Source organism: Xyrauchen texanus, chromosome 48, assembly GCF_025860055.1.
Source record: "Xyrauchen texanus isolate HMW12.3.18 chromosome 48, RBS_HiC_50CHRs, whole genome shotgun sequence".
Lineage (NCBI taxonomy): Eukaryota > Metazoa > Chordata > Actinopteri > Cypriniformes > Catostomidae > Xyrauchen > Xyrauchen texanus.
Genome location: NC_068323.1, coordinates 15,458,975 through 15,570,590, shown reverse-complemented (window position 1 = coordinate 15,570,590; position 111,616 = coordinate 15,458,975). Strand labels below are relative to the sequence as shown.

The following is a 111,616-nucleotide window of genomic DNA, read 5'->3' as shown; positions in this document are numbered from 1 at the left end:
GGGAACACCTCTGAGATCAACTCAATGTGATGGAGGAGAACAAGAGGGTGATGAAGAAATCAGAGTGATAGACTGCTAGAGGACAAAATGAGGTAGACAGAGGTCTTTGTTTGTAAAATGACAGCAAATAAATTGGTTGTTGTGTTTTTGCAGGCTTTTGTGTTTTTTCTGGATAAATCAAGGCCATTAGTGTTGCAATCACAACTAAATTTGCCACTTTATTTCTCAAAGGGCAGATGAATGTTCATCTGTCAGTGCCGTACGTGCAAATATGGGGTTGGATGCACCTAATGCTTTCACAAAATTGCGGCCAAATAGAATCATTCCTCATCTCTCACATTTCTTCTCTCTCTCTCTTTTTTTTAATATATCTTTTGTTTTCTAATTTGCTTTTCCCCAGAGGAAAAATGTCTTGCTCAGGAGACTTATTGAGATCTTTGATGTTTCTCCTAAAATTTCTTTGGAACAAATGAGACAATCGTTGACATAGGATAAACTTATAGAGCAATAAAATGTATGTACCTAGCATAGCGCAGATCATTTTGGATTTGGATGAATTTGATGAGAATTGTTTAAGTTTATATTTAAATTTATGACCTTTGAAACCTTCCTGGATGGATGGATGCATTTCCCAAAGTGCAAGTGGGAGGTTAACTAATTGAAAGAACTACTCCCCATTGGTTGTGCATATGTTGCAATGCATGCAACATATGCACAGTCACTTAAACCCCCATCTTCCACAAAATTATTGGCTAACAGGCTGTGGCTATCCTCATTGCTACAGCAGTTGTGAAGCCGCATTCACACAATTTTGCATCAGAGCATCACCGCACCTCTCAACACCAGTGTCAAGCATCACTTTTTTGAACTCCACATGTAAAGTGCTGCAGAGAACGTCAGAGATCGGAATGTTATTCTACCCTTACTACTCTTTATGCTTCTGACATTTCTATGATGTTGCTGAATGTTCAGGCAACCTCATCATTGGCGCCCTGTCATGCGAAGCAGCCTCAGCATTGATGGCCTCGTAGGATGGGGCGGGTGATGGAAGGCAGTTTCCTCGTATGGTGTTTTTGGCTTTTAGGTGATATTTAAGACTTGACGTGCTTTTGTGGTAGTTAAATTCCAACTTACAAAGGATGCAAAGTACTTTAATTTTGTCCCAAGTCCTATCTGGGTTTGTTTTGTAAGAGGTAATTTCCATTGACATGGAATCACTGTTGTGTGTTTGTTTGCGTGATGTACGTCAGTGAAATGTCCCCTGACACATCGAAAAGGTTCTGTCCTATTCCAACCAGTGTTCAGAACTCGCACAGACAAAATAAAATCTAATTTTAGATTTCAGAATCTAAAGTGAAAATTGGTAAATGTGTTAAAAAAAATGTGTTATTAATCTGTGCATTAGTTTCGTCAGCTCTATTTACATCTCTGTTCATACTCTATTTAACCTAATTTACATAACTTAATCTAATTTATATTACATTAACCATTATGTCATCCTTCTCTGGATCTATTTTTTGAATTGTATTAATCTATAGACTGTTCAAAGCAACAACAAGGAATTATGTGTTATTACTTGAGCATGTGTAGGTATCTATTTCTGTCTGACTGAACAGGTCTATCTCTCCATCTATCTGTCCTCTAACTATCTCACTGATTCCACCTTAAGTGCAGCTTGAGCAGGCTGTATTTTGTTGAAGCCAACAGGCACAATATATTACAGTCTAGGGCTTGCTGCTGAAAAGCCTGCTGAATCTTCCAGTGACCTGCTGTTCTTTTCTGCTTTCCTGTGTGTTTTTTCCATCCTCTCTAGATATAGATTAAAAACAAAGCTTGTTCCTCCTTCACCCCCGTCTTTTAGACCACAGTAAAGAAGGTCTGTTAGTTTTTAGGTAGCGTTACAAGGTTTGGAAGAAGACTGTGGCACATTCGGATGGAGGTACGTGTTTGTTTTTGTAACTTGTTGGTGATATTTGCACAAGGACAAGACAGGGGACAGTTGGACATGTTTCTTCAGAATTCCCTGTTCTAGTGAGCTGTCATACAGGGAGAGACGGACACTAAATGGACTTTAATAGTGGGATGTCAAAAATCCAGTCCAAGTGTAAGTGAGGGAATCTTTTTTTATGAGTTCCCCTCATTGGATGCACTGACAGCTTTGTGGGATCCGAGCACGGAAAAGGCATAATCAGATTCCTAGCAGAGGAGCTTGATCAAGGGCTCTGTCCCTGGTGGAGGGGGTAAGCAGGGGTGCGGAGGGTCAGGGGAGTGAGTTGGCCATCAAACCGAAAGCCGGCATCTCTCCGGTGACCATGTACCCGCAGGGTAGACACCCGGTAAGTACACTGCACTCTCTCATTCTCCTTCGTTCTTGCTGTTAGAGGACAAATGAGATAGATTGAGCAATTTAATGTAATGGAGATGTCTATATAGACTTTCAATTGCATGTACACATTCACTGTCAGCTGCAACTAGGTGCTCTCAAGATCCAGTTGATAGAAAGTTGTTCGAGGAATCAAACACTCTGTGTAATAAACCTTATTCAACACCCCTCCAATAAATCTCATAGTGCATAGTGTGTTGGGGCAAATTTAGAGTGGTTTAGATGGTTTATGAGGGTGGGTTTGGATAGGGTTGGCCGTGGTAAGTTTATTTGTTATCTGTAACCCGTCTTAGGTACGTAAGTGTCTTTAGAATCCAAATCCAAACAATCCATCCACATTGCAGCCTGTTTTAAATGGTTCAGCATATCAGGCTAAACCTGCAATAAATGAGAGTACAAACCATGAAATGTCTTTATGAATGAGTGGAAGGGACCTTGATACAGTTTTGGTATGTATTTTTATACATCAGAAACACTACCTGCGTACGTTTGTTCATTTAATAAAAAGTTTTAAGGTTAAAATATGCCCTTCTTATAGAGCAATATTCAGAGTTATAACAAGTTAATCTCTATTGACAGCATCTAAATAACAGAAAATAAATTCAACTTGTACCTCAGTTTGTAAAAACATGAAAATAATCTGTGTACAAAATGCACAATGGTTAGCAGTGGTGCAACCTCTTGCCTAGAGTGGTTGAATAGACCTCCATTGGAAGTGTGTGTCTGTCAACAGAACTCTCCGTTTAGTAATATGTAGCTGTTGAATCAAATGTATTATCTGTGATAATCAACAGCATGCCACAGATTCTGTCCTAGAGAGCTGAACAAGTCTTTTACCTGGAATATTCCTTTAACTAAGGAGCAAAATATGTTTAAATTTTCCAAAGGACAAGTGAAATCCACAGCCAGTTTTAATTTTTACCCTTGTGGCCTATGAAATATGATCAGCAAAATGTGTGAGAAAGGTCTGATTGTGTCTGTGTTTAACCGAGCAAATACATTGGCTTTTTTGTTCACACCATTTCTTGTTTTGTAACTTTTTTTTTTTGACAGAACATTCTGTTTCCAGGAAACAAACTGTTCTTATAAACTCTTTTATAGGTGGTTCTTGCTAAGGCAAACATCACTATTACATTTGCTTATTTGGGTTGGGGATTTCAACATGTCTGGCACCATTTGTACTCTGGACATGAATGATACCTTAAATCATGTGGGTTGTTGAAAGAAGTGTGCTGTTACAAACTCACGTTTGTTAGTAACCAATCTAAAACCTTTTGGCTGGCAGACGATTAAAAAGGGTGAACTCTCCCATAGACTTATAGTGAAGTAAGGACCCAAACCATATCTAGAGACCAGAAAATCATAGGCTTTTTCACAACGCAGCTAAATGTGGCCCAAATCTGATGTGACAGATCTGTTAATTGGATGATCGTGTGAACAGCCAAAAGCGCTTTGAATCTGACATTTTCAAATCTGATCTGGGCCATTTTCATATGAGGAAATAAATCACATATGTATCTGATTTTTGTCCAATGTGTCTTTTGTGTAAACAGCCAGGTCAGATTTAATGTGATTTTTACATGGATCTACCTCAACATTCGTCATTTGCAAACTTGATTTCCAGCCTACTGACCTGTTTCATGTGATGTAGTTGTTGATGACAAAAACCTTCTTAAGTAGTAAAAAGAAACTCTTACATTCATACATTTTAAAACTTTTAAGTGAGAGTCATATCTGTCTAGTTAATGCATTCAGTTTCTTTTTAAGGAAATAAAAAAAAAAAGTATAGGCTTCATCAATTGTGTTCAGCAATTTGTTTGGACTGAACGTTAAATATGCTTATGAAAAGATATAGATGTCATTTATATAATGGTGCTCTTTGCTTGTGTCACTCGCACAGAAAACACAGTTTCAACACAATATGAATTCAAGCCAGTCAATAGAAATATGAAATAAAGATACACTCTTCTTACCTTACATATATGTAATGCCATTTTTCCTGCGGTGTGTTCGATTTTATGGTGCGTTTCTCTCGTCTATAATATTACAATTGATCTTCGATGATTATTTAAATTCCTCCATACGAATGCAAATGACTTAATAAAAATACTTTGTCAATCAACGCCTTTCTCCATCACTTGCAGACATTATAAGATCTGGGTTAAAAATAGATAATACAATTTTAAATAATAATTTAATTCATACTATAATGATGGAAAAAGTCAGAGTTTGTTATACGCATGCTCGAAGAGTGCTACACACATGCGGGTCAGTTTAAGAGTGCCTGCTGTTCAGACAAGTGTCTGATATGGGCTACATTTAAAATGTCATGTGAACAATCTAACAAAAAAATCTGATCTGGGCCACATTCAGCTGCGGTATGAACATAGCCATAGAGACTTGGAAGTGGGCCAGTCAGCAACTACCCTAGCAACCTCATGTCAAATTGCTAAAAACCACTCAGAACACCCTAGTACCTTCATAGCATCACCCTGGCAGTCACTCACAAAACCTGTAGTGGCTGCGAGTATAGCGTGGGCATGCAACACTCCCATTTTCTCCATCCAATGCAAATCAGATGGTAGACTATCAGTATCAAATGGTAACCCTGATGTAATGACCCCTCTAGTACAAATGTGCTTCTTTCTCCATTTTTACACTCATTTGTGCATCTGCATGACTCAGCTTCTGCATGTACGTACAGTTGAAGTCAGATGTTTACATACACCTTAGCCAAATAAATTTGATAATTCCTGACATTTAATTGTAGAAAAAAATTCCCTGTCTTCAGTTAGGATCACTATTTTAAGAATGTGAAATGTCAGAATAATTGTACAGAGAATTATTTATTTCAGCTTTTATTTCTTTCATCTCATTCCCAGTGTGTCAGAAGTTTACATGCACTTTGTTAGTATTTGGTAGAATTGCCTTTAAATTGTTTAATTTGGGACACATTTTTTTGGTAGCCTTCCACATGTTTCTCACAATAATTTGCTGGAATTTTGTCCCATTCCTCCAGACAGAACTGGTGTAACCGAGTCAGGTTTGTAGGCCTCCTTGCTCGCACATGCTTTTTCAGTTCTGCCGACAAATGTAAAAAAAAATTGAGGTCAGGGCTTTGTGATGGCCACTCCAATACCTTGACTTTGTTGTCCTTAAGCCATTTTGCCAACTTTGTCAACCAGTCCCTCTTCCAGCAAAACACCCCCACAACATGATGCTGCCACCCCATGCTTCACGATTGGGATGGTGTTCTTCAGCTTGCAAGCATCATCCTTTTTCCTCCAAACATAACAATGGTCATTAGGGCCAAATAATTAAATTTTTGTTTCATCAGACCAGAGGAAATGTATCCAAAAAGATATTTGTCCCCATGTGCACTTGCAAACTGTAGTCTGACTTTTTTGGAGCAGTGTCTTTCTTGCTGAGCAGCCTTTCAGGTTCTGTTGATAAAGGACTTGTTTTACTGTTGATATAGATCCTTGTCTACCCGTTTCCTCCAGCATCTTCACAAAGTCCTTTACTGTTGTTCTGGGATTGATTTTAACTTTTCACACCAAACTACATTCATCTCTAGGAGACCGAATCTCCTTCCTGAGCGGTATGATGGCTGTGTAGACCCATGGTGTTCATACTTGCATACAATTTTTGTAAAGATGAACGTGGTACCTTCAGGCATTTGGAAATTGCTCCAAAGGATGAACCAGACTTGTGGAGGTCCACAATTATTTTTTTCTGAGGTTTTGGCTGATTTCTTTTGATATTCCCATGATGACAAACAAAGAGGCACTGTGAAACATTCTGTCTGTAAACAATTGTTGGAAAAATGTGTTGTTTGTCATGCACAATGTAGATGTCCTAATCTGCTTGCCAAAACTATAGTTTGCTAATATGAATTCTGTGGAGTGGTTAAATTTTGTTTTTTTTAATGGCTTCAACCTAAGTGTATGTAAACGTATGACTTCAACTGTACCTGCCTAGTGAAGGGGTTAACAACTGATTTGCAAGGCAAACAGCATCAGGAGGATTGGTAATTGATTCCACTGGATTTTTGTGGTTACTGTTATCTGAAGCACGGGGACTGGGGGCGAGGGGGTGGAATGAGAAAGGGGTAAATGTGTTCTGGGCTTTAGTGCCAAAAACAATAACGATAAAAAAGAACCCGAGCTGGGAAAGCTCATAATCCCCTGCAGCCACACCTTCAGTTCCCAGCAGTTACAGAACACAAACTTCCAACACTTCTCAGTGAGAAACATTACTTGAAGTAAGCTCTAAATCCTAAAGCCTAGTTTACCCAAATCAGTCATCATTAATCACCCTCATTTAGTTCTAAACCATTATGACTTACTTTCTTCCCCTGGAATGCAAGAGAATTTTTGAAGAGTAAATGATAACTATTTAAATTTTTGGGTCAATTATTCTTTTAAATCACAGATTTGAAGTTGCTTTTACATGTGATCTAAGATTAGTCATGATGAATGTGTTCTAGTGAGTGTCTGGATGGTAAAGCCAATCCTTTATCATTGGTAAAGGGTGTGAAGTCTGAAAATGTCATGTGCAAGGTGAGAGAAACTAAATCCCTTTTCTCCACAGGAGGTCTGGAGATTTTTTTGTCATAACCAGGAGACCGAGATCCCTGATACAAATAAGAGGCTGTAAAATTCTGAGTGTGTTACTGCACATATTGTAGAACATGTTTGTGTGAGAGATGTCTGCGTGTCTGATACCTGTGTTTGCACTGTGGATTTATGGGTCTGGGCGACATGTTTGTTTGAGTTGTGTCAGGAAGTGTTATAAGAGAATTTCTTACAACTTTATTACTGAATTATTACACAAGTTATAATGCGGATACTGAGCACACAAACTAAAGGTGAAGATGGAGTTAGGAGAACAGTCATCTGATTTGTTGGCCAGTGCAGATGCTATTTGTAACATTTAAAGTTATAAAATGGCATTCGTAACCCACTTAGTGTATTAATGAATGGAACTAAAAGTCTTATTGGTTCTAACCACTGCTCATACAAAGTCTTGAATTTGTGGGGCCTGGGTAGTTCAGTGAGTGTTGACGCTGAATATCACCCCTGGAGTTGCATGTTCGAATCCAGGGTGTGCCGAATGACTCTAGCCAGGTCTCCTAAGCAACCAAATTAGCCCGGTCGCTAGGGAGTGTAGAGTCACATGGGGTAACCTCCTTGTGGTCTCGATTAGGGGTTCTCGCTCTCAATAAGGCACGTGGTAAATTGTGCATGGATTGCGGAGAGTAGCATGTGCCTCCACATGCTGGGAGTCCGGTGTCATCCACAACAAGCCACGTGATAAGATGCACGGATTGATGGTCTCAGAAGCGGAGGCAACAGAGACTTGTCCTCTGCCACCCGGATTGAGGTAAGTAACTGCACACCACGAGAACCAACTAAGTAGTGGGAATTGGGCATTACAAATTGGGGAGAAAAGGGATGATATATATATATATATATATATATATATATATATATATATATATATATATATATATATACACTCACCTAAAGGATTATTAGGAACACCATACTAATACTGTGTTTGACCCCTTTCAGCCTTCAGAACTGCCTTAATTCTATGTGGCATTGATTCAACAAGGTGCTGAAAGCATTCTTTAGAAATGTTGGCCCATATTGATAGGATAGCATCTTGCAATTGATGGAGATTTGTGGGATGCACATCCAGGGCACAGAACTCCCGTTCCACCACATCCCAAAGATGCTCTATTGGGTTGAGATCTGGTGACTGTGGGGGCCATTTTAGTACAGTGAACTCATTGTCATGTTCAAGAAACCAATTTGAAATGATTCGAGCTTTGTGACATGGTGCATTATCCTGCTGGAAGTAGCCATCAGAAGATGGGTACATGGTGGCCATAAAGGGGATGGACATGGTCAGAAACAATGCTCAGGTAGGCCGTGGCATTTAAACGATGCCCAATTGGCACTAAGGGGCCTAAAGTGTGCCAAGAAAACATCCCCCACACCATTACACCACCACCACCAGCCTGCACAGTGGTAACAAGGCATGATGGATCCATGTTCTCATTCTGTTTATGCCAAATTCTGACTCTACCATCTGAATGTCTCAACAGAAATCGAGACTCATCAGACCAGGCAACATTTTTCCAGTCTTCAACTGTCCAATTTTGGTGAGCTCTTGCAAATTGTAGCCTCTCTTTCCTATTTGTAGTGGAGATGAGTGGTACCCGGTGGGGTCTTCTGCTGTTGTAGCCCATCCGCCTCAAGGTTGTGCGTGTTGTGGCTTCACAAATGCTTTGCTGCATACCTCGGTTGTAACGAGTGGTTAATTCAGGCAAAGTTGCTCTTCTATCAGCTTGAATCAGTCGGGCCATTCTCCTCTGACCTCTAGCATCAACAAGGCATTTTCGCCCACAGGACTGCCGCATACTGGATGTATTTCCCTTTTCACACCATTCTTTGTAAACCCTAGAAATGGTTGTGTGTGAAAATCACAGTAACTGAGCAGATTGTAAAATACTCAGACCGGCCCGTCTGGCACCAACAACCATGCCACGCTCAAAATTGCTTAAACCCCCTTTCTTTCCCATTCTGACATTCAGTTTGGAGTTCAGGAGATTGTCTTGACCAGGACCACACCCCTAAATACATTGAAGCAACTGCCATGTGATTGGTTGATTAGATAATTGCATTAATGAGAAATTGAACAGGTGTTCCTAATAATCCTTTAGGTGAGTGTATATATATATATATATATATTTAAAAAAAAGTATCAAATTAATTACATGGTGTCCCGATTAATTAATCGCATATACAAATATATGCTGAGAAAGCCCTCATATAACAATAATTCAATATATATTGATGAAATAATTATACATATTAATCTTTAAATATTAAAAAATTATATATATATATATATATATATATATATATATATATATATATATATATATATATATATATATATAAAATATTCAGATAATTATAATGCATTACATTCCTTTAGCAGAAGAGTTAATCATTGATAAGACAATACAAAAAGCGGCTTTAGAATAAAATGTATTGTTTACTACCATATTATTGATCATAAGACAGCATACAGTTCACAGCAGTTCATTACACAAGTGAATTTGTCAATCAGTTGGAGATATATTATGAGGGCTTGTTTAAGGACCCGTCAATGTACAGTACACCTGCGTCAGACATGATTGTGTAGCATCTCAGGTGCGTTGCATCATAGACATAAAATGTTTTAGGTCACTGTGTCAAGTTAAATATAGTTTAATACTTAGAACACAGCTTGAGATCTCTTAGTTAGGATATGCACTCCATCAAGTGTTTTAAATGCAAAAACGCATTGTGTCTTCACTGAATAAACTGTGTGTTGCCCACACAGCTGACGTTTCAATTACTGCCCTCTGCATTTTTCAGGAATCTTCCTTGTACGGGGCATTGCGATTAATTGCATAAATTGTTTTAACGCGTTATTTTTTGTAAAATTAATCGCTCTGATTTAACACGTTAAAACGACAGCCCTAATAAATATATATATATATATATATATATATATATATATATATACAAAGAAATAATTATATATTATATATATTCTTGAATTTGTACCATATTCATATTGTTATGTTGTATGTTTGAGAAAGATTGCCAGTTTTCTATTGCACTGATGTGGTGGCCAAGGACAAATCGTAGCCAAATTCCTGGCCACAGAGTGCACATATGCTCCTTTAATGAGCTGTAGTTTGAGGTTGTGTGCTCTCTTTTTCTCATTCTTTTACATCCAGACTTCTTGTTTTAATAAATCTTATGTTCTGGCCATTTTTGGACAGTAATCCTCTTGGTTTCTAGTTTCATATCTTCCCACTGTTTTATTGTGACTCCTTTTTGTTGGTCTGAAACAGATCCAGAGTCTTCCAAATTAGAATTTCTTTCTTTCTTTCTTTCAAAGCAAAACGATTGCTGATTTACTCTGTAATGTCTAAAAGCTGTTTTCTCTGCCTGCCATTCCACACTTCCTAATCCAGTATATGATGGCGATGGCTTTTCTTTGGCCTTACAATGGGAGCCGTCGTGCTAAAACTCCTAGAGATAGTCTGTGCAGCCATCCGACTTCCCACCATTGATTGGGGTTTAAGATTGATTGAAAGCCTCACATATGAAGGGTGAAAAGAAGGGATGTTCTCTCAGGTGGTGTAATGAGGGTGTGACGGAAGTGACAGCCCTAGTCACCCAAAACTCATCCCTCTGTGACCAAAGCTTGCTGGGAGGTGTATCTGCTAAACCTGAGCAACTACAAACAGTTCTATACTGGTAATTCTAGCTGTATTTATTTGGAGAACATCATATTTGGAGGCTTTGATCTGCCTTGCAGAACTGGCCAGGAAGGAGAGATGGATTTTTAGAGAGTGAGAACATACACACATACACACACACATTTGCCCAGCTCCCCTCGAAATCACTCTGACACTTCCCTTCCTCCCACTCTCTGGTAATCCTCATCTATTCATGTGTCTTTTCGCACTAAATATTTCACTAGTGCAGCAGATAATTATTTCATGGATGACTCTATCCCCAGCCTGTCTGAGAGGATGCAAGTGGAAAACAGTTACGAAGAAATCTCGGAAGCTGCCAGCACTTCTCTCTCTCCCCCATCTTTTATGTGATGTATCTCAGCTCAAAAACCACCCGAAATACAGTTTAGACAGGCGGGAAATGTGCTAAAAGAGTGGCATTTCAGCGCAAACATGCCTTATTCTATTCTTTATTCAGAAAACTCTATCCATAATACAATTGCTATTGCACTATTACCGCTATTGTGTCGCACATATTGCGTTCAACACAGGCGTTTTTGCTGTGCTTTTGCAGCTACCTGATTTGCATAATTCCTTTAGTGCAGGAGTTCTCTATCTTTTTTTTGTCCATAATCCATTTATTATGCTCCAAATTTGCCATGCAACAGAGTTAAATTATATAAACTATATGATCTCACAGAGAAACAAAACATTTGACTATTTTCTGTTTAGTCAATTTCAATATTATTGACTGTGTCAAGTGAAAGTGGTGAAAAGTAGTTAAACTTTGAAAGACATGCCTCAAAGCCCCTGCCTTTTTCTCCATTCTGATGCACTCCTTCTTCAATCTGTTTTCATTGCAAGACCATGTCCGTGTGAACAGTCCTTTATAGTTGAAAGCACGCATCCCATCTCTGTGGTTATATAAAACTTGTATTGGTGTTTGCTTCACACAAATAATTGCAAGCATACCTTCATACCAGCAGTCAGTGACACTTTTTCGGCTGCTGGCTTACATTGAGTACACCTTTGTGGCCATTGTAGAGCAGATGCGCAAAAAAATGCCTAGAACTGGGCTAGTCAACTGGCAGTCCGTGGGCCAAATCCGGCCCACCAGTCATCTTTGTCTGGCCTGATTTTCTATCAAATTGTCTCGCAATCTGAAATACCAGAGCGCACTCTATGCAAAACTCAGCGTTAATATGCGTGAGCCTCAGCGATCAGCGGCATGTGCAACAGCATTCAGCCGTCAGCTATGCGGACTGGATAGTTTAGTTACACTGATTTGCTAAACATGGATCACACCATTAGAGGTGTGAATCTTCACTGGCCTCACGATTCGATTTGATTACGATTCAAAGGATAACTATTAGATTATAAAACGATTCTCTGTGCCCTTCAATTTATTTCTTTTTTCAGTTTCTTCCAAATGTATCTTTTACTCTCTATTTTTTCCCTTTCATCTTTTTATTTAACAGGTGTTTTAAAAAATCTGAACGAGTCACATTACATAAACTGGCCTTTTACATTCCGTATGAGCTGTGAAAAAAACATGGAATATCCACAAGATTAAATAAATGGATCTATACTTTAAAAGAGTATCTCAATTGTTCAGTTTCTTTCTTTAGAACCTCTTAAAAGCACAAAAACAATATTGGTTCTCCATCAAAACACACTGAATACTATTACTTCAACTGATATTTTTATTTTTGTTAAAGCATTGGAAATCATTTAATAGTGTTTCATTATTATTTAAAATGAATCTATGCCATGCTATTCATTTAAATTTTGAAGCACAACTGGAAGTTGCTGGTCCAGGATGAGCGATAAATCTGCTTTTATGAGAGTGCAGCTGTCATCTTCTCCTCTCCTCACCTGCACAGGTGATAGTAAAGCGGTTTAAATAGCACAGTTGTTGCTTCAGAAATGTATCAAGCGTCCCGTATGCACTGTTCTACCTGTTTGATCTGTGAGTAGAAGTTAAAACCTTTTAAAACGACTGACTGGCAATGACAAAATCGCAAGAGTAGAGAAAGGCATGTTTTTAAATGAAAACATCTCCCGAACTGCTGCCTCCATTATTTTCTTCTGTGTTTTCCCCTGTTGTGTGCAAATCAGTGCAATTATTGGTGCAAGCTTGTCTTTCATGTTGTTTGTTGGCATGTTATCACGATTAAACTCTGCCGTTGCTATGTGTGTGTGTTTGTGGAAGAATTTCAGGATCGTTGTTTCATTCGGGCACAAATGGTCATGTGTTTGATACAGCTGGTCTGCAAACAGTCGTGTTTGTGCACTTGACTTTACTATATGCGCTTAATGCGTCTTTGTTTCTACATTTGTCTTTGGTGCACACCACTGCTCTGCCGTGATTTCAACTGAACTCAGAATCAATTCTGATTCTTTTGAGAATCGATTCAGAATTGTTTGAGTATGAATCCCGATGCATTGCTGAAACGATTTTTTTTCCAACAGCTCTACACACCATTTAGGTGAGCATTTTATTGCTTCTTTTTCAATCAAATGTATTTATTAAAAATTGCTTGGTTGTGTGGCTGCAGTCAAATCTACAGATGTAAAAAATGATCACTGCAGTTGTGATGGAAATGTTGTCAGCACATATGCACATTAGACGACAAAAGCAATCGATGATGAAAACTGAATATTCAAAGAAAATGTGCTGAAAAGTTTGCTTTCATTCACTATTCTTGAAGTGTTTAATGATCACGTCTCATCTGTTCATGGTCTGTAGGGCTTGGAAAAAAAATTATAATGTGGAAATATCCTGATTAGATTTGGTTCTATACAGCTGTGAGTCAGCCCTCTCAATCACTAACTGCATCAACTTTTTTCTTTTTTCATTGATTATATGCACAAAAATGGCTCCTGCACTGGATATTGTGTGAAAATTCACAATATTTGCTGGACTAATTTTTTCCTCACTGAATACGATAATACTTTATAGAGAAAATGGAAGAATAGGCATTTTATCATATCATTTTTTTTTTCCCAAAAAGATAATAAAATTGAAATGCATTCTTAAGTAAACATGACATTTTTATATTGTTTTCATATGTGGGTTGATATTGTGAGAGGGCTTTAGCAAGTCTAAATGTTTCTCCTCGGTTTTCATAATTTGTGAACAATAGCCCTAAAATTTTAAAAAGGGTTATTATGTTTAATTTTTGTTTTTTTTCAAAGTGAAGTTGATAAAAAAAAAATTTTGTTAGTCAAGAGTGTAAGTTCTGTTTGTTCTTCAGCCAGATCTTATGAATGAATTTATGGCCAGACCTTAAAATTTTTTAATTAAATATACAGTATACACTGTGACTATCTTAATATGAATAAATGCACGGTATTAAGGGTGTTTAAGTAACATTTTACATGCAATGAAAGTGTTAGCTAAGATAAATGTAGAAAAACATTTGGCTGCTGCCAAGTTTTTATCTGGATTATCTGGCCCCCGCAAGAAAATAGTTGAACAGCACTAGCCTAGAATAGGTGCTTTAAAAATTGTGGTAAAAAGTTGTTTTCTAAATATATTCTCTGGCGACCTGAAGGCTGAGAAACTTTGCTTTAGTGAATCGGTGATAAAACACAGTATGTGCAATCAGCGGCCTTGATTCATTCTTAGTTAATTCCCCCCACTGTGTCTAAAATAGCAACTCCAGCAGTGATAGATGATCAGAGCTGGTGATTGGGAGGGTTTTCATTTCTCACCATTGTTATGGGATCTGGTTGTCTCTCTCTCTGTCACCCGCTCCCCCCTTGACCTCTCAGGAGATAATCTCCAGTAATTCTAGGCTAGCTTGCTGCAGCTCTTCTAAATTGTGATTGAATAGGCTCTGTCCCACATGGCTCGCTGTCTGTGTTTCCACCGGGCCTCGTCCTGCTTCGCCCAGATTAACTGGATCAGTTTTGGATTTCAAGATTCCCCTCCTTCTGTCTGACACACAGTGTCTAAACAGACACCGTAACCCAGGTTCTGTGTGTTTGTGTATGCATGTTTGTACGTGTACACATGCGTTTGCATCTGTGAGTGTGTTTGCATATTTTGTTCACGAGCACATACGGACCCCCCTTCATTTCATACAGTCTGATTTACTCAGCCATAAAGGTGAAAATCGTATAAAGAATTTTTTTTTATTCAGAATTAAAACAAAGTGTAGATGTTTTATACTATCAATAAACATCATCAGTTATTATTACGATAAGCATCTCTATTATTATTGTTCATAACAAATCCTTAAATCTAAAGGCCAAAGTTTATTTCGGTTTTCCATGTGCCAGTGCGTTTGACGTAAATTCTGTCTGCACCTTAAGCACAGACTGTTTGTGTGCAGCCTAGTTTGTCTAGACACATGGATAGTTTGCATCTGCACGTCGTTGGTGCATGCTTTACTGTGCTAGAAGAGTATCTTATTTGTCTAATTTGATTGTGTCCGTACGGGCTTGTGACCAAAATATTATACACTGAAATGCTGAACATTCGACCATGCACAAGATGGAATGGCATGCAAGAAATCGAACATCTAGTACTATCCTTGCAATTCTCCCATGGTTACATTAATATGAAATTTTTGGTCCAAATTGTCCTGTAATGTTTGATTCCTCGCGATACAATATAGCAAAATTGTATCTCCGTGTTGATGTGGAAACCCTGCCCTGATCTTTTGCACTCCAATGAGTCTTATGTGGTTTACACAGTGTTCAGGATAGTTACTTGTGGAGCGGAGGGGGGCGGGGCCGGTCGGAATATCGCGCGCCCGGTCCCCAATCGGCCTGATGAGGTGCGCGAGGGATAAAGGTGGCCGGTGACGATGGTTCGAGAGAGAGAATTAGGAGCATGTCCGCATGTGTGTTTGTTTATGTTGTGTTTTAAGTTTCTTATTAAATTAATATTTATGTTGACAAGCCGGTTCTCACCTCCTCCTTGCCCATCGTTAACTGTTTTACATTACTCTACACACACGGACGCGCACGCATGTTTGAATGAATGAGGGTCAGAAGGAATATGATGACATGCCCCTCCCCGTTCATACACATTGTGTACTGAACTAATCCAGTCAGCTGCGTGCCTGCAACTTAATTACTCGAAAGCTCACAGAGTGTCTGACCTCCACCGTTAGCCTAATTGGAATTTCATTGAATTTCGCTTGTCTAGACTAATCCTATTGAAACTGCCAATCTTCAGCCGATTGCCAGACTTCGTGCTTCAGAGCGAGAACCTTGGATGATGGAAAGCCCGTAGGAGAGCAGGAAAAAGGCGGCCATTTTAGGAAGCAGCTGACAGAATGGGAAACGTGTTTAAAAATAGCTATGGAAAGGGCTTTGGTTCTTGATGTGGAGGAGAGGTACATAAGGGTACTGTATGATCAGCTTAGAGTGTGTAGGTCTTGCTAGAAATGTTACTTGTTGCTAGGCCCTGGAAGCTGCACTTTTCTGTACATGTTTTGCAGAGATTTTGGAGGAAAATCAAATCAAAATTGTGGTTCTGTGGCTTTTAGTCCATATCTGTCATCTTTGAGGCCATCTATGTGTTAGCTGTACTCCTAAGTAAGGATGAGAGCAGGCTTCACTCAGTGTATATAATGAATTTTAAGAGTGCTGGCCTAAAAGATAACATATAAAATAGACAAAGTGTCACTATGCATATATAGTTTTTTTTGCACAGACGCGTTTCGGCGTGTGCCTTCTTCAGTGTGCAACAATATCACAATGTACCCAGTCTTATATAACCACACCCCTTACCACACCCATATTAACACCAGCCTATAATGTAGGATAATGATCAGACCAATAATACCAACAGTACACAGATGAGGCTGTTATACATTTGCAAAAATATTAAAAAAAAAAATATATATATATAAAATTGTTCCAATTATAAGAATCCCTTTTTGGATGTTTTAGTGAGAAAGGTGGCTAATACGCTACATACTGAAATTTTTCATAAGGAAACGGACCGCAACTCTTTGTTGCACTACCAGAGTTTTCATCCCCCCTCTCTTAAGCGTAGTCTGCCTTATAGTCAATTATTGAGAGTAAGACGTATTTGTAATGATGATGAGAGTTTTGAACGACAAGCGGGGGAACTATGTCAAAGATTTCTTGATAGGGGTTATGCATACAATTTAGTGAGCGATTGTTTAGAGCATGCGCGGAGTACCCAACGGGTAGACTTGATGACCAAACGTACTAATCAGAACAATTTTAATAACACAGCAGTTACGTTTGTATCCACTTATGGTCAGATCTCTAACAGTTTAAAGAGTATTGTGCATCGCCATTGGCACATTTTAAGCAGTGATCCGGTTATAGGACACAGTTTTCAAGTGCTGCCACGAAGCTGCTATAAACGAGCACCTAACCTTCGAGATCGGTTAGTGCGGTCGCACCTCCCTGCACCTATTCAGTTGCCTTTTCCCTTCAAAATTCCACATGGAAATTTTAGATGTCTGAACTGTGCAGCATGCAACTTTATGCTTACAGCTAATTCATTTACACATCCAAAAACAGGCAGGATATATAAAGTAAAGGGCAGAATTACATGCGTATCCACTTTTATTGTGTATTTATTGACGTGTCCATGTGGGTTACTCTATGTGGGCAAAACGAAGCGACAACTTAAAACCCGTATTTTTGAGCATAAATGTGCTATTAGGAAGAATGATGAAAAATCATCAGTTGCAAAGCACTTCAATTCTGCGGGCCATGCTGTCAATACGCTCAAATTTATGGGCTTAGAATGTGTTGATCAGGCTCCAAGAGGGGGAGACCGTGAGAACCGCCTCTTACAACGAGAAGCTTGGTATATCTTTGACTTAAACACATGTATCCCGTGTGGGATGAATGATGATCTATCATTAAGTTGTTTCTTATAATTGGAACAATTATATTATTTTTTTTTAAAAATATTTTTGCAAATGTATAACAGCCTCATCTGTGTACTGTTGGTATTATTGGTCTGATCATTATCCTATATTATAGGCTGGTGTTAATATGGGTGTGGTAAGGGGTGTGGTTATATAAGACTGGGTACATTGTGATTTTGTTGCACACTGAAGAAGGCACACGCCGAAACACGTCTGTGCAAAATAAGCTGTACTCCTAAAACATGACAAAATAATATTTTAGCTGATACATGCATTTAAAATGTACAGTCTCTTCTGGGAAAATGGACCAAAGTATTGATGACTCACCTTGCAAAAATGGGCATATCCAAACTTTTTCCAATAAAATCCTTTTGTAGAATGAGACTGCCCCTCCCACTTAAACTTTTGGCTATCAGTAGCAAGAAGCAAATTATGGTTCATTGGATATTTTTTATAAATATTGATATGTGCAGCCCAAACTTCCTACTTCAACAGGAAAGAAAACTGCAATGAAGCCATTCCATGAGGTTATTAAATATGGTAAAATGTAAAACAGAGCTGAGAGTTTTACACAAATATTGGTAACTGTAAGAATTTTTAAACCAGCCAAAGATTAGATATTTTTGAGATTCAAGTTAAGGATTTGGTGTAGTTGAACGATTGTGACCATCTAGTTACCAACTGGGCAATTGTGACGTTTAGATGTAAACCCTCATTCTGGGAAAACTCTTGCAAGAACGTATTTGTGGCTATCAAAGTGTAAGGTTAATGGTGAGGATGGGGTTTGGGTATCGCAAGAGAATGACCCAAGAGTATTTGAACATTTCCTTTTCTACAGCCTCAAAATGGGTTATATTTTTGATATATGGTTGTTTACGGATTAATAACTCAACCCTCACCCCATTCTCTATTGATTCATCAGGTACCACTGCAGCCTGGACAGTCATTTAAGTTCACAGTGCTGGAGACTCTGGACCGCATTAAAGAGGAGTTCCAGTTCCTGCAGGCTCAGTACCACAGGTGAGCTCTTATGTGCTGTTTTACTCATCTCAGCATGTGAAAAGCATGGGATTATTATGATTCTCTGCCCACAGGCTAATAACTAGCTGGATGTGTTTTGAATTAATGTTAATTTATTGCATAAAGCAATATGATATAAACAATGTAAAGTGTTATCTGCTGAAAGATGCTTTCACATTAAACCACTGGAGGTCAGCAAGTCGCTGTACTGTTGGTTGCTTGTAGGCGTTCCAACTGTATGTATCAGCTTTGGATAAAAGCATTTGCTAAATAAATTAATCTAAACGTATAATCAGGCAGGTCATGTGAGCTCCACTGTCTGCACTCCCACTGGTAGTTGATGCATTGTGTTGCTGTACGTTTGCATTAAGTCGAACTTCAATGATGTTGTAACGCAAACGGTTGCTGTCGCTCATGTCACCTCAAATGGCAAACTCTAAATGAAAATGAATGACTTTTGGTCACTTCTTTGCTGCATATAACTGTCTGTGTAATCAACATGATATTTTGGACATTAGTGTGAATTGTCCGTGTCTGTGGTAAGTTTGTTTCTTTCAAGTCAACTACTGTCATGAGGGTGCATCAGTTTAAAGAATATTTCTGAGCAAGTAAAGTAAAATCGATATATTTATTACAACTAACCTGAATAATAACACATCCAGTTTAATTGCACAGACTTTTGAAGGTAACTCTATCGCCCTCCCCCTTGAGTTTTGAGGTTTGCTACCACCACAGTAATATAAGAACACTCATTAAGCATGTTTAAACCACTTTGGTCAGCACAAATTTTTGTTCAAATTTCAATTTAATTTCATATATATAGCATCTTTCACAATACATATTGTTCCAAAGCAACTTTGGTCTGAAATGTCAAAAAAAAAAAAAACTCTAATGCTCAATACAAAGCCGAGAATGCCAAATTTACCTTATTCTATTATCAAACTTATGATTATATTATCTGTTATCTAATGACTAACTACTATGAAGTGCTAATGCAAATAAAGTGGTTTAGTGCAAAACATCATAACTTATGGTTTACATACATAACTGAAATGGACAAATGCAATCGCAAATTTCTTTGTGACGCTTCTTCTGTTTTTTTTTCACAGTCTCAAACTGGAATGTGAGAAGCTGGCCAGCGAGAAGACTGAGATGCAGAGGCACTACATCATGGTGAGTCCGATCAACCCTCAGATTGCCACATCTGCTGTATGCTCCAGCAAACACCCACCTCGCATGAAAGCCCGTCTGTGTTAAAAAGAGAGAGATTGTACTTTATTTCATGTTACTGGGTGTTTTGTTAGGACACATCATCAGGACACATCATCAGTATTACAATAGGGGTTGGAGGAGATGAAAAAGTGGAAAGAGAAGGGAGGAATGTGAGAGAGGGAGAGATAGAGATGTGGATGGATACAGCAATAGGGAGAAACAAAGATAGAGAGAGCAGGACGCAAGCACAGACATGTAAATAATAAGAGGGAACAGAGATTCAGTGCTTGTGGAGCGCAAATAACCCAAGAGGCTATATTTTGCCTGTTAGACTTGCTATGTGCTCTGAGACTTGTTACAGCTGCCTTCCTTTTATTTTCATGAATTTACAGTCACGTTTGTCTCTTTAGAGACTAGACTGGGAACTGCATGTTCTTTTTTTGTCTCTCTTTAGTGAATGATTTAATGTTGATTGGCATGAAATAGTTTGCTGAGCTCATTTGTGATGGCGAATTAGACTCCTAGCTAACAAAAATGATTGAGACAGTGGATTAGACAGTATTCAGTCATGTTAAAGACCTTGTTCAGTATCAGAGCTGTGGTGCAACGATTCACACACATGCCCCTGAGATATTAAGCCATGATGCTCCTATGAAGGTTAGAATCTGACCTGTGATATATGCTGTGGTACAGTGGATAGTGCACATACACCTGATATTTTGAGCCAGGGTGCTAAAGTGGGGAGATGCAGGTTCAAGTCCAGCCTGCAACATGTCCTGATTACATTCCTCCTCTGTCAAACTCCGCTAGCTATCCAATTAAGTAAAAAACTTTTTTAAATGTAGTTCAAGTTGAAACTGTGGTGAACTATTTGGTGTGCCTACTCCTGAGATATTGAGCCAGGGTGCTCATGTGGAGGTGTAGGTTTGAATCCACTCTACAACGTGTCCCGGTCACATTCCTACTTCTTTCAATAGATTTTATTTATCCAATAAAGCAAAACATTTTACAAAGTAGTTCAAGTCGGTGCTGTGGTGCAGAGATTAGCACACCTGCTCCTGAGATATTGAGCCATGGTTCTAATGCAGGAAATGCAGGTTTGAGTCTGGCCTGCAATGTGTTGCTATCTTATTCTCTCTGTCTCATCCTAAAATGTCCTGTCAATTTCCACTATCTATGTAATAGTCAAGTCAAGTCAACCTTTATTTATAGAGCACATTTAAGCAAGCTTTATGTCAATTCATAAATTGTCCCTTTGAGTCGTTGTTGTGAATTTAACAGTGTCCAACTCTTCTATCTGTGTTGTATCATTTACAAGACCAAGATGTGAATTGCTTGTTTTTTCATAACAGAGAAGTGTGTGTGTGTGTGTGTGTGTGTGTGTGTGTGTGTGTGTGTGTGTGTGTGTGTGTGTGTGAAAAAGAAAGAGAGGAGAGAGATGGGGGAGGGATTAATGCACTACTTTTTGCTGTAACCCCCCTCCACACACACCCAAACCAATCCATCTTATTTAAACAGAGTCTCTCTCTGCTCTTCTCAAGAACATTACTTTCACCAATTGCCTTGCGCTTGCAGTGAGAGAGACATAGAAAGAGAGTGGTAGAGAGAGAACAGGACAGATCAGCAGCAAAGAAGTACAAGGAGTGAAAAAGACAGAGAGATGTGATTGAAACTGCAGTAAAAAGAAGGGATGGAGGAGATAAAGGACAATAGAGAAGATGAAGAGGAATAGTAGTCACAGAATAAGAGACAGTATAAAATACAGCAGGAGACATTGTGATGACAAAAAGATTATGCCAGAGAAAGAAAAAGAGAGGAAATAAGGACATACTGTAAGTTAAGGAGGAGAGAATGGGGGGGGGTGGGTATAAGACACATTTGAACATGATTGTGTTTGAACATGAAACTAAATGTTTGAGTGCTGTGTGAGTGAAAGAATGAGAGAGGGGATGAGACAGAGTGATTGTCAAAATATATAGACTGGTGGTTTTAACAAAGATACCCTCGAAGATATACTAATGGATTGCTCCTATTTTTTTAATAAAGTAAAATAAAGAAAAGAAAAACATACATGCACACAATCAACATTTAACCCCCACTATTACCCCCTCCCCTCACTATCTATCTATCTATCTATCTATCTATCTATCTATCTATCTATCTATCTATCTATCTATCTATCTATATATATATATATATATATATATATATATAAAATCACACACATTTATACATATACCTCTCTCTCCACTCAATGCAATCATTGCAATGATCAGAACCCAATTTTTTTAGGTGTTTATTCCCAACATAGATGACTGCCCATCGCCCAATACTGAGTCTGGGGCAAAATGAAATCAGAGTGCCCAATACATCACACGTAAAACTCTGAACCTTCAACCAAAATTCTTGGATCTTAACACACCACCAAAAAACATGAGTTGAGTCTCCATCTTCTGATTGGCATCGCCAGCTGGTGTGTGTGTCTTTTAAGGCCAAGCCTGTACAATCTAGAGAGGGTCCGATAGAATCTATGTAAAATCAAGGTGCACCCTTCCTCGTTTCTAAACAACACTCCATCCTCCAATACCAAGTTTAAATCTTTCTCCCATAATCTCTTGATAGAAGTTAAAGCTCCGTCCCCCAGACTCTGAATTAGCAGGGATTAATGCACTGATGCCTCATTTCCAAAAGCATTAGTCACCCTTCCCAGAGTGTCTGCCACTTTAGGGGCGTGTATGTTACTCCCAAAAATAGTACAGAGCAGGTGGGACAGCTGTATACCTAAAAAAAACCCTGAAATCTGGGAATCCCAAAATGTTGAGGATTGCTCCTGTTTTAAGAGTTTTAAAATTGTTGCTGTGCAATGATGGAAAAATAATTGATTTTTCCAAACCAAATATAAATCCAATAGTAAAAATAAAACACTGCAATGCCTCTGCAGTGCATTAAAGATGCTATATGTTCATGTGTTTTTGTTTTTTTAGGATTGTTTTGACATAGAAACAGAAAAAAAGTCACCATTTGCTATTCATTTAATATCTTTTCTGCTTGGAGAATTGGAGTTATTATCATATAGAAATGAGAGCAATTGGGATTTATTATTAAAGTGATGTTTTACACATATTCCTTTGTTTGTTGTAGTTATTCCTTTACTGACATTTGCCATTCTCATTATACTTAACTAATTATCTGTGGTTTTATTCAATTCGAAATTCAATTTGATGTAATTGCATTCTGTTCAGTTTTCTTCACCTATAAATACTCTGATACAAATTGGGGGTCTATGAATCATTGCTCTGGTTTTTATTAGCAGATAACGCAATTGCAATTTCTCCCCATCTGTCAGTAAACTTACCAGGTAACTTGTAATTCAGTCTCGGATTCAAGAAGAGCCATCAACATCACTGATGCTAACAGTGTTCGTGGCTTTCGTATAATTGCACTTTAATGTCTCACTTGAAAGAAGAGGAACTGTAATGTATGATTCAGCTCTTTTTGTGGCCTGTGATTGATTACAATAATGTCACTGCTGTAAAAAGACAATATGAATGTTTCAATAAGTAACTTCATTAGATGTCAGCAGTTTTATTAGTAGTGCAATGAACATTCATCCATGTTTTAAGAAACTTTCCATCTGGTTAAGAATTATATCCAGTATCACATCTACGCTACAGGAGTTCATTTTCCCCAGTATTGTGAAGGGTAAAGTGTGTAATTTCTTCCAATAGCATCTCCAAACATGAATGCAAAAATAATGATTGTTTTTAAGCAGGTTTTAGGTTTACTTCGCTATATTATAAATTTAGCATTGTCTGTTTACTTGAGAATGTGCATCTGCATTAACTGGATCAGTTGTTGCCAGATTGTATTGCTAATTTAAAATATGTTATTCGATTATGATCTTGACCAACCATTTTGGAGATTTCAGTTTTCCATATTCAAGTGGATAGGAAAAATACGAACATGGCTTGAGTGACCCGACTTGTCTCAAAGGGACTTTTTTTTTAACATAGAACAAATTGCGTTAATTTTTAACATTTTAGATTGAAAATGATAATGGAAACAATTGGAAACCAATGGCATTTTCAAATCACTGATTATGATGTATGAGGTAACAATCTGGAATGAAACTGCTAGCCTGACAGGAAATGCTCAGGAGTTTCTGTAAATATTTTCAGCTCTCACCTGTACCTTTGTTTGTGTTCGCATTATTGCATGTTCCCTTGTATTTTTAGCATTGTGTTCTGATCCATTAGTATTAAAACACAATTGAAGTAGTTGGAGCCATAACCTAGCAGTTGGCACACATGATCCAGACACGTTAATCTGTGGTGCTTAAGTGTGTCAAAGGTTTGAATCTATGTTGTGTCCTTATCCTTTTACCCTCTCTTTTTCCCTTTAGTTTGGCTACATTTATTGTCACTAAAATGGCAAAAACAGCAGCATTGGAGGGAATCTGGTTAAAATATTAGTAATTAATTTTATATTACATCTTTTAATGTGATATGTTAATTTCTCCTATAATGACAATGTTTGCAAGGCAAACTTATTGATATTCCTCAAACATTCTATTTTTATTAATAATTAAATATGAAGAAAAAAAATTGAATGTAACTTTTTATTGGAATTAATTACATGATATGCTAAATAATGAATCACAATTAATCACATAAAATCAATATTTGGTGGAAAAGTCCCAAAATAAAGATAATTCAATATGTAACAATACAAATACAAATAATTATAACATGTAATGAATATAGTGATATTCATTTATAATAAAATGCTAATATAATAATATCAGATAATTAAAAAAAAAAGGTGAATGTGGCAGATGAGTAAAATGTTAATAAGACCATACAAAAAGTGGCTTTAGAAGTGTCATGAAAGAAGTTGAGGACCCAGGGATGCAGAGAAACAAATAACAGTTTATTGAAAACACAGTAGAAAATGTCAACAGTGAAGAGTTCTGGCTCAAGCTGCAGGTGACTGGAGACAATGTGGCTGAGGTGAGGAAGAAGACAGTGATGACCAACTTGGGACACCCCGGTGGTGAATAGATGACAGTGATTACAGTGTAAGATTTCCAAAGGTGAGTAAATCCAACAGACAGTCTCAGAGCAATAATACAACTGATAGCAGCAAACTTGAACAAACTGGCAGAAGACAAACAAAGAGCAAAACAGGACAAAACTGATTGACTGGCAAGACTGAGTTGCTACACAAGTGAGCAATATGGCACTAGAAACAAGAAACAAGAGGGTATAAATAGAGAGAGTTACAAGCTGCAGGTGGTAATAATCAGTTTGTGAACAGCACAAATGAACGTTCCCATAGAAAAGTTAATTGCGCCTTCCACGCAGCAGAAGGAAAACACACAAGGGAAACAACCTCATGCAGACACACATGAAAGGATGGGCAAACCCACCGGATCATGACAGCATCCCCACCCACTATCCTTGCTTCCCCTGAGGGTCCACCATGATGCCTATGGAACTCATGATGTCGGGATCCAGAATGTCACCAACTGGAATCCACCTTCTCACCTCCGGACTGTAGCCCCCTAGTCAACCAGGTACTGAAAACCCCTGCCTCTCCACTTCACGTCAAGGAGACGTCTAACAGAGAAGGCTGGAACTCCCTCAATGAGATGGGAGGTGGAGCAACGGGAGTATCAGGATGAAGAGGGGAGCGAACAAACCGATGATGGCGCCGATCTATGGCGACGCGGTGTGGCTCTGTGTTTGTGTTTGTCTTGTTTTGCTTTGTTTTATTGATAACTCTGTCAGTCTGATCACATATGACAAGCATGAACTAATATGTATTCGGGACAGTTTGCAAAATTTCCCGGCCTCCGACCAGGCTGGTCCACTGACTCTGCTGTTCTTTTGCGACACTGTTCACCGGAGCTGGAATGTTTAATTGTTAAATGCAGACCTTTTTACCTCCCGCGGGAGTTTTCCTCCGTCATTTTCGCTGCTGTTTACATTCCACCTAAGGCAGGAGCCAAGGAGGCTTGTAGGCAGCTGGCGACTCACATAACAGAGGTAGAGAATTCTAACCCGGATTCTGTGGTTTTAATTTTAGGCGATTTTAATCACGTGGATTTAAAGAAATCACTACCCAAGTTCAAGCAGCAGATTCAGACTGCTACCAGGAGAGAAAAGACACTTAATAAATGCTACTGTGTAATATCTAATGCATATCATTCTATTGTTTGGCCCCCTTTGGGACGGTCAGATCATAATACCATCTTTCTCATCCCTCGATACCGTCAGAGACTGAAATCCATTAAGCCAACTAAAAAAGTAATTAAACAATGGTCTATCCAAGCACAAAATGAATTAAAAGAATGCTTTCATACTACAGATTGGTCTGTATTCAGGGATGAGTTCACCACCTTGGATGAATACTGTGATGCTGTTACTTCTTATATTCACTTTGGTGAAGGTGTATGCTTCCCCTCTAAAACCGTGATTGTTTTTAGCAATAACAAGCCATGGTTTAGTAACGATATTAAAAATTTGTACTTGGAGAGGAAAAATGCTTTTCAGAGTGGAGATATTTGTCAGTACACTATTGCTAAATATGCATTTGAACGGGCTGTTAAAAAGGCTAAAGCTAACTACAGGGCCAAGCTTGAAGCTAAGCTTGGTGTCCATGATAGTAGGGGTGCTTGGCAAAGCCTTCAACAGATTACAAACTATAAAAACAGTCATGCAGTTCTTGATGATGATCCTTTGCTACCCAATAAACTAAATTTATTTCATTGTAGATTTGAAGGTAATTCTGAATGTACAGTCAGTTTTAATCCCCTTAATGATATAGCTCCCCCTAAACCACCTTTTCTGATAGAAGAACATGAGGTCAGGCATCTGTTGAGAAAACAAAACAGCAGGAAGGCAGCAGGCCCCGACCAGGTCTCTGCTGCCACTATCAAATGGTGTGCCAATGAGCTGTCGTATGTCTTCACTGACATTTTTAATTGGTCTCTTAGACTATGTAAAGTCCCAGCGTGTTTTAAATCAGCTATAGTCATTCCTGTGCCTAAGAAATCGAATGTAAGTTGCTTGAATGACTATAGACCAGTGGCTCTAACCTCTGTTATTATGAAAATTTTTGAGCCGAATAGTGGCCAATCATCTCACAACTACATCTCTTGATCCTTTCCAATTTGCATATAGGGAGAACAGGTCTGTTGAAGATGCTGTTTCTCTTTGCACCCATAACATTCTTCAACATTTGGAAGGGACAGCTACATATGCACGGGTACTATTTATTGATTTTAGTTCTGCTTTTAATAATATTATACCAAAGAGACTGTGTGACAAACTCCTAGGGTTGGGTGTTAAAGAGTCCTTATGTAGGTGGATCCTTGATTTTTTAACTGACAGATCACAAGTGGTTAAAGTTAATAACCTCTTGTCAAAATCAATGTCCACCAGCATTGGCGCCCCCCAAGGGTGTGTTCTGTCTCCCCTTTTGTATTCATTTTATACTAATGACTGTTTTTCTCACCATGATTCAGTCAGGATTTTTAAATTTGCTGATGCTACCACTGTGGTGGGCCTCATCACCAATGATGATGAAACGGCTTACAGAAAAGAAGTGTCCATGCTGGCTGAGTGGTGCTTAATTAACAACTTGTCCCTTAACATCTCCAAAACCAAGGAGATGGTTGTTGATTTTAGGAATAAAAATAGTATGTCGCTCCAGCCCCTGGCCATCAAGGACAAAACTGTGGATTGGGTGGAAAGTTTTAGGTTCCTTGGGACCATCATATCTTCCAACCTTAAATGGGAAACCAATGTCAGCAAGATTGTTAAAAAAGCTCACCAGCTGACTTTTCTTTTTAAGACAACTTAAGAAATTTAAGGTGTCCAAGGTGGGAATGCTCCACTTCTACAGAGCTGTGATAGAGAGCACACTTACTTTCTCCATCACTGTATGGTGGGGTAATTGCTCAGCAGAGGATAAATATGCGCTGAATAGGGTAGTTAGGACAGCGTCAAGGATAATTGGGTTGGACCTCCCTAAGATCTGTGACATCTACAACATCCGCCTACTTAAAACTGGACTGAAAATACTTAAAGATTATTTGCACCCCGCTAATTCCCTTTTAATTCCTCTACCATCAGGTAGAAGGCTAAGAAGCATCAGATCCCGAACCACCCGTTTTTCAAATAGCACTTATCCACAAGTTGTGAGGTCCCTCAATTTACACCAACAATCGTTATCTGCTCTGCTTACACAATTATGTCCTTCTCCTCAGTATCACTAAATGCATTAGCATTTTATTTGATTTATTTATTTATTTGATCATTTATTATACTTATCCATTGGTAGCAACCCAAGAATTTGTTTTTTGATTTTGTTTTGTTTTTATTGTATATGTCATGTCTGATGATGTGTTGTAATTTTGGTCCAATACTGTCTTGTACTGTCCTGAGTGAGCCAAATCACTAAAATGAATTCCAGGCGATTTGCATCGTTTTGGCAAATAAAGACTTGAACTTGAACTTGAACAGGCTTGATCTTAGACACATTAAAAAATCAGATGGATTCTTTTCAACGGGGAGGTAATTTTAGTAGAACCACCATCGGACTAAGCATGATGGTGAACTGTCCATTTCATTTTTATCCCAGTTTATGTGAGGGCAGACTAAGCAGCAGGTCTTGAGAAGATAACCAGACCTTCTGACCACACACGTAAACTGGGGCTTAGAATGGTGACGGTCTGCCGATGCTTTTTCCGATTGGCAGTCCGCAGAAGAGCTTCTCTGGGGATCCTCCAGGTGTGACGACATCTCTGGAGTAAGGCGTGCATGGATGGAACAATAGCTTCGGGTTCTTGGGAGAGGAACAGAGGAGGCTGGTAGCCTAAACAGCACTGGAAAGGCAACATTCCCGTAGATGACACCGGCAAGGAATTATGTGCATAGTTGACCAAGGTAAGTTTGGAACTCCAAGTCAACGGCTTCCAGGAGGCCACACGGCGCAGGACCCTCTCCAAATCTTGGTTCGCTTGGCCTGCCCATTGGTCTAGGGATGAAAAACAGAGGACAAACTTACAGTCACACCCATTTGCCTAAAGACTTCTGTCCAAAACTTAGAGACAAACTGGGGTCCCCTGCCAGAAACTATTTCTGTCGGGAGGCCATGAATCTGAAAGGTGTGATCAATGACAGTAGCTGCTGTCATTGATCACAGGAAAGGAATAAAATGGGCTGCCTTCGAGAACTGGTCCACCACAGTCAAAAGGACTGTATTGCCATTGGACGGGGATAAACCGGTAACCAAATCCAAGGCAATGTGTGACCAGGATCTCAAAGGGTCTGGCAGTGGAATTCTTACCACAAGCACACACTGGACAAGCTGCAACAAACTGATGAACATCCTGCGCTAGTGTGGGGCACCAGAACCGCTGCTTAACTACCGCCTGAGTGCGAGCAGCCCCTGGGTGACAGGCGAGATTAGACGAATGACCCCACTGCCAGACTTTGGTCCAGACCGATTCAGGAACAAATAGTAGATTCGCTGGACACTCCGTGGGAATAAGAATGTTACGTAAGTCTGAGCTGACTTGAGACTCAACTTCCCAAGACATAGCTGCTACCACCACATTAGGTGAAAGAACGGTAACTAGAGAAGTTAAGATGGTCTCGGGACGATGCGTCAAGCTTGCTGTTGACGATATGGAAAAATCTAATCTGCCAAAAGAAAGTGCCCAACATGCCTGTTGAGAATTTAGGCGTTTGGCGGTATGAATGTATTTGAAGTTCTTGTGATCGGTCCAGACCAAAAAAGGAACCTCCGACCCCTCCAACCAGATGCAGCCTCTCATCCGACATATACTTCAACCTCCACCACAAACTGGTGCGATAAATCAGGATTAATCAGAATGGGAGATGAAATGAAGCAGCTTTAAAGATTTTGAAACACAGACTGAGCCTGTGGAGACCAAATGAAGCATGTCTTAGTGGAGGTCAAATTCGTCAGAGGTGCAGCGACTTGACCGAAGTTCAGAATGAACCGCCGGTAGAAATGGGCAATCCCCTGAAACTGCTAGACTGCCTTGTAAGGATTTAGGTTTGGCCAATCGACAACCGCTTTAACCTTGGCAGAGTCATTTGGATTCTGTCAGGTGAGAGGATGAACCCCAGGAACTAAACTGACTGTGCGCAAAACTCACACAATAATGTTCTCCAACTTGACGAAAAAATAATCCTCCAGCAGTCGCTGAAGCACTCGCCTGACATGCTTTACATGGTCATTGAGATTACAAGAAAAAATCCAAATGTCGTCGTGGTAAACAAAAAGAACTGACGACCATGTCCCAAAGCACATAATTGAGGAGTGCTTGGGAGATGACCAGGGAGTTGGAAAGGCATACCATTGACTAAACATCTGTAGCGTTCCTAGGAGGATAGCCGGGCTCTCTCATCCTGCATGGGTTCCTCCGACGACACTGGTTCTGATTAACTGGCCGATGATGGAAAACAGGCAGATGAGACAGGAACCTCCCTAGATGGAGCATCTCTGCGATATCTTCATCAAACGACGAGGCGATTTATCCACCCTGATGGCCAAATCAGCTAGATCATCAAAAACCAGAGAGCATTGTGACAGAAATTATTGCCATCAATGGTGGGGGTGGGACTGGCGCTGGGAGAGATCTGTAGATGTTGAAGCATTGATGTTAACTCAGCTATCCTCCTTGCCATCTCTTCAGTGGCATGACTATCTGTGTTGAGCTCGACCAGCTGATGACCAAGAAGCGTCCCCTGCTGGTTGATGGCGGTACGGAGAGAGGTGTCAATCTGTCCAAGGTAGACTTCAGAGATGTTCCCACACAATGCGTTTCTTGCATTCTTACATGCGTCAAACCGATGTTTTTGTTGCATCTCATTGTATTTGTGTCGCTTTTCACTGGTCTCTAGCAATTTCTTTTATATGTTATACTTTTTAAGTATAAAAATCACCCATTCACTTAGAATGTTTGTGATTCAAAATCAAACAAACAACGATGACTATGATTTTGCCTGCTGAATTGTGATTGGTCATCTTCATTACATTCCAATGGCTGCACAGAAGCATATTGTACTTTAATGCAGCATTTTATTTATGCAGAACCAAATCCTAAAACTTAAAATTATAAAATGTATGTTTAGATGCCTTGTAGGCATTATATTTCCTTTAGGAATTGCAAATCTAGTAAAAATTCCCTTTTTCTTAAAAGCTTATCTTGTCTGAAAATACAGAAGCTGGATATATTTACAGTATATCAGTCAGTTCTAATGGAAAAATTGGCCTGTGTGGTGTAAATTAGGTCATACGATGAGCCACAAAGGGCAGCCCAATGGAAATTATATCTGATCCATGTAGTCTGTCTAAACTACTGGATCACACGTACAAGACAAGCCAATTAATGTGTCTGAGTTCAAAAGATCACAGCTGCATCTAATACAGTGGCAATCACACACACACAAGCCATGAATGTTACATTCACTTATATGTAGTATACAAAGGTAGGAAGGCATAAAGTCACATTCGAATCCAATGTGTGCTTAACATCCTGTACTTCATCTGGTTGTTTTTTGAAGGCAAGCGTAGATTTATCCTTTGCTGTCTATAACACAGTGTTATTATAGATTTTAATTTAAAATTTAGCTGTTATTGCTCTTCCATATTCAATTTGTCCTTTAAATTTAGTTTAGTTTTCATTACTTTTCAATTTAGTTTTAAACAATGTCTGCACTGGATGAGAATGATGTAACATGTAACAATGTAACAATATGTCATTAGATAATTGCTCCAATTATAATCAGTTATCCTGTAAACACTGGAAGTGACCATTGTGCTGCGGCAACACAAAAATGGCATCTGAAAGGGCAATTGAAAGGAAGTATGCAGTATATACATTATATAAATTTACACTCACTGGCCACATTATTAGGCACACCTGTACATCTACTTATTCATGCGATTATCTAATCAGCCAATCGTGCAGTAGCAGTGTAATGTATAAAATCATGCAGATACAGGTCAGGAGATTCAGTTAATGTTCAGCCATCAGAATCAGGTAAAAATTAGATCTCAGTTATTTAGACCGTGCCGTGATTGTTGATGCCAGACGGGCTGGTTTGAGTATTTCTGTAACTGCTGATCTCCTAGGATTTTCATGCACAGCAGTCTTTAGAGTGTATCGAGAATGGTGTGAGAAGAAAAAAAAAACAGCGAGCGACAGTTCTGTGGACGAAAACGCCTTTTGATGACCTCTTTTAGAGATCAACGGAGAATGACAAGACTGATTCAAGCTTGACAGAAAGCTAAGGTAACTCAGATAACCCCTATTATAGTGAGCAAAATAGCATGTCGGAATGCACAACACATCAAACCTTGAGGCGGATGGGCTAAAACAGCTGAAGTCCAAGTTGATTTCCACTTCTGTCAGCCAAGAACAGAAAACTGAGGCTGTAGTGGGCCTTCCATTTGTGTACCTCAGCAGACATCCAGATTTGTCAGACAAGGCGATGTGTCTCCAATCATCTACTATCCAGTTTTGGTGAGTCTGTGCCCACTGTAGCCTCAATCCTGTTCTTAGCTGACAGTAGTGGTACCTGGAGGGGTCTTCTGGTTCTGTAGCCCATCCGCCTCAATGTTCGATGTGTTGTAAATTCAGAAATGCTTTTCTGCATAGCACTGTTGTAAAGCGTGTTTATTTGGGTTACTGTCACCTTCCTGTCAGTTTGGACCAGTCTGGCCATTCTCCTCTGACCTCTGACATTGGCAAGCCATTTTTGCCCACAGAACTGCCTCTCACTAGATGTTTTTTGTTTTTTGCACCATTCTCTTTACACACTACAGACTGTTGTGCGTGAAAATCCCCGGAGTTACAGAAATGCTCCTGCTCGTCTGGCACCAACAATCATGCCAAGGTATAAATCACATTAAATTACCATTCTGATGGTTGATGTGAACATTAACTGAAGCGCCTGACCCATATCTACTGTACACGATTTTCTGATTAGATAATTGCATGAATAAGTAGATGTACAGGTGTACCTACTGAAGTGTCTGGTCAGTTTGTGTGTGTGTGTATATATATAGCATATAGCATATATTATATTTGTGACTATTTCTACTGAGAAGTAAGCAATGTAATCAATGCATTATCAATGGTTTTTTAAGCTCTTTTTAATGTTTCCATATACCTTAATTCACAAAACACTGTCTGTTAATTTATTGACTCGGCAGTGCTATAGCAAAGCAGCTGTCTTCGGTTTCAGTCACAGGCAAGATTTCTACAAAGATTTCAGCATCCGGAGCAGAGTATACTGCTACAGAGCAGGATATGTGTACTAGCGACGGATGGCAAACAGCTGCCGAGTTGAACCAGCAGACACCCAGTACATATTGCCCCGCTTTGGATCAGCAAAGACTAATACACATACGTAAGCGGACACACACACACACACACACACATACTGTGGCAGGAGGAGAAGCTTTGTTGAACTTCCGCCATGCTGAGCCCCGCTACATCCGCCACATGCTGTGCACAATCTGCTCCAGACAACACACACAGACACACACTCGAGGGATTACACATACATTTGTGGTGTAGAATACGAATGCACTGACATGAGAGAGAGATATAACAATGAGTCTCTGTGAGGGAGAACAAAATCATGAAGCTATTATGAGTGAAAAACACATCACAATTCAGACGATGTCTGGTACATCGCAGTCACAAAAACCAACGTCATGTCACAGTGAAACTTGCCCACCCACAATTATAGCATATACAGACTGATCACACTGTGAATTTAGCCACAGAAATTTGAAAGCTCTTCAGCTGAAATCGGTCTGTGCTTACTGAAATTCAAATCACTGCCCCAAGTGGCTGTAGCTGGAAATGTTGTTGAATGTATGGGCTTATGTGAGCTCCAGTTTTAGGGTGAAATGTCCACAGAGTGGCGCCAAAAGCAAGTTTATTTTTAATTGTAAATGATGTGATATTGTCAGCAGGAATGCATATTTTATTAACTATACCCCCTAAGCCAAACCAGTGACAAGATAATTTTAGAGCAAAAATGCATCCTCAGAATAGCGGTCATCATTGTTTGTGAACGTGATTACTTCTTGGTTTCATGAACATGTGTCTTGGAGGTTTATCAGTAGCGCTAAAAGGAAATGTATTCGTGCTTGAATTAATGCAAAGATGGCAAATGGCGCTTGTCCTTAATTTGACTGATTTTAGGGTATATGAACTTTCGGAAGCATTGTTGATTTTCTCTGTGACCATGATGGTGAATTAGCTTTCCTAAACATGCAGTTAGATAACATTTATGCATTTAAATGCATAATTACAGTGCATTTATGGAATACATTTATTTGTAAATGTGTTTCCTGGGAATCTAACCCATTACCTTGCCAGTTGAGCTATAGGAGCCAAATACAATATGAATGCTGGCTCACTGTGTCTGCAGTACACACTTCATGTATAGAATATAGTATAACTGGAAGGATAAAAGCCACATTATAGAGCTGAACAGAATTGCCTTGAAATTAAAATGAGCTGCAGGTTTCCTGTTCCACATTAAATGTCTTTTATGCCTGTTTAACTTTCGCCCATTCACATAGTATTTCCTTAAAGGAGACCATAGAAAAGACAACTTCCTACTTAAACAATTTCAACTTAATTAAACATTGTCAGTTGTGCTGGTAGGGGTTAAATTGAATGTGTGTGTAGATCAAGGTAATAAATTACCAGTCACTTAAAGCTGCAGTGTGTAATTTCAGTGCCACTTGTGTCATCAAACAGAATTACAAAAATAATGTCTGTTTTCAAACACTTCGCCTTTCTTATGTTGCTTAGACAAAAATTTAGTCCCCACCCCAAACTCTAACTATTGGTTTAGCAAATGCTAGGTTGTCCAATAGAGTTGTTTCCATTCTGTTGGACCAACTGATTACAATACATAATCAAATAAATTAATTGGCTTATATTGGCCATATTGAGATTGCAGCTTGATCACACTCAACATGTTGCTACTGAATGTTCTGGTATCCTGACATTGACCCCAATCTGCCGAGTTACTGACAAGTGCCATCCATACATTTTTGCACCATTTAAAATATGTTTACCTTTTTCTCTTGTGCTGCTGCTCGAGCGATTTCAGAGATACAGGTTCTGGTTTCGTATAAAAATCTGGAAGGAATCGCATTAACATAAACATTGGTGAGCGTGATTTGGGGTTACATTTTTGGTCAAAATGTTTAATTCACGTTTCGGTTTAGATTGGGACAGGGGTTAGGGCATCATACATTTTCTACTTTCTCACTTGACATCATTAAATTGTAAATTATATTGGATGTCAGCCATCTGCTATTTTGTTTGCATTTAAATGTCCACTGTCTCTCAAGCACATGATTCCACATGAAAGCATGCTGAGAACTGATGTTGCTCCGACATGAGGCTGACACTTTTGGCCGTAGTGAATGTAATTCAAGCAGCGTTAATGGCCCCCAGGGCCACTGCAAAGGTTTTTAAAACCATTCCCAGCATTCCCACTACACTTTTGGCATGCAGAGCCAGTGGATGTGATTTATATGTGTTTGTGTGCGTGTAGTATGCCAGCAAACCAGATAGATGGTGAAATGGGGATCTCCCAATAGTTCTGCTGTTATGTCATGCTTTACCTGAAATTCATCAACTACTGAAGTGATCGATACTGAAAAGACATTAAATTATAATACAGAGCAACATGTATCTTAATTAAATAGCACACTTAAAAAATTATGTTCCAAACCCATATTACTTGTTTCTATTGGGCAACACAAAAGGGTGAATTTAAAGAATTAAAATAATTTTACAGTTATATTATAGTGAAAGTCTTTACTTCTGACAAAGTTTTTCTTTGCACATTCATGAGTCAATGAGAGAAGCTTGTTCACATGTTTATATGTTGACATTAATAATTAGATTTTTCACACGAGGACTTGCTCTGTATTTGCTTTAAGCTATGTTGCTTTTGGAAGAACTTGCGCTGTTTTTTTTTGCATATTAAAAGGTGTATGAGAGAGCTCATTCACGCTTTCATTTTTTATGTTAGAAATTACATTGTTAATGAGAACTTGATATCGTGAGTTCATAAGTGCATGAGAGAAGCACATTCATGTGTTGACACTCTAGATTAAACAGTTCGCAACAGTTGCACTGTTTTTGCTTTTATGCTATTGTTGCTTTTGCAAGAACTTATGCTGTTTATGCTTTTGTGCTATTTTTTTATTTTGTGAGAACTTTTGCTGTTTTTGCATTTGCATATTCAAAGGTGCATGAGAGAAGGTCGTTCACACTTTAATTTGTTCACATAAGAACTTTCACTGTTTATGGATTTGCGATGTTCTTTTGCTTTTCACGTGTATGTGTTGAAGCTAGAAATAATGTTAATTCGAGAACTTTCGCACGGTTAAAACTTGAACCACGCGAATCTTGGTCGAATTTTTCATTGTAAATAAACATACATTTTAGATTGTTTCTCACTAAAACCTGACATACGCCTTCAGCAGACATTGCAATAGGACACGCAAGTCACATGGACTTATAATTTGGGTTCTTTTAAAGCTTTAGAGTCACTTTCAACTGCCATTTGTATGGAAATCAGTAAATGAGACATTCTTTAAAATTCCCCATTTTGTGTTCCGCAGAAAAAAGAAAATCATACAGGTTTGGAACAACACGATGATGTGTAAATGATCACAGAATTTTCATTCTTGGGTGATCTATCAATTTAAAAGTGTCATTCCATAGACTTGCTTTAACGTGAAATATTTGGACACCCGTTAACTTCATATCAACACTTTTTGGTTTCTAGGTGATGTCATTAGGTATGATAAAACTCTAATCCTGAGAGTAAACCACGGTAAAGGTTTGATAGACAAGAGTAGGTCATGGACAGATCACGGATGGGAAATGGAGTTTCTGGAACAATAGAGGACAAGGGGGCAGAGGAGAGCAAGACAGTAACAAGGGAGCTAAGCAGAAAAGACAGAGATAAGGAGAGAGAGAAAGGATTGTTGAATTGAGCTACACACAGAGCAGTTACGGAGTGTGAGTTTGACAGGCAGATGGAGAGAAAGAAACTATCGAGAACAAGCAAGCAGTTGTGTCAGATTTCATCTCCATCATTCACTCTGCTGTTCATCTGGCTGCTGAAATAGATGCACAGAAACATGCTGACTAGAGTCATAAAAATATAAATCTCTTTGTTCTGGTATTTTCTTTTTATTTTAAGTGGAACGGTTTTCAATTTCTTAATGCTAGCACCCTCAAACTCTTTGTAGTTTTAGAAAGTGGTTAGTGTCTGTCAGGTTGCTGAGGTTTTAATTTGATTGACAATGATTCAGTTTTGTTTAATTAATCGTGTTGCTGATTGCTCTTGCACTTCTGTTCCCACAGTACTATGAGATGTCCTACGGACTCAACATCGAAATGCACAAACAGGTAAGAAGCTATCTTTGTGTGATTGGTGGTATTAATGGGGTTTTAGGGCAAGCACATTTAAAATCCCTCTTATGACAATCACAGTCAAATTAAATACTATATGCATACACTTTTGCTTTCAAGTCATTCCTGTTTTTTTGTTAGTTTGTTAGTTTGTTTGTTTGTTTTTATACTGATAGTGAGCGAATTATATTTCTGGATATTTTCCCTACAACAATGTAGGCAAAACCTTACCCACACACATTTCTGCACGTACTGTACCTCATTTCACATACATGCCACATTCTCTCTCATTTCCAGTTAATTTACAGGAGTGGAGGCTCTGTGTGTGTGTTGTATCACATTATCCAGCCTGCTGATGGCTCACTCAAGGTTACTGCAGGCCACACTTACTTAATGTCATAATCATAAACAGGCCTTCCAGGATCAGTGTTGTTTTCATCATACTGAGATTATTTAGGTGTGAACAACAGCTGATCCCAAATCAGTCCTCCACTGTAGACCAGGCAGTGTTGGAACCAAAGAGTCAAGGTTTGACTGGTTAGTGTGCTCTAGTTCGCCCCTGTTGGTAGATGTTGATATTGCACCACCTCTAAGTGTCTTTCTTCATTGACAGCCATTCAGAAGTTGCAGTGTGTTACAACAACGAAATAAACTTTTTTTGCAAGCAACATATATACTGCTAATATTTCATTTTATTAAAGTAATTTTTTTCAGTCATCATTTAGTTTTTTAGTTTTTTGAGGGCTCTTCAAAATTAGATCTCTGCATTGTCTTAAAGTCTTAAACTCTTGAACTATTGAATGTTTTTTCCCAAAAATACAGGGGATAATGCCAATTTAGATTACCAAGTTTTTTGGATATGGTACAGTGACAATACCAAGGTTTTTCAAACATTGAAAAGTAAGAAAATGTACAGTTGGGCTTAGACATGCCTTTAAATAATAAGACATTGAGCGAGCATGCACAGTAATACAGAATCAGAATGAGCTTTATTGCCAAGTGTCCTCACGTACACAAGGAATTTATTTTGGTGATAGGAGAACCAAGCAAGTGCGCACAGAACATTACAGTGAGACACGGGATATAAAACAAGGTTAGAGAATAAATAGACATACAAAAAAATAGGACATATAACATAGAATGGCATATGTACATGTGCAAGTGGTAATACAGTATATGTGCAAGGTACAAGGTATGTTCAGTTATTGAATTAAATATGAGTGAATTTACACTGATAACTATCAAAAATAATCTTATTTAAAAAAATCAGACAATGCAAGAAAACCATTTAAAGTCATCTGATTATTCTCTTCTTTTGACGTCACTGCATAAACATCCAAAGTGCACAACCCCTGTGCACATTTGATAAGCAGCTAAGAATGTCGGTAAATGTGTTTATAGTACATGAAGGCTGAAATTAGGGTAATGAGCAAAAATCAATGCATGCCGATCAGGATTGCGTAAACTGTTCATGACCTTACACTAACAAAGGATTTAAGGGTGTTTACGTGGCCTTACACATTGTCAGGTTATTAAGCATAATCAATGTAAGAGTGGGCATTTAAATGTGCTCATTGATGGTAATACAGTGGTATTCTTCATTGTAACTTGGTGTATCTTGTAAATGCAATGGTATATGAATAGGGTATTCATATAGTGCCATTGTATCCATCAAATAACCATTTTTTTTACCATGGTACTCCAACCCCCACAGTACTTTTTTGCAAAGGGTAGTAACCTGGTACCTTGCCAGTTAAACTTTTTTTCACTTGTCAGACTGCATGCTGACTTCTGGAAATTACGAACAGCCAGCCAATCAGATTGGAATGTGACATGATTCTAGCATCCTGGCAGATCTGCGAGCCGAGACCCTGTGATCTCGCTCGATTTCCAGCTTGTGGCCTGTTATGTCGAGCAGACTCGTGAAGAACTCTTCTAGGAATTTCACCATATTCGACCTACTTCATGCTCAGGAATTCCAACAATTCAGATGCTGTTTCACATACTACGATTCTCCAAATCCTCCAGTTTTTCCCAAACGCGTTGCAAGTCTGTTTGGTTGCTAGCAGATTAGCAGCTAATTGCCTCTCCGATGACTCCAGATAATCGATCTGTCTCTCTATGTCCCCAGTTCTTGTTACCAACTCAGAGAATTTTGTTTCCATCGCAGTAATCAATCAGTGTATTATAGCAAGATCCTCCAAGTCTGCAACCATTTTCATCAGCATCACAGACATGCTTGCTGGTTGGCAATGAATTTCTCCTGCTGCACAGTTCAAACTGAAGTATCAACTTGAGCGCGTAAGTATCTTTTAAAATCTTCAGAGCCCAAGGATTTTGTATTCTTTGACATGTTGACTTCAAAGAACAGATATGTAGCAGGGTGTATCGAATCTTACTGGTTTAAGACATAAAAATGATTAAAAACGAGCAAAGTGCACAGAGCTCGCTGTTTACACGTCTGCTCCTCGCAAGGCGTCACGTGACTGATCACCTTATTGTTAAGACAGATCTGGTTGGCTTGCAAATGTGACTAACATGTTTATCTTGTAAATGACTTGATTAAAAGTTGGAAGTGAAGTTTCCAAGAAAAATCTGTTTTTTTGCATGGACTGTTGCCAGTAGCCTGATGCTAATGCTAGCACAGTTTAATTTGTGGTTTGGCTCTGTACGTTTGCCTATATGACATTCTATATCTGTAGGAAAAACATTGCAAGTGTTTACTATGAGTGGCACGGATATCTTCCCAGATAGCGGTTTGAGCTACCAAATCTAAAATCTCCTCTGGCACCGCTGGATTTCCTCAATAGGTCGTGGTCTTCCCCAAACTCCTTTCCAATCTCTCATCTGAGTGGTTGGTGCATGGCTTATACATATAACATCATACCAGGTCACAGTGAGTGAGTTTTCTTTTTTTACTCTTTGGAGTGAAGCAGCCATTTGTTTAAGGCTACAACACACCCTAGCTTCAATCAGGCCTGCAACGGTGAACTGGGTATTTATTTTTTGTTTATTTACTTGATGGCTTTAATTTAATTACTCAATTCTTCATCAAATCATTGAAAGTGCACTTTAAACTGTGTTTTCAGTGTAACAGTTGAACAGTGTTTCAAACTTACGAGCGCTTGATTTGAATATTGTGTGATCTAAATTCTTGCATTTGTTTTATTCGGTGATAATCAATAGTTTTTCATTGGGTTTTCATTGAGAAGAGTCTAAACGTGTTAAATTTTCATTGCTATGTAAATTATTTGACTTATTTGACTGGTTGGTAATATGGTGGAGGTCTTTATCGACGATGAGCCTGGATGCATTGATGTCAGATTGCTCGTTGAATGTGGACGTGTGCCATAACCCAGGTTCTCTCACTGCAATGCATCTACGGCAGGTACTTCTGAGGGTTCTCCAGACCAGGGGAAGAAGGGTGGTTGGTATCCATGGACACACTGAAAGGGGGTCAGACCAGTTGAGGAGTGGACGAGAGTGTTTTGAGCTTATTCTGCCCATGGTATGAAGCGGCTCCATTATTGTTGTAACGGACTACAATATGAACGTGAGAATCTGCCAATTTCTTGATTCAGTCGTTCCACTTGAACATTGGACTGCGGGTGATAACCAAATGTCAGACTAATGTTCACATTGAGTTGTTGACAAAAGGCTTTCCAAACTCTGCAGGTGAACTGTGAACTTGGTTCAGATACTATATCCTCACGTAAGCCAAACATCCAAAACACCTGATTGAAAGTGTCTCCGCTGTCTCCAAAGCAGTGGGTAGTCCCTTGAGTGAAGGAAGTCTGCAAGATTTTGAGAAATGGTCGAAAAAATTACAAGGATTGTAGTATATCCATTAGATGGTGGGAGATCTGTTATGAAATCCACAGCCGGGTGAGACCAGGACGACGCAGGACAAGAAGGGTCTCTAGGAAACCAGCAGAGATTTCTCTGGGAGAATGAGACTGGGCACAGACAACACAGCCACTGACATAAGCTGTAACATCAACTACTAGAGTGGGCCACCAAAAGGTATTTCTTACCAGGTTGAGAGTATGTTGAAACCCTGGGTGACCAGAAGGTAATGATGTGTGAACCTAATGAATTAAATGATTGCGGAGAGTGTCTGAAACATATGTTTTCCCTTCTGGACAAGATGTTGGTGTGGAATCAGTCTGTTCTTCTTGCTGGCTTTCATTCATAATATCCCATCTCACTGGAGCTTCAATGAATGCTTGAGGGAGAGTTTTCCTGAGTGTCATGCAACCTGGGAAGTGCATCGGCCTTACCTTTCTTGTTTCCAGGTCCATAAGTATCAGAGAAAATTAATCTGGTGAAAAACAGGGCCCACCTCACTTGTTTTGGATTGAGACATTTAGCTGACTTGATATACTCCAAGTTCTTATGGCCAGTTAGGACCTGGAAAGGATGTTGTGCGCCAGTCCTTGAGTGCAGCCTTGATGGAGAGTAGTTCCTTATTTCCAACATCATAATTCTGCTCAGATGGTGTTAGTCTGCAGGAATAAAAAGCACAAGGGTGAAGTTTACCTGGTGTACCATATCGTTGAGATAGGATTGTCCCGATACTACAATCAGATGCATCCACCTCCATGCTGAAGGCGGGATCAGGATGTTTCAGAATGGGGGCAGTAGCGAAACCTGTGACCTGACTCGGTCCAAAGGAGTTTCTTGGGCTTTCCTTTCAACAGAGACATCAGAAGTGAGGCAATGTAACTGAACTTTCAGATCAAATGATGATAGAAATTGGCAAGCCTAGAAATCTTTGAAGTTCTTTGACATTTTGAGGTGTGGGCCAGTTGATCACACCTTCCACCTTGGAGTTGTCCATTGAAACTTGAAGGCTTAGTACATATCCCAGGAATGATATAGTGAACCCATGGAACACACATTTCTCCAACTTCAATCTTTGAAGCACCAGATGAACATGATGGATGTGTTCTCTCTCTGAGGGAGAGTAAATCAGAATATCATCAATATACACCAGAACAAAGTCCTTAATCATGACCTCTTAGTACTTCATTTATGAAGGATTGGAAAACTGAAGGTGAGTTGGCTAATCCATATGGCATCACCCGATATTCATAGTGCCCTGTGTTGGTAACAAAGGAGTTTTTCCATTCATCCCCCTCTCTGATCCAAACAAAGTTGTAAGCACTGCGTAGATCAAGCTTAGAAGAAAGTTTAGATTCTCTGATCCCTCGGACCAAGGGGAGAGGATACAGGTTCTTAATAGTGATGGAGTTTCTGTAATCAATACAGGATAGAAGACCTCCATCCTTCTTTTTGACAAAGAAAAACCTGGTGTCTGCTGGAGAAGTGGATGGTCTGGTTTATCTCCAGGCTTTCGACCAACATTGAGTGATATGTCAGAGGAGGAAGGGGTTTGATGTATCCCTTAAACACTGAGAAAACCATCGAGTGATTTTCCCTTCCATCCAGGATAATACAGTGTTGTGTAACTTATAACAAGAGGGTTTCTAGGAGAAACAATTTAGTAGAGTTGAATCACTTCACAATGAAAACATCTCACCTGTAATTTCAGAGGAGTAGTGATATGTTGAATGGCACCATCACCAATGGGATTATTGTCAATGGCTGTGACTCATAGGGGAGGTAAATAAGGCATTTTGGTGATCCTGATTTTCCACAGTAAAGGCACAAACCTTCACGAAGCCTTCTTTGTCTTCTCTAGAGAGATGCCTACTGCCCACCTGCATGGGTTTGTCTGGATTCAGACTTAATGGAGAGGGCTGTGGTATTTTGCAAGGCTGTTGGTGGAGAGAGGTTCTAGGGTTGTTGCAAATAAGATTGGATGGGTAGCTGAATATATTGGGAGAGTGAGAGATTGTGATCTTTACAAGCTTGCTCCCCTTGTAATTACATTTTCAACCCTTGTTTGTTGGCAGTTTTGAGGGCAATGTCATTCCATCCACTCTGTGCTACTAGGGTGTGGGATGTTAGTGCATACTCAGCTGCTGTGTTCCCTTGGCATAAATTATAAATGTACGTGTCTACATCTAAGCCTCCGCAGGGTATTCATACGCATCCTTCAACCATTTTACGAAATCATGTTGTGATCTACGTAGACAATTGTTACTGTCCCATTCAACTTTTGCCCAATCGTGCATGATTTTTCATAGTTAATCGCAACTAATCAAAGAATTGACTAACAAAACTAGACAAATTTTTTTAAAGTGCTATCTATCTGTCTGTCTGTCTGTCCATCTGTCTCTCTGCCCGTCCGTCCGTCCGTCCACCCATCCATCCATCTCCCCACCCGTCAACCTGTCTATCTATCTGTCTGCCTGTCTGTCCATCCGTCTCTCCTCCCTGTCTATCTATCTGTCCACTCATTCGTCCATCTGTCTATCTGTCTGTCTATCTGTTTGTTTGTTTGTCTATCTGTCTGTCCTCTTACTCTATAAGAGTAAATTAGGTGTGTGCAGGGCTGTGTTTGTGTGTGGTTTTATAGCAGTAGTGTGAAAAAGTCCCCCTAATGGCTCTGGCATTATTATCACAGCCAATGAAATGAGGTGTATGTGAGAACAGCCAGCTGTGTGTATGTGGTGGGATAAGAGGCAAAAAACACACACACATACACAACCCTTTAAAATGGTGCCCCTGGATGCAGGTATGGTCTTATCAGAGTGCCCCCTTCATGTCTAATGGCGTGCTTTCTCTCTCTCTCTCTCTCTGTCTCTCTTTACAAATATTTAAAGGCAAATATTAAGCACTGACAAACTAATAACTAATTGTGGTCATGGGTACAGAGGTATTCAATAAAGCCCCATTTTCCCCATTTACTTTCCCCTCATCTGACACACTGCTTTCATTATCTCTCTCTCTCTCTCTCTCTCTCTCTCTCTCTCTCTCAGTTGCTGAGTCTCGTTCACCCCTATCTCTCTCTCTTTGAGATTGTTCTCTCTTAAATTACCTCCTCTCATTTTGACTCTCTGTGCTCTCTCTCCTTTTTTCTGTCCTTCCCTCTCTTCGTTGCTCTCCTTTTTTCTGGGCAGAGTGCCAGCCTCTCTTCCCTTGGTGCTTTGCCAATATCCCCCTCTCCTCCCCTCCCTAACTCTTTCTCTCTCTCTCTATTGCGCTCTCGCTGTCTGATTGATGGCCCTTTCATTCGGAAAAGGAAGAAAAGAAACCGAACGAGGGAGGAGAGCAGTAAAGCACTGAAAATCACGTACACAAAAAGGATATGAGCACACAACCAAGCATATATACACATGCATTGGCTCAAGGGTAATTAAATGTGAGAGAAAAACCATGTACAGTGGTGGGTGGGTGGGGGCACGTTCCTGCACATGTGGACACAAATAAATATAAATACACTACACACTCACCCAAACCAAGTGCAGCCTTTTATGGGGCATCTGTGGAAACATCCTGCAGCCAAAACTGTGCCAGTTTATTTTTTATACAATATCTTTCCTCTCATAGAGACCTAATACACACACACACACACACACACACACACACACACACACACACACATCAGTCCACCTCATATTTATTCAAGTTTTATATTCACACACTAAACTAGACAGATGGCCCAAAACTCTAAACATTGCCCCTTCACACACACACACATGCACAATACAGTACCACAGACTAAACCTAACTTTAATACAAACCTTTTGACTTTTTTTTACATTATTTATTTTATTTAGGAATCACTTATTCAACTGAGGGCATCCCCAAACTGCTGGGTACAATTTTGGTTATTGGAAATTGCCATGTTGCTTCCGAAAGTTTATGAACTCCATACTTCCGAATTACTGCAAGCGCCATCCCACATCAGATATTTTGCATGAATTCAAGTGTAAACACATTTCCCTCTAGTGTGCCTGATAGTGTGTTGTGTGAGCAACCTCAGAGACATAGGATCTGGTCAAATAGAAACCAGAAAGTAATCGCGTTCACATAAAAAAAGGTGAGCTTGATTCAGAGGTTGCATTTTCACTGTAAAATAATTTTTTATTCCAGTGACGTTTGGGTTAGGAGGTAGAATTAATAAAATATGCATTCCTGTTCACGATTACATCATTTACAACTAAAAATACAACTCGCTTTTGGCGCCACTCTTTTGAAATTTCACTCGGAAACTGAAGCTCACACATGCCCATACATTCAACAACACTTCCAGCTTCAGCCACTAGGGCAGTAATTTGAATTTCAGTAAGAAAATAAAAGTGTAAAGCACAGAAGTCCAATGAAGATCAATCAAGAAAACTAGTGAGAAAGAGCGCAATGTATCAGTTTTGCTTTTCAATTGCAATAAAATTAACATACCTGGTAAATACACACATTATGTATGTACTGTATCATGAAGACTAACTATATGGTTTATTCCATTTGTATGGAAGATAATTAACTACTGGACGCACACATAGCTACATGCACACACACTTTCAAAGCCGATCTATGCAAATGTGGAAACATATTCACACACATTCGCATAAAGTCTGGGTAAATACATGCACGTGCGCAAACACACACTCAGCAGGGCATCTGCACCTACTCAGGTCCTTTTTGATCAAGCGACAAAGCCATTATGCTAAAAGGTTGGCACCCTGGGATTTCCACACAAACTAGTGCACGCACACACATACATCTTGTTTTCCTTCTTCGTTTCTTTATTTCCCTACCCCACCTCTCTCTCTCTCTCTCTCTCTCTCTCTCTCTCTCTCTCTCTCTCTCTCTCTCTCTCTCTCTTTCTATCTATCTCTAAAACACACACAGTTTCATTCCAAAACGGTTACATAATTAGCAATCTTGTACACAAATGAGCTTTGTTTCGATTGTACTCACACACACACACAGACACAATCTGCAGATGTTCAGCATCACTGGTACAGTGTCCCGACAGAAAGACAACCAAACACTGTTTGTTCACTTATTTGCAGTCTCATATGGTAGGAGTAACAAAGAATCATTGTTATTTGCTGTGTATAACATCTGCACAGCATTATTCTACAGCCCCTTTTCTATGACATTATCATAAACTTATTTCAGCTAGAAGTTGCGAAACAAAATCCTTTTTAAAACAACCGTATTCAATTATAGATCGATCGATCGATCGATAGATAATCTCAAAATACACATACATTGATATGAAAGAGTTCCATGTTATTATGTGGCTGTATAAGACACAGAACCCTAATATAATGTTTTCTTTGCTCCTCGAGTAGGTATTAGAGTGCACTTAGAGGTCTGCTTATGTTTCTGTGCCTCCATCACTGCAATCCATCACTGTGTGTGTGTATTAGAGAGAGAGAGAGACAGAGAGAGAGAGGGGGAGTGAGACGTATCACAGGACAAAGAAAATAATTAAAAAGATGATAATAGTAGATTATGAAGGTGGTGTTTGTGTGTGTGTGGTTGTGAGAAAGTAATTAACTGTTCATGTGGTGCAGTGTGTGAAACACTTGTATGCCTGTTTGTGGTGTTTTTCTTAGTGAGACTATAATTAAATGTGTGTGTGTGTGTGATTTGCTCTGTTGCAAGGAGATTGAGACTATTCAAGCTTTTCAGCCCTAAAGAGCTCTCTCTCTCTCTCTCTCTCTCTCTCTCGCTCTCTCTCTCTCTCTCTCTCTCTCTCTCTCTCTCTCTCTCGCTCTCTCTCTCTCTCTCTCTCTCTCTCTCTCTCTCTCGCTCTCTCTCTCTCTCTCTCTCTCTCTCTCTCTCTAGCGCTTGCTCGCTCTCTCTTTTCAATTTAAAGTACTTTATTAGCATGATTGTGTTTACAAACAATATTGCCAAAGCATTAATACACAAAACAGATGAAAAGACAAAGAATAATAATAAAACAGTAAAAAATATAAATAGAATTAAAATAAGGTGCCAGGTAATAAATAAAATAAAAACTATAATAACAATATACACTATACAATATAAAATAAAACAAGCATTTAACAAGACATTATGAAGATAAAATGAAGGAAAATAAATACTGTAAATGAAGTACATTTAAGGCAGTGATTGGTTTTTGAGGGTGTGCACTTCAAAAATGTATTTTGCTGCAACTGATGCATGATCTGTTTCTGTTGAACTGGAAAACTGTAGCATGAGGTTTGAGAGTTTGTCAAGGTATTTCTCTCTCACCTCTGTCAATTTCTCACAGTGAAGGAGAATATGTGTCTCAACCTCCCCAGTGTCATAATGAGAACAGACTCGTTCTTCCTTTGGAAGCCATGTTTGTCTGTGTCTCCCTTTTTCTATGGCCAGACTGTGATCACAGAGCCTGTATTTGGTGAGGCTCCATCTCTGACCTCTTACAGTGTGCAGATATTCTGCTTTATTCAGATTATACTTTCTGTTTAGGGCCCAATAACATTCCAGTTTGCTTTGGTTTTTTCCTTTAATTTTCTCAATGGTCCAAATATGAATTTTTGCTTTCTTTAATGATTTGGTTTATTCTGATTTGTTTTTGTTCAGCAGTGCTGGTCTGAAACTGGTGTTTGTAGTTGTTAGCGGGTTTAGCATAGGGCATTGCCCTTAAACTCGTCTGGTTTTCTCTTTTAGTACATTCACTGCCAGAACAAAACCACCTGAAGTACTGATTTTTAGGCCGAGGTAGTCATAGTGTAGGGTGTGTTCTATTCAAAAACACAGACACAGAGCGCAGATAAATGGCTGAATTAATAGCTCTCAGTTCACATGCACACAGGAACATACCCACATGTTTACATACCAATATACAGTATATGGGAACATATCACAGACTTCTATTTTTTTTTTTAATTAAAAGCCAATTATAAGTTCTACAGACTAACGTTAACCCACATACTTCCCCTAAGATAAAACGTAATAATAATAAAAACTTTATTTCCTATTTTATGATTTCTTTCTTCCAAATTAATACACTAACGGATGATCTAATAAGGAAATTTTGAGAGATTTAGCACACTTTTGGGAACAATTTTGCCTCAAAACTATAGCTTAGTAAGCATACACACATGATGGGAGATGTAGCATTTTAAGAATAACAATTAATTTGACTAATAGTTTGACTTTATTGCTGCTTAGACATCATTGTCATGAATACAATCTAAGCTAAAACCTTTGGTGTGCATGGGAATTGAGAGGCCACTGCCATTGTCACTGTTTCTCTTTTTTTTATATATATATATATATATATATTACACTTTTTTTTTCTCCCAATTTGGAATGCCCAGTTCCCACTGCTTAATAGGTTCTCGTTGTGGTGCGGTTACCTCAATCCAGGTGGTGGAGGACAAGTCTCAGTTGCCTCAGTTTCTGAGACAGTCAGTCCGCACATTTATCATGTGGATCACTGTGCATGACACAGCAGAGACTCTCCGCACTCAACGCACAACTTACCATGGTCCCACTGAGAGCGAGAACCTCTAATCGCGACCACGAGGAGGTTACCCCATGTGACTACCCTCCCTAGCAACTGGGCCAATTTGGTTGCCTTGGATTCGAACTTGCGACTCCAGGGGTGGTAGTCAGCTTCAATACTCGCTGAGCTACGCAGGCCCCCACTGTTTTCTCTTCTAATCATGAGTGTGTATGTGTGCTTTCTTTCAGGCGGAGATTGTGAAGCGACTCAGTGCAATCTGTGCTCAAATCATCCCTTTTCTCTCTCAGGAGGTAAGCTGACAGTGATTGACAACTCTTCAGGGTTCTGGGGTTTTCTCCCACTGGGTTACACACACACACACACACTCACTCGTATGGCGAAAGCATTTAAATTTTAACAACACTGTCTCTCATTTCCATCTAATTAAGGAATGCTGATACCTTGCATTTTTTAACAAAGCATATACTTTTACTGCGTCCATTTACTGAAAGTCATCTGTGATTAAATTGACGAGGTCAGGTTGTTTGGCGGAGCAAATTCAGCTTGAATCCAGCATTACTGACCACGTGTACATGCACTAAAGATAACGGTTGATTTTCATTCTGAAACATCATGTAAACGAGAATGCCATTTTCCTTATGCTGTTTAAGAGATTAAGAAAAGCTGTTTAACAAACGTGGGTTTCTCCTGGAGAAAGTGGCTTATGTGGTCATGTAAAAGCATAAGCAGCGATCTTACAGGTTATTGCATGTGCATGTGCGTGAACAGACCAGATAACAAACGTCATAGGATGGAGCCAAACAACAAGTCAACACAGCAGAGAGAATTCAACATTTCTGGGGGTACAGTGGGGGAAATTACATGCACTGTCAAGTAAAATATTCACTGTCCCTCATGTTCGCATATATGCGCTAGAACAAAAGAGTTTAACCCTACTATTGCAGTGCAATTCCGCAACAGGTCGCGAGGAAATTGAGAAAACACAGTAAGAACGCTGGAATATCTAGAAATAAAGTGAAGCAACAGAGAATGAAATAGCAAAGTATTTTATCGGATACCACGTTTGTTATTTACACAAGCATCATGGGTAAATTATGTTGCTGTCAGTAAAGCTGCTTACTGACTGAGTTGCATGTATATGGGAGTAAAGAGAACGCTGCTTATACAGTGCATGTAAATAGGTACGCCACTTTCTGGCAATAAGCAACTTTTGGGTCATACAAGGGACCGTTCTTCCACAAATTACAATTCTGTAATCATTTACAAACCCTCACTCACATAAAAATCTAACTTGAGAACAATAAACAAATGAACAGCCCTGTAGAGTCACCCTTTGCTTATTTCCTTCACATTCATGTGGAGGACTTCATTTAAAACTCATTTTGGACCCATTATGCATCCAAACACATTCCATGCTCCAGTTCCCATGACAGGGATCCAACGATTCATTATCATCTTCAAAGCTTTGGAGCTGCAGTGCTCGTAGTCCACAGTGGGTTGAGTGAATCTACACTATGAATTAATATATATTTATGCATTTGGCAGACACTTTTATCCAAAGTGACTTACAGATCCCTTATTACAGGGACAATCCCCCTCGAGCAACCTGGAGTTAAGTGCCTTGCTCAAGGACACAATGGTGGTGGCTGTGGGTTTTGAACCAGTGTCCTTCTGATTACCAGATTACCAGTTATGTGCTTTGACCACTACACCACCACCACTCTATAGCTCTTTGCAACCTATCCATACTTTAAACCACGATACACTAAATATAAGGAATAAAGAACACTCACTCGCTCTGTACATCAAAAATAACCTCAGAAAAACATGCAAACTCCAGCGAGCTTCCTCACATCCTATTCCTGTGTTGGTGCATCCCATTCAGCAGTGATCATCCTTATGACCTATGTGTCACTTTTTATTTGTGTGTGTTAGTGTGTGTGTGTGCGCATGTATTAGTGTGTAAATGATGATGTGTGCTCTTCCTTAAATTGTATATTGTGTGTGTGTGTGTGTGTGTGTGTGTGTGTGTGTGTGTTTGTAAAAAGCATCAGCAGCAGGTTGTTCAGGCCGTAGAACGAGCCAAACAAGTTACCATGGCAGAGCTCAACGCCATCATAGGGGTGAGTGACCTCTGACCTCTCCAGACAGACAGATAGATAGACATAAGAGAGATCATTCAATTTGATCCCACTGCAGAATAACATCATTCTAGGTAATAAAAGTGTGAAATAATTCAACTGTTTTGAGAATAATATGAAATGTAGAAAGCATTGAAAATCTTTGTCTCTGTCTCTATGAGGGATATATCACTGGGCTTTAAGTGCAGTAACATGATCAGAACTCAGAGAGACAGAGGACTGCTGAGAGAATGTGTGTCTCTGTTACAGCGAAGAGCAAAACATTCTGCTCACTGGAGAGAAACAGACTTTATCTGTTTGTGATCTCTCCTCTCTTATCTTTTCCATCCATCCATCTCAGCAGCAGCAGCTCCAGCACCTGTCTCACCACACTCCAGGAATCCCTCTCACTCCTCACCCTTCAGGCCTGTCTCTGGGTGGCACGTCTGGACTGCTGGCCCTCACAGGAGCTCTGGGAGTATCCGCACACCCCGGCAATAAGGACGAACGCAATCACCTCGACCCCGAGCACTTGCGAGGTGAGACAGTCTCTACACTTATGTTTAGGCAAAGCATCTTATTTGTTAGATGTAGACGATATATCAGTTTTAAAATCCATTATCGGTCGACCTCTAATAGAATGTTTAAAAATAGAGAGAAAAATAGAGAGGGTGCAGTAGATGTGTTGAATTGGCGCATTAAATGGGATAAACTTCTGAAAAGCCTGGAGGCACTGATAGACTGGGAGGCCAGAAGGGGACTGCTCAATACAATAGATGTATTTTTATTTCACCCTGACTGGATTTTTTAGCATGACTTTGGCTTGTTATAGAATTGTTGACATCAATCCTTAACCCCACCTCTCTCTCTCTCTCTCTCTCTCTCTCTCTCTCTCTCTCTCTCTCTCTCTCTCTCTCTCTCTCTCTCTCTCTCTCTCTCTCTCTCTCTCTCACTCTCTCACAGAGAGTGCGCCCAGCAGGGTGAGTATCAAACTTGTGTTAGTGTATAAGTGTGTGTGTGTGCCTCCACTGTACTGACTTTGATAAATGAATCCAAATACAGAGCCTTTAAAGAGAAGAACGGGTTATGAAATCTGCTCGACCTTCCATGACTCCCTAAACAAGACTTTTCCTACCCTCTGCCATTATCACTGATGAAAACCATTCACTCTGTACTTTTTATGTAACAAACTATAATTCTCTGTCAATTTGTTGCATCATACAGTTGTTACCCTTGTCCTATTGTAGCAAACAGTGCAAAAGATCAGACTTGTTCATATAAAGGAGGAAGATTTTATTGCTTCCAGTCATAGGCCTGAAACAATCTCTACACAAGTTTGTTTGGCAAACACTTATAGCTACGCAAGGGCCTGAAATATATTCTTTTTAAGCAGGGACAATTCTAGGATTTCAATCTTAGGGGCGGGGTCAGCACCCACTGACTCTTTATGCTGTGCACTTTTATGCATTCCACTTTATTGCATAAATTATGTTTTGTTTTTCAGACTTTGTTTGCATAATTCAAGCTAGCCTGCTAATATTCATTCAGAATTTTGTCATTTTCTGTAATAAACTTTTAAGTCATAAAAATAACCGGCATCGTTTAGACAATATATTATCATTACTGACTATTTATTGGCAACACGTTTCATCTGTCCAAATCATTAAAGTTTTGGTTTTCCATTTATTAGCAAAAATATAGAACTTAAATCCACCATTTCGCAATTTTAAACTACAAAAACTGTGTTCTTACTGTCTTATCCATTGTGCGCAAGTGTTGTGTGCATGACTTTGTATTTGATGTCAAAATGTTAATTGTTGGGTGAACTTTTCCTTTAAAGGTTTTTAAGTTAAAGGAATATTCCGGGTTCAATACAAGTTAAGTTCAATCGACAGCATTTGTGGCATAATACTGATTACCACAAATAAAAAAGCTTTTAATAATAATTAAAAAAAAAGCAAAAATCTGGGTTACAGTGAAATACAATGGAAGTAAATGGGGGTCAAGTTATGAATGTTAAACTCATTTTTTCAAACGTTTTGCCACAAGACATGAACAATATGAGTGTAAACATGATTTTAGTGTGAAAATCACTTATGAACCTTTTCTGTGTAAAGTTATATAAAACCCTAAATTGACTGTAAAAATTACAATTTAAACAACTGTACAGCTCAAATAATAAACATGTTTTAACAGAAGAATTAATTTAAGTGCATTTATAAAATTATAAGCTTCACATTTCTATGTTTAACCCTTAAAAAAATGGCCCCATTCACTTCCATTGTAAGTGCCTCACAGTAACACATATTTTAAAGAAAGTGTTTGTGGTAATTAACATTATGCCATAAATGCTGTCGATTGAAATTAACTTGTATTGAACCCGGAATATTCCTTGAATAAAAAGCTTCTGCTGTTTCCTCAAAACTGAATGGAGCAGTTTGCCACAAATGAAAGCTGTTTCACCACAAGTGCAAAATAAAAATAACTCACAGGGGAAGGAGTCGCAACAGTAAGGGTCTTTGAGATGCTTTGTTGTTGCAGAGGATAGAGGAAGAAAATGAGGAAGTCAAGGAAAGGACTGAGTGAGAGGGAGGAAAGAGGGAGAGATTTCAGTGAAAACGAGTTTATTGGGAGAACTAGGCTTCTTGGTGGCCATTTTTCTCAACTCAGTCCAATGCACTTCCCGTTTGGCTCGTATAACTGCATCGTTGCAGAAAACCCATTGTTTGAAGTCACTGATCTGTGACCAGTTTTGCTCTACTGTTCATAATGATGAAAGTTAGGAGATATACATTTAACACTGAATAATGACCAAATGTTTTTGGACACTTCAGTGGTGATCGCAGACCAGAAGGATGTTTCTTATTGCAAAGAGTACAGAAAACAAGATTTAGTTTTGAAAGGTGAACAATTGAAGCCAAGGGATTCAGCTACCTTAGTTTCTTAAAATTAGCTATAGTTGAAGTTAAATACATTTTGTATTGCCACATATTAAACGACCTCTGATCTAAGCTTTTTGTAAGACAGTGTGCATTTAAATAGTACTCTCTCTTTCTCTCTGTAGAGTAAATCAGTGTCATCAACGGACAGTCAGGCAGTAGAGGATTGTCAGGGTCCGTCAGGGGTTTATTCTTCACAGACCAGCAGTGATGCCAAACGGAGACGGTGTGATGAAAAAGATGTCCTCCCTTCTCATTATGTAAGTTCTTTATTGCAATAGTCATACATGGCATTTGTCTCTGTGAATACAATACATGAACAATGTTACTTTTCACACAGTGTTTTATTTTAGTCATAATTTTGTGCATTTTGATCTAAATGACCTTTAACCAACATTTCATCATGACATTCATTAATTCTATAAAATTGACTTATAAAGTACATTTTACTGGGACAAAAATGGGACATTTATTTTAGTTAACAAAAATAACATATTTTATCATTTTTATATATTTTATATGCAAAATGACAAAAACATGTATCAAACTGTAACAGACCAAAATTTGACCAAATATTCTGAATAAAATATAAATTACTTGTTATAGCTATTTAAAGATGTATCAAACATATTAAAGATTAATATGTTTAATATGTAACATTAAACAACATGATATACCAGTGAGCTTCTGTAAGAGCATACTATGAATGTACTGAAGTATGAGCTACTTTTTAGAAGTTACTCTGTTGTGAATTCCTGACATTTAAACAGTTTATTTGAATATTATTTGAATCAATTGTTTCTTGGTTTTTCTTTCTTCTATCAAACCGGTGCAATTACACTAGGCTGGACTCAGAGGCATACTATAAAACAGTGCGATCTGCATTCATGTTTATCAGCAGAGAGGCAGTTATCATAGTGAATCAGCTGCTCAAATAACCTTTTCGACATCACAATATATTTATTTATTTATTATGTTAAAAACATTAAAATAATCATAAATAAGGGAGCTTTCACACTAGACGTTTGGTGCGAACCCGGGGTTGAATGACGTAAAAGTTGCATCTTTGCATGCACCTGATCGTAATTATTATGGTATAATGGATTTCTCCTACCTGCTTGTGTCCAAATACACCACTTTCAGAGAGCAGCTCACGTTCTTCACATCTCTTGCAATGCATCCGCTAATATTCATCACATCGTTGCACTTTTAATGCATCTGCGGGAGAAAACACAAGTGTTGTTCTATGCATGGCAAGTTTTCGTGGTAAATCCAAAGAGATTAACTTTAATACTTAACACTGTGATGTCTTCTTGAGTTGTTCTCTAGTTACAGTGGTAAACAGCTGCCGCTTGTACTCATGTTGATGACATAATCGGACCACACGTTGAACCCAAAAATATGATGTGAACAGAGACTGGACGGTCCAAGGAATCAAACCCTAAAATTATAAAGCTGTTACCATTGGAGCTGTCTGTTTTGATGCAGCGCTGCGGTAATGTTTTGTGATGTCAAACAAAGAAAATATAAACTGGTTAGTCCATGTAAGCATCCAGTGCATCTGCTTGAAGTGTACGTTGACATTTAAAAGAAAAACATTTAACAACGTGCATTGAAGAACTCACGCTGGGGGATCTGTCAGTACAGGAGAAACTCACGTGCAAAAGGGTTAATTAAAACTGTTTGATTATTGTCATGATGCATCTTTGTTATTTTTGTTATTCATTTCATTGACGAAATAAACACTGCCCATGCATCATATCTAGACATTTGGTCCTAGGGAGGAGGAGGGTTTCAGAGCTTTCTCCATGAACACGATTGCATTAAGTGTAACTTTCAGGGAAATGCCATGTTTATTTTTGTTGTTTGTAAGAGCTTAAGAAATTTGCTCACCAAAAAAATGAAAAAGTCTGTTAAAATGTACACACACTCATGTCGTTCCAAACCCCATATGATTTTCTTCTTTGGAACACAAAAACAGATGTTTAGCAAAATTTCCGAGCTGCTCTTTTTCATATTATGAAAGTAAATCAGGATGAGCTCAAAAAATCACAAAAAAGCACCATAAAAGTAAAGTGACTCATCCATTATATTTCAAGCCAGATTTGACGTCAGCGATACCAAATGGCATTTGCTTTTTACATGTCTTGTAACCGATTGCAAGACAGCATTTTTTAATATGCAAAAGTGCGAATGAAATTTAAGAGCTACAGTGGAAGGAAAGATTTTCAGCAAATGACAACATAAATCATGAGCATGTACAGATTAAATTGTCTTTGTTATTGTATGCATGTATTTTAAGGTTACTGTGCTCGACAGCACATCAGGTGTACTGCTTACCCAACACACAAAAACACATACGGGTAGTGAAAATGATGATGTGTCCATCCGGGCAGGTATAATTAGAGAGGTGATGTCAATAGGAACATCAGGCCATGATCACATCAAAGCCCAGTTACCATGGCAACAAAGTGCGTTGTCAACCCCATTTCCCAGAGATGGACGAAAGAGGTCAGTGAGATGTAGTGTGAGCTGTGTGATAGTGATGGACAAGGTGAGAGAGAGAAAAAGAGAGTGAGGGGGTTAGAGAGAGGGAAGAGTGTCCCCTGCTGTGATTGGTGAAATTGGCCAGGAGAGAGCAGGAAAAGGACACTGCAATATTATTCTCCTGCTTGCTGTCTTCTAGGACAGTGATGGAGATAAGAGCGAAGACAATCTTGTTGTAGATGTCTCAAATGAGGTGAGTTCACATGCACCATTAAATTAAAAGTTAATACAACACAAAACAATTTAACAGAACATTCTATATGAATATATCTGTATATATACTTTACAATTTAAAGAATATATTATAAATAAATATTATAAATATATAAATTACTGCATTTTAAATTGATCAGGATTAATGCAATACCCCACTCCAAGCATCAGACGAGAAGCTCTCAGCAGTCTTTTTCTCACTCAGTTGAGTGAACAGAGGCTGACATAATAATAGAGAGTGAATAAATGAATGAATGAATGAGATCTATTCCATTCTCATGTGACAAAAATAGGTTTTTTGGATGGCAATGGGAATTCAATTCTGATCTGGGCCACTTTCATATGTGGAAATAAATTAGATAAACATAAAATGTTTTGCAATGTGTCAATAGTAGTTAAAATGTTAATGTTAATGCATGGATTTAAGACAGAGGGTTCAAAGTTGTTCTAATTCCTATATAAGAACCAATTATGATATTGAATTAAACAGGGCCAGAACTAGGATGTAATCTCTATGGGGGCATTTTCTTTCTCCCCAATTTGGAATGCCCAATTCCCAATGCACTCTAAATCCTCGTGGTGGCGTAGTGGCACGCCTCAATCCAGGTGGCAGAGGAGGAATCTCAGTTGCCTCCATGTCTGAGACCGTCAATCCACGCATCTTATCACATGGCTTGTTGAGCGTGTTACAGCGGAGACCTAGCGCGTGTGGAGGCTTCACGCTATTCTCCGCGGCATCCACTCACCACTCACCACGCACCCCACCGAGAGCGAGAACCACATTATAGGGACCACGAGGAGGTTACACCATGTGAATCTACCCTCCTTAGTAACCGGGCCAATTTGGTTGCTTGGGAGACCTGGCTGGACTTATGACTCCAAGTGTGGTAGTCAGCGTCTATACACACTGAGCTACCCAGGCCCCCTCTAGGGGGGCATTTTGAACTTTAGGGTGGTGAAAAGTTCTCTATATGTCTGACCGGTGGGACCAGATAGCTTGTTAGATAATTTCACTTGTTACTTTTTCATTTGCTGTATCATCTGATCAAATGTTGTGCTTTGTCTCGAGGTGACTGTGTGTGTTGACTCGAACGTGTTTTCACTTTGCCTTGCCAGCCGTGATTTACATGATTTACATATAATTCAATCTCATTGTGGTCATCTATTTTGAAGTCAAAATACTGACATATGTTTGAAGTGCTTCTTCATTTTGGCACTAAATCGTCAGCACCTGCTGCAGATGCCTTGTGATTTGCTATGAGCTGATCACGACTGCTTGTTTATCTTCTCATATATGACATCATCAGAGTGAACATGCACACCCACCCACCCCAAGTAACAGTCACGTGCCCACTGCCCAGTCTATTCTCTGCTATCTGTGTCACCATAAACATATTTTTTTGACATTTTAAAATTATTCAGTTATCAGAAAGCCTTGCGGTTTGCATATTGCAATCTGTACATTTGCAATATTTTGATAATTTCTATATACTGTATAGTGCAGCCTTAATATTAAATTATATTATGAAATATCCCTTTTTCCAGGATCCTTCCCCTCCCATAGGTAGTGCCCCTCTTTCTCCACATGGGAATGGTTTAGATCGAGCTCCCATCTTGAGGAAAGAGCTCCCAGGATCCCCTAGTCCCACACCGGCCACCCCACCACACAGCCCCCCTCATGGGAAGAATAAGGACACAGCGCAAGTATGATAGCTATTCTCTGATGATTACTATGCCTCAGTTTAAATCCCTCGCAAAAAGTATTTGAATACCCTTGGACACTTTTATAGAGTGCATTGTAAAACAAAATATCAAACCAAAGGTATTCACTTATTTTTTTTAGTGTGGCTTAAGTGTCAAACTTTTTGGGGGCAATTGTAGTTTGAGAAGACATGCATATTTGCTTTCTTTTTGGGATCAATTAATGATATACAACTTATTGATTTAGAGCAAATAGTTATATCCATCTCTTGGTTCCTTTCGCAGACAGAGAAAACTCAGTCCCCCTCCTCTAAATCAGGCAATTCCTCTCCCTCTCACAATGACCCTCTCACCCCTGGTCCACCTGGGCCCAGCACTTCCTGTTTACGCTTGGTCAACAAGCCTGCCTCCTCAGCCGACCCACTGGGTAAGAGGGTCATGACCTATGACCTTATCTATTTCTATATTTAAAAACAAAACATGCTATAATTCAGTGAAGTTCATTGTGTTGTTGGTGTTCTTTAGCTTTGCGGAGTCCTTTGACCATGACACCCGGTTCTTACCCAGCTCATTTTGGTGTCATGTCTCATGCCGGGCTCAATGGAGAGCTTGCCAGCCCGGGCGGGTTCGGAGGCCCGCTAACCCTCTCGCCCCAAATCAGTGCAGTAGCCAGTGCTTATGCACGCAGCCCTATGGTAAATTATGCAAACATGTACAAACACTTTGTATTGGAAAGCAAAGGCATCCATTACGTTTTAATTCAAATACAGTAAACCATACCATAGTTACGTTTCCAAATGGCTTAAACCCAGTATTTCTGTAAGTTTTTTTTTATGTATTTATTTTTTTATTTAAATTGTATTTAACGTGGAATATTTTTTTTTACATATACACATTTGTTAATGGAAAATTATGTTGAACGTTGAATGCTCTCCTCCAACCCATAGGTAGCGTATGAATCTCGTTCACACCTTAGGCCCTCAGGGCTGTCCTCGTCGATGCCTGGCTCCACTGGTGGAAAACCGTGAGTTTCTCCTCTTAACTCCCTATGTCTGAGTATGGACATCAGTGATTGTTAGTCAATTATAGTGCTGCTGTGGTTGGCCGCTCCTGTAATCCAATCCCCTCTCAAGATTGGATTCTCAACAGCTACATTGAGAATAACGCTTCAGTTCAGGCAAACATTCTTTTTTTTAATACTTTTCATCATTTTAATGTCAAACTTTAGATAAAGTACTTCTGTTTCCAATCAGAAAGTTTATTTTAAATGGGCCCCATTGTACTTTTGTTCCGGAGCATTTCATATTTTTCCCTGTAGTCTGCTTATATTGGTAGTCATGGTTTTTTGCACTAAAAACAAGTGTTTTCATTACCGTTTCCCAACCAATCCTCTGACCCTTAAGCCCAAAGTGTCATTTGGTTAGACGCACACGCAAATTTTGTCATCACCAGAGTGCATTGAGCACATGCCCGATTTTTCTAACCGTGCATACTCTGAACACGCAGTATATGCTTGAAATAATTTGCACTAATTATTGGGTCCACAAGGTGACAAAACTCACCGTTGAGCCATTGCTGTCACAAAGTGCTAGAAGATGTAATCGCCGCTAAACATCAGGAGATGAAGGTGGAAACAACAGCAGTGGATGCTCGCATCATATAGAGTGGTGGTGGCATAGTGGGCTAAAGCACATAACTGTTAATCAGAAGGTCACTGGTTCGATCCCAACAGCCACCACCATTGTGTCCTTGAGCAAGGCACTTAACTCCAGGTTGCTCCGGGGGGATTGTCCCTGTAAAAATGCACTGTAAGTCGCTTTGGATAAAAGCATCTGCCAAATGTAAATGTAAACATCAATAGTGTGTGTGAGGAGACCAGGAGATATCTGCATTTGAATGACGCTAGTCTGATAGAATATGAAGAATGTACGCAGACGGCAAACCCTGCCAAACCATAGTGTACTCTGGGCTTTAGAATTACAGGTTGTTTTGCTACTGTACCTTTAAGACTTTTGCAAATTACTCCTGTTATGATTTATTTACCTGTATTTCACACTTTTGTTGTTTCCTTGATATGCTAAATAGACGTTGATACGAAATTTGAAGTCAATCTCACATAATTGTGCTCATACTGTTGTTGCGACATCATAACCATGATAATTTCTTAATGATTCCTTTTTTTTTCTTTTGTAACACATCAGTTATATTCTATATTATTTTGCACAGTTGTGAAGTTGCCAACTTTAAACGACCTACAGTTTCAGTTACACTACGTATACACTATTACGTAATGCTGCAACATGAAAATCTAAATAGCTCTCATTATAATAAAAAAAAAGTTTTGCTTTAACATCTATGTTTTCCTCTCTCCTAGTGCATACTCGTTCCATGTGAGTGCAGATGGTCAAATGCAGCCGGTGCCCTTCCCTCCTGATGCCCTCCTCGGCCCCGGCATCCCGCGGCACGCCCGTCAGATCCACACCCTCAGTCATGGAGAGGTGGTATGTGCGGTCACCATCAGCACCTCCACACGTCACGTCTACACCGGTGGGAAAGGCTGCGTTAAAGTGTGGGACATCAGCCAACCGGGGAGCAAAAGCCCAATGGCCCAACTCGACTGTTTGGTAAGTGAAGCATTTCTGAACTGTTTGCAAACATCAATAATGAATAATGAATAATGAATCATGAATCCTAGTTTCTTTGGTTGAATAGGACAATGAAAATATATGGGAGACAAATATTTTCCCTTCTACTTCACTCAGAATAGAGACAACTACATCCGCTCATGTAAGATACTCCCAGATGGGCGGACCTTGATAGTTGGAGGTGAAGCCAGCACTCTGTCAATCTGGGACTTGGCCACACCCACACCACGCATCAAGGCTGAATTAACTTCCTCTGCTCCGGCCTGCTATGCTTTGGCCATCAGTCCAGACAACAAGGTCTGTTTCTCCTGCTGTAGTGATGGAAACATTGTGGTCTGGGATCTGCACAACCAAACACTTGTCAGGTATCTAAAGGTTGATGTTGATGAGCTAGATAATGTGTTTCAAAGCTGCTTTAAAGTTAAGAACTCGAGGTGATGTCCTTGTATCTTCTGCTTTTATAGACAATTCCAGGGCCACACAGATGGAGCCAGTTGTATCGACATCTCCAACGATGGGACCAAATTGTGGACAGGGGGTCTGGACAACACTGTGCGCTGCTGGGACCTGAGAGAGGGCCGACAGCTCCAGCAGCACGACTTCACCTCACAGGTACTGAAGCAAGAATGTAAATAGTCCTTTTCATTTTTTATTTGTTGGAGCAGGCCAACTTATATTGATGTATGTTATGTGCACCCAGATCTTTTCTCTAGGTTACTGTCCTACTGGAGAGTGGCTTGCAGTGGGAATGGAGAGCAGTAATGTGGAAGTGCTTCATGTCTCCAAACCAGACAAATACCAGCTGCACCTTCATGAGAGCTGCGTTCTCTCTCTCAAGTTTGCCTACTGTGGTATGAAAAAGCAGACCTACTATGCCATCACGCCATTTCATAGCCTCTTGTGTTATCAATCACTATGGAGATGTATTGTGCCTCCCTTTGATTTTTTTCAGTGGAACTTGTGTTTTCTTAGCTCTCTATGTGTATTTCAGGGAAGTGGTTTGTGAGCACGGGAAAGGACAATCTGCTGAATTCATGGAGGACACCATATGGAGCAAGTATCTTCCAGGTGTGTATATGTGCCTGGATGAGTCATTTTATGTTGTATATTTGCAATCAGTCTGTAACCCTCCTGCTTCAATCTTTCTTCTCTGTAGTTATTACAATCTGAATGCACCTTTAAAGGTTGCTACCTAATTAATAAACCAGAATAAGCTTTATGCAGACAGTAAATCGCTGTTCATAGAAGGCAACAGAACAAAAACATGGGCAAGATATGCAGTGAAGCTCACTGTCTTTGTTTGCCATTGTTGATTTCAATTTGAAAATGAATTTTACGCCTCTATTGACGTTAATTTGACGATTATTTGCGAATACTTCTCATTTTCTGTTTCGTTCTCTTTCTTTCTAGTCAAAGGAGTCTTCTTCCGTCCTGAGCTGTGATGTCTCCCCAGACGACAAGTATATTGTGACCGGATCTGGGGATAAAAAGGCCACGGTGTATGAGGTGGTGTACTGAACGCAGAAACAAGGGATTTGTAAATGGTTGGAAGTAAAAGAATGGAAAGCACGGAACAATCATGACAAGGGTGGTGGGCAACCATAGCTCTTCAATTTGCTGTCTACTGTTTACACCCTGGTCCTTTCGCCCTACCCAATGAACCATATCAAGCATTTGAGCATCAGAGTAACACAGCATCATGGGTGTAACAAATGGCCTGAGTTTGGGGTGTCGCTATTTTTGGGCGATCAATGGAAGAGAGAGGGATATTTTGAGAAACCTGTTTATAAACAGTCATTATCTCCGCAATTTGGTTCGGTGATACTTTTTTTTTATGCTAAATTGTACAAAAAAATGGTAAAACAACTGTATTTATTACCAAGATGATAACTGAACACAACTCAAATTAAACATCCAGTGTAGTGACAACAATGCAGCAGACGAATATTTGATTCATTTATTGTTCCATAAAATTTCACATGCTATTTCTTAAAAATAGTATGCAGTATACACTGCACAGTATGCTAGTTTTCTATTTCAAACATAGCAAATAAGAGGGGAGTTGTTAATTAGAACAGTCTCCACATAAAATTCTAAGCTAAAACAGAAAGCCCCACATAAGACAGCAGGTAGCTTCTAGTTACAGACACAAAAATACCAGACAATCGTTTCATTAGTTACAAACTCTCTTCAACGGGGCGTATGCAAGAATGTGCAACATCTTTCCCCAAAGAGAACAGACAGTTTAGAAGCTCCTGGCTCACATTGGGGCATCTCCGTCTAAACACGATATGGGCAAACAAACAATTCTCTACTCTCTTATCCAACCCAATTATACATTCATGTGGCAAATCCCAGACGAATTCTCCAACCTGCATTTAAATTCTTTCTCCCACAAGCTGATGTCTAATGAGGAGCACTGGTAAATCATGCAGGATTCGTGCTGCAAATATTCACAACCATGACCATTTTTCATTTTTATTCCCATGGATTAACATACAGATGTTGCACTTATTTGCGATTTAATTCTTAATGCCTTTAATGTAATTTATTATTAGGCTTGAATTTGGAAAAATAATTCTTGATTGTGCGAGATGAAGCAATGCATTAAGACTGATATTTACCCCAAAAATGAAAATTCTGCCTTCATTGAGCTTGTTTACATTGACACCTGAAAGCTGTTATTGCGAGTAAACTGCTTAAGGGTTGAAATCAATGTTTACGTTTACATGCACTGTGTTAGCGGCTGTATCTGTAACCTCGCTTACAGCTTAGCCAGTTCTTCACAGCAATGGAATTTCCCCACAACGCTTGTATAAATAATGATCATAACATCCGAGCAAGACTCACCTTTTTATTTTCTGTACCTTCGCTTTGTTTACAGAAATAACAAGATATAAAATACAAGAGTTGTTGCTTTAATAGTTTCATTAACTTTCCATCTCCACCAGGAGTGGGGTTTCCCTCTTATGCCAAACTCTGGGATTCCCCAATGTACTTAAGCGTGAATGTGAGTGAAAATATTTTATATTTTAAATTGGTGTATATAAATGGGTAGTTTATTTTGTATGTGTTTTTCCACTGTGTTGACTCCATCCTTAGACTTTAGTTATCCGGTCTGTTCACACACATGCGCACTCTTCACTACCTGTAAGAATGCCACTAATGCACATGGCTGCATAAGCCGCATTCTCCAGGAGAAACTGAGGTGTGTTAAAGCGCTTAATCCCTTAAACAGCATAAGGAAAACTGCATTTTCATTTACATGACTTATTAGAATGCCTCTTTCTGCAAAAACCTTGGAATAAACCATTTTCTTAATTGATTTAAATGTAGTCATAGTCACCCTCAAATGTTGTTCCAAACCTGTATGACTTTCTTTCTTCCCAGTAACACAAAAGGAGAATTCTGGCAGATTATCAGAGCTGCTCTAGTCATACAATGAAAGTGGATGGTGACCAGAAGCTATCAAGTATCAAAACCACCATAAAAATATAAAAGTAGTTTTTATATCCTAAGTCTTCCGAAACCCTTACAGTAGCTTTGTGTAAGGAACAGACATTAAGAAAGTTGTTGTTATTATTCAGAAATGTGTTATTATTCACAGAACATCAGCAGCTTGGACATCTGGTCTAAATTACTCAGTTTGTGTTTAATAGAACACATGTAAAAACACATGAGGGTAAGACCACATTCACACTAGCCTGTTTTCATTTGAAAACAGTTTTTTAGTTTCCCAGTGTCATAGTTTTTCAAAGTATGTGGTAATGGAGTTCTTTTTGGGTAATGGGAAATGCCGTTCTAGTGTACGTGAGAGGCGTAATCATACATTTTTATTTGAAAATGCATTCATTTTTGGATAAGTGGGAATGTGGCCTAAGTAAATGATAACATAACTTAGATGTTTTGGTGAAATATTCCTTTAATAGTTTTCGTGAAAACTATATATTGTTTAAATATTCCTCAAAAATGTGTTCACCTGAAATTGGTGCAAAAATACAACCATCAGAGATCAATTTTAAATGTGTAAAATGTAAAACAAAAAACATGCAACCTCTGCTTGAAAACCTGAGGTCCTAACACAGAACTTTGTTGCACACCATAAGAATGTTCTAATATCAACAACAGGATTCATCTACCACATGCACCAAACATCCTGCTGAGAACAGATATTTTAAATTACTGTTTTGTTTTGTCTATTCTCCTATTGATCTATAATGCTTTTCTCAGCACTGAAAATCTCAGAAAGGTTGATTGAGTCAAATAATGTTTGGTTGTGAGCTTTCCAAATGGAAGGAATTGTACGAAATCATTAGGTTCTTTTTTATGGCAATAGTAAGCAGTGTTAATACCGTGTTTTGATCAGTCTGTTATTATGCAGAAAGTGCAGTGTGTTCCTTTTTCATCAATAGCTGAAAATATGGCAGCCTGTGAACAGTGGCAGTCTTACTGCAAATCTGTATTACATCATGCTCTCAGAATCTCTGTATCTATCTACCCTTACATTATGCGTTGTTTCTATACAGAAAACAATATCTACTGTCAAGTTTGTTTAAAACCCTCTCGAAAGCCAAGGACCATTTTTCGAAGGCATCGCTGTGATATCCCTTTGTAGCACTTCCCATGTGATGTAAAAGACATGTATACATTGAAAAATAAACTTATGGTCATTTTTTTGAAGTTGTTAGGTTGTGTCAAGTTTGAGGATGTTTTATGATGATCTAACACAAAAGTGGCAAAACAGTGCTGATATTTTCCATATTTTAGACCATTACTGGAGACTTCTGTTCACAATAGATATACATTTTATTGTAAGAAATTACATTCACATAAGTATAAAGCAGTATTATCCTTTTTGTAGATGTACAGAAAAATAGATTTCTTTAACATGAAATACTGTAAAAACAGATAACTATAGGGAATAATTTGGTTAATGGTAATATGCTAGGACAACTCCACAGAATATTTGGTTAGTTGACAAACAATTTATATGAACGTTTAAGGGAAAGTGGGTATTTTTGTTGACGTGACCATGTTTTTCATTTTCCTTTCTACACTGCATCTGTAGAGCAGTTTTGTGGTTCAAAGTATTTAAAAATAGTTAATTTATGGAAATTTCTCAATGTTAAGGAAATTAATCATTAACGAAGATTAATGTGCTGCAAAAGTATTCTCCATTGTTAATGCATGTTGAGTAATGTTACTGAAAACAACCTTATTGTAAAAAAGCTAGGGAAGTACTGGGGGGGGGGGCAATCATGGTTTAAAGTCTATAAACATATGTACAGTTATTTACATTTTATTACAAATATCCTGGGGGAATTTGTCCTTTTGAGATGGCTTCCAAAATCTCCTTTCTGAATTGCAATATGTTGGTCTCACTAACTTCTTAGCAGATGTTAAATGGCTCTGTACAGGATCAGGACAACAGCAAGATTTTTTGGCTTTTAAAGAGCTTTATTTACAATTCATACATACCAAGTTTGTGACCAAACAGTCAAAATATTTTTTAACATGCTCCAACATACAGTGTTCATGTGATAGGACGTTAACTGAACGTCTTTACAGCCGTTTCCCTGAAGTCGCTGAAACACGAAAATCCAGAGCCTTTTGGTCCAATATCATATAGTCCATTTTAAACATCATCCATACAATCATAACACAAGATCAAGATAAGGTGAGCTTTTAGAAAATCATCTTAGGCCAGTCATTTAGGTCTCGTCATAATGCATTTTTACAGTGCGGCTCCATAATCGTCAATTTCCATGAACATTTTGAAGGCTAAAAAAATAAGATTTCTTCTATTATATTCACTACAGAGGTTTCATCTTGTAAAAACAAAAACATAAAAAAAAAAGAGAAAAGGAGGTCTTTGGAGAAATCCCATGTTTTTGAAGCTAGACTGCTAGCTCTCTCACAGCATTAAAAAACAAGGTCATTTCTGGAGATCCCGTCTAATCCTGGAGTCCGTCGTTCCAAACGGATGTCAAACAAAAAGTTCAGCTGTCTCCCAAATCCATATCCATATTCATGTCCATGTCACATCGTCTCCCAATTCAGAGGCAAAATAATGATGAATCTGGCCTCCTCAAGCAATCAGTTTTTCTTTTAATAAACAGCGATCCAAAAACATTCAGTTCAGTAAATGACTTCATACACAGTAGCTTTCTTGTCTCCTGAGCCAGTGACAATAAACTGGTCATCAGGGGAGATGTCACAGCTGAGAACAGAGGATGATTCCTTGGACTAGAGACAGAAACAAACAATTAAATAGGATACAAATGGAAAAAGTGGATCTGCTCAAAGATCAAATTTCTTTTTTGAGACATTATTCAACAAGACTATTTCATAATAAGAGTCTCTATTATAGATAAAATTGTAATTTATATTAATTGTGAATTTAATCTTTTTAAAACATAAAACACTGGCTCTGTGCCACCATCAAAACATTTATTGAGTATTGACACTAGAGTATCCCAACCAGCCAGACAGTAGAATTGGCTCAACCAATGAGTTTGGGGAAGGGCTAGCTGTTTGTTTAACCAATGGCAGACAGGATAAGTGCTAAGGAAACCCGTTAGAGAATGTTAGGCAAAGATTGTGTGATGCAGCAGTTTCTTTCAGGATCAAAGAACAACTGACTGTGATAAACCCTTTGGCTTCATGAAAAATTATCAGAATGAAATTAACAGGTTAATCAGTTACAAGCATTTAAAAATAACGTTTTCACTCCGGAACAATTGAAAATCACTTAGAACCCTCTTTTGGGGCTCTGGTTAAAAACACCTTTTAGATCTATACATGGTGCTGCATCTGTGCTTTTTTTAGTGCAAGGTAACCACTGGTGTGAACAGTGCTTAGAAATGTATTTGATATTGTTAATTCATTGCAATTCAATACCTGGAATATGCTTGATCCATATGGAGTTCGCCATGCATTCAGTAGATTATCTTTGCCTGTGCTCACAAACCATTTACCTGTAAAGTTAAAAGTAATATTGGTTAAAATTTGTATTTTCATTAGTCACCAAAATGCCTGAAATTTCTGAAATTCAAAAAACAAATTTTGGCATACCACAGTAGGCAAACTTGAGCGAGAGAACGCAGCTCTCATGAAGATGTAGCTGGTATTTATCTGGCTTGGAGACATGCAGCACTTCCACATTACTGCTCTCCATTCCCACTGCAAGCCACTCTCCAGTAGGACAGTAACCCAGAGAAAAGATCTGCAAACACGCAGAAATAAACACATGAAATATGAACACTTTTTTTCATACTGAAATTAGAGGTCAAAAGTTCCATTAGCAATTTAAACACTCACTTGGCCACTTCATTAGAAATAACTCTAACAAATATAACCCACCCCCACATTTGCCCCTAAAACAGCATGAACTTTCCGTGGCATGAATTCAGCCCAATGGTGGAAGGTGCCCTGCTTTGTGCCTGAAAGGCTGAAGTGGACCTATCCCTAACTACATGCGAACCTTGAAGACTGACCAGCCTTTCGGGGATGCACTTAATCAGCATCACTCCTCAGGAAGGGGGTTACATTTGAATTATGACATTTTTCCAGATTTTTTTTTTTTATATAATCTCCAGATTGAAAATCCCTGGAGATTATACAGTTTCCAAGATACACAAACCACCCCATATGACAATCAATCAATCCATGATCCAAGTTACTTCCATCACGTTTCTTCTCCATTCTCATTCTCACAACAACCTCATGACCATGTCTGGTTTTATGGATTGAGTTGTTGCCACATCATTGGCTGTTAACATATTGGCATGAATGAGCAGGTGTATCTAAACTGGCCACTGAATGCCTCAATTTCCAGTGTGGTGTACCTGTGAGGTGAAGTCGTGCTGCTGGAGCTGTCGGCCCTCTCTCAGGTCCCAGCAGCGCACAGTGTTGTCCAGACCCCCTGTCCACAATTTGGTCCCATCGTTGGAGATGTCGATACAACTGGCTCCATCTGTGTGGCCCTGGAACTGTCTATAAAAGCAGAAGAGACAAGGACATCACCTCGAGTTCTTAACTTTAAAGCAGCTTTGAAACACATTATCTAGCTCATCAACATCAACCTTTAGATACCTGACAAGTGTTTGGTTGTGCAGATCCCAGACCACAATGTTTCCATCACTACAGCAGGAGAAACAGACCTTGTTGTCTGGACTGATGGCCAAAGCATAGCAGGCCGGAGCAGAGGAAGTTAATTCAGCCTTGATGCGTGGTGTGGGTGTGGCCAAGTCCCAGATTGACAGTGTGCTGGCTTCACCTCCAACTATCAAGGTCCGCCCATCTGGGAGGAGCTTACATGAGCGGATGTAGTTGTCTCTATTCTGAGTGAAGTAGAAGGGAATATATTTTTGTCATTTACAAATAATTTTATGAACTAGGGTTTGTTATTCATGACATGCCTTCATCGATTCAGTTCAGAAATGCTTCACTTACCAAACAGTCGAGTTGGGCCATTGGGCTTTTGCTCCCCGGTTGGCTGATGTCCCACACTTTAACGCAGCCTTTCCCACCGGTGTAGACGTGACGTGTGGAGGTGCTGATGGTGACCGCACATACCACCTCTCCATGACTGAGGGTGTGGATCTGACGGGCGTGCCGCGGGATGCCGGGGCCGAGGAGGGCATCAGGAGGGAAGGGCACCGGCTGCATTTGACCATCTGCACTCACATGGAACGAATATGCACTAGGAGAGAGAGTTAAAGAACAAGTTCCAGTGAGAAACTGAGATCCATTATGTAACAGTCGAGGGACTGAAATACGCCTGACATCAGATTTTTGGTTTGTTTGGTCTGTGTGGTATGTTTTATAAAATTCATATTTCAATATTTTTTTTATGACGTGTTTCCGCCTTTGTATCGTAAATCTAGTAAACTCTTTATATTTGGAATTGTTTTTTATTAAGTGTAAATTTATAACATTATACTTTGTATTATTTTACCCTGGAAATAGGTTTTAAGAATAAGATACCAAAGATGTGTTGAGGTTTCTAATACAGCTGCTGAGTGAGCTAATTTTGCCACCGCTCTTCTGATAGTTTTAATAAGCCACAAATTTGCCACTGATCACACTATGTAACACAATTTTTGTAATAAGTGCCTCAAAAGTATAGAAAATTATTCCCCACAAACTTTGCTTTTGTGACCAGGACAGTGATATTTAGAAATTTACCCATTTTCAATTAGAAAATGTGGGAATTTGTGTCTTTTCGTTCACATAAAGTCCGAAAAACAACGTATGAATCCAAATGAACATGTATTTATACTAAAGTAATACAAAAATGACTTTAGTATAATCGAGATTTTCGATTATACTGTAAATCACTTTCACGAATCAGCCCCCAAATGTAGTCTTCCATCATGTTCTCGTTACACTGTCCTTGGTTGCGGCATTCAAAGTCCGGTATATCCCGAAGGAAGCGTGTTCTCCTTGAATTTATCAAGATGAGCATCACTGATATGGAGCCCACAATGGGCTGTAGGATGTCCCTCAGAGTCTCAACCATATAGTTTTCGGCCTTGTGATTGCCCAGGAACCCCCGAACCACTGCAACAAAGCTGTTCCAAGCCGCGTTCTCCTTACTAGTGAGCTTCTTGGGGAATTCATTGCACTCCAGGATCTTCTTTATCTGTGGTCTGACAAAGACACTGGCTTTGACCTTTGCCTCAGACAGTTAAGGGAAGAAGTCTTGAAGGCTGCCGACTCCTTATCCACCTTCCGGGGATCAACCAGTGGCTCCCACTTGATGTTATTCCTCGCCACAGAGAACTCGGTCCGCTGTGGCAAGTCCTGCTTGTGGTAGTGCGCCTTGGTGTCCCTGCTGTCCCAAAGGCAAAGATAGCAGGGAAACTTGGTTAAACCGCCTTGGAGACAAATCAGGATTGCCACCATTTTTAAGTCTCCTATGTCCTCCAGCCATACTCATCATACTTCAAGACGTCAAGCAAGGTCTTGATGTGGTTGTAATCCTCTTTGAGGTGCACTGAGTGAGCCAGGGGAAAAGATGGTTACCATTATGGAGCAGCACGGCTTTGAGGCTCCTGGATGAGCTGTCAATGAAGAGGCGCCACTCATTCTGGTTACAGGCGATTCCGATTCCCTCGAACAGACTGGTCACATTGTGGCAGAAGCAGAGTCTATCTTGATGGGTGAAGGTGGAAAAAGGTTGGTGATGCTTCCTCTGATCTGCGACTTGCTTACTTTCATTCAACAAGTTCCACTGCTTGAGCCTAGATGTCAAAAGCTCGGCATTGGACTTTGTGAGAACAAGATAACTAATAAAGTCGTTGAGGTCTTTTTGGTTGGGGTACTATGGGTTTCTCTCCTCAGCTCCACCTCTGAAATCCCACAAAGTCCATATCCTTTATGCTCATCTTAAATTCAAGTAGAACATGGGAGCGTACTCATCAGGATATACTGGACTTTGAACGGCGCTACCAAGGACAGTATCATCTATCATCAAACTTGAGAGGGTTTTAATTTTGGGGACTTTAACTTGCATATTGATGATTTTACATGCAATACAGCTGCTAATCTCCTTTCTATTACAGACTCTTTTAATTTCATTCAGCACGTTACTGGACCCACACACATTAAGGGTCACACCCTGGACCTTGTTTTTTCTCTTGGTCTAGATATTGTAAATACACATGTGGAAGATGTACATGTGAGTGATCATAGCTGTGTGTTTTTTAATATTAACTTTCCTCAAGATCCTCCGCCCCATAGCATTATGACACAAAGGCGGATTATTAATCAAGACACTGCAGAGAGGTTCTCTGCCTTGTTTGACCCATGTTCTCTGAAAGGATGTACTGATGTTGATGAATTTATTTTATCTTTTAATGGTCAGTGCTTATCGATTCTAGATAAAGTAGCACCAATTAAATTGAGCCTGTCTCCCACAATAAAACCTGTCCATGGATTGATGAAGCTATCTTAAGTTTTAGGAGAAATTGTAGAAAAGTAGAGCGTCTTTGGAAGTCTTCTAAACTCGAGGTTCACAGGCTCCATCTTAAAGATCTAATGGTCACCTTGAATGAGATGTTGAAAAAGGCGAGAATGTGCTTTTTTTCTCAACTTATTTCCTCGAATAAGCACAATCCTAAAATCTTATTCGACACCATTAATACAATAGTTTCTCCAACTAGCTCTCAAACAACAGTGTTATCTAGATCTGACTGTAATGAATTCCTCAACTTTTTTGTTAATAAGATCAGAGACGTTAGGGCTAACATTGAACCACCATTGGCTCAGAGCTTTGCCTGTGACATGTCCCCCCCGCATTGTTGGTCCACTCTTACACCTGTGACGTTACTTGACATTACCTCTCGGTTACATTCTATGAAACCATCATTTTGTCCTATGGATGTTGTTCCTACTGTGCTATTTGTACAAGTTTTTGACTACATTGGCCCCTGTATTGTTGAGATGCTTAACTCCTCACTCTTAAATGGTGTTGTTCCTGCTTTTTTTAAACATGCGGTTGTTAAGCCTGTACTTAAAAAAACGAATCTGGATCCGCTACAACCGGAAAACTATAGACCAATTTCGAAGCTTCCTTTCATGTCAAAAATTCTAGAAAAAGTTGTAGCTGAAAAACTCACCCTTTTCCTAGAGAATAATGAGTTATTTGACAAATTCCAGTCTGGTTTTCGCAAAAAACATTCCACAGAAACGGCGTTACTTAAAGTTTCAAGTGAAATTATGATGTCAGCTGACTCTAAAAAATATACAGTGTTGATCTTATTGGACCTCTCAGCAGCTTTTGACACAATTGATCATAATGTTATGTTAAATAGACTTCGTGATTTGGTTGGCATGTCGGGATCAGTTTTAAAATGGTTTTCATCCTACCTGTCAGGTAGAAGCTTTAGTGTGAATTTGAATCAGATTGTGTCTGAAACTGCAGAGTTGTCGTGTGGGGTACCGCAGGGTTCTGTCTTGGGTCCTATTTTGTTCCTCTTGTATATATTTCCTCTTGGTAAGGTTATTAGTCAGTTTAGCGACATATCTTATCACTTGTATGCGGATGACATCCAACTGTATTGCTCCTTTAAGGAAACTGAGTTGTTTAAATTGTCCTCTTTAATTAACTGTCTGTCTAGTATTAAAAAGTGGTTATGTGAGAACTTTTTGCTTCTCAATTCTGACAAAACAGAAACACTAATTATCAGCCCCTGAAAGTAAAATCCCAAAGATAATACAACATATTGGCGACTTAGGCCCGTCTGTCCATCCGAGCCTCAGGAGCTTAGGTGTTGTCTTTGAATCAGCTATGTCCTTGGAGCTTCATTCGAAACAATTAGTTAGAAACTGCTTTTTTCAATTGAGGAACATTTCAAAATTAAGATCATCTGTGACTAAAGGTGAGTTAGAGATGATTATTCATGCATTCATCTCCTCCCGTTTAGACTATTGTAACAGTCTTTTTACGTGTTTGAGTAAGAAGGAGCTTCATCAGCCTCCAGGTTGTTCAGAACTCTGCTGCAAGGCTTTTAACCCAGCGTTAAGAGAAGAGAACACATCACCTGTTTTAGCTTCACTTCACTGGTTACCAGTCCAGTATAGAATTCATTTTAAAATTCTAGTTCTTACTTTTAGAGCCTTGCATGGCCAAGTCCCTACCTACATCACTGACCTGATACAGCCGCACACTCCTACCCGGAGTCTCAGGTCTTTAGATCAGATGCTATTAGTTGTTCCCCGTACCCATTTTAAAACTAGAGGGGACCAGTCATTCCAGGCAGTCGCTCCCAGGCTGTGGAATGCTTTGCCTCTTGTTTTACGTTGCGCAAACTCAGTTGATTATTTTAAAAAACAACTGAAGACTTTGCTCTTCAAGCAGGCTTTTGGTTAGTCGAGGGTTTTTTTTATGGTTGTTTGTAGTGTTTGTTGTTTGTATTTTGGGGAATGTATTTAATTTGTTTTTGTATTACATTTTACTGTGAAGCACTTTGTGATGTTTATCTGTGAAAAGTGCTATATAAATACATTTTACTTACTTACAGTATAATGAGAACATGATGGGAGACTACATTTGGGGACTGATTTGTGTAAGTGATTTACAGTATAATCGTAAATCTGGAAACACTGCTCCCTTCTAAATCTTTTGTAGTAATTTTTGTATTACCTTTGTATAAATACATGTTAATTTGGATTCATATGTTGTTTTTTCTGACTTTGTGAACAAAAAGACACATTCGCCCATGTACATTTCAAAATATCACTGTCCTGGTCACATGTTTGTGGGGAATAATAGCCATTTTCTATACTTTTGAGGCATAAGCAATTAGGAAATAACACTATCCAGGAACCAAAAAAAAAAAAAAAGTTACATAGTGTCATTTTCACATGCTAATGAGCTTTGCGGCAAACTTGTGACAAATTGTTCCATTGTTGCCAAAGGTTTGCTGCAGGTTCACCACTACCGGTGAAGAGCTGAAAACATCTGGCAAATATTTGCGGCCAGACTTTATCATTTTATAAATTGTTTTGTTTATTAAACATTGGACATGCCCTTATTCATTATAAAAATCACTAAAGCACAGCCTCTTGAAAACAGATATCTGGGGTACAGTACACATGGAGTATGTTTACAACAGTTTATTCACAAAATCAGACAACGCAAGAAAACGTTTTGTACATGAGATTTTAAATTAGCAGATTACTCTCTGCTTTTGACGTCAAAACGTAAACAGGGACAAGCACACTTGCACATGTTGGGTAAACTGATGAGTGTGTTAACATGCAATCTACGTGTGCCAATTTGTTAAACCCTTTAAGACCTTACGCTGATAAAGGAAAGCCACTGAAGATGTTTATATGACCAGACACATTATCATTAAGCAAAATTGGTGAAAAATCATGCATGTAAACGCCCTCATGAACTCCAATTACAGTTTGCAAGAGGTATCAAAGCTATTTCACCTAATTTGCAAAAGTATACGCTATTGATTGAGTATAATTTGTTAATTTAATGAGCTGCTTCTTTCCACTAAAATTGGGTTTGGAGAACTGCTTCATTCTTTTTCTTGCAATACATCTGCAGCAAACTGATGTAAGTGCTGTTCTGTGCATGACATGTTTTAGTAGTCAAACCAAAGGGACAACAATCCTAAATGTAAGCCAGAGTGTGAAAGACACATACGGTTTTCCAGATGCAGCTGACTGCAGACTCGCAGGTAAACCTGGGACTCTCATATGGGGATGAGGAGACTCGTAGCCCACCTTGGAAAGTAAGAGAATTGATTATCCGGAATACCATAATTTCTGTGATATTGGAAAACGTTAATCTGCATTTCCCTTACCACAGGTGAGCGTCCATATCCAGCTGCGGCGGCTGCAGCGGCAGCAGCAGCAGCGACGGAGCCATTCATCTGTGGTGAGACAAGGTGGAGACCAGCACCGTATCCCGCGGCTCCAGCCAACTCCCCATTAACCCCGGGCGGAGGCAGACCGAATGCTCCAGGGGGGTACGCGCCCTGCACTACCAATGGGTTCCTTAAGCCTAATGCTAATAAAGCCAGAAATGGTGACAGAAACAGAATTAGAGGATTTGTCTCCCAATACTTCAGCATTCTCAATATATGTAAATTGTTAAAGATGTAAAATTGCATTGAGCAGTTAACTGTTATGTCATTCTAAGAATGATAAAACAACTGCATTGAAACTGCGCTCAATAACATAAGCTCAATTAAACAAGACATTCGCTCACAATAAGGAGAACCAATACTGCCCTCTGCTGGCTGACTAGCTCACAACACCTTTAATAAGACATTCAAACCTGGCTGCATTAAACACTCTACAAATTCTGTCAACCAGAAGAGACTTTGATTATTAGGATTAGCAAGACTTACCAAGAGGGTCAACACTGGGTTTGCCAGGGACAGGGCGAAACTGCGGAGGGACACTGGGACCTGGTGTAGATGACTCCTGGGACATGGGCGTGCCAGGCTTCATGCCTGGAGTGCTGGACTTCTCTCTCTTAGAGGTTAGGAAATGCATTTACACACATTAATTATTCATGGAAGATATATAGTCAATTAAAAAGTTGGAAAATGCAGAGAAAGACGCAGAGGATGTGAAACTTAAGCTGGAATTGTCTGTCAATGTGTTTCTAAGTAATTGACAGCAAAAATGAGGGATACTGCAGAAAAGTGTGTGTGTATGTATATATGTTTGTTTTTACCCCCAGAAGTGAGCTAAATGTACCATAACTGTCCTTTGGGGACATTCAGAGACATCTTCATTGGAATAAAAAAATATTTTTATTCATACTAAATATAAAATAATTTTCATATAATTAAAAAGTTCAGTCTATAGTAATTAATTTTAGATTTTGTATAACAATAATAGATGTCTATTGTATGGCCTTCAAAGTATGTGTGTTTAAGGGGGTGTAGAACTTTTTTGTTTTTGTTTTTTTATGAGATGCTTTTGCATTACGTCAAATGTACATTTGTGTGGGTGAAATATATATTTATACCGGAGGAGGCTCCTTGCTGCGTGAGGGAGAAGCAGCGCTGCTGGAGGAAGCCAGCGAGGTCGGACTGGCCTGGGGCAGAGGCTCCTTACGGGAGGGTGGGAGTTTATCCAATCCATTCTCTCTAGAGGAGTACGACTGTACACTACGTGGAGAGGAAGGGTCCTGTATGTAAAAAAAATACATGAAACAGGATGGATTAATGGGAAACAACATGCCAAGTTATCATACAGACAAAATTTGGGGTGTTTCCAGAAACATTAAATATTAAAAAATAAAATCATCTATTTGTTAACCTTCATCTATTCTGTATCATGACTAACAATGACTTTTATCAAACTACTCGTATTGCATTAACTAATGTTAACAAACACATTTTTACATTAAAAGCTGTATTAGAGGATCTACACATTAACAATTATCCAAAATTAATGCAGTCACAGTGTTGTTCCTTGTTAACTAATATTAATGAATACAATCTAACTGTAAAGTTTTACCAGTACATTTAATAAATTATTTGATTTTAAGAACCACAGTGAAAAAACACTCCCAGAATATTCTAAATTACCCCAAATTTTTATGTGAATATTTATATTTGTAGGAGTTATCTAAAAACAATGTGGTGGACATTTTGTGATCTTTTGTGACAAACTTAGTAAAAACAGTAATCTTGCCATTAAAACAGATTATTTTGAATTTGAACAAAATGTCTAATCAATCCAGAAATTATGTTTTCTCTATATCAGGAAACAAATAGGCATAATTGGTCAAAATTCATGATGTAATTATTTATTTTGTTAAACTTTGTGACTGTTGAATTTCTTTGAACCATAACTCTTAATAATTCCATTTTATTTCAATTCACTTTATTTCAAATTCCAATTCAACATTCTGTGGGGTGTGGCCAATTCAATTTAAATTCCAACTTCTGAATTTAAAGAATTCTTACATTTGACATTTTGAAATCATGATGCTCTGATGACTACCATCGTTTTTATTTGTTAGCAGTTCTTTAAAGGAAACCAACCTCGTCGACAACCAAATTATCATCGCTCTTCTCTGCGTCACTGCCCTGAAAGAGAAAATACTTGAGGTAAATGGATCCTTTATTTCCTACACATGCTTAAATCAAATAAGATAAAATGAATGAGTCATAAAAGACAACATAAGTTTTTTAATATTGAAAAAGCACTTACGTAGTCTGTCATAAACTCCTTCTCATCTGCTTTTCTCTTTTTGCCATTGCTGAGGTAGTCTGAAGGCCTGCCTTTGTCTCCATTTGAGAGGGAACTCTGGGAGAGTGAGAAAAGAAGAGATGAGAAAATGAGAGTGGAACAGGGTGAAAGAGAGAATAGGGAAGTGAGAGACAGAGAGGATGGGTTGGATGTGTGTGCGAGTGAGTGAGAGAGAGAGAGAGAGAGAGAGAGAGAGAGAGAGAGAGAGAGAAGAGGAGATAATGATGTAGGAGATGAGGGATCAATCAAATCAGCTCTATAACTGCTGGACCCACAGGCAATAGAGACACATAATGCATGGCAGTCTGCACTCAGAGAACTGAACTAAAAAAGAGGGGGGAAATAAAATGGACAGATACTCACTGGTCCAGGTTCACGGTCTGTGGGGATCATGTGAAGGGCAGGTAAACGTCCCCGCGTCCAGTCAAAACAAACCAAAAAACAAACAATGTGACTATCTCTGTCAGACAAAACAAACCTTTGAAATAGCCCACCAACTAATAATAACAAAACTGCATTTCTTAAGTCCTCATCCTTTCAATTTCATGTTTAATCAATTAATGCATTATTTTTGGGTGGTTGCTTATTGGGCCGTCGAAACAGCCCACCCCCTCTCTCTGATAAGATATGGACTATGATATTCTCCATGTTCAACATGGTGTTAGCAATGCCAAAATCATGGGTTTGATTCCCAGGGAATAAAAAAACTGACAGAATGTATACACTGAATGCACTGCAAGTTGCTTTGGATAAAAGCGTATGCCAAAATATATAAATGTAAATATTCTGATTCCCCAGGCAAAAAATCATATGTCTGATTGCCTAATAAAATAGCACACCTCTCCTCGACATGCTGCATGATTTGACGAACCATTCATGTCTGTAGCACCAACACAGTGGGATGAATTACATGCAGAATATTTTAATATTAAACCAAAGAATAGTTTCGTTGATAATTTTGTTCAAGCCTCAAACCCCAGCCCAAAGACTGACACTATCCCTAAAACCATGATGGAATGTTGTTCCAGAACCATTTGTAAATGCATATTCGCACAGTTTGGACAGTTATCTTAAAAGGAATTGTTCACCCAAAAATGATCATTCTTTCATCATTTGCTCACCCTCACGCCATCTCAAACTCAAATGACACTTTCTTCAGCAAAACACAAAGATATTTTGATGGAGATATGAGGTGTTTTTGTCCTTACAAGGCAAGCCAATGGTGTCAAACACTTTCAAGCTCCAAAAAGGACATTTAAGGCAGAATAAAGATAATGTACTTATAATATACTGGTTTAACTTCATGTCTTCTGAAGTGGTATAATATGTTTTGGACAAAATGTAACATCTTTTCCACTAGAAATCTTGACATCTGCCATCTTCTATGCATGATCATGTATTGAGGCTTGATTACCCTTCCATGTGCTTCTTTTATGTCCTGTTGGGAGCTTAAACGTTTTGGACCCCATTGACCTTGCCAAAAACACCTCAAACATCATTCAAAATATCTTTGTTTGAATTCCACAGAAGAAAGTAATACAAGTTTGTGACTGCTTAAGGGTGAGTAAATTATGAGAGAATTATTATTTTTGCGTGAACTATCCCTTTAAGCATACAGATGCCAGTTAAATGTTTTAGAATTGTAAATGCATTTTCAACAGTTTGGAAACTTACAGTATCTTTACACCCATGTAATTCATGATCTGCTGTACATAGCTTGTAACTTTAGCATGATTTTATTTGTTGTACCTCTGTGGTGTTCAGCAGCGGCAGCCGCCGCCACAGCCTCCAAATGGGCTCGCTCATCTTTAGAGGCCAGCTGGGCCCCAAGGGCCCCAGAAAGGGCCAGCAGCCCAGAGCCACTCCCTAGAGCCAGGCCAGGGTGAGACAGTCCGGAGGGGTGAGGGCCCATGGGCAGCCCCTGGGCGGCATGCTGGGAAAGATGCTGGGCCTGCAGCTGTTGCTAGAGGGAAGGAGAGGAAGAGGAGGATGGAGGGATGAAGGTTAAGAGAGGTCAGAGAGAGAGAGAGAGAGAGAGAGAGAAAGATGAAGTGTGGGAGATTAAAGAGAGATGGAAGTGGAGTGAACGAACAGATCACCAGAGGAAATGAAAAGAGCATGAGGAGGGGGAAAGAGAGATGAGCAGGGGAGATAGAGAAATAGAGAGAGAGAAAAAACACCAACACTGTTAAGACTTGGATCTGCACCACAGCCAAAGAGGCTGTTTTAAAGGGAATGCATTTATGACCCGTTCCCAGTGTCCTGGGAGAGAGGGAGCCCTTGACACTGGTGCCGACCTCTCTAATGCCTGAGTTTGGAGAACAGAACTGCTGCAGCATTCACAAATGAATTCCAAAATAATATAAACTGATGCTGATGATGAACAGGTCTGAGATTAATGGAAGAATTCAAAATCCCCAAAAAACAAAGTGAGTCAAAATAGGGCAAATCAAATGTGAAAAATCATATATGATTCGAAAGAAAAACTACCATATCTACTGGCTGTCTACAGCAACAGACATTCCAGACGTTCACACTGATGGTGACTTGTAGCAATTTTGGTATAGCGGAAATACATGTACAGTTATAATCGAGCTACAGTGTGTTTTTGGGTAGGAAGAACATCAAACGAGGAAGTGTTAAATGCAGGTTGTGACTGAGCACGTGCACAACGTCAAGGCCAATTGTGGTCCTATTAACGTATATTCATGCTGGACGAGCCGAGCAACAATCACATTATCTAGATCTGTTAGTCTGGACCACTAACATTTCAACTGGACTAAATAGTTTATATGATATTTTAAAAAGACATGATTTTAGCCAGGTTCAATACAAGTTAAACTCAATCGACAGCTTTGGTGGGATAATGTTGATTACCACAAAAATACTTTTAGATTTTTCTTTGAAATGAGCAAAAATCTGGGTTACAGTGACGCACTTAGTGAGTATTTTAATGCTTACGAATTGCCTCCTTTTACTTCCTTAACTGTTTCAAAAGTATAGCCACAAGACATAAAAAACATGCACATTCACATGATTTTAGTGTGATAAAATTGCTTAACCTTTTCTGTGTAAAATTATATCCAATTGTACAACTTCAAAGACATAACGCTATAAACGTAAACTCTAAAACGAGTGTTAAAACGATAATTTAAAAATCTTTACAGCACAAACACACAAGATTTAACAATAAAATCCATGTAGGCTAAGTGCTTTTATAAAACTAAGCATCACATTTCTGCCTTTAAAGATCGAAACATTGGATATTCTAGGTTCAATCGAAAGCAAATGCGGCATAATATTGATTACCACAAAAAATTTTGACCGTCCATCCTTTTCTTTACAAAAAAAAAAAGCAGAAATCTCTTACAGTGAGGCACTTTCAATGGAAGTAAATGGGAGGTCAATCCGTAAATGTTAAAATACTTTTTCAAACGTATAGCCACAAGGCTTAAACAGTGCGTGTAAAAATTATTTTAGTGTGATAGTCACTTACTAATCTTTTCTGTGTAAAGTTACACAACAAACACTCATAAAAGATACGATTTGATGCCTTAATAACATAACGCAGTTAACAACAAAATGTTAATGCAAACTTTTTCAAATAACCCCAAAATGAGAAACTAATCCTTAAAAACCCCAAATAAAAAACACAAAATTGCAATGAAAACTCAAAAAGGATCATGTTAAATAAAAAGGATGAAAAGATGGAAGTACACACTGTGAGAGGCAGAGGGGGGAGTCCACGTACCCCTATCGACGCATTCAACTCCCCCATAGTCACCTGTTTGGCACGTTCCATGGCCTGGACCACCTGCTGCTGATGCTGCGGACGGAGGTCGAAGAGGAAAAATGTCCGTCAACGAAAAACAAACACCAAACAACAAAAAAAGGCAGATGCACACCATAGTGTGGCTTTGTGTAGTGTACAATTTCTATTCATAGCATAGCGTTTTCTGTAGTGTGTAATAGGGGTGTGAAAAAGTATTGTATCATACAATACGATGCTCACTATACAATACCATATGTATCGTACGATACATTAACACAATATAGTGTAATTAAAACCAATATTGAGAGCTGCAGAATGGTCTCTTCCCGTAAGAGTAATTACTTATGAAGTAATTTACGCTGACATTAACTCGCAAATCGGTAGATTTGTGAGGCAGAAACGGCAGCAGTAAGTTTAACAGCCTCTTCCAGACAACACTGATCGTGACATGCACAGCAAGACGCTCTTAAGTAGGGATTCACCGATACCACTTTTTCTCTTTCGATCCGATATCTGAAATCTCAGTAACGGCTGATACCATTCCAATACCAGTGTTGTTTTTTTCACAATCAGCCTATAATATCTATAAATCACTGAGTGATGCTAATTATATGTAAAGAAACGCAAACCTTTAACTACACATTATTTCATTATAAATGTACAAACTATTAAGAAAACTTTAAAACCCTCAGGCATTTATTTTGACATTCTGGAAGTCCTGAAAGTGTCTGTCTGTAGGCAAGTACACAGTAGTTTAATTCACTTATTCAAATTCTGTTAAAATACACCTCCGCTGCCGTTCTAAATACATATAATAAGTGAACCGAACTATTGAGCATCTACATCTGAGATGCTGTTCTTGAGTAGCGCTCAAATATTGCGCACCGCATGATGGCTGAAAATTTAAAGAAACTTTAAAGAAGTTTTTATGTCATTTTTGGAGCTTGACATTAACGAACATGACTAACACACAGTATCGGATTTGGATTGGACTCATCAGACCGATACCTGATCTGTCTTAAAACATCAGTATTGGAGTCGATACTGATCTAGGTATTTGATCGGTGCATCCCTACTCATAAGTTATGAGTCATAAAAACTGACATCGTAAGAAACCCACGATTACATGAGACATAGAATTATCTACTTTTGTCTTCAAAAATATAAACCGCATTGAGAACACTTGTGCACATGTTCTAAGCTGGTAAATAATGCAATACAATTTAAATGCAAAGTGAAATGGGGAAGAGGGCAAAACAAATTATGTGTGCCGATCGGTTTTTGCTCAAGCCGCTAAGTAATATTGAATTATGTACATATACTGTAAAACCAGGTTCCTCTAAAAATAAAAATTCACCACTAAATAACATTGAAAGGAGTTTTTTTCCTTGTTACATTAACTTCAGCTTGTTCACAGGGAGTTATCAGACAAGGCATGATTTTCTGTAAAGCTGCTTTGAAACTAAGCGTATTGTGAAAATTATACAAATGTAAATGAAAAAACGTGTTTTCTCAAAAACATGAAAATATATTACATGAGCGTATATTAGTTTCTCTCAACAAACAAAATAAATACAGTGCTGATATTTAAGTTTCTTAGAGCACTGCTTTTGTTGCTAATGTTAGACACTTTTGTGGCATTGATTTAAAATTAATTAATTTAATTTATTTATTTATGTCGAATCCATGAATAAGTTTAAGTGAAACTTATGTGCTCATATTGTGTTGTCTCTTGAGGCTATGCATTGTATTGTATCGTATCGTGAAATTTGTGTATCGTTACATGCCTAGTGTGGACACTTCTTGCGCACACAAACAGCAGCACTTTGTATGAATACACACAGTTAAAACAGGAGGAGAAATTAGTTTTTTCTTCAGGAAAAGCTTAAGGCAAACTGCAAGCGTTTTTGTGGAAGTGGGTTTACAAGAATAACAATTGACTTCCCAGAGGCATCCAAACGAAAGACTATGTGAGAATGTGAGGAAATTGTGATTGCATGCGTATGTGTGTGAGATCAAAAAAGAGAGCGATACAGTGTGTGCATGTGGGCACAACTGAGAGAATTACATCAATCACAGACTGTCTGAACGCATGCGTCATGTGTGAGTCTCATGCTGTGTATCTGTGGGACTAAGTGTGTGTGTTCGTTTCATCTCACCTCCTGTGACAGGAATGGAATAAGCTGGGCACAGATCACGTTCAGCCGTTTGGCGATCTCAGTCTGCAATGTGAAAGTACAGTGAGAGATACAGAATCAAAAAGAAAACAAGATCAATAAAATAAGGCTTGGATTACATTTTATGTAAAAAAAATAAATAAATAAGTTTTATTAAATGTTGTGGACAAGAGTCATCTGATTGACATGTAATTCGACCAAACAACAGTTACATTTTTTTATGTGATATTTAGGGGCGGGAACATCTGAAATACTGTTGCTGTACTGATGCACATTTTGCTAATTATTTTTTTTTATTCTAATTCACAAGCTCTCAAGTAGATTCTGATTTTGATATGATTGATTCATTTGAGTCCATTTCAGTTCTAATGTTCATTTTGCTTACATATGAAAGAAATTCTCAGCTAATGCAGTCAATCATTCAGAAAACATTCTAACTTGTTATATTACTAAAAACTAAAAAATATTAACAGGGCCCCTACAGTGCAGATCAATGGAAATTTAACAGACATAATAAATCCACAACCAAAACTGAAGAAAACGTTAAAGTAAAAATAAATAAATATCTCTTGGAACTTTGAGAATCAATATAAAGATCGCTCAAATGAAGACTGCGATTTGGGCTGGGTAGCGATACAGATTTGCCAATCTGATTTGCTTTAGTTTTACAAGCTTTCAATTTCGATTTTGTGAAATCTTAAGTGGCAAATGTTTAGTCACATAGCAAAAATTATAGTCACATATCACACAAATAAATCAGATTTTCACCCAGTCCTAAATCGTGATAAAACCGAACATCAATACTTTTACCCAGCCATATAAAGCTGATTAAACTAGGTATGCTGGAGGATCTTGTTTAATTGCTACCAACTGCCTGAAAACAACTATTGAATTGTCCTTCAAAGATTCAATGCCATTCCACTCATGAAATTCACAAAGTCAGGCAGCTTTTGCCATTTCTTACAATATGCATCGAGACAAACAATAAACGCTTGAGGTTTATTGTGTTACATATAGTTTAAGGCCGCAGATATGATACAAACCACATCCACACTAATCCATTTTCATTAGAAAACAGTTTTATAGCATAATATTGTTCCCACGTATGCGGTATTGGAGAATGTTTTCAAAATGCACAGTTTTCGGCTGAGGAAAACACTGTTCTAGTGTGGATTAGAGACATAAACTTAGTATTTGTGTGGATGTGGCTATATTGCTGATGTGTCCTTTTGATAAAGGTACAATTTTCCTATTTAGTCATAGACATGGTCCCACAACCATAAAACTACATCAATTGAATCAAGATTTTGCATGAGTGTAACCTGCTGCCTCCTCACACGAACACAACTAGTAAATATTTTAGCCCCCCACATCTGGCTCATGCTAACTGTTGTGGAGTCAGAGAGTGAGTGCCTGAAATATTCATGCCCAGCATCTGCTGCTCCGGTCCAGCCGAGAGGAGTACTGCCGCCCTGGGTGAGTTCCCAGTGTGGAGGTCAGCGGTTCTGCCCCATTGAGCTTCTCTGTCTTATGACACTGAGGTTGCAATGCTCAACCAATCAATTTCTGGTCCATTGTAATAATTTACCAACCACACAAACAAGTGCTCCTTTTGCTATTAGCATGCTTGCAACCCTCCCCTTGGCTGTTTATTTTGCCGCCAGGTATGGACAAACACTGGTATGTTCTCATGCATATGCGAGTCCCATTTATGTTGTGGTCACAAGCTACAAAATCTCCCTTAAGTGAATTACTGGCTGTGTGAAACCTCCATCTGCCCCTCCTCTCCTAAATCCATCCATCATGGCCCTCCCCCAGGAAACACAATGACTTCTTGTTAGGGAACGGCAACAACAAAATTACATCTTTAGAGGAGAGAGTGAGGGAGGCTGGGAAAAGGGGAGGGTGACAAAGAGAGAGCAAAAGAGAAAGAAAATGAGAGAACGAGAGAGGCCAGAATAAAGGCGCAGTTAAGGAAATTATAGAGTGACAGGAGATGTAGAAAAAGGAAGGGGGGTGAGGGCTACATTAGAGATGTGGAATTCGTGGAGGATGTCAAAAAGAGGTGCAATTGAAACAGAGGAAGAGAACAGACGCTCGGAGAGCACTGACCTAATTTAAACTGACCTGACATCTGCACGAAAGAGAGAAAGAGACAGCGAGAGGAAGGTCGAGAAATGCAGATGCAGTAGCAATTTATGAGGAAGGGGAGCGAGAAAGTCACGACGAGCTACTTTTAGACAACCGTGTGCATTTGCTTGTGTCAAGGGAGAAACGTAATGTGTGCCGCAGACACGTTATTTGTCGATCTAATTAATTTGCTTGCAGATTAACTTTAAAACAAGTGTCATGGGCCAGACTTAACAGGCTATTAACATAACTATAAAAATATATAAGATGTATATAATTCAATCTAAATTTTTAACTCCAAAAAACTACAAGTCTCGAGAAAAAATGACTAATAAGGATAAATAACACCATAGCATTGAACCTGCATTTCTTTTTTTCTCCTCCCACAGAACGTGCATTCTTAAACTTGCAGCAATGCAAGGATGTGATTGATTTTACATAAATGGTTATAATAAAACATGTGGGGGGTGTCTTCGGTGGTTGCGGCCCTGACAAATTGGCCAAACACTCTCCCCATTTTCCATTGGTCGGGGGAAAAAAAAATGGCATGAGTCCTGCCCCAAACTCATGCCATTGGGTAATGCAATTTTGCTATATTGGACTGGTTTGAATGCTCAAACAAACAGAGCAATATTAAAAGTGGTACAGAGCCTTATTTTTAACACTTTATGACTTATAGTTGTCTCTGTGTATTAAATTTGGATGGGAGAAAGTATTTCAACATTGAAAGAACTACATGCATCAACTTTAAGGATCGTTTGCTTATTATCCCTATAAATACAGACATATGTCTGGAAAATGGTCAAATTCAAATTTTTCAAAATTTAGAAATGGAGCTCTTTTATAACTTGTAGAAAAAATCTAAAGAAATTTTTAATTATGAGTATTTTTTATTATTATTTTGTATTATCTTCCATCTGGCTTTAATAGGTCATTATCCTCCTGAGGCCAAGCAAATTCATTTTTGTATAAGAAATTTCATATTTAAGTTTCTCTTAGCCCGTACATGGCACAGTAGAACATTTTCAGTAAAAAAGGACTTTAATATTGATTGTTTCTCACTCACACTTTCACCTCACTTCAGAAGATATGGATTTAACCACTGGAGTCATATGGATTACTTTTATCCTGCCTTTGTGTGTTTTTGGACCTTCAATATTCTGATCACCATTCACTTGTATGGACCAACAGAGCAGAAATATTTTTCTAAAAATCTTAATTTGTGTTCAGCAGAAGAGTAGTAAATAAGAGAATGTACATTTTTGGGTGAACTATCCCTTTAAGCATTATCAGTGTTGTAGTCAAGATCGAACATGAATTTTCATTGCTAAACCCAAAAATGTTGGCCTCTAACATTGGCAAACAGCAATCTTACCTGTTTATGCATCTCTATGTTTAGGCCGTATGACATTTCATAGTACTGAAACAGAAAACAAAAAAAAAGATCATTAGATATATATGTGCAAACTCACCTCTTAATGCATCAAGTAATTAGTTGCATTATTTCCTTCATTAGCAAGAAAGGTTCCTGATGCAAATTTCCCCCAGCACTGATTTAAGAGCAGTTGTGTGTGAGTAGGTTTGGAGTGGATGTTCTGAAGAACATTTTATTATTAATGTGGTAACCAGTCATGCTTATCTCGCCACGATCTTTAGAGTTCATAGAAACATAATTATAACAGTAGAAATCTGAGACTTTCTTTTTCACACCCAATCCACATCCCTATCGGAGTTGGGCACAGTGCAGACAGCCTCTGCCACCTTTTCCCATTTACCCACCTTTTATTTTCTGACGTGATATTATTATCATCAAGAAGGACTTGGTAGGAGAACGTTTTGCTTGCAGTAATTCCCTCAACAAGAATCTCTTGTCTGCTAAAGTTTTTGTTTGTTTTCTTTTCCTCCATGACAAATTAAAAGTTATCAAATGGTTAGCAGCAAGTAAATTCTACTATGATGGTTAATGTCATTAAACTGACACATCTCACGCACTTCACATTCAAAAAAAGTATTGCGAATTGCTCGCTACTTTAAAAAAAAAATGTTTATAGATTCTATTATCCAATCTAGATATCTAATTCTTAAGAAAGAAATTAAGATGTTCTTAAGAAAATATTTGCGAACTTAGGATAAATTATAAGAAATTCCTGAGAACATTCCTAAGAACTTTCTTAAAAACATTTTTTTGAATCCGGCCCTTGGTTCTCATTCAACACCAAAGGGCATCTTGGATCAAGAATGCAATGTTTAAAGCAATAGTTAATCCCAAATAAATATTCCGTCATTACTAACACAAGTCATTCCAAACCGGCAAGCTTTTTTTCTTCTGTGTAACACAAAAGGAGATGTTAGATGTACCGTAGCAGTAATCCATTATTATTTTTATTAATTGACTTAACCATAAGATAGCTTTGTGTAAGGAACAGCCCAAAATTTAAGTTGCTACTCATTGAGCATTTTCCCCTCCATTGTAGCTTTCAAATACACTTCAGTCCTTTCTTCACAAGATTTAATCGTTTGAGAAAAAATTTGGAATATAGCACTCAAATTGTTCAGAATAACTTATGGTGCTTTTTGTCAGCCCATGGGTCACAATTACATTTATTTTTATGAAAAAGAGCAGCATAAACATTCTGCTTTTGTGTTCCATGGAGGTAAGAAAATCATACAGGTTTGGAACAACATGCGCATGAGCTTTTTGGATGAACGATTCCTTTTTGATCTGGTCAGCTGGATGCTAAATACTGATCTGGCAGAGCTGGGGGGGAAAAAAAGCATAATATTGTTGGAAAGAGAGAAGTAAAAATGAGAGAAGTGGCAGATAGAAAGGAGTAAAAGTGATAGAGACAGACAGAGGGATAGAAAGACCCTGGTAATAAAAGAAGCCACCCTGACAGCTGCCTGTTGTATTCACAAGCCCTGCCAAGAGCTCAAGGTGTTGCTAGGCGACTACACTAAAAAATGATGAGCCAAGAAGAAAAAAAGGGAGCGAGAGAAAACGGACAGAGAAAAGGGGGTTAAGCCATCTGCCAAGAGCAAATAGCATGCCAGGAACATATAGCTGCCAATGTGGGCATTGAGGCTCATGGCAGCGACTTTGTGATGGACGGGCCGCGTTTGAAGGACATCTGATTTGTCCGCAAAACAAAGATGGTGTGTGTGTGTCTTACCATGACATAATGTCTCTGTATTTCCGTCTTCTCCGTGGCCAGCTTTTCACACTCCAACTTCAGACTGCAGATGAAAGAGAGGTTTTATTGGATTTTTGGATAGAGAGATTTTGTTGATTGCTTTGGTGTTCTCAATCCTGCTGTATCAAGTTTTATTTGTTTCAAGAATTTTAATGAAATGCTCCAAAGAAAAGTTATTACGCAACATGTGTGATACTTTGCCTTTGACAACCTGCTATCCCTGCAACATGTGATGTGATAGACAGATATACAGATCCACTAAGACAGAAAGATGACAGGAAAGACAGCCTAAAATACATGTATAAAGATAGACAGACAGAAAGACATGCACAAAGATGGACAGAAAGACAAGTTAAAAGATAGACAGGTTAAAAGACCGACAGAGAGGCATGAATAAAGATACAGATAGAAAGGCATGTACAAAGATGGACAGATAGAAAGACAGACATGTGTAAAGATAGACAGACAGAAAAGACATGTACAAAGACAGAGACAGACAGAAAGACTTGTAGAAAAACAGAAAGACAAGGTAAAAGATAGACAGGTTGAAAGACAGACAGAAAGATATGTACAAAGAAAGATCTGTATAGAAACAGACAGAAGGACAAGTTCAAATATAAACAGACAGAAAAACATGTATAAAGATAGACAGAAAGTTAAAAGATAGACCGACAGAAAGATGGACAGAAAGACATGTACAAAGACAGACAGATAGAAAGACAAACAAAGTCAAGTTTTAAGATAGACAGACAGAAAGGCATGTATAAAGATAGACCGATAGAAAAGACAGACAGCAAGATATGTAAAGACAAATAAAAAGAGAAATATGTAGAGAGACAGACAGACGAAACAGAATTATAGAAAGACAAACTAAGACTGCATCCATCACTTTGCACTACAATCAATTCTCTATAGTCCAAAGAGCACACACGAACAAACACACAAATGCACACACCCTGGCTGTACTTCAGCTCTTCCGACACACTGACTTGTTTGCAGGCATCAGATTTATGCGAGAGTGCGGGAGGCCTTGGAAAATTAGAATATGATTAATACTGCAACATTACCACGACGCAACAGGTAATAACAGCACATCCGCTCTCCTTCACTGACTGTGCACAACCGTCGATAATTGACTCATTTATCATTGCGAGGAAGAGCACAGAGGGGTGAAAAAAAAATTATGGCCGTGGGGTGTTGTGGGAAGTGAGAAAGGGAGCTGGGGAGGATTAAATTCATTCCCCAGGTCGAATTTATTATGCTGGAATTGCCTCTGCAAAAGTCACCCCCATCGCAGGATTTCCGAGAACTGAACTGATGGGCATTTCGCTGAGACTGTCGCTGTTTATTCTATTTGTGCCTGAATGCACTGGCCTCAATTATGCGATGCAGTGAAGACATTGCTCCCTTGTGCAAAATATGTAGAGAAAATTTTGAAAACAGCACGACAGCTCCAAATATTGTCTTGTTTATTGGAAAAATATGCTGTAATTTCTGGCCAAGCTTACATCATTTCAATTCTGTTAAATCTCCCGCACAGCATGGGGCTCAAAGAGTTCAGTGTGCCAAGAGGCTGGAGTGGATTAACAAAAGGTAAATCAAGCCTAATGTGGAATTAAACTTCAAAATGTCAACTCCGTTATATTCAAGCACGACACCAATGACATGCAATAAAACCGGTGACATGCAATAAACAGCAGCAACTGGGAGGTACTTTCAGACCAAATAACCACTTATTTGTACACTGTATTTTTGTCTTCCCTTACAAAACTTCACCAAAATAACCAAAGTTACCTTGTCAACAACAAAAGGCTGTTCTAACCGAAAGTGCTTTTGTGCCCATCTGTGCTGTTTTGTGTTTGTTTTTCTACGTAAATATGCGCAATATGGGTATCTTTGGCCTTTGCACCATTTCTCAATGTTTTTTCAGCATCTCACACCCAAGTAAAACAAAATGTAAACCGTGTCTAGTTAATATAACTTCAGCTTTTAAAAGATGCGCTTCAGACAACTACATTCTGTTCCATTCATTGTGCTGCATCTAGCTTTTTTCCACACGCTAGAATACATTCTGATTGAGCGGCCCCAAGGTAGAAACATACTCTACGCAAGCACATGAACACACGGTTCTACAGTCGCACGCTCAGTTTTGTTCTTTGTTGCATACCAAAATGTGTCAGACTGCAATTTATAGCAATGAAAGTACGCGCTGCACTCAACATTGCCACAAAGGGCGTTACAGCGAACATTGGTGTGAAATGTCTGCTTCTACAGTGAGTTGTCTCCAAGACAACTATTGTCGTGGCGGAGCAATAGTTTGAGTAAGTTAAAGTCAATATATAATATATATTGCATCTTACCTGAATAGTGACAAATGTGTTTTTTATTGCACAAACTATTTAAGGTAACTTTCACCCCCTTGAGTACTTAGCTTTGCTACCGCCACAGTTACGTAAGAAGGGGCATTTTAAATGTTCAACTGGACTGCACATTGGAAAAGCGTTGGCCAAGCGTTCTGGTCTGTATTCGCGTACTAGCGGAAAGTATGTTTCTAGCCTTACGCTGTCTATCTGAGACGCCATAATAAGTTGCAGTGTTTGCTAAGGCAAGCAACACTATTATTATTGACAGTTGTGCTACTTTTCAAAGCAATCTGATGTTCAATTTTTGCCAAGTGGACAGTAAAACCACTTTCTTTAGAAAAGGACAAATTCTTTATAATTTTAGTAACAAAAATACATGTACACTTACAAAAAAGTAACGGTATATTGGATTGAATCCTATGGTACTAAATGGTTTAAGGGTTCATAAACCATGACATTTTCAGGGTACTTTATGTTTAAGAATAATATCATGGCTTTACCGTGGTACATTTTGGTACCTTTGTTAGTGTAGTTCCTATTGTATTTTGCCAGGAAACTATGGTTACCATGATACATTTTTATGGGTCTTTAAACATGTATTCTGGTGCAGTATGACCATGTACGTGTTGCTAGCTGCCTAAAAAGCATAGTGTGAATAAAAGGCAAATAGGAAGTGTGAGAGAGATACATTGAGCATTTGCCATGCAATAATTGTCAGTAATAATTACTGTAGCTCAATCAAATCCAGAGGAAGTTAGTAAGAGAAATGAGGGGAAAGAAAAAAAGGTGATTCACCCTTTGACAGTCAGTAAGATCTTCTTGAAAACAGGCAACTGATTCTGCAGGCTGCTTGAACCATGACAGTTCTGTCAGCAAAGCACCATTACTTCAATGTGTACACACAGACTAACTGCACTTATAATCATCTTACAGTAGGGAGGAGCCTGGGTGAAACATTTGACTAAAAAGCAAATATTCATCCTGATGGCGAGGAGCATCAGTCCAATTAGCAGAAGTGGGGACACTTCCTCACAGATCTGGTTTTCATTTGCCATGTGTGCACCTCATTAGTAAAAGCCCTTGTGTCTTGTGTTCTCCTAGTGCTTTTTCATCTCTGCTTAAAGTACGCACATGCACTCACACACACACACAGAGAGAGAGAGAGAGCGATTAGTTAGCGAAATAGTCCACCTCAGAGCTAAATGAAACCCCATTACTGCCTGAGAAAGGATTGATGAAGATTTTGCCTTTAAGGCAAATTAGCATCTGTGGCACCAGCTATGTTTGGAATGGAATACTGAAAAGAAATACTTACTGCGCAGTATAAACAATAAAGTGCTTGCATTTTTGTAAAGATATGTCTCATAGTATGCAATATGTTGTCACATGACACCCTTTAGACCCTCATGACTGTGTAATACATTGTGACGATATGCAAATATTTTGACATTTTTATGAAAGGAAGATTTTGTTTTAACACTATGAAAATTAAAACCAAAATTAAAACCAATATTCCATGTTCAATACAAGTTAAACTCAATCAACAGCATTTGTGTATTGATTACCACAAAACCTTATTTTGATTTGTCCCTCCATTTCTTTAAAATAAGCAAAAATGTAGGTTACAATGAGGCACTTACAATGGAAGTGAATGGGACCAGTTTTTGGAGGGATAAAGGCAGAAATGTGAAGCTTATTATTTTATAAAAGCACTTACATTAAATCTTCTGTTAAACCCATGTATTTTTGACTTACTATGTATTATTTGAGCTGTAAGGTTTTAAGTCGTTTTAGGGGTGTGGACATCATATCGTCATGGCAACAAAGTTGTAAAATTGGCTGCAACTTCACACAGTAAAGGCTAGTAAGTGACGTTATCACAATAAAATCATATTTATGACAAATTTTTAACAGTTTATTTACATGATATACTTACAAACTATATTGTTTATGTCTTGTGGCTATACTTTTGAAAATGTAGTTACATTTTTACGTATTGGCCACATTCACTTCCACTGCAAGTGCCTCACTGTAACCCAGATTTGTGCTTTTTTTTAAAGGAGGGGCAAATCAACATTATGCCACGATTGCTGTCGATTGAGCTTAACTTGTATTGAACCCGGAATATTCCTTTAATATTAGAAACTCACAATTCATGATTGTAGAAAATATTCTTTACCTTGAAAAACACATTTGATTTTTTTTTAATTAACGATTAAGTTGTATACACTTAAATATGTTAATACTTTTAACTTGGTTACACTACTTGACATTTTTTAAAGTCATTCAGTCCATTTTGTGAAGGAATTGTTTGTAAAATATAGCAAATATGAAACCAACATGGATACAAAGATTACATTTCTACAAATTACATTTTCACAAATGTCTCATTGTTATCTTGGGCAACCTTATTTGACAATGGCCCATATTTTTTGTTATTTTATTCATATTTTCAGAAACATTTGATTAGCGTACCATGACATTGGTCAAAACTCACTTGACCAAAATCCTATCTCAAAACAAGCTAAGAATATTACTGCATAAAGCACCGAAGTCCAATACAGATGAATGAGAAACAAACAAGTGATAAAGAGAGGCACACTCAATTATCACACTTCTGAATTCACAAAACTCTTTATATAAAAAAATCTGAATATTATCTCTCTACACAGATATCAATATAATATTTTATCGCCAGGTCCCTGATGATTCCCTGCCCAGTTGCATGCTATAAATTTGGGAAAATATAGAAGGTTATTCGGGTATTCCATTCATACAGATAATTTGCACACTGTGCCCATTAGACATACTATATAGGCTTACAGCAGAAATGCAATTCCAAACATTACAACATCACCATAAAACAAGGCCACTCCATATCTTGCAAAAAAAGTTCCTTAGTCAGTTAACACACACACGCAGCAAACATTGCTGACGAAACACACAGTCAGACACACACCAACATTAAAGCTCGATTACAAATCAAACCACCAACCACAAACACATGTGCATGCACTCTAAAACGGGGGAATGCCGGGCCACACACATTCAGACATATGTATTCACCACACCAGACCTAAACCACAAACCCCAGGCTTCTTCATAAAGATGCCAAGAATCCACTAAAATATCCACAGTGTCTCGACGCATAGAAGGGATCATGGGTATTAGTGCAATGTTTGCGTGTGTGTGGCTGCCTGTGGGTTGGTTGTCTACCCAGAGGTGTGTGCACACGCGTGTGTGTGCATATGTATGTACACGTGTCTGTGTGTGTGTGTGTGTGTGTGTGTGTGTGTGTGTGTGTGTGTGTAATTGGAAGGGGTTGGGCAAAACAAGAGCCACTGTAATGAGAACTTCCAGTCTAAACCCCTCCTGTGTGCTGATTAGAGGCCATTTACACAGACAAAATCCAAATCTAAACACTCGCAAACACACACCGAGAAATACGCAAAGCATGTGTCAATGCGAGCAACTAGGGTTGTCACTATAACTACATTTCTACAGTCGATACCATTTCTCAATAACAATTTCAATGCCACAGCAAAAACTAACATGATATTGGACACTTTATTTAATGTAGGGCTGGGCGATTAATCAAATTTTATTTTCAATTACGATTCTGGCTTCAAAAGATTATAAAAACAAAATAATCAAGATAAAACGATTATTGTGCTGCACACACTGGCACGGGGACGCTCGTCACTCGCACGCGTTTGCTGCAGCTAGAATATAACGTGGTGGCTCGCAACATGGTGAATCATAATATGTATTACGAATAAATTTAGCGATATGCAGCTCTATTAAGAAGAGAAAGTTTGTTTTTGTGAGTTAAAGATTAATCAAAGTTTACAATAAATATTGTAGTACAATATTTAATCAGGGCTCAACAAAAATGCTTGTCTGCGACAAGTGGATTTTTGAAGATGCAATTGAAAGAGCATTTTATTTATCCGACCAGACAAGCGGACTCATTAAAATTTCAATAATGGAAAATAACCAGCTATATTTGTGATAGCCTAGGCCTGTGTCACTTATTAGAACATTAATATTCTTATTCTGCTTTTGAAAAAAATTCAGAGCACGTAATCTAGTAACAGCTGCACCTTGTTTGATTGACAGGCGGCATATGTGTGTGTGCTGAACATTCTCAAACTAATGCGCACCTGAACGGTCAAATACATTTCATAAAAATAAAATAAATTAAGGCCATGTTAACAGTCATCCGTTGTTTATCTTCCACAATTCTGCTTTTATCTTCTACTGTTGTAGCCAATCCGCCTTAAGGTTCAACATGTTGTGCATTGTAACATGCTAAGATACTCACTACAAATTGTACAGAGCGGTTATCTGAGTTACCGTACTTTGTCAGTTTGAACCAGTCTGGCCATTCTCTGTTGATCTCTCTCAACAACAAGGGATTTCCATCCACAGATCTGCTGTTCACTGGATGTTTTTAAGTTTTTGCCACCATTCAGAGTAAATTCTAGACATGTTGTGTGTGAAAATCCCAGGAGATCAGCAGTTACAGAAATACTCAAACCAGCCCGTCTGACATCAAAATTTATGCCATGGTTGAAATCACAGAGATAATTTTTTCCCCCATTCTGATAGTTGATGTGAACATTAACAGAAGCTCCTGACCCATATCTGTATGATTTTACACATTCTACTGCTGCCACACGATTGGCTGATTAAATAATTGCATGAATAAGTGGGTGTACAGGTGTTTCAACTGGTCAAATGGTGTTTTGGTCAAATGGCTTTACAGCATCTGTTCTATGTGTGATTAGAAGAATTAAATGTTTTGCGATATATTAAATGTTTTGTGATATATAAAAATTTTATCGCATCAAAACCACCCTAATATTGGCCAAGAAGTGAATTTGACCAGAATTTCATTTTTGCACCCTGGTGCATTATCACAAGGTGCGAGTGATCTTCACAGATCATGTGCATAAATGCGCATAAGCATTCGAAAGCAGCTGCCAGTCAGTTAGACAGTGTGCGTGTAGTGAAATAAGTCTATACTTTTTATTAGCAATAATGCAGAATAGTCTCGTTACATTTTTTATTATAGTATTAAACAATGTAACTACAATCAACACAGCATGCCAACGCCACAAAGTGGCTTTTTTGTTATACAGTTCATATTTCTGCCGGACCTTAACCTATGACTTGACCTCAACCGAAGTGTGCTTCTCACACGGACCAGCAGCCACACACCCAAACACACTTCTCCCAGGCTCATCTTGCCAAAATCCATTTAGCCCCGACTTTCCTGTCCTTTAAACAAACACCAACCAGCCTCCAGACACAAATTAAGAGAACTAAAATCTAAATCTAAGCAACACCATGTATATTTCAGAACTATCTGCACCTGTCTGGTGTGCCCAGTGTGCCTGCCTTGTTCTAACTCGAGTGTTACCAGCTCCATGGCAGAAGCATGCTTATGGGAAACGCTTTAATTAAAAGACCTTGAAGGTCAATGGTAATCTAATTGTTGAACCCAAAGGAGATTTGATATTTCAAACTTCACTGTGTGATACTTTATTTTAGGCCACACAAAGTGCCATACAAGGGCTAATTACAGTGCTTGCAATGCATTAAAAAGTTGTAAAATCACCCATTGTCTTAGGCTTACAGAATTTTCAACATTCAAATTGAAATGCTGCCTTGAAGATATGTCAAAATAGTTGAATGTTTGTGAGAAGCATACATGAATGCCCCCACAAAGTTGCAATTAACAAAGAATAGCTCAAGACAGTTAAATTAAAGAATCATGGAGGAAGCTGTATCGATCATGTTGCAATTGTGAATGTTGACTGTACAGTTCATCCACAATATGTGTACTGCTGATAAAACAGTGATAAAATGTCCCATTAAATCGATAAATTAATAATTCATAAAGACAGGCTTATACATCCAAACTACATTTTCCATGATTCGCTATGTCAGCGCAAGTCTGATAATAGATAGATGCACATCATTTGTTCTTCATTTTGTTGCACTACAACTTAAAAGCTTGTGTTTGTTGGGAGGTAAACAGGAAATATGCAATTCCCAAACACATCAATTTTATTTAATCCAAAAATTATGATTTTCTAACTCCTAAGAATGAAGGACTTGAAAGCGGCATTACTTTCAGCAATGATGTCATTTTAATATTTTTCACACGTAATGGTGCCTGGATCACACATTATCTCATGAATTGCAAATGTAGCCAAGAATTTCTTGAGCAAAGTATGAACCTTAACCAGAGACTAGGGAATAAGACGGGTCACTGGTATACTTTTGAATGGGATAAATAGTAATGCTGAATATAGCAGCTCTAGCAATGTAAGTCCTGACTAACAGTTAAAAGAGCCAATCGCCTTTTAGAATTACATAGCACATCGGTTTTTAATCGAGAATGTGCATACTCATTAGCTTTACCAGCATAAAAGAAATCAAGTTGTTTAGTATGATCTGAGCTGAAGAAGAATTTATGAAGATAGTAAAAATTGAATCGCTGATGTTAAATGTTATTTGCTCGTAATATTGACCAACCATTTTGGAGAATTCAGTCTTTCCCATTCAAGTTGATATGAGCTTTAATTGTATCTAGGGATACCACGGTGTGAGTTTTGATGGTTAGATTACCATCTAAGAAAGAATTTTTTTAAAAATTAAAAATTTTAATTCACGGTTAACTGGTTTTACAAAGACTTATTCAACAGCACTGAGACAAAAAAAAAGTAATATTACATCACACTTAAATGTGTTATTGGATGTGTTACTTAGTGATACATGGACTCTAAGCACAGCCATACAGTGGTAAAACACAAGGTAAAAAATAAAGATAAGCTCCAACATAAGCATAACACCACTTATGTGATACCAGACGCAGAAAGATGTGTATTGTGATTCCTAAAAGTACCACAGCTAAAAATATAAAACTCACTAGTTGATTGTTTGATGTCTAGTGGAACATCTTGTCCCTTTTATAGGATGTGCATCTTTATATGACTTCTTTGACGGTCTGTATTACCATCATCTTCACTAACCCTCGGTCCTTCAAATGCTCCCAAACAGCCGATTCAAGTTGTTTTTTTGGTGAATGATACTATTGATTGAGTGTCTAACCCCAATTTCGCGTGAATTGAAAGTTCATGTTTAGTCCTCGATACCTGGCCAAGCACCATGTGGACACCATCCATAATCATAGCAAAAGCTGCTCTAACCACTCAGGCACAATCCAAAACAATTGAAAACTAAGAAATGGCTTCCATCCTAATGAAAACAAGAGTGCAGGTGTTTTGCCCTTTGCAGCAGGCTTCAGTCAGATTCATTAGATCTTCAAGCACGATCTAACCGCAAAAACCAACAGCACTTAAAATTTGATTGGGAGATCGATAAAGAGCCACAAGAGTTCTGCATTGTCAGTTACATTTATTTGGAAAGGTAGACATAATATCCGTTCACTGCTGGCTTCTGGGAATAATTTTGAGCAAATTATATGATGACTCTAGAGGCAGATAGATGTGTAAGGCCGTCAGTCTTCAGAAGGGCTGAACTCTGTTTGGCAAGTGGATTTCTGAGCTTATGTGACTGAACTAAGTACGGAAACAGAAGAGACCTGACAATAGGAATTCGAGGACTGGGTGGATTTGTAGATTCTGGCACGAGGAATCAAAGCTGGAGCCGTGTGAATGCATGCCAGGAATAAGGAGGGGTGTGCAGGTGTGCAGAGGGGGCATGGCCTACGGAGAGGATGCCAGCACTTACCAGAAATCACACACAGGTCATACCCGGTCTGGCCACATTCTTGAGACTCAGTGTGTACATCAAACACCAACCTACTGAATCAAAGGTGCATGTGTGGGATTGTGTGTTTTGAAAAGGCAGTGGGCCCTCTTTGCTCTGAAACTAGAGCAAGGCATTTCTATTGAATTCTAACAAATTTGTATGCCCTTCCCAATAGAAAAAACAAAAAAGCTTCTGATGGTATCTGGTTTTACATGGTTTCTGACTGGTGCTAAACTGTTGATCAGTTAGATTATCAACTTGTGGGGTTAGGCTCAATCAACTTGGAAGTCTACCTTTGACAAGCAAGACATCTGCTACCATGTTCCAAAACCCCATTGACGATATTAAGCTGGTATAACCTGGATTTTCCAGCAGGGATCCAACCAAGTCATAAACACTGACATTTTAACCTTTCTTACTAGACCTCTTCACACACATGCATTGCATGAGAAATTCAGCAAAGAAGTCTTCCCATGGATCGACTGAATAACATACTTGGGAAAAACGTATTTAGATAAAATCAACATATCAGTGAATGCATGCAACTCCACAAGGGTTGTACCTGTGATACTGCGTCTGTAGGAACTGGAACTCCTCCTTTATGCGGTCCAGGGTCTCAGGGTAGGTGAGTTTAAGAGGTTGGGTTGACCCTGATGCTGCTGCAGCTGCTGCAGCTGAAGCCGAGGCCCCAGGTGGTGGCTGCAGAGGTGCCTGCAGGACAAAAAAAAAAAAAGGGTTGGCGTCATAGAACTTTTGTAATGCAGGACAAAAACTTAAGAATTACAATTCTGTCATGATTACAGAAGAGTTGAAATAAAGTGTTCGAGTCACATGGACTACTTTTTTGTGCTTCGTTTTCAATTTTGGAGCTCAACACACCCTGGTCACTGTATGCTTTCATTATCTGGAAGGAAGCAGTGTGAACATTCGGCTAAACATTTCCTTTAGTATTTCACTGAAAAAATGTCACAGGTTTGGAACGATATGACAAGGGTGAGTACATGATGACATTTTCATTTTTGGGTGAACTATCCCTTTAAATTTCTAATGAAAGAACCTTTAGATCTTTTCAGTGAATGATAGTAGTGAATCTCAGCATAAAATTGTGAAGTTATGCATTCTTAAAAAAAATCAGTGCCAAGCGATGATGGGAATGATCAGTGCGAACGTGATTTGAGGAGTTAATTGCATCAAGGGCCATGTCTGTGTGTAAGACAGAGATTGCTGTGCACAAGGCAGAAATGATGGACGCAGATGAAAGACAAGCTAACCAGAACAAGAGAAGGCAATGATAGAATAACAGGGTATGGGGGTTGGGGTAGTTCCATGACATAGGCTCCATTGTAAAGGGATAAAGCATTACAGACAGATGCATGTCTATATCACTGTGTACTAAGAATGGGGGACTGGGGTGGGGACTAGATGCTTACGACTAGAATTTAGACATTTGTTTAAAATTAAGCATGGATTAGAGGAGGGTGCAAGAAAGAGGACCTGATTAGGGTGGGACCCCACCAAGCCAACTGAATCCAGTCTGCTCCTCCAATTAGGAGCTTGGCTTCAGGGTAATGCAGACAGACAGGCACACAAAAGCCTGTGTGCCATACAGTTGGGCCTCCGTCTATCTGTCTTGATGCACCTCTGCCGACAAAGGTCCTACAGTTAGCAACTGTACATTGCAGGGGCTCTTTCAATTCTCATGGGAATCTCATCTTTTATTGAGTCAAAGGAAGGGAAATGGCCAAAAGGGCATGATTGATCAAATGTGAAACTACATAAAACCCCATTACTTCAATTAGCATGGAGCATTTGGTTATGACGGTTTTCGCATTTACTGCCAAATACGCCCAACTAACCATTGGCAAAGTGTCATAGGGTGTTATGAGCATGCTTGACCTGAATTAACATATGAAAACCCTTGACCAGGCCAAGAATTACTGTGAAAATGACAATACAGTACATGGAGCTTTAAGCCTGTCTTGGAAGGATGGGGACAGATGTAGCTCAAATATCAACTTATTGGTAGGGGGTGGCTGTGGGTAAAAGGGGTCACTCTGTTGAAGCAGTGGGGGGATGTAGGTAGGGGGGTTGGACCCAGCAACATGGGGAGAATGGAGCCCCTAGGCCTTCGGCTCATGGGAGACACAGCACATTGTTAGAGTCTCTAACGAGCTTCACTCTGCAGCCCTGCATTTCAATCTGCTGTCCAGATCCCTAGGCTCTCACAGTTCCAACCTAGCAGGGAGCACACACACACACACACACACACACACACACACACACTACAATTACTCTTCGCAGGCCAAAGAAAAGAGTCTGGAGAACAAGAGGAGGAAGGCCATTTGACGGTGGAAGGCGGGAGGAGGGGGAATGACACTTGGCTCTATTCCTTTCTTCCTTTATATCTCCTCTTTCTCAACCCCACCCAGCCTCTCACTCTAATATTCACATCTTTTATTTGAATTTTGTGAACAGGTGCAAAGAGACATCCGGAAGAAAAAGAAAATAGAGTCGACAATGAATTGCAGGGCCTTAGCTGAAAGGGTAAAAGCAAAGAGCCAGTGGCATGGAGCTTCTTGGACTAAATATTCATTAATAAACATTCTGGTTTCCAAAACTGACTAGTGTCACAACCTCTCAGAGGCCATTATTGCAGCTCCTTAGGCTGTTTTAGAATGAAATACTTCCCCACCAAGAACAAATAAATCAATCTGATTGGCTGATGAATCTGACAATCTGACTATAGATGCCTATTAACTTGAACTGTTGAGGGATTCTGTAGAAATTCTGAAGGCTTAACAGGGTGGAGCTCAGACTCATACACTGCTTCGGAAGCACTCAGCTTTGGGCATGTAATTTGTGAACCAGTCGTTATGTTTCACTTGTAAGGATCAGGTAATAAATTCTGATTGGAAAAACTATTTGTTGTTTGCTATTGGTTTTTAGATGAATTAGGATTGGATAGCGATTGCAAATAAATAGGCAAAAAGGTGAAAAATTATGTATTTATTTGACATGTTAGGCCAGCAGAGAAGGCTTTGCTAGCCCTGAGAACTCGCCACTGCTCTGTTATATGGTTTTCAGCCAGATATTCCATGCACAAAATTCTTTTGGTGTAATTGAAGCATAAGATCATGTATAGTTAGCCTGTCATCGCTGGATGTGTGGTCATTATTCAGAAATATCAGACAAAGTGCTGTCATACCAACATTTCTTTAGTCTGTACCGATACCAGGGAAATTTCACAGTTCTCCATACCAATTTCGATACCACAGCAAAAGTATGCTAATATGGTCATGTGCTACTGAAAACACTCCTTTAGCCCATTTAAAGTTAAATTTCAATACTAAGAATAAATGAAAAGAAACACATGTTTCCTTCGTGTTTCTCAATTAAGTATGGATTGAGTAATTAAGTGTTTTTAAGTAGGGCCCTACTGCAATAATTTTTTTCAAATCCTTTTTCCTTCAAAAAAAAATTTCCCCAGAATTCCATGTTTTAAAGTTTAATTTCATAATAAAAATGGTGTCTAATCAAATTAATAATAAATAAAAAAACAATTAACAAGTAATAAAGCACAATTACAACATACCATTGCATTTAAAATAAAATAAAAACTTTAGTACAACAGCACTCTTGCTTCTGATATATTGCTTAAGTTTTATTATTACTAATATTATAATTTATTAATAATAATAATTATTATTAATTACAACAGTGAATATTACATTTTATTACTGATGTAATATATTTGTTTTCAAATTAACATTTTGATTGTTTGCTTCTCAACATGACACATAAATCAAACATTCATATTCAGAGTCAACCATTAAACCCCATTGTTTCCCTTCCCCCCCTCCCCCTCCCAATCCCCACCCGACCCCCAACAAACATCCCTGTAGCCAAAGTCTGAGAACACACGCAGATGTATATGTATATATATATATATATATATATATATATATATATATATATATATATATATATATATATATATATATATTAGTCAGCAAAAAAGAAACATTTCAACTGCTTTCAACTGCTCAGTATTTTCAGTAAACTTAACATGTTTAAATAATTGTATAAAAATAAAAAGATTCAACAACTTAGACATAAACTGAACAAGTTTCACAGACATGTGACTAACAGAAATGGAATAATGTGTCCCTGAACAAAGGGAGGGTCAAAATCAAAAGTAACAGTCTTGCAAGTTCCTGGACATTTCTGGGGGGAATAGCCCTAGCCCCACCCTCCAATTCAACAGGTCCCAGACATGCTCAATGGGATTGAGATCCAGCTCTTCTCTGGCCATGACAGAACACTGACATTCCTGTCTTGCAAGAAATCCCACACAGAACGAGCAGTATGGCTGGTGGCATTGTCACTTGCAGGAAAGGTACCACATGAGGAAGGAGGGTGTCTTCCCTGCAATGACAACAAGCTCAGTCTGGTGATGCTGTGACACACTGCTCCAGACCATGATGGACCCTCCACCTCCAAATCGATCCTGATTCAGAGTACAGGCCTCGGTGTAACGTTCATTCCTTTGACGATAAACGGGAGTCCGACCATCACCCCTGGTGAGAAAAAACCGTGACTCGTCAGTGAAGAGCACTTTTTGCCAGTCCTGTCTGGCCCAGTGAAGGTGGGTTTGTGCCCATAGTCATCGTTGTTGCTGGTGATGTGTGGTAAGGACCTGCCTTACAACAGGCCTACAAGCCCTCAGTCCAGCCTCTCTCAGCCTATTGTGGACAGTCTGAGCACTGATGGAGGGATTGTGTGTTCCTGGTGTAACTCGGGCAGTTGTTGTTGCCATCCTGTACCTGTCCTGCAGGTGTGATATTCGGATGTACCGATCCTGTGCAGGTGTTGTAACACGTGGTCTGCCACTGCAAGGACGATCAGCTGTCCTTCCTGTCTCCTTGTAACACTGTCTCACAGTACAGACATTGCAATTTATTGTCCTGGCCACATCTGCAGTCCTCATGCCTCCATGCAGCATGCCTAAGGCACGTTCACGCAGATGAGCATGAACCCTGGGCATCTTACTTTTGGTGTTTTTCCAGAGTCAGCAGAAAGGTCTCTTTAGTGTCCTAAGTTTTTATAACTGTGACCTTAAATGCCTACTTTCTGCAAGCTGTTAGTGTCTTAACGACCGTTCCACAGGTGCATGTTGATTAATTGTTTGTTTCATTGAACAAGCATGGAAAACATTGTTAAAACCCTTTACAATAAAGATCTGTAAAGTTATTTGGATTTTTACAAAATTATCTTTAAAAATACAACGTCCTGAAAAAGGTGTTTCTTGTTTTCAAGAGTTTTTATAAGATATACATATATAAAATAATAATAGATATGTAATTATCAGTGTAATGACTCCCCTGCTCTTACTTGAGCCAGCACTAAAGTAAACCCCATGTCCCCCCAAAAAAGAAAACAGGCCGTTCAGTTTTTCGGGCAGTCAAACTCACTCCAAAGTCCTGCAAGAAATATTCAACAAAACCAACCCCAGACAACAGAAGGAATAAGCACCAAAAACGAGCAGATTCATCCACAAGCTGCCCCGAAGAAATTATATTATATAACTCCAGCCGCTAGGCAGAACCAGCACAAAGAGAAACCAAAAAGGTGCTCAGTTTCCTCAAGTGTATGTTTGAGTCGGTCCACTAGGAGTCAACAAAGCTCAAATGCAAACTATGATTGCAGCCTTTAGCAGTTTAATAATCACACTAGGATATATCACTAATTAAAAAGATTTAATTTTGCATTTCAGTGTAAAAGGAGTAACAGAGCACACACACAAATAAGCGTTTGAGCATTTAAAAGCAGTCACCAGTCAAGCAGTGTAATATTCAGACAGTTTACGGGTATCAGATTAAGTCAGTGCACTGTGCTATCAATACTGTAGAAATACTGGTATCGTTACATCTCTTATTTTAAAACTGACTTCTTTCAGAAGTACCGTTATTTTTGACAACACTAATCAGATCTACTGTACTATATACAGTAGAAATAGTAGTATTCTTTTCTGAATTTAGCCTGTTATTCCACTGTCCAGCCTCAATTTGGCAGCCATTTTGAGTCAATGCTTTTATTACTTGCATCTTGGCTAAATTGCTATGCAAAGCCTCCACACAACTTTCCTTGACGGTTGTCACAATAAATGGATCACTTGACCCTGACAGTTTTGCAACATGATTTTAACCTGGCACAGATCTGTCAGGGCATCATCAGCATTGTGGTTAACTCTTGTTAAAGCAAGAGTCACGGTCACACTAATCTGTATAATGGCAAAGCACGGAACACCATAGTCAGTTGAACTGATTAAATATCCCTGATTGTACCGAGCTGACGTGTCAGGCAAGAAAGTCCCTCTAGACTTCAAACAGAGAAGAAGACCTCACATGATCCTTGGTAAAGAACAGCCTGGGGTAAAAGTTGGGAGTTGGAAATTACAGCTTGAGCAGTCTGGCTACTATTAAAAGACCAGTACGCATACATTACGGGCATGTCCAAATCCATACCTCAACAAGCCTTGGAAAGTGTGTATGTGTGCATGCAATGTTTTCATTTCTTTTCCTCTAATTGCATGTTGTGGTGCATCAAACCATAATGATCTCCAAAACCCTCCTGCCCACCCACTTGCTAGGACTCGAAACAAGGAAGGCACTGGTTAACACCACAAACAATCATACACCTACAGAATTACTGTTATGCCCACTAGGTTGTCCAGACCACAGCTTCCGTTATTCTGTCAGAGGTCTGGCTGAGGGACGTACATGTCTCATATGTAATGCTGTGGCCAGCCATGAAGACTGACATCCAAAGACCTGTCAACACAGTGGCCTAACCTTTGATAAAGCTGTTTCTCGTGTCACACACAAATCCCTCAGAAAGAACTTGAAGTTCCATTCCCAGAGAATAACAACAGAGCCTAATTTGGAATTACCCAAAGGTTTTTACTCTGCTAAAATCATTGTGTAAATGTGGGGATTTATAAACAGTTTGTTTTACTTCAGTATATTTGTATTAGTGTATTTTCGTGGTAGCTTCACTTTTATGTAAACATCCAGCCTTAGAAAATGGACAGAATGCGACTTTCTGTATCTCCAAACCAGTTGAAGAACCTTTCTTATTTTTTATATACACACAAATCCAAGGAAACAGGCTAAGCTTTCTGCAGCAACGTTTGAAGTTCAGGCAAGGGCATATATTTGGCTTAAACATTGGGGTGGGGTTGTTTACAGTCTGAAGAATTTACATGTTTCCATTGATCGTGTTATAAATATTGGGGTGGGGGTTCTACTTGCTTGTTTTGATTATTCCCGCCCAGAATCTACAACCCTGAGTTCGGCATTGTACATGAAATCTGTCGACTACAGTGTCAACAACCATCAGCCATTTACATTTTAAAGAACATCCCTGGGATTCTGACCTAGCACAGAGCTTTAAGAAATTCCCCAATAGTCTCTTACTTACAGTGGGGAGAGGATGTAGGGGTGGGGGTACAGTGCCAGGCACCTGTTTCATTAATATCACACATCTTTTCTCTAGCCTCTCTGTGAGCTCGTTATTCAAATTTAATCGCTGTCAGGACACATTAGCAGTGGCGCGACGCTGGCTTGTCAGCTGTGGCAATTGCTCTAGGTGCTTCCTTTATGAGGTAACCCGCAGCCTGTTTGTTCTTGCTTTCTCATGGAATTCCATGCTTTCTTACAATGACTTTTGCAAACCTGGCCCAAAATGTTTATGTTCACAACTGCCAAGGTAAGTGCCATGGTCAGATTGGGCCAAGCCCTGACTGCACTTGGATTACCCTTGGGGATGGGAAGGCCATTCAGAAGAGATGTTAGGAAAAGCTGCACACAGGAAGGATGATAATGCTCCTCTGTGGGAGATTTCTTGGCTGGAGCAGATCACTCCAGAAGCCGAATTAGGGCCAATCTGCATGTATCAGTAAGCTGTAAAAACTACACACAGCTTCAGTCTGGTGATTATGCCACTTAGCAGTCAAAAGATAATAAGAAAAACTAGTTTCTACCATCGTGGTCTCAAATATGAACAACTATCCAGTTTGTAGTTTGCAGAGCTCAAGCTTCAAAATACAGGAGCATATTTTTTGGAATACAAAAAACTTAACGTCAAAAATGGGTATGACTCTCCTTCTTTGCCCAAAGTCAAACTTTGAACAACAATCACTTAAGGAGCCAATACACTTCTAGCGGAACGAAATCTGGAGGAAAGTGTTTTTAAGTTTGTTGCAGTAGTTTGCAACAGCTTGCCAGTACAAACTTTATACCAGCTGTTAAACACTTTATTACTGCCATTGGTTCACATCATTGGTGGGTGTGACCTGGTGCTCCACCCACTTTGAGGCCAACATCTTTTTCGAGCAGCGAGGGTGTGTCTGAATGTTCGCAAACAATATGCCGTTGCTCAGCGGTTTCAACGTTTTTTCCAGCTCTGAACAAGAAGCATTCTCTCTCTATTCAATTTTAGAAGAAGGCTATGTTTTAAAACCTGATAGACTACACAGCATGAAACACATTGTCATATAAAGAATGTGATTTGTATTAAATTGCTTTCTTTAAACAAGATGACAGTTTTTGATGTAATAACCTTTTTACAGAAATTGATGACTGGTTGGATCTGCCGTTTCTCTCAATGCATGCAGTATTATTCAAATTTCAAGAGATATTTGCCCTTATTCCACTAAATTAAAGCCTAGGCCATAATAAATCTGAATTCAAATCACACTTCAAGTTTAACACTATAAATGGTTATATAGCCAATAACCCATTGAATTATAAAGGTAGTTATATACCACAACTCTTCACTTAACCATCCATTTAATGTCTATAAACCTAAAGCTGTGATTGGCAATGAGATGAAGATCTCTCTTCCTAATCAGATCCTGGGAAAACAGGTTGGACTAATCACTCTTTCAAAAGAGAAAAGAATTAAGAAAATTTTATAATTCAATGTAGAACACAATTAAAGGGGTGAAATACCTAAATATTTCACCTATGTATTGTGCACCTCGCCTGGATGATTAAATTCCACTGGGGAGTGCAATTTCATTTCCATCCCTTAGGAAATGAATGTCAAAGCATTCTTAGGGAAGGTTGGGGGGTGCTGGGGGAGGGGTGTAAAGTGACTGGAAATCTGAATTTACAGATTTAAACACATAGTTTATACCAATTCCTCTATAATGTGTTTAATGATAACTGGTACACTTTAAAAGCCCAAATCTGTTTATTTTAAGAGATGCTACATGCCTATGAGTAGAATGCTTTAGGGATGTGCATGAGTAATCGGTTAATTGAGTACTCATTCAGCTTTAAATATTCGACTAGTAAAATCACTACTCGAATATTGTAATTCGATTTTCCTTTGTGACTTTACTTGCCATAGGCAACAATGAAACCATTTATCTCACCTGAATATTGCCATTACAACTCAATGCATTGGTTGGTGCAGTGGATGCTTGTCGTTGTTAAAGGAATAGTTCACACTAAAATAAATGTTTTAAGTATTTAAAATTATTGCATTGCTTCAAAATACTTGGATAGTTTTTATGTGTTAGTGCAAATATATTTGGTCAATTTTGATAACAAGTTAAAACAATAACTTGTTTATGCATAGGGCAAATTTTTTCATAAGAAAACGTTGAAGGTTGATCTTAAATATTACATTTCAGTTAATCGATGATGCAAATAATCTTAAAATGCATACTTTAGGTTGATGACAGGTGAAAGCCAATAACGGAGGTATACTTGCATACAAAGAAGAAACTTTGAGTGAAATTAGCTAGATGGCAATACAGAAGTCCGCAAGTTTAATAAACAGAAGAAATGTCTCTTCGAGCTCTATGATGAAAAGGTCAACAACAACATAATCAAAGGCAATTATAACATCAAAGTATATATTCTAGTATAAATAAAAACTTTTCCCAAAGCATGTTCAAAGGGCGGCACACATATTGATCAATCGCATCAATTATTCCAATGCTTAAAAGATCAAGGATAAAAAGCACATTAAAGTGATTATTGTTTTGATGCAATCATGGTTTGATAAGCCGCACTACTCGACCAACAACAGTTTCACAATTCACGTGAGTTTACCCTAAATTAAAAGACAAAGGGTGCAAACATGCTTTAATTCAAAGATGAAGCAAATGAAACGCATTGCGCACTAAACATACTGTCAATTTATAGAGTACTGAAACAACTTACCGGGTTGCGGTTCTGAGGAAACATAGTGAATAGAGGGGTTGTCGCGGTTCGAGGGTCTTCCAGTGTTGTTAAATGTTGTTTTAGATGAGTTTGTGTGCCTTTGCGGCTCTCACGAGAACATCTGGCCCTGTTTCAGCGGCGCAAGGCTCGGTTCGCTCATTCCTCGCTCGAGACTCCCTTTGTTCTGCGGTACCTCGCAATGTAACGATGAGCCCAGTCCGGTATCGAGTCCCCCGCCCTGTATGTGCTTTACTGATGGAAATAATAAAGAAACAAACTGGATGGCCAGCTATCGGGCTCCCAAGACGCGACGCTCACACAACCGCAGCTTCTTTTGTCTGCTTCACTGTCCCACTCCTTTCACACAACCCCTTCCTTTCGGATCCTCAGCTGTTTTCAATGGGACATGCGAGTTGTTTTCTTGGAGAGGAGCTTATGCGCCCCCCCCGTGCAAAATAGAAGGGGCTTGGCTTGTAGTAACCAAAGAGTTAAATTCTCATGTTACATTCTTTTTATGTTGTGGTGGGAGCAGTTCACACAAGGGCTGATAAGACACAAGGGTTGATTTTTTTTTTCTGTCGATTATACATGTGCAAAACAACCTAATATGCAAATATATTGATACAAATAGTTAATAGGCTCATCGTTGTCCTCTCCAAAATATTTTATCACGTAGTTTAAATATACCACTCTGTCTCCGTAGGATGTTCACACTCACTCCCTTCACGACGTCTAATTTTATGTACAAGCCTTCGAGAATTTCGGTTGAAAAATAAGGGTGCAGCTAACTGTACAATTGATTGAATGATTGAATTAAATCTCCACGTGGGGTTTGGCCCAGCCACAAGCAACACTGACCGAGGTAGCCAATCAACGCCAAGAGCGCCCCACGTGGAGCACGCCAACCGCTCGCTGATTGGTGCGCGTCATATTTATAGACCCTCCGAACGTCCATCAGGCGCTCTTAGAACAGCCAAGAAAATGTAACTCTTTCGGTGCGCGCTGCGAGAACATTTAAATTCAAATTCCTTTTGTGATGCAAAATAGATTCTTTTTTATATTATTATTTTAAATCGCTTTGCATTGTTTCAGGACGCCTACAATCAAATGCCAAGGTTAGTGGTTTAAAACAGGGGGATGTTTCCTATGTAAATTACTTTGTGTTTGCAGTCACTCCATCTGTTTATGAAATGTCTTGATTTGAAGATTTTTAAGATTCAGACATTAATTTTAAGGGGGCAGTAAGCCAAGTGTGTGACCTAAATCTTGAGTGTCAGGGAATACAGCTTAATATGCCCACAAAGGTATTAGCACTAGGGAATGTTAAGGCATCAACTGAATTTGAGTCAAAACAACTGCTGGAAAGACAGTGGCTGATTTTCAAGCATCATTGTGACATACAAAATCTAATATGTAAACCCCCATTTGGTGTAAAGAAATGCAAAAATGCATTTATTAGTATTCAGGTGGCATGACCCTTTAGCTGGGCTTATAATTAGAGAGGCAGATATTGAAAAAGTAATTTGCCTACTGTAGAAATCACTACCAGCAATATGGCTGCATAACAGAAAGAATGGATGCAGATGAGGAGAGAAAATAGAAGGAAGGAGGAGTGTTGAGGGATCTGGTTAAAAGAGGGATACAGATTTAAAGGATGTATGGAGGTTTGGAGGGGGGAAGGGCATTATTGCCATTTTTCACCTGAATTTTAATGCATAGAGCAGGGACTCCCTTCTAGCCACTGTGGTCCATCTGTATTGGAAATAGTCATAAGCAAGCCACATATTACAGAGTCATGCTGCAGGATGTCTGATGTGCAATGTTTAGTGTGTATGTGTGTGTGCAGACTACAAAGAGAGAGAGATGTAAAAAGTAAGGCTTTTTCATCTCAGATTTTGTGAAAGTTTACAAGTAACAGTCAATATCTCCATTCATCTCCATTTCACAGATCAGGCAAGAGAGAAGCTGTTGCACTAAAGGCCATGAACACTTAAGCCAAGAAAAAAGAACAAAAGATGTTTTTAATCCCCTGAAATGTTTAAAATTATTTATTGAGAGATGTTTCTCACAAGTAACAAATACATTTGATCAATGCTCCTCTCTTGTAATTCACTTTTGGATGGTCGGCTGAATGCAGCCCACACATTATTGCAACAGCACAGAAGGCCATGCATTTTGAAGTCAACAGAAAGAGATGAGCATGTGCACCAGTACGTGACAGCCTGCATTACTGGGGAAATGTGCTTTTAACGGAGTGAACTGGAGGGCACAAAGCAATATACAGTAGTTCACCCAAAAATGAAGATTCTGTCATTTACTCAAAAACATTTAAAACAAATTGACGTTTCGATGAATTAACTATTTTTCTACAGTTCTTGTCCACTTTCTCAGCTGTCTTGGTTCTGTAAAG

At 38.8% G+C, this 111,616-nt stretch overlaps 2 protein-coding genes across 7 annotated transcripts; one reads left to right on the top strand and one right to left on the bottom strand.

Annotated features, from left to right (window-relative positions):
* The first annotated feature begins 1,735 nt into the window (after positions 1-1,735).
* LOC127639687 (transducin-like enhancer protein 4) lies at positions 1,736-65,480 on the top strand. 2 transcript variants are annotated; one of them, XM_052121842.1, is made up of 20 exons: positions 1,736-2,336; positions 18,489-18,586; positions 19,696-19,759; positions 37,260-37,304; positions 48,879-48,941; positions 50,700-50,774; positions 51,136-51,310; positions 51,735-51,751; positions 53,836-53,970; positions 56,397-56,450; positions 58,016-58,174; positions 58,457-58,598; positions 58,697-58,866; positions 59,119-59,195; positions 60,546-60,795; positions 60,934-61,181; positions 61,281-61,428; positions 61,517-61,667; positions 61,808-61,884; positions 62,227-65,480. In XM_052121842.1, exons 1-20 carry the CDS (start codon positions 2,313-2,315, stop codon positions 62,332-62,334), a joined length of 2,280 nt encoding a protein of 759 aa, XP_051977802.1. In that variant the 5' UTR covers positions 1,736-2,312; the 3' UTR covers positions 62,335-65,480. The 2 variants fall into 2 exon arrangements, with proteins under 2 accessions (XP_051977802.1, XP_051977801.1); XM_052121841.1 differs by having other exon boundaries at positions 51,133-51,310.
* A 242-nt stretch (positions 65,481-65,722) lies between these two features.
* On the bottom strand, positions 65,723-109,625 carry tle2a (TLE family member 2, transcriptional corepressor a). Of its 5 annotated transcripts, none has more exons than XM_052121839.1 (20): positions 109,207-109,625; positions 99,534-99,682; positions 88,803-88,866; positions 87,008-87,052; positions 83,485-83,547; positions 81,275-81,379; positions 79,303-79,516; positions 77,917-77,933; positions 77,515-77,610; positions 77,346-77,390; positions 76,322-76,483; positions 75,693-75,819; positions 75,144-75,349; positions 74,984-75,063; positions 69,271-69,520; positions 68,911-69,158; positions 68,664-68,811; positions 67,891-68,041; positions 67,717-67,793; positions 65,723-67,062 (listed from the first exon to the last, which is right to left on the bottom strand). In XM_052121839.1, the coding sequence occupies exons 1-20, from the start codon at positions 109,228-109,230 to the stop codon at positions 66,955-66,957; spliced, it is 2,379 nt and encodes a 792-aa protein (XP_051977799.1). In that variant the 5' UTR covers positions 109,231-109,625; the 3' UTR covers positions 65,723-66,954. The 5 variants fall into 5 exon arrangements, with proteins under 5 accessions (XP_051977799.1, XP_051977796.1, XP_051977797.1 ...); XM_052121836.1 differs by having other exon boundaries at positions 77,917-77,979; positions 79,304-79,516; XM_052121837.1 differs by having other exon boundaries at positions 77,917-77,979; positions 79,304-79,510.
* Between the last annotated feature and the right edge of the window lie 1,991 nt (positions 109,626-111,616).

Bases quoted from the DNA above. Each gene is read 5' to 3' on its own strand.
- LOC127639687 (XM_052121841.1), top strand. From the start codon at position 2,313: ATGTACCCGCAGGGTAGACACCCG. The intron at 50,775-51,132 runs GTGAGTGACCTC...CATCCATCTCAG, and splicing joins AGCTCAACGCCATCATAGGG to CAGCAGCAGCTCCAGCACCT. The intron at 59,196-60,545 runs GTGAGTTTCTCC...CCTCTCTCCTAG, and splicing joins GGCTCCACTGGTGGAAAACC to TGCATACTCGTTCCATGTGA.
- tle2a (XM_052121836.1), bottom strand. From the start codon at position 109,230: ATGTTTCCTCAGAACCGCAACCCG. The intron at 81,380-83,484 runs GTGAGATGAAAC...CTCCGTCCGCAG, and splicing joins TTCCATTCCTGTCACAGGAG to CATCAGCAGCAGGTGGTCCA. The intron at 79,517-81,274 runs GTGTGTACTTCC...CCTTCCCTCTAG, and splicing joins TCCCCCCTCTGCCTCTCACA to CAACAGCTGCAGGCCCAGCA.